The sequence below is a fragment of the Polyodon spathula genome, chromosome 1 (assembly GCF_017654505.1).
Source record: "Polyodon spathula isolate WHYD16114869_AA chromosome 1, ASM1765450v1, whole genome shotgun sequence".
NCBI classification, from domain to species: domain Eukaryota; kingdom Metazoa; phylum Chordata; class Actinopteri; order Acipenseriformes; family Polyodontidae; genus Polyodon; species Polyodon spathula.
The window spans coordinates 19,289,468-19,429,776 of record NC_054534.1 but is presented as its reverse complement, the minus strand read 5'-3'; the positions used below and the strand labels follow the sequence as shown (position 1 = coordinate 19,429,776).

Sequence of the window (140,309 nt, the reverse complement as noted above, 5' to 3'; positions counted from 1 at the left end):
ATGTCATCTTCACTTATAACTTTTACCTTAACATACTGGATCAGTTGATATTATAACCATATGTGGGCTGTCAGAGGGACCAAGCATACACAACTTTAAAAGGGAAGATGTTATCCTTTGGTTACCTTGTCACTTCTGGACAAGCTGGGCATGATTTTAAAATCTGATGGCTTAAGGTGGGTGGGCTTACTATTCAAGTTACTAAACACTAACATTTCATATCTGGTTAAAGCAGTAACCATGTGGTTTAAAGTTCATGTGAACTATATACACACACATACTCTGAAGTCTACAATTGCTTTTATTGTGTTTTTTTATGGTTTGCTGTGTTTTTGTGGCATTTAACAAAAGAAAAGCCGAGTTTGAAACTTGTGTTATTTTTTTTTCAGAACACTAAACAAAATTAATGTTCATCTGGGCCAACAAGAGAACCAGAACATAGCTTTTTATTTATTCAAGTATAGTTGGAGATTTCTGTATTGCCACTGTATTAACTGTGGCAATTTTATACCAAATCAGGGTTTCTTTTGTTTGTTTCTTTTCATATTTTATTTTTACACAGTACTAGACCAGGGGAACAAACTGGATATACAGTGCTGAGAGAGTTTGTGAACCCCAATGATAATTATGAGAATTCCATAGTTTTACAATGATAGCCGCCTTGAATCAAAACCAGTCTTTTCTTAAATATCCAAAAGGGTTTATATTAACCAATTCCATGTCTTTTGAAACAAAATGATGTATGAATTAGACAAACAATGAGTAGTTAAGATTCAGGGTATGTGAAAAAGATTAAGTGAACGTCTGATTTTATCACCTCAATTAAAAGGATAATTAGAATCAGGTGTTTAAATAATTAGGTAGATCTTCAGGGGTGAGTTTGGGAGGCCCCACCCTATATAAAGATCAGAAACTTTGTGAGTTTGGTCTTCACCATACAGGTGTGTGAAAACACGTTATGCCACAATCAAAAGAAACCTCAGAAAAACAGTTATTGATGCACATTAGTCTAGAAAAGGTTGCAAAACAATTTCTAAGGATTTGGGGCTCCACCAATCCACTGTCAGACAGATAGTCTACAAATAGAGAAAGTTTAAGACCACAGTCACTCTACCCAGGAGCAGTCATCCTACCAAAATCTCTCCAAGAACAAACCGGAAAATCATCAAGGAAGTCACAAAGAACCCCAGAGTAACATCCAAGGATCCGCAGGCTGCTTTCTTCTTGGTTAGTGTGAGTGTTCATGACTCAACTATCAGAAAAAGACTGAACAAGAATGGTGTTCATGGAAGGACAGCCAGGAGGAAACTAATGCTCTCTAAAAAGAACATTGCTGCCCGTCTGAAATTCGCCAAAGAGCACATAGATGATCCACAAGACTTCTGGAACAATGTTCTCTGGACAGAGGAGTCAAAGGTAGAACTTTTTCGCCTCAATGAGAAAAGTTATGTTTGTCGAAAACCAAACGCTGCGTTTGAACAGAAGAACCTCATCCCAACTATCAAGCATGGTGGTGGGAGTGTGATGGTTTGGGGCTGCTTTACTGCCTCAGGACCTGGATGGCTTGCCATCATTAACACAACTATAAATTCTGCATTGTATCAGAAGATTTTAGAGGAGATCCGGTCATCTGTCCGTGAGCTGAAGCTGAACCGATAGTGGATCTTGCAGCAAGACAATGATCCTAAACATACAAGCTGATCTACAATAGAATGGCTGCAGAAGAAGAAATTCTGCATTTTAGAATGGCCTAGTCAAAGTCCAGACCTAAACCCCATTGAAATGTTTTGACAGAACCTGAAGCGAGCTGTCCATGCAAGGAAGCCATCAAATGTCACCGAGTTGAAGCAGTTCTGTAAGGAAGAATGGGCCAAAATGCCTCAAAACCGATGTGAGACTGACCAATAGTTACAGGAAACACTTAGTTGAAAACATTGCTGCTCAAGGAGTTGCCACCAGTTACTGAATCTAAAGGTTCAGTAACTATGTGTTTAAATAAATGTTGAAAAAGTATCATGTTTTTGTGTCATTTGTTTAATCAGGTTATCTTTATCTATTATTAGGACTTAGATTAAGATCTAATAACATTTTAGGTTTATGTGAAATATATGAAAATCCTAAGGGGTTCCCAAACTTTTTCTAGGCACTGTATAATTCCTTAGACAAAACAATTAACCTTACAAACATAATGTGCTTAGTGCATGGCATTTTCTTAAGGTTATTTGAAAATTAGATTTTGAATTAACTTGTACTGAACACAGAGTTGAAAATAAGTATAGATTTTGTGTGTGTGCTTGTTTTTTTTTCTTGGCTGCAATATTTTTTTTTTTTTTTTTTTTTTAGAGTGTTGTCTTTAGGGCCACCAGTTAGGTAATACTCACCGAAATATTCAAAGGATGTCAGCATTGTATGTTTATAACTTGTAAAGCTAGCACTTTATAGCATGTACTTCGCTAACCGCTGTGCAGGCTTTTGTGAATTCTTGTGCAATATGGCCGATAGACTGATATACTCTGTTAGTGTCTGTTATACTGAACTATGTAACGAGGAAAACAGTTGTGTAAAAACTTTAATAAAAATGAGCTTTGTCTGTAAAACTGTTACAGTTTGGATTTCTTAATGCAAAAAGAAAAAAAAAACTGTTACTCATTTTTGCATAATTTATGGTTTGGGGTTTTTATAAAAAAAATAAAAGAAACTACATGTTGAATTTGTGTGGCTGTTTTTTGGAATGAATAATGTATTGTAGATTACGTCAGCATACAGTTCATGGATTAGTATCCCCTCACAAGGATTGTATATAGATATCTGTGCAATTCTTGTACAGTACAGTATTTAATAAACTAAACCAAAGTACTGGGTGCTAAACATATTCTTGAATGGCATCACTTAAAATATTGATGCATGTAGAATCAATAGTAGGGTAGGATGGACATAATAAAAAGATTATCGAATCTGAATCATTGAGGTCCTTTAAGACCCAACTTGGAACTGAACAAGCACTGATGATTTGAATGGTCTCTGCACAATCATAATTAAAATGTTCTATTCTTAAAAACTTTGTTTCATGTTGAAGACTCCTTTCATATTTTTCTCTTTCATTGTGAATCTGAAACTACTTGACAAGTTAATTACAAAAGGTTTCCATAAGTGAATTCCATCAAACATTACACTGTGACTTGTAATTGTGTGAACCACGTTGAACTCTTGTAGAAGGAGCTGGAGTCTCCTGTGGTTTCTCAGGCTGCTGTTGCAAAGTTGGTGTGTCAACATCACATGTGCAATGAATTTTGTTTAGGAATAAAAAAAATATATATTTAACAAAAACAGGGCACAGTCCAGAACAAAAATGAACCCACGGTCACCAGTCCTGGGTGAGTGCAGAAGTGAGGGTGCGTGGTGAATACACAGATACGGTGGTGTGCAGGGGTGCTCCGGACAGTGCTGACCCTCTGCGACAGCTCCGGAGTAGTGCTCTAACTGTCTACAGTGAAACAAACACAGACAGTTAATAAACAAACACAACACGTAATCACAAAAACACTGCAAGTTCCACTCTCGCTCCTTCTTCCTCCAAACGTTCTACCCAAACGAAGGAAAAGATCCGCGTGACCCTGGCCCTTATATGTAATCCTGCAAGATATCTAGGTAAACGGTTGCAGCTGCCTTATTACTTGCAGCTGCCTCTCGTTTACCTTTCAAATCAATACGGTCTTACAACAGAGTCTCGCTTCTTTCCCCTGACCCGGAAACGAACTGTCAGGCCAGCCCTTCCAGATACTTCTCTTCCCGTTCTTTAGCGCCCTCACAGGTCGGGAGGAAGATTGATCACCAGAACTCATATTTCCGTCACATATCCCACCGCTCAGAGGAGCCGAAGGAACACTCGGCTAAATCTACCTTCCCCATTACTCCCCCCTCCCGGGAAAAATAATCCGCATTTTGGTGGTCTTACCCCACACGGTGTACCATGTGGTACATGAAGGGCTGCAATGCCAGATACCACCGAGTTATCCGAGCATTGCTGTCCTTCATTGTGCTTAACCACTTGAGTGGGGCGTGGTCTGTGACCAGATCAAATGAGTGTCCCAGCAGGTAGTATCGTAAAGAGTGAGTAGCCCATTTAATGGCTAAACACTCTTTTTCGACTACAGAGTAGTTGTGTTCCCGAGGTAACATTTTTTTACTCAGGTACAATATCGGGTGTTCTACTCCAGCTACTTTTTGGGACAAGACTGCACCCAAACCTACATCCGATGTGTTGGTGTGGAGGATGAATCTCTTGGTGAAATCTGGTGTGATAAGAGTGGGGGCCTGGCAAAGTGTATGCTTAATAGTATCAAACGCTCCCTGACACTCAGCTGACCATTTAATTAAATTTGGAGCACTCTTTTTGGTGAGGTCGACTAACGGGTTAACCACTGTGGTGTACTCTGGGATGAAGCGGAGGTAATAATCGGCTAAGCCCAGTAGTGACCTCGCCTGAGTCTTGGTTTTGGGGATGGCTGCATCAACCAAAGCCTGGATTTTGGTGACTACAGGTCTCACCCTTCCATTCCCCATTAAAAATCCCAAATATTGTGTCTCTATTTTGGCAAACGCACATTTCCTCAAGTTAGCTGTCAGCCGGGCTGCCCTTAGAGACTGAAGAACGGCTGTAACCCTAGCCAAATGCTCTCGCCAGGTGGAGCTGTAAATCACCACGTCATCAATATACGCTGCTGCATATTCATGATGTGGGCGTAAAACCTGGTCCAAATGGCACGGTTTTAAAGTGGAACAGCCCACTGGTGTTGAAAATGCAGTTTTCTCTCTGGAGCTGCGAGTTAAACGGATTTGCCAGTATCCCTTCGTCAGGTCCAGAGTGGAAATAAACCTTGCTTTTCCCAGTCTGTCTAAAAGTTCGTCGACCCGAGGCATGGAATATGCATCGAACTTAGCAATAGCATTCACCTTTCTGAAATCCACACAGAAGCGGTTGGTGCCATCTTTCTTAGCCACTATGACGATCGGACTGCACCACTCGCTCCTGGAAGGTTCAATCACCCCAAGCTCGAGCATATCCCATACCTCTTTGCGAACGCTACTTCGTAGACTTTCCGGGATCCGGTACGGTCTCTCTCGCACTGTGACACCTGGTGGAGAGAGAATGTCATATTCAACTAAGTTTGTCCTGCCGGGCACATCAGAAAAAACATCGCTGAACTCCTCAATAAGTTTCCGTAGCTCTCTTTGCTGATCCGGAGCCAATTGTTCCCCCATTGCAATCGCTCTGGTGCTCGGGGTCTCCGGACAGGGGCCTAAATCATCCTCCATATTTCCTGGGGCTATAAATAAGACCTCCCTTGCCTGCCAGGGCTTTAACAAATTGACATGATAAATTCTACGTTCATTTCGGCGATCGGGCTGTCTAATTTCATAATTTACTTTCCCTATAGCCCGAATCACCTCATACAGCCCCTGCCATTTAGCACACGGTTTTGATTCTGAGGAGGGAAGTAGCAGCATTGCCTTGTCCCCTGGTCGAAAGGTTCGAATCCGTGCATTTTTGTTGTAATGCTGCTGTTGTTGGTGCTGAGCCGATCTGAGGTTGTCTTGGGCCAAACGACCGACCAAATCCAGGCGATCTCGTAGTAGGAGCACATACTTCACTACATTTTTAGATGAGACTTTTTGTTCCTCCCACCCCTCCCTCAGCAGGTCGATCGTAATCGGTGGTGTGATGGTCACTCAGGGCTTGGTAGGCTGCCTGAGCCTCCCCGATCAGGCAGGGTCCCAACTGGCTGGCCCAGAACTCCTGCGGCCAAGCCGCCACTGTAGCCAGCCGCTTGAATGCCACCAAATACGTCTCCGGTTCATCCACCACCGACATCTTCATCGCCTGTGCCTTCGAGGGTGACATCACCGGTGTTGTGGTCAGGGTCGTCGCTGCAGCAACGGCCAGCCCTACCCGTTCAATGAGCGTTGTGTAGCGCTCCTCCCTCCTTCTCTCCTCTGCGTCGCGTCTGCTCTCCAGCGCCTGCAGCAGCTCCGCCAGCGCGTTACGGTCCATAATCCCACGTGGCTAGTGGAGGGGAACAGGTGTAGCGGTGATGCGATGCAGGAGTGACAGGCAGACAACAGTTTCCAGTGAAAAGGTGCTTTTATTTATAATCCAGGTCTGGTGACCGTAAAATAATAAATCCCCAGCGATACACAACAATGTGTAAAGTGCGGAGATAACAAAAACAGGGCACAGTCCAGAGCAAAAATGAACCCACGGTCACCAGTCCTGGGTGAGTGCAGACGTGAGGGTGTGTGGTGAATACACAGATATGGTGGTGTGCAGGGGTGCTCCGGACAGTGCTGACCCTTTGTGACAGCTCCGGAGTAGTGCTCTAACTGTCTACAGTGAAACAAACACAGACAGTTAATAAACAAACACAACACGTAATCACAAAAACACTGCGAGTTCCACTCTCGCTCCTTCTTCCTCCAAACGTTCTACCCAAACGAAGGAAAAGATCAGCGTTACCCTGGCCCCTATATGTAATCCCGCATGATATCTAGGTAAACGGTTGCAGCTGCCTTATTACTTGCAGCTGCCTCTCGTTTACCTTTCAAATCAATACAGTCTTACAACAGAGTCGCGCTTCTTTCCAGGCTGACCCACTTCCCTGACCTGGAAACAAACTTCCAGATACTTCTCCTCCCGTTCTTTAGCGCCCTCACAGGTCGGGAGGAAGATTCATCACCAGAACTCATATTTCCGTCACAGTCACTTACATGTGTGGGGAGCTTTGTAGATTCTTGTTTTGAAATAATAATCTTTCTTTTGCTGACTTGGATGATATTGCAATGATTCTCTTACAGATTGAACCTGTGCCACATCCTGAATGGAATTGCCTTTAGGAACAATGGTTGACTTTATTATATTACACGTACTAGGCTGTTACCAGTATCTAATGTCTTAATTGATGTTTACATTTTTATTTTTAACATTTTTATTTGGCAGATGATTTATTATGATTTCAGCATGTCGCAACTTCAAGATCAATACCACTAGGGTGGACAACTGTCATGTCTGCCCCCTCTTACAGTATGCCACAGAAAAATAAATCAAAGAAATCTATTTCCAGATCTGTCCAGATTCTTAAAAGCTCTAAGATTTCATACACAGACCTGCTATCCAGTCACACTGCAAGCCAGCTGGAGATCTTGCCATTTAAACTTGCCTCGTCCTGAAACATCGTGCAAAGCAAACAGTGGGTGTTAATTGCCGCAGGGCTCTTCTCCTGCAGTCAGTTTGCACATTGCACCAACCATATAATATAAATCACTCTTTGAAAATATATATATATATATATATATATATATATATATATATATATATATATATATATATTATTTTATTCAGCCTTGGGAGCAAATCAAAATACGACTGCGCTGCTTAAATGAAATGCTGTATTACAGGTGACTAAGGTCAGAGTATACCTTTATTTGGTCAGCAGTTTTGTCTATTTCAACAATTTATTTACAAAACTCCAAAAATGCTAATTCTGAAGTATTCATACCTTTGATGCTATGATAATATTATGTACAAGGCGCTAGAAATTTAAATATGATAATGCCGAAACTAGAAAATTTTGGATTGTAGGCTAACATTCTTAGAGTGTATAAAAGGATTAGCAATAGGATGATTGCTGTCATTACCAATAAGTCAATATGGGAAAAAGAGCTATCTGAAGACCTTAGGCAGAAAATTATTTATTGTCATAAATCTGGAGAAGGTTACAAGAAGATTTCCAAGCATTGGAGTACCCAATTTCAACTATCGTTTCTATTACCAAGAAGTACAAGACTGTTATCATAACCCTATAATACAGGGCTTCCAGCGTTTAACAATTCCTCTCATATTTAAACCGAAAATTCTCTCTTGAGTTACATCCATCCGTCTATCAGTATGTAGATTCAGTTCACTGACTCAACTTTGGTCAGAACACTTCATCCACATCACTACCTCCTACTTACTTAAAGCAAAACATTACATGCAGTGCACCAGACTTTTTTTTTTTTTTTTCTTGCAAGCAAGAGTTTGACAGCATGCAGAGTTCTTTATTTCTATTATTTCAGGCATGCAGCTCACGTCCTGCAGACGAACCCCCTTTGCAGTGAATGGTGTTGTCTTCCTCCAGTGTGCCAGCTGCTCCTCACTGGACTGGCTTGCAGTCTGACTTTCAATATTTCTGCAAGCAATCAGAGCATGGGCCCGCTCCACCTTAAAGTCTAGATACTCTAGAACCTCGCTCTATCTCCTAAGTTACAGCGATCCTGTTGGTATTGCAACCCAAGGGCGCCCAAATCTTTGTATAAGTGGGGGGACCAAGACGAAATGTGCGTCTGGGTGGGGGGTGGGGTGGGTGCATAGCGTCCGTTCAAGGTCGGACAGTTCTCAGAAATATATTAACATGCTATTTAAATATCCTGCAGAGTACAATTATAGCATAAATAACCAGAATACAAAATATAGCCATGTTTAAAATATTTAATGTATAATTCTAGTACGAACAACGAAAGCGACCAAAAAAAAAAAAACACTTTAGTTCTAAACATCAGATGGCATTTTATTTCTGCACTTCATGTACTGTACTTCACTTGCATTGTATTATTGTACTGTGTTTATTCCACTACTACATTATTATTGAACTGTAACTTGCAATGTGGAAACATTATAATCGTCTTTGTTTATACATAATGTATTTTAATAACTGTAACCCTAAATTGTAATTCTTGGAAAAGTGTCAGCAAAATAAATAATAATAATAACAAACAACTTTGAGGGGAGGTAAACGTATCTGTTGTATAATCGGAACAAAGGTGTAGAGTAAAATAGAGAAGATGTACTGCTAACACTCAAGCTGGTTTATTACTCTCCATCACTCTCTGTACTCTGAACAAACACTTACTCCCCTCTCAAATCCACAACATCCGGGGGCTAAGAGCAATACAGGCAACAATGCCATCTACAGTCTTTTACCATAGCAACATAAACTATCAGACAACAGTGTCCCACAAGAGCCATAGTATAATATGATTGTTTTTCTATAATAATTATATCTAATATATAATATATATATATATATATATATATATATATATATATATATATATATATATTTTTTCTAAATAAATAATTTTCTTACCTTTTCAAAAGTCTCCAAACAACTCACTGCATCTGTCGCTGGTGAACCACTTTTCAATGAGAACTTCCGTTATGCTGTGCGCAAAGGATTCTGGTATATGAGAGCTCAAGTGAACTCTGCATACTGGGATCCTATGTGCACAGCGTGATGGAAGAAAAGGCAAAGCTGATCAATAGATATTCTGAGAATAATTCTGAGATAAAGTTTTCTCATAGCGCATGTTTCTTTTGTTAAAAAGTAAGGGGGGGGGGCTGGCCCTTCCACTTTTAAAAGTGGGTGGTCCATGGCCCTCTGGCCCCACCGGGTCCGGCACCCCTGTTGTAACCACACATTGAATGCTGACAAATCCAGCATGTGAACGATCACATTCACTGTCTATTTCTTGGTCACAGCTTTTTCGACAGCGGGATATGACGCAGACAACCATGTCAACTCCTCCCATTTTGTTTTATTGTATTGCTTTACAATCTCTGGATGCTTGATGTATTTCTTTTCTTTTTTTTACGTGACCATGGTTTGCTGTGATCTTCTTCCTTTACTCCACTCACAAATAAAGCCAGGTAGAAGGCCTTGTTATCCAGCCATTTGACAATGCAGAGCTTTTTGTCAGACTTTACACAGACGCTGCAAGGTCTTATTATCAGTCAGCTACACAGCTCTTGGTATTCTATTCTGCAGAACAGTACCCATCCCACCTGCTCCTAATGTGTAAAGATATTCTAACACAGGAATGCCAGTAAAGTATCTGTCAAAATACCTCTTTAAGCCTGTGTCAGTCTTAATTTTCTATTCTGCTTTCCTTATTCATGTTGTTTTCCCTTTAAAGAGTCTTACACAAACATGATGTCTAGTAAACCACGAAAACAAAAACCTTCTGCTAATTCTGTTTGATTCAGTTATGAATTATAAATAATCTACAAGAGAATCTTGAATAATCTTCCTTGAAATGTGTGTGTCCAACCATTGCTTCTGTGATAGAGGTGACTGTATGTACTTTTTTTTTTCATTAGAGGGAGCTGTAGACCATTGTTTCTGAAATGATTGTGAACATGTTGCATTTGTAGTTAGATCTTTCTTTCAAACTAATGTTTAGTCTAAATCACTTAACATTTGTGAATTAGTAACATTCTTTGGCAGACATTGTGACTAGAAGACACTGACACAAAATGTCAAAGAAATGTATGTCACAAGTGACCTAAAATACTATAGTTTTACTACACAGTGTTTTTTATGGTTATAATTAGAACACTGTTATAATTCACTGTTTTATTGTATTTTATGACACTATTTATCTATAATACAGTACATACCTGTGTCACGTCAAGCACACCCTGCGATATGTATTTGCTTCTTTTAATACTTCTATTAGTCTCCTTCTTGTTTTGTAAAGTTTCATGAATCCTTAACACTCTGGTTTAATTAAAATGTATCGCACAAGTTTGAACTCAGACGACATGCCATTTACATTGAAACTGAAATGGAAAGTTCAGTGTTAGGATATTCCCAGGAACAAACAAAGTTTAACTGAAACAATTACCGCTTTAAATTGATTGCTTACAAACCAAAGAACGCTCAACTTGTTTAGAACAATAAAAATCAAATAAGCTGGCTGAAAATAAGATAACACTAGTTACAGAGTGACAGTCACTTTAAAAAATGCCAACCCAGTATTATGCTACTATCATGTATTGCGCACTTTCTACTGTATTTAATGAAGTATGGATTTTTTTGTTACTGCATCTTGTAAAGCGCTTTGTGATGGTGGTCCACTATGAAAGGTGCTGTATAAAATAGATTGATTATGGGGTAAAATAAAGTTTAATGCCATGCCATACATCTTTATTGGATATAAACCTGAAGTAGGCTATATAAACAGAGAAATTGACGCATGCCTTGGCATTCTCCTGTGAATTGACATATTGTAGAACTATACTTGTCCTTGGAGCTATCTTTACTTTCTATTGTATTGTTGGGTGAAAGAAGGTTTCCATGGAAACAAGGTTAGAGAAATAGGGTCTAGTGTACATGGATCTTTCTCTGGTGTACTAATTTGTGTGCCGTGCTTACGAGCATCATACAATGGAAGCAGTACTGAAAATAATCATTGAGTAGATTTGTCAATGAACCTTACCGACTTTACACTCCGTTAAAAAAAAAAAAGTAAAACCTGTAAATACCCAAAAATGACAGTGATTTTGAATCAGAATAAAGGATGATATATTTTGCTTTTCTTTGTGTCTTTCCCAATCAGCTCGAATGACATATACTTACATTTTATGTAATGGCATTGAAAAGTATCAAAAGAAGAATGCTAATTAACAATACTTTGCTGAAATTGATATGCATTCTTCAACTAAGTAGCCAAAGCACAGTGAGCTGGGGAGGCATTTTCCCATACATTGTTCTTGGAAATATGCTGGTTGGCCTAGAATGGAATTAATGCAGCAGCAAGTGCCTGACTTGACGGATCTTAGTTGGGGTCTGGCACAAAACTACACTGTTGTGTACTCCTAATGGAGATTCACGTTTTCCTACACTTGCCAAGTTTACCATAAATATGTTGGCTTTGCTACACAGTACTGCAGAATTAGAAAAAACATTCTCAGATGAGAAAAACAGAAGTAAGAAATTAACTGTCTACGGACATTCTGGATGGAATTCTCACTAATCAAGACTGCTATTAAAAACAGCACCAGCTTCAGACTAACAAAGCAAATTATCCAGTCTTCATGTATGACCATAAGAAGTAAATAAGACCTAAATATAGTACATATTTTTTATTATGTCAGTAAACTCAATGTAAGTCCGTATGTCCGATCATACCGGATTTTTATTTTACTGAAGTGAACGGAGCAAGGAGACCAGATATGAATGTCCTGCCTGGAGGTATAATGCAAATAGCAACATTGAAATGCCCCAGAACAAAGTTCCTGCTTTGAAATGGTTCGGTTGGTTTGGAAGGATTGACTAAGTGAGTTTGAAGCTTCCCACAGTACAAGCATAGAAAACTGTAACAATGTAAAGCACAGGGAAGCACATACAGCAGAAACATGGAAACAAAAAGGAGGGGTCTGGTGAGCTGTGTGAAAATATGCAAATGAAAAAACAAGGCAAAGAATAAGGGTGCATTCCAGGGTTTAAAAAACCCTAACCCTAACCCGAACCACACTTAAAGGATACAATCATGTCATCCTCTGATGGGATGTGTCAGCAAGGAGACTCAAAGACCAAAAACCTTGCAATTAAGCGTTCACGCGCATTTTATTACACTATACATATAAACAAAAAAACACACAAAACCACCGCACAGTATACCACCATCACCAATTCAAAAGGGAAAGGGAAAGACCCCTAGAAATAATTTCAAAGGCTTAAAACAGATCATATCCTGTTATCTGTTAGTTGTTGAGGTAGAGCAATTAAACATGTTTCAGAAAAATTGTTGCAATTCAGTGGTTGTTCAGTTGTATTACTCAGTCACACATCTTGCAGGGCTTTAAAACAATTACTTCAGTTTCTGAACAGCTACGAATAACTCATACAAAATCGAAGCCTGTGCCAGCACTGAGTAATGAACTATAACATGAAGAAATTATATAAAACCAAGACTATGCAAATAAATGGATCAATCAATTTTATGGACCACATGATTCTCTTTTGTTCAATCCGTTCATTTTATAAACTCTGGTGTCCAAGGGTTGGCTCTGGATTATTATATTATTATATTATATTAGATTCTCTTAATCAAGATACACAAACAGTACAGTCTGGCTCTGATATTTGCTCAGACTAATGGCATTCTTTGACATGAGTTTAGTTATCGAAGCTTCTTGCTGGTTCTTCCCTTTGAGCTGTACCAATTTTCAACTGAAAGGGTTTGAACAAAAGTTAAACATATAAAATAAAGCTAACGCTGAAACTAAATGTACAGCAAACAACCTGTATATTTTAGGATACATTTAAGCCTTCAAGCATATTAATGCATTTTACTAAAACTGAAAACAATACATATGCTTCATGGGTAATGCAAGGACTATGTTGTTTTTCTGCACTTTGATTTGGGACAAACCAGGATACAATTTTACTGCTTTTAAAAACCTTTCAAAATCTTCCTCACTCCAGTTGAAGTGGACTAATAATACTCTCTAATGTACTGTACACTGCAAATAGCCCTGTGACTCACTATGTGCTGGATGTTAAAAGCTTCTTGATAACATGAAAGCAGCTGACAGTGAAAACATTCTGGGAAAAGACATATTTAGCAAAGTTGCAAATGCTGTTGCTATAGAAGCAGTTAATTGGCAGGTTCAGTTAAGGGTGTCATTTAACTTTGCAACAATTCAGTTTCAATTACAAATTAAAGTTATTTGATTTAGGGGAGACTAGCCAATTGAAAAAAAAATACTGACTATTTGATGAATGAGAACTGTGCAATAACTCATTAAATGAGGATACAGCAACAATTTGTTCCACAGTAATTCTAGGTAGAGAGAAAAACAATTTTACAATTTCACAATTTACAAAAAAAAAAAAAAAAAAAAACAATAATAATAACAATAATTTGAAATTCAACATGGGTAAGCCCAATAAATACATAGAATATCACTAACTATCAAGAGAAGAGATATATAAGAACGACTATAAATTGAAAGTAAGCCTTGTTTTCCTGCTTTAACTTGTGACCGATTTTAAATTCTCTTCAGGTTTCCTAAAGTATTATATGCTTTTAAAGGAGGTTTAATAAGATTTGTATATGTGTATTGTATTGTGTACATGTGCCAGGAATCAACTAAGCAGAGCAGATGCCAGTACTGTTCAGATTGAAGAAGACATTTATGTTGACTCTATTTTTAAGAAAATGACAGCTTTAAAAAAAACAGAAACAAAGCTTTCTGCAGAAGAACTGAGCGCTGATGAGGAATGCAAAACATATACGCTGATAAACAGAGGTATCAGCGACATTAAATATACTGTTAGTGAACCTGATTGGTGTGAAAATCACTACAAAGGGTCGGCAGAAAGTTGCTTGGCTTGTGGTGTACCCACACATGCTCTTGCTTATCTAGCCGACATAGAGTAATGAATTCAATGTTGAAAAATATAAAATATCAAACAACTGTGTGTTTGAAGTCTTAAATTGTTTTATATGTTGACACTAACTAACCAAGTAATGTGTGCTGCAGCGACACCCACGTGGGCATTTTTGTTTAAATTTCATCATTGTTTTATGCATGACTTGTTCTGTGCCAGCACTGTATGTCTGATATAGATGCCACAGCATGTCTGGATGTACCGCAAGTGACTTTGTCCTGTACGTTCTTATGTTTTATTCATGTGATTAACTTTACAAAGGGGGGTGCAGTAGCACGTGTACTACCAGTAGGTAGTAGTAGACATACTAGTAAGGTAGATATGTGCACTCTCTGATCTGGTATGCCTGGCCTGCTTTATTCTGCTGGCGATTAACCACAGGCCTTCCTTTATGAATGAATGTGTTGTCCTTAGCACCAAAATGCTTATTATATAGAAAAATAACATATTCAGATTTTTATCTCTCTCTCACCTGAGGGCAACCAGCTAACCAACACCACAGGGCAGTGGGACACATTTCTGTGATAAACTATCAGATTCAAAAACATGTTGAGATAAGTTGCTTTTTCATGTTATGGTCAAAATTAAAGCAGTACCCCTTGCTACAGCTTAATGGTTTGATTACTTTGAAATTCCATTATGGACCCCCCCCCCCCCCCCCCCCCCCCCAAAAAAAAAAAAAAGGATGCAGGCTTCAGTATAATTATAATAGATGTAGATGTATAGACTGTACAACCTGAATCAAAAGGTAAAAAGTTCAAAAGAGCACAGAAAAATAACAGCAATTCAACTTGAGTCAAGATTCATTAGTACCGTAGATACAACAGATTCAAAAATGGTCTCTACATGAGCGACTAGTTGGAAAAGCTGTTCTCGGTCTACTTTCATTTTTATATATAAAGCAGGTGATTTAGTTGTTTGGCTTTTATTGATGTTGTGTGAATAGAAACCCTTCAAGAAATCCATATTTTTCACATTAGTCAAGTACAGAATTGAGAATTCTACAGGGCATGAACACAGGTCTGCATGTATAAGTGGGTGGAAGAAAGCTTTAATTCAGCTGTATGTGGAATTCAATGAGGATGTGCACCATGGTTACCAAGAAGTATACAGAATATGCACAGAAAGCACAAACAACTCCTTCAAAGGCAGCACAATGCAGGCCTTAACCCATTGATGGCTGTGTGTAAGGAGACACAACCCAATCTAAAATGACAAGGAAAACAATTTAAAAGAAAATGCACTCCATTAGCAGTTTATAATTAAACTTTAATTTGTTGATAAATTGTTACAGTTTACTGTACTGCAAAGCAATACTGCTGGATATTTGTTTTCTAAAAATATCTTTAATGAGAGATTTATTTGAAGAATCTGATGAAAAATCATCAAAATCCTTAACAAAACACAAACATAACCGTCTAAAAGACATAATAATGTTGTACTTTGGAAGTCTCTAATATTACTACTTTGTTTTACTGCTTAACAGCTTGCAGTGGATAACATTGTATTATACTGAGTGGTCAATTTCAGGAAAATGTATTAACGTGAGATGAATGTTCATTGTATCATAAGGCAGTGTGTGGTAGAATGAAGGAAAGGGTCTTCTACACAATAATTCCTTTTTACATTTCAAGGAAGGATTACAGAAAAAAAAATAACAACCTGTTCCCTGGTAATTCTGCCAGAAATTTAAATTCAGTTTCTACTTTAAACAAGAACAAGTTGTCTCCTTCTTAACATGACAGTTCCCTCATTGTTCTAAAATGCTAAACGCATATCCTGCTGATGCAGAATCCAGGTGAGTGCATTCATTGTTAAATGTAAACTGCAAAACCCCAGTGGATTTGTTAAGTTCTAACAGCTGGCGAAATAATAACCTGTGCTTTATCCAAAACCAACAGTCCTCTGTGTTGTGCTACCTAATAATAATAATAATAATAATAATAATAATAATAATAATAATAATACCAGCAGAGAGTTTGTGTATTGTATTTTTAATAGAAAAGAACACAGCCAAATCAGGTAGCCTATTTTTAAATTTTATTTAATGTAATACTTTTTGTAAGGGATTTGAATGCAAAGTTCCCTTCAGATCGTTTACTGGTACAGTAACTTGTATCTTGCACCCCTTTGGTTGCAGGCAGGAAATGGGTCGGCAGCATTTCACATGCTGGCTTTCAATGAACTTAAGCTGCTGGTGGCACATGTCTTCTCTCCAGCAGGAACTAAAACAGTAGGTGGCTTCCTCTGAAACCCATTGGGGTTTTCAACAAAGCCATATTTACCACCTGAGGACAGAGGGCTATTTTCAGAATTACAGCTAAACCGTTTCTTCCCTGCCTAACCAGGAACTCATAGCATCTACACATACTTGTGTTAAAGACTAGTCTATTTTTATTTATTTATTTATTTATTTATTTTTTTAGAGCCCTGAACATCTATCAAGAAGTAGTCAGTCTGGGCCTGAGTTTCACTTAGGCACTCCCTGTGCAAGGCTTGACTTGAGTTATAGATGTTCTGAGACTTAATAGTTTTTTAATGCTAAAGATGATTCTTTTTACAGCATAACAGCAATGAATTTGGATTCTTAACCCTTTCTAATACATACATTTGAGGTACCTCACAGGGGCTCTCTTTCTAGTCACAGGGAAACTGCTTGGCTTAGAACTTCCTGTAAATACTGTAATTTGTGAGAAAACTTACTGTATTATTCTTTAAAGATATGAGTGGTGCCTAATCCTCGAGTGACAGGAGTGTGTCTGAAGGTTAATGAAGCCTTCCCAGGGAGGCTCTTTATCTGTGTGGGTGCGTTAGTGCTCTCTCCAAAGAAACCCTTTGCCATTTCTTCAAACCTCCCATTAATTCACAGTCAGAACTAGAGAGCGACTGCCACCAGGCCTTGGCAGAAAAATAATGAACCTTATCATTAACACAAGCTGCCTCAAATTAACTGAACAACCAACTGCTCTCGGCAAGAAGGGGAGCTCAGCTGGTGCAGGCACTCAAGCCTGCAATTTATTTGTCACAGTAGCAGCAATGGGGAATCAGTGCCTGGTCTGGAGAGGATAACAGTGATGTGGGACATGGAGCAAGGGTAAAAGAGTCTGAACAAAAGCCCCGGCTGAATCCTGTCATTATATTTCTGTTACACTTGATTACTAGCGTTTTCCATCCCACTTGCAAGGCTCTGTCTGGGAAGGCAGTTGTTCCTTGTTCTGCTCTTGATATCTGTTATTAAGAAGTGTGTATGAAGGAGCTTCTACTCAATCACTGCATGTATACCCATTTAGGAAAGCACTTTCTAGCATTCTAACAGCACATAGGCAAAATACATTAGCAATACCACTTACCATCCCATTGTATGGCATTGGCTTGTTTGTGTCTCACAAGCTGTCTGTACATAAGATTAAAAGCCTTTGGACTTTTTAAAAAATCTTTTTATTTACTTATTTGCCGTGGAGCCTGTTTCAGGAAATATTCTGTTTAGTTCTTGGTTTTCTTGTACCCCTATAGAGCCCAAAAACTGACAAAAACTGTTTTGTCAATGTCATTCTCAAGGAAAGCATGTATAATGTAACTTGTGTTATGGGATTTGTACCTTTCAAGGTTTTACACACATAGTGGTATTTTCAATTAATCTAAACAGAGTGTGTGTCTCTTAACAGTGTGGGAGTCTTAACAGTGTGAGTCTCTTAGCAGTGTGTGTGTCTCGTAACAGTGTGTGGGTCTCTAAACAGTGTGTGAGTCTCTTAACAGTGTGTGAGTCTCTTAACAGTGAGTCTCTTAACAGTGTGAGTCTCGTAAGAGTGTGTGTCTCTTAAGTGTGAGTCTCATAAAACAGTGTGTGTCTCTTAAGTGTGTGAGTCTCTAAACAGTGAGTTTTGTAAGTGTGTGAGTCTCTTAACATTGTACAAGTCTTAACAGTGAGTCTCTTAACTGTGTGAGTCTCTTAACAATGTGTCTCTTAACAGTGAGTCTCTTAACAATGTGCGAGTCTCGTAACAGTGTGTGAGTCTCTTAACTGTGTGAGTCTCTTAACAATGTGTCTCTTAACAGTGAGTCTCTTAACAATGTGCGAGTCTCGTAACAGTGTGTGAGTCTCTTAACTGTGTGAGTCTCTTAACAATGTGTCTTAACAGTGTGAGTCTCTTGACAGTGTGTGTGTGAACCATAACAACACACCATATGGGGACAGTTGGTGCAGGGGGCTAATTCTCAAACAATTCATCCCTTCTACCTCTGGAACTTTTGACTATTAAACATCTTGACACAGCTTTCTATTTGTAAATTGAATGTAATAGCAAAAAAAAAAAAAAAAGGAGGCCGAGGTTCAGATCTAGTGTGTAGGTTTTGTCAATTCACTGTTAATTAAAATGGCATTGGTATATTATGTTCCATTGATAAGTTCATGGAGCCTTCATCTGCACAAGTGTTGTGGGAGAGCAAATATGTTTGTTTGAGTTAAAATGCGTTCTTCTTTTTCTTATTATTTTAACAGCAACATGGTGGGCTGGATATCCTGATTGTTAGTGTTGACTGTCACTGCTCTTTCACTGGTTTATTGAAAATCGCACGCTGTTCTGCTGCCACTCCAACAGGAAAACAGACAATTCTACAGGTTCTTAAGAAATTTCCAGCACTCAGCTAAGGAATATAATTATTGTGTTTACCAAGCTCTGGTATTGTGTGCATTAGAACAGCATATTCATTTATAGTTGTTTGTAATAAAATCTATTACGTATTTAAACTTACATTTTCTTTCAGTAGACCCTATTTTAGGACTGTAACAATAATCGATAATAACGATAGTCACAAAAAGATTTTTTACATCAATATTATCGGTAATCATAATTCTGGACTATGACCCAATGAAGGAGGAAGTGGCTCTGAATTGAGCAGTACGCAGCACTGAACTGTTTTCATGAGGCGTAAAGCATGATCTGTGTGGCACTGCATGCAGTAGGCAGTTAAGTATTGATTTTAAACAATATGCTTAGGCTTTAACTTTACCTCATGGTTTCATTTTGATAAAAAGTTGTACATTGGCAAAGCAAGACTTGTTATTTTAAATGGGCATTCTAAATTTGGGAGAAAATCAGGGGTAATATAATTGGGCACTTTAAATAACAAAAATTTTAATAGGACAAAATATTAACATTAAAAGACATTTAAAAAAATCGAACAAGCTTAATCAGATTGTCATTGAATCAACTTCCAGCATATGATAGATTAGACAGCTCCTCTATAAAAGATTATACTGCGCTGTTTATTGTGAGTAAGCAGTATTATGTATTTATATGGTAGGCTCATGGGGACTGATATCAAAAACTGCTAGAAGGATTAAGAGAGCAGACTAAATTCACAGCATACATTCATGGTTTAATAATAGAGCCATCAGTTGAGTAAACAACTGTTTGGCTTAGTTATTTTTTTATTTGACTAAATATTTAACGAATTATTAGCATTTTCCTGCCTTATATACCTTCCAACTTTGGTTAAAACTTTATCAAATGATAATTTTTATTAAAAAAAAAAATACTGTCAGAATAATTATGGACAATCTTATAGATGTATATGATGCGTTAGTTATTTCTTTGGATGCTGGTCTCACATGTCATGTGAAGAAGGAAACCATTGTCCTTTGAAAGAGGATTTGACCTGATGATGCCATGACAGACCCTTGCATTTCCTTCCATGAAGTGCACAGCCTGCTAATAAAGTGGAGGAGATGGAGGATAAGATCAGCACATTGGTGTAGCATCAGCAACAAGATGGTGAGTTTACCTGGTGTTTAATTTGGTTTGGGGTAGGAGTAATAATAAGGGAAGTAACCATTATCCTTATACTACGCTTTTAATACATATTCTACTAAAAATTGTGCAAAACTGTATCCTGATGATTATTCTTAGGGGGCTCATTTTGCAGGTGTCCCGATCCAGTTCTAAAGCCAAGTCGCTCGTGGTAAAAGGAATAAAGGCATCACTAAGATCACAAGTTTATAAAGGGTAATCACTCACTGTAATCTATGGAGATCCATTAAATTGTGGTATAGTGCAAATAAACAAGATTGCCACTAGGTAAAAGGCAAAAATCACCCACAAGTTCACTATGGAACAGCCTCCACAATTAACCCCAAGATACATCAATCAAGACAGACTGCTTTGGACTGCTCTTACGGAAACCTTTTTTGTTGTAAGCCTGTCTTGCATTAATTGTTGCTGAAAGTGTTTTTTGTTGTTTTTGTTTTAACTCTCTGTCTCTGCTTTCTTTGCTCCTGTGCTGCTGAATGTCCTACGAGCAACTGCATTCTCTTTGGAATGCTGCACATAAGGGCCATGGTACAACTATACAGAGATGTGCCACTCCCAGTGTGAACTGGTGACAAACCCAGAACCGGCTGTAATGTTTTCTCAACTGGTTCTTACTTCAATCCTGACCTGAACTATGTGGTAACACTTCACGCAAGCACTGCACAAAATGCCCCAAACCACCAGTTATCACTATTACAGCTGTTTGGTTTTTTTTTTGGGGGGGGGGGTTTGCATTTTTTTACAAGTTTCAAGCTTTGGTGTTATAACACTGTCCTCTCACTCACACTTTAGGTAACAGAATCACCCACTGAAAGTTCTCATGAAAAGACAGTCATACACACATAAGACTGCATAATGCAATGCATCTATTGGGAGCTGTACACACTTATATTGCATGAGGGTTTGCACAAATCAGTGAAATCAAAGCTGCAGGTATTCCTGTGAGAATCTATTTTCACGTGTTTCATAAAACAACACATTATGTACTGTACTAGAGAACATTGTTCAGTATATGGGATTGCCAATGGGAATTCAAGAACTTTGTAACCTTGAAGCTTGAAAATGTAGCTGTAGAGCTCTCTTTGTACCCTGTGTGTGAACATGCACAAATATCCATAATTAATCTACGCAATGACTAAAGGTGGCTATTTATGGAGGTTGAAAGATAGATCATGTTGGTACCGTATGAACTTTTCACTGCTAGCTTTGGCACTCCAGAAATAAAAACAAAGCATCAAAGTGTGTAGAGCTTTCACTCAAGCACATGACTTTTGAAACAGAGTGAAGAGTTTACAGATCTCACATTACAGTACTTTCCAACTTGGCTGCCAATTATAAGAACAGGATCTCTCAGGCATCTTTTTGGAATGTACTGTGTTGTGCTGCTGGGTAACAAGCAGATATAATTGTCAATGACCAACAGGGAGATATACAAGTGGCTTCTTACTAAATATTAGGAGTTACATAAAATTACATACGTGTAGTAAGTTGTGCCAGAAGTAGAAAACAGAAGATGTTATTATTTAGATGGGTTATAATTACTTATGAATGTTAAGCTTTAAGTTTATAGTCTTTCCAGTAAAAAAAAAAAAAAAAAAAAAAAATCACTTTAACACTTTGAGGTATAATTAGTATCAAGTATTTAAGTGTTTATTTTTTGGCATCTTGTTTTTGTATTTACATTTTTTAAACATGGGAAATGTTGCAAACAGCAAGGCTAAAGTGGACATTTACCAGGTTAAACTGCCTGTGAAACATGACTTACTGTTGCATCATTCAACAGCACACATAGTTTAAACAACATTCTGCATGACCTTACCATTTTCAAATTACAATCTGGATTGCCTGAGTTTATACCATAAAATGATCCTTGCATTATTAATGATATATCTTTCCGAGGTGCACAGTTGATCTTCGTGTCTCAACAGGGGTGGAAACATTTCACCTTATCCAACAAAGGCATACATATTTATTTTTTATTTATTTTGCATATTTCCTGAGATTAACAGCAAGAAATATATATTTAGTTGATTAAACCCCAATAATAGATATTTAAATAAATAATGACATTTTAGGAGCTGCGTGAATCAGACACAAAATGTGGACTACAGGAATTGTCATTTTTGTCAGAGGAAATACAACTTAATTGTAGGTTCCCATTATTCCTGAAACATCCACGTAATTGTTAACATACAGTATATTTAGAGCTTGATTTTGGTATTATTTTCCACTTTAAATATACACTGTAGCAAGCCACAGTCATCATGTATAACCTTTAAAGAGATAGGGCGTAATTATATTGTTCTAAATATTTGTTCTCATCCTGTGGTGTTCTTAAACGACATGCCATTTTCAGATACTGTACATTTGGAAAATCATTGTCATTTTTAGTTTTCTCTTATTAGCAATGTTTGTGTTGTGTTGCAATGTCTTGAAGAACTTGTACTTCTCAGCTAGTTTCTTATACTGTACTTTAATGCGTGGTGTACATATTTTCATTACTGTACAGAGGAAAGGTAGTGTTCCTTTCTGGTTTTCGGTCCAATAGGTCACATGGCTTTATTGCAGCAAGACCACTGGAGCAAAAGCAAAGAAATCAGCCACTTAATTTTGTAGTATTTTTCTAGGGATATCTGCAAATCAAAAGCAAGCAAAGAACAAAATGATCTTCAGCAGCGATAATGTTGCTGGTGCTTATGAGAGGTAAGACAATTTATTTAAAAATGTTATTTAGCACTCATTTTGGATGAACACTTAAATATATATAAATACTTTTAAAAATGAATGCGGTGCATTTCCTTCTAATTCTTAAATCATGTAAACTGAGAAAAACTTTGAACAAATTTGCAATACAGTAAATTAGGACAACTTTAAAAAGTGCCTAAATACACTTAAACAAACCTGCAGTCAGAGTCTGCTTTAATTCTAAGTGTTGGTATCAACACAGGGAAAAGAAAACAGAAGAGCACTTAGGTGGCAATGTGACACCAAGAAGTCATCTAGATGTTCCAAACAGATTACAGGAGGAGGTACTGCAGTCCTAACAGACAATTATGGCTACTGTACATGAGGTCTCCATTTCAGTATAAGCTAGCTTTCTGTTGCATCCTTATCATCCACCAGTCTACTGATTTCAGGTTAAGATAAGCTTGCCAATCAACTTCCTCAATTACTTATTCATGGCTACTGACAGATTTACCAGCAAATAAATCTTTGTGTCCAAGTCAACGGCTCTTCATGTTTCTGAAAATAATACCTCTGTCTGACTTCTATTGCTTATTCACCCCATTATGCACTATATTTAAAGATCATTATCACCCTACAAACTATGTTATTACAGAATAAAATGAACCATTGAAAGGGGAATAGCAGACTACTGTAGCAGACTACAATTGAAGCTTTCAGTCGTACTGGGTTACAGGGATAAGAGAAACTGATGTAGCATTTGAAAGTAGGCTACAGAATAATTATACTCAATTAACTAAGGACTCCTTGGGCAGGAGCCCAGCAAAGAACTATGCACGGCACAGAAACAGAAATGTTTTCCAAGTTCAAATATTCCCATGTAAACTTTCTGTGGTATTGCACAGATGTTCAGGTAAAAACAATCTATATAGCAATGTCAGTACATTACCCCAGCTGGATTATTAGAGAATTAAAGACTGGTGGCATTTAGAGCTGACACGGTTTAGATGAAAACAGACCCACAGTGTGGCAAGACTCAAGCAGTGCCATTGTACCCAATTCACAAGGCTACATCGAGCTCAAATGAGTTGGGCTTGTCTCTCTTGATGTGTACAACTGCTGTCATTTTCTTTAGGTCCCTTTTCCAGGCCTCTTGTGAAAGAGTGGATTTCTGTCCATTTTGCAGCCTCATTCAAATGGAGAACAGCAGAGATCAAAGCAAAACAATGCTAAATATAACAGCAGCATAGAGTAGCACTGTACTCTTGAGAGGCACACAAAAATTCTCAACAGAAAACAGAAAAACCTTGGAATCCCCAGCTACAGCAATAGATGATATTCACTTCACTTGTATGAAAGACATTCTGTACTGTAGCCACTAGGTGAACATAAAAATTTGCGTCTCCCACTCAGTATTTCATATTCACCGAGCACTGAAGTACATTTAAAATTGATGGACTCTCTTTGAAAACACATGCTGTATGGGTACAGTTGTCTCTTTCCCTGGTGTATTTATTTTTTAGGTGTTATTGGTACTGGATATGTATGTTCATCTCTGAAAGTAATCTCTAAATCAGAAAATAATTACATTATGCAACAGTGCTCTGGGTGAGTATAATAAGGTGAGTATTTCTGTCAGTCTGTGCAATCTGTTTTATGGAGTAAAATTTGCTAACTAGTCAGTCATTAATGTTAATCTTTTTTTTTGTTCAGGTGATCATTCAGGCTATTTAAAAAAAGAACACATTTTCTATGTATCACTGTACCCACAAGTCGAAATGAAAAGGGGACATACAAATTCCAACAGGCAGGGAAACCTTGTGTGACAGACTGGGGGAAAAAATGTATTCCAGGAGGTGCCAAAATACAACATCCCCCAGAATGCCACAGGAGGGAGGATGAGAAGAGAAGAGGGAGGATGAGAAGAGAAATGAGAAAGATAGCTGGACTCTCTTTCTTTTAAATATATTGTATCACCTTCTTTGCAATAAAATACGCCACCAACAATGTGGCTGAAACTCCTGCAATGTGAAACTACACAGGTTGTTCCATTATATAATAGAACTGGCAATTAAAAGTAAACAAAATTCAGCCAAATTTACTTGTTTTGTTTTGCATTTTGTTTTGTGATCTTGTTTGGTTTCTGTTGCCATGAAAAAGATCTGTTGACTGAGGTTTGTAAGTTATACTCACATGATCCTTTTGGCTGCGTGAAAGTTTCCTTTTTCCTACCAAACCAAAAATTAAATTTCACAATTGTACAGCAGGCATTTAAATGTTCAGGACATATATGGTTCATATTTTAAAAACTTGTAAAGAAAAAATAAATCTGTTCACCTACTACTACCTCTGATCAGGGGAAGGGCTCTGGTGATCAACCAGTTGGCTTCGTCGATACATCGACTGACCCCACTGAGTCCGCCCCCTGAGTATGTCACTAGGGTCCAGAGAAAGTTGACAGACTTCTTCTGGGCCGGAAAGAATTGGATCTTTGTCAGGGTTCTGTGCACGACATGGGCTTTGACTGGACCAGCTGAAGACCTGGAGCATGCTATCCAAGACAAATCCGACTGATGGTGAAGCATTCCTTCTGGAGCCACTGCTGCACAACCTCCATCTTCGTGCGCAGGTGTTGGAATCCCCCACAGTGCGGAAGCAGATGATCTTGGCCAGAGTGACCAGAGTCCAGGATCTCCAGGAATGCAAAGTATTACACCCAGAATGTCAGGTATCTCGAGGAGGTCCTTAGGACCAGAGAGCCAACCCCCATGTCCACCCCAGCTCTCTGGTCCTGCTTATCCCACCAAAGGCACAGGACCATCCTCAGCCTCCCCTCGAGAATAACCTGAGCAGAATGTCAGACTTCTCCTCAACCCTTCCACTCTATGTCACTGAGAGCCCTGTACACGGGACGGGATGGAGAGTGTTACATGGAGCGATCACATCAGGGGAGTTCCTGCATCACTTTACCGACTCGGATGCCGAATGCCCTTTCTGTGGTCAATCCAAGTCAGTGTTCAATATTTATTTTTTCTGCGCCAGACTGCAACCGTTCTTCCTCCTCCTAAAAAACCTACCGCAGTTCTGGTTGCATTTTTTCCCTACAGTCCTTATTTTTGGGCACCCTGTTTATGGCTCCACCAAGGCGAGAGACCACCTGGTGAATCTGTTCCTGGGTCTTGGTAAACTGCCCATTTACAAAACCTGATAGAGTAAGATTTCTGGGGAGGGTCTCTTGGACTGCAGAGTCATGTTTAGGGCCCTGGTCCTGTCCAGGGTTACTTTGGAGCACGTCAACGCGTCTTCCGCTGGTGATACGGTGGCCTTTGTCGACCAGTGGGCTCTAAATGGTGTGCTCTGTACCGTCTTTTTTGGTGCACTTTTGCAATTAAATATTTACAGTCCTTTTTTTCAACAGTTTTTTCTTTAAAATCACTTACATGTCCATCCTTGTTAGCATCCTCTTGTTGAGGATGCTAAATCAAATGTTGTCATTTTAATAGGACCACCTCTGATACCCACCGAAGAACAAAAAGAGCTAAAAATGAAAAGCTGTGACATTTGTTTTAATTGGCTACGAAAACCATCATGGATAAATCAAGTAATGAGCTGCCAGAAACACAGGACACAGTAAATAATCAAACTGGACTTAAAAAACAGATTAACAAATTAATGTAAAATCAAAGTGAAAAAATGCAATAAATTCCCCCAAGAAAAGGCCATTTTTTAAAACATAATCATATACCATTGTAATAATTGTATAATAATATCCAATATGTAAAGATAACTAATACAACAAAACAACCGCAAAAAACCCCCCAAAAAACGGTTTGTCCTTTAAAACTCCAGAACAGTAAGTTACAGTAACACAGTACAGATGAACGGTGGGTCATTGCTTAAAATGTGGTCTCGCACACATACACAAGCTTTATTTCTGGGTAAGCCAAAGCTTTCCAATCTACACAACTGGGTGCAGTTCCTACAAGCGACTGAAACTTCAGTAGACCAACAAGCCACATCAACATTGAACAGTGTAGCCAAGGATTCTGAAGAATGAATAGGGAAAGTGTGCAGTGAATTGATGAATGCAATGGCATCACTAATCCTATCAAAATCATTGAATCTCTTTTCAAAATTGCTCTTCAGAGCAATTATCCATTTCTGATAACGCTGGGAATTGGCTGCAGGTTGTGACTCATTAGACAGGGCCTGGGAGAGTGTTTAAAGTGAGTCAGATCCTATTGGCTCAGCTTCCACGCATACAAGTCAAGTTTACTGATGAAGGCTTGGATCAGGGCAACCAGGTTGTTACACACTTGTCCTTTCCCTGTAATTGAGTGTTCAGGTCACACAGGTGCTTGCTTATATTGGTCAAAAAGGCCAGTACACGTACCTATTTGATATCTGTGAGAAATTCATCAAATTTTGAGATGTTTTTGCTACTCACGTGCAAGCCTGGCAGAGCCAACAGGTCCTCAAATGCCTCCAAGCTTTCTGGATCCACACCTGGAACCTAGATACACAGCTGCGCTGTATCACGAATGTACGTACTTTCATCAAGCACAATGCTCATGGCAACAGAACGAGAGAGATGAGCTTTAAAAATGCCCATCAGATTTTCTGAGATTTCATTGATCCTGCGCATCATTGTGTTGCGACTGAGCTGTACATTTCTAACTCGCTGCATGATTGCATTCTGTCTGCACTCATCAGTGGTAAGAATATGCATAGACTGAAAAATGCATTCCTTGACCATATCAGAAAATGGTTGTTTTTTCTTTACTAATAGCTAGTGCGACCTTAAAGCTAACCAACATGACCAGTTCCGTCTCAGTCATTGCTGTTATTAACGTTGCTTGCTCAGAGGATAGCTGATGTTTTAGGAAATTTTTACAGCTCTTTCCGAAGACCCTGGTGGAAATTAATCTGTAAACTCTGAATGGTTTGTTAAGATATGATGCTTCAGATTACCTGCACGAGCCATCCTCAAATTTGTGTTGCACAGTAAACAGAAAGACTTGTCATTCAGTTGTATAACTGCATAGTCCCCACTGTTCCCACTTTTCATTAAAGTTTCGCTTTGGCGAAAGTTTTACCTTTTTGGAAACTGATGGGATGTTTTCATCCATGCTGCTGGACGGGACAGAAGGCTCTCTCCTATCTTTCAAAACCCGTACCACAAAACAATCCATCTATAGTAAATATTTAAACGTCAATTACAAACACAACCGTGGGGCACACTAGAAACTTTTGGCGTAACTTTCTCGGGTGACGTCATGGTAGGTGAGACCAGACATACATGAGATAAAGTATAGGCATAAAGTAATATCTCCATCTATTGGCAGAAGTTATTATTTTTTAAATATATGAATTCTTAGTCGTGGATGGTTGTATGCTTATGTTAGTGTTCAGATTTGTCAGATTTGATCTTTTGCGATCCATGTATTGGCCACTGTGGCTTTAGAGAGACTCTAATGTACTACCCTACTAATGGATGAATTGTTCATTTATGTTTGTATATGTTCAAATATATTTTTTTAGTTATTTGTTTTCCTAATGCAGTTTGAATCTGAACAAAAATAAATACGCACATTGACATTTTCCCTGAACGTTCAGAGAAGCCAGGTTGTTTCCACACTCACATATATGAACACACTTTTTAGCCTGCCCGTCCTGTACATCCACCCAGCTGAAATCATGTGAACGACACACAAAGCCTGCACACAGCGCAAAGTGTACTGCAGTATAGCAAACTGAAAAGCAGCAAAATCAACTCCAGCATTTCAATTAAGTATTGTCAATTAACATTTTTCAAACGTATATATATTTTTTTTGCCTCCAGTAAGGTACACATCCCTGTGTTATATATCTCTCCTCCCATTTTGTGTTGCCTTATATTTCAGGAAGTGTTGCAAACTGAAACAATTTCTCAGAGCCAGTGATGGAGCAATAGCAGGTGCAGCTGCACTCAGGCACACACACTCAGAAGGTACTGGAGGGGTTTGAATTTATTTATTGTTTTTTTTAACAATGATAATATGCTTCACATTTATATTTGCACATGTTACACATTTGTACAAATGCAGCTGCTGGTGTGTGGTGCCACTAATTCAGAATGCATCCCCTCTCATTTCAACGGGTATCGCTATTGTCTTCATTATCCTAACTTTTTTCTCCCGGAGGCCGGTACGAGGCACAATTTCTGGAAATGTCTGTGCAGAATTGTGAATATTGTAATCATTTCTGTGGTCGCAGAATTGGGGAATCCTGGCAGGGTTAGTGATTTTTTATCCGTTTAATCTGTTTATTAAAAAAACAGTGTTCGATGTAAAAACGTATGCAAAGTTGGCCAGTAGAACGCGTTCTTATTACATATTGTTTCATACGTGCTAACATTCTGACAGTTAAATAAAGTTCAATATTGAACACTTGATTTGGTGTGTTTGATGTTTATAAATAAAGGGTTAAATTAACATTTGGGGAGGGGGGCCCACAATAAGGTCTTGCAGATCTTCCTCTTCCTCCGCCACTGCTCTGAGCGCACGGATGCCTAGGAATTACATTTGATCTACCCCTTAGTTTACAATACCAAAGAGGTAGCAAAAGCAGCAAACTAATACAACAATAGAGTGCCATGAAGTATGTGACCTTTTTAAAACAGAATTGTGTGCACAGAGTTCAAAATTGGATGTCAGAACCCTGTTTTAATGCGTAACATGCAAAGGGAACTCCACATAGACTGTCAAATACATGTCCAGTGATGCTTGTTCCTAAGTTTGATTGAGTGTGGCTGCGGCCAAGCACCCAGAACACAAGTGTCTGTTCTGCCCGAGTGGACCCTTAGTGTTTTGTTTTCTTTTATTTGACAGTGTTTTGTTTCTGTTCTTAGAGGGGCCTTGTGCATTAGGTACACAGACAGGACAGAACACAAAACAATTAAACTAACCTTGAATGAATCTTAAAATGCCCTACTGTTGCAGTGTCCCCCACATTCACCATAACCTTTTACAATGCCATCCTGGAGAACAGACCTTTACCCTCAAGTTCATGAAAGGAATGAAATAATCACATATTCTTTTTTTTTTTTTTTTGTGTAAATAATAATTTACCCAAACACTGTATTTTTTATGCCTGCAGATGGATTACATCCCAAAGGAAAAACAAAAGGAAAACTAAAGAATCAGGCAACATCTGGTGTCAATTTCTTGTTAATCCACATCATAGCAATTGTTGTGACTTAAGATAAAGTGTTAGTCATTAATTCATACTATACCAACTAAACTAGTTTCACATACTGACCCACTAGTAGTGAATTGAGAAAAAAAATATATAGTGTTACACGTCCCCATGTGTTGCTACAACTGTTTTAATAACGTACCTTTATTTTTTCTTTTCATTGTTAACATCCTGACAACTGTTTACACTTATAACTTTAAAGGCTATTTCAAAGCCCTTTTCAAAATGTCAGCTCTAGTACACTGAAGTAGTACTAGAGGATTATTGCCCACATTGTCAGACAGGTAACACAGCAATAACAATCCATGATGTGGTACGGAAGAAAAAAGCCAGCGCACTTGTTGTTATGTTTTTTTTTAATCGCTCTTCTTGCAGTGATTTAGAGGACAGATCTCAAACCACAGTGCACTAGAGCAGCCATTTCGAAAAGCGCTTTGAAACAGAAATAAATAGAAGTGTAAAAAGTTGCCATGATTTTAACAATTCAGGTACATTATTTAAACAGTTGTAGCAACATGTAGGGACGTATAACGCTGTATTTTTTCAGAATCCCGCTACTTACTGTTTAAGGCTAAGTAATGATAAGTAGGTCAACAAGTGAAAGCATCTCTACAGAAAGTGAAATAGCATGAGCTTGATGGCTAGTTGAAAGCTACATTAGTATGACAGAGTGCCTTATTGAAATAATAACTGAAAAGCTGCCATCACCTGAGAGGCTACTATTAGAATACATAGTTTTAAGCTTTCAGCTGTAATTTATATTTTAATTGGCTTGATTTACATGCAAAAATAAAAATAAGTCTCAGCTTTTTGGCAAGCTATGGGAGGGTATATTTCAATGTTTCCATCGGTGTTCATTTTTTGCAGCCTGCCTTATTTGGCCACCAAAAAAATATATAAATAGAAAAGTGAGGGAAAACAAAACAAAACCCCAGGGTTAGGGTTAGGGTTATTTTAAGAGGAAATCAATGAAAAAATCAAGGGGGACCGACTACTTTAAGAAACTATAACGTCAGTGCAGGATACTGTATATGTTTTTTATATGTTGCTATAGGTTGAACAAATGGTGTGGGGAAAAAATAAAAACATACTGAATGAAGAGGTCTCTAAACCCCTCGTGTGCCTTTTTTTCAACTTGATTAAAGAAGCTTGCCAGGCTAATTTCATCAGATCTCATCTGTTTTCATCACAAACGGGTTATTTACTGCTGGAGTCTCGTGAGCATTTGTTATCATGCAAAAAAAAAAAAAAAAAAAAAACAACAACAACAACAACAAATGTTTGTGTGACCTTTTAGCACGAGAAAATGATTTACCCACCTTTATAAGCTGTACCATTTTTTGACCACACACTTCCTATAATATGAGGCAGTTTCTAACTCAGTTATTTTTACCACAAAAAAGAAAACAATCTGTACTGTACTTTCATAGATTTGTATTAGCTAGGAATTGAGATAACTATCATCTCATCTTCATCAGATATTAAAAACATCAGCACTAGTTATAGAGAAGTAAAACACTCAGTCTAATTAAATGTAAACCTCCTTCATAACAACTTTTCTAGGACTGTTTACTACTCAACAGGAGTTCTATTTAGAACATAGATGAGCCTCCAGTATTTAAAATTGCATCTGCACCCAATATCCCTAAACAATCACCTTACATCTGCTTCACATATTCCCTGCTCTGGAAGCAGACTTCAATAACATTGATGTACAGTAACCTCAAATGAAAGTGTCAAAACTGTATACTAATCATAATTAACCCATAAAAGGTTTAATAGGTCTGCAGGTTTTGTAACCTGCTGACCTATTAAATGAAGGATAAAATACAACTTGCTTGCATAAGAAGGCTGTAATTTTATTGAGGCATTCGTCTGATAAAGTCAACCCACAAGAGCAAAGCAGATCACATTGACACAATTCCAGCCTTATATGTAAAGTAGGGTGTGCTTTGTTATTATTAGCTGTCAATAAATTTTGTTTCCCTGAGTTACAGTGGGGCCTGTTTTTCACTGTGCTGAAATAGTAAGGCAAGAATAATTAATTATTCACACATTATGTACTTTTTTTTGTTCCCTTTTACTTAAATGAAGGGACGTTGTCAACTTAATAAGGGGAAGTGGAAATCCAGCCCACTGAAAGTACATTTATATTTAAATAATTAAGTATTTATTTGGAATATAGATGTCATTCTGATATGTTTATTTTGCCGTTGATTTGTACACCTGTTCTGTGGCAATGTCAGTGAGAATGCTTGTGTTTGTTAACCACAGGAGGCACATGTAGTTGTACTATCTTACAGTTCTTGAGCAGCTATGAATGATTAGTATTCTAATACTAATTCACATACTTGTGGGGATTGGTATGAACCACTGAATGCAATTAGTTTCAATGTTGTAGATTTTCTGTTATGTCACACTGCATCTTTAAAATTGAATAATGTCTTAAAGTTAATATTTCAACATGAAATAAAATATAAAACTCAGAAGATTTCCATTATGTGAAATGACCCGTTTCATTTCAGCTTGTGACCTATTCGGTTGAGTGTACATGTACAAGTCTGCTCAACAAAGCAGTGAATCAATAAACCGTTCACACATCCACCTCTGCAGAAGAATATCCATCTTTGAAGCTTCAGTCTTCAGCTACACAGTGAAATATAGTAAAGCACTGCACTCAAGTCTGATAGTCTTTCAAAGAGAGATGGTTATGTTCACATTATTTCAGCAGTGAAGATCCTGGTTTGTAGCATAACCTAAAGGCTGTACCATGCAATTTTGTATTACCATTAGATCTGCTGGAAGTGTATTAATATAATACACAGCTAGCCTATCTGTGCATCAGTATGAAGTGCCAGCCAAAGAGCCGGGAACCTAGCTGTGGGAGTCCTGTGAGGAGAGGCTGTTGGAGAAAATCCGAACCTAGCAGCGCCAACTACTAGACAGGTCTGTACCCTCCCCCCACTGCTCCTGATCCCTCTACTACTCTACCTATCTGTCTCACCTGTCCTGCTATGATTGTCTCTCACATCCTTGTTATTCTGTCCTCTCACTCCCTCCATCTTCTCTCCTTCGCTGCTCCCCTAACCCCTCTAACATCATCCCTCTACCTCTCCCCCCCTCCCACACTCTCCCCTCATGCACTCTCTCTGGTGCCCTCTGGAATTGTCACTCTTTTTCTAACAAAGCTGATTTCATCTCTGCCTTTGCCTCCCACCTCTCTTTTTCGATTTCCTTGCCCTCACTTAAATCTGACTCTCTCCTGATAACACTGTAATTCCTGTTGCCCTGTCCTCTCTCTACGTCCTGTCCCATACTCCGCGTCTCACTGTTAACACCTTTGAATTTCACGCTATCCAACTAACCCCTCCCTGTCAACTCCTGCTAATTGTACTCTACCGTCCCCCTGGACCTCTCACTCACTTTCTCGATGAACTTGACAGTCTCCTGTCCTCCCTCCCCTCTCTGTCTACCCCAACTGTCCTGTTAGGTGATTTCAATATCCATCTATCCAACCCCACCGACTCTTCCGGATTCCTTCCTCTCCTTAACTCCTTCAACTTTTCTCTTTCTCTGCATCCCCTCCTACCCACAAAGCTGGCCGTCAACTAGACCTCACCTTCTCCAGGGCCTCAACCCTCTCTGTCACCCCTCTGCACCTTTCTGATCAGCATTTCATCTCTTTTTCTCTGTCTCTCCTCTCTCTCCCTACCCCCACTGTCACCTCCCGTCATGACTTCCACTGTCTCTCCCCCTCTGTCCTTGCCTCCACCACTCTCTCTCACCTCCCCCCCCATCGACTCCTTCTCGCAACTCTCTGTAGACCTCCACACTCTTCTCCTCCCTCACCTCCTCCCTCAACTCCCTCTGTCCCCTCCCCTCCCCAAACCAACCCTGGCTCTCCTCTGCACTCAGCAAGAACCAAATGTCGCTCTGCTGAAAAGAAATGGAAGAGAACCAAACTCCCTGTTGCCCTACACCTCTACCGCTCCCTCCCGCCTCCTCCTCTACTCTCTCCTCTGTTAAACACTCCTATTTCCAATCTATTATCCAATCCTCCACTAACAACCCCCGGAAACCATTCTCTACCTTTTCTCTCCTCAACCCTCCCCCGTCCTCCTCTTTCCTCTATTTCCTCTGATGACTTTGCCTCTTCTCCTCAAAAATCTCTGATATCCGCTGACTCTTTAACACCTCTCCCTCCCCCCTATCCCCTCCCGCTCCAACCCCAGCACCCTCTGTCTCCCCTACTAACTCACTCACCTTCTCCTTCTCTCCCCTCTCAGACTATGACTTCTCCCTCCTCCAGGGCCATATACCCACCACGTGTGCCCTGGACCCCTCCCCACTCACCTATTTCAAGCTGCTGCTCCTGCTCTACTCCCCTTCATCTCCTCCCTTCTCAACACCTCTCTCCTCTTTGGCCTCTTTCCCTCTGCCTTCAAACAAGCTTCTATCACCCCCCTCCTCAAAATCCTAGCGTCGACCCCACCTCCCTCCAGAACGATCATCCTCTCTCCCTCTTACCCTTCCTCTCTAAAACCCTCGAGCGGGCAGTACACCGCCAGCTCTCTACTTTCCTGTCTAATCACTCTGCTCAGCCCTCTCCATTCTGGTTTCCGCTCTGCTCATTCCACTGAAACTGCTTTCCTGTCTGTCGCTAGCTCGCTAAATCTGCCCGTGCTGCCTCTCTCTTCTCTGTCCTAATTCTCCTCCATAAGACCCCATTCATATACACCCCATGGTGTGATAAAAACAGTAAGAGGTTGACTTTATTCATCCAAAAACCCCTGATGGTAAGCCTTACCTTTGTCTAGAGAAATTTCCAATCTTATACTGTGTGTCCATTTTAGACAAAGTATTTACACAACCACTCTGATGTGGCTGGGTGGTAGGAATTTCTCCATCCCTCTTAACATCAGTTGGAACTTTGGATTTGACTAACTGCAATTTTCCAAGCATGGGTCGACGTCTTAGAGTGATATTATGCTTAGTAGGATTGCCAACAGGAATTGTTATACAACATGTTGGCCCTTTTGACACCCTCACTAAGATTTCACTCATGTTCAGGTCTTCCACGTTAAAGGCAGTTACATCTGGTTCAAAGACCACTGGAGCTGCTTCTTGTACAAAACCTGTACAAGCCCAACACTTCACATTGGCCATTTCACCCTTGGGAATTGTCACACATCATTTTCAAACCTTAACTGCACAAATATTTGGATGTATTATTTTGTGTGATGTTTACAAGAGTGCGAACATCGTTAGGGTTTACATGAGGCCAGGATCCTCCCAGTCTGTAAATTGGTAGCATGGTGGAGTATTTTGGGGAACAATACAATTACTTTTAACAATCTCCTCAATTACATTATATCCAATAATGGGGATTTCTAATTGGTGGTTATTCACCAAAACAGGTAAAGTCAAAGCTTCATCATCTGGTTCCAGCCTGAACCGAATTTCAATCCATCCTTTGAAAGCAAGGATGCACGGACAGCCAATTGATTGATGGGGCTCGGTCAGGGTTTGGTTGACCAGAAGTCCCTAATTGGTTGGAGGGGTGTATCCTGAGGTGTTCCTGACCATAAAGGGAGGTTGCACTGAACACCTGCTTTCCACCTCCTAACCGTCTTGTGATGAGTCAAAGGGATTTCGGCCTGTGATTCAGCCTCCCGACAGTAGATGGCATCAAACCAACTCGGGACTTCCCTTACCAAGATCTCGTGACCATGGCAAAAGTCATCCTTTTGAGGGGCGGCACCTTGGTGAGGGGTGGAAGTACAAGTATGTAAATTCCAGCCACTGGAGTCAAGTGAATGATAACGACACTTGTCAGTTGGGGATTGGTGTTCCACTGACTACAGAGGCGGGGCATTACATACTAAATGGAACGTACTACTGTGTTCGGGGTTGGTCCGAAAGTAAAATAGGCGGAGTAACGGGTGGAGGGAGAGACTAGTTTGGTGCAGCGGGATTTTTGAAAACACTAACATTTCTTTTGTCTTATTTTGTTTATGTATGGTTCGCCACGAAGAATATTAAAGACAAGTTCTCATGATCTGTTTTGGATTTCACCCCTGCACTCCCTCCCTCACGCTGTTTTGTTTTCTTTTGTTATTTAATTATTTTGTTGTGTATAGATAATAAAAATAAATTATTTTATTTCTGTACACATAAATTACTGTCTACATTCCATTTAATACACTCTCGCCTCACACGCCTCTATAGCAGGTCTGCTGTGTGCACCCAGGTCTGGCTGAAAGGGTCAGCGTTCAGCTCAAGAAAGTTATCAGTAAAATGGGTGAGCAAAATAAAACAAGACCGTGTGTGACTCGGGATCGTCAGGATTGAGATCGTCAGGTACATGAACCAAGACTTGCGGTTTTGGTAGCAGGGCGAGTTTATGGGATCTGGTTACCGATCCCCAATAGAATTAGGGTTCAGATCAGCCTTTTAACATCAGGATCCTCCTTATAGTGAAGCTAGTGCATGGCCCGAGCTTGGCCACCTTGTATTTATTAGCTGTGTTTTAATGTTTTTTGTTTTGGGACATTTTTACACTGAGGCCCAGGTTTATAAAAGGATTGCACATGATTTATAACTGTAAAACGGGTCACTGAGAGTTCTGAATTCTTGGATTTGATTTATAAAACGCACACAATGGCAAAAACACGGAACTAACATGTGATTTGTGGGGGGTAATGTCTCTGTGCGCTTTAGCCCTTGATGCATATGTAATTCTGTATATGCATATGTAATTCTGGGGCGTTACTGAACGAAACCTCTAAAATTGCGAGGGGATTTTGCAAATGATGTCTATTAAATATTCCTTCTAATTTATTAAAGGTGCCGGTAATTGCGGGCCTCGTATTTGTGTGATTATTTTAAGAACTCTGAAAAGCAGGCGTTAATTTGCTGCAATTAGATAGATGGCTATATAAAAGGCAAAGTGATGGAGACATTATTTTCAGGGTCAAAGAAACATTTAATAACATTTTGCCAAGAGCTCATTATTTAACCCTTCTGATCAAGTCAGTTTGTAAATTGCAGTTTATAATACTGTATTGTTTTGCAAACTCCAATTTTCAATACATGTTTCACAGCTTGCATGACAAAAAAGAAAGTCTGTAAATAGAGAATATAGAATCACCTAAAAAGCTCTCCCCACAGTGGCAAAGCAAAGTTCTAACGAAAGCCTTTACTTCTAGAGTGTAAGCATTATTATAAGAACGGTGGAGGAGATTAAGAAAAGATGGAATGATATTCTGAGGAGCACTAAAGAAAGTCTCATATACATGTAATACAATGAGGGCTCATAATCCACCATTACTTTAGTAATGCCTACAGAATTTATGTTTTGAAATATGGCATTGTGGTATTTAACACTACTGGTTCAGGTCTTAAAATGAATTTATCCTTATGTATATATGCAGATAAATACAAAGAAAATAAATAGTATAGTAAACTTCACATTTCACTTTGAAAAAACACTGAGGAATTTTCTACACATCTACTGGTATAGTGTTGTCTTGTTTAAGCCATTACAACAGAGCCCTCAGATATACTTCTATATTTTGTTGTACTCTCGATATACAAAGGGTCTTGCTATAATGGTTTAAGTGACAGTGGTTTCCACTAGTTAGATCAGTAGAATATCTGTTCAGGGTGAATATAAATTAGCGCACTGTAGCATGGTGTAGCAGCAAATGCATTGATCTTGTAAATGGTATAGTAGGAGGGGAAACTAAATCCCATATTGCCATAGGGGACACATGTTGTTAATGCTGTTGAAGCTGACAATGTTGTTGAAGCTGACACAATGTTGTTGAAGCTGACACCGTAGGAGCCTTCAAGAAGCTGCTTGATGAGATTCTGGGATCAAGAAGCTACTAACAACCAAACAAGCAAGATGGGCTGAATAGCCCCCGCTCGTTTGTAAACTTTCTTATGTTCTTATCTCGCGGTTAGGATGGAGCTGGCATTCCATCTTCTGTTAGGAATTCTGCAGCATTCAGGCACCATGCTGCTTCCCTTATAAAACTTGTTTTAGTTTTTAAATACATAACATAAGCATAGGGAATTGCAAAATGACTGTGCTAATTTACCTTGGTTTTTACAAAGGCTCATGGACAGCAAAAAGCAATTATTTTATTTTTGGATATTCTTATCCATGGTTGGTTTCTGACAGAAGCAGCTTACCACTTACAGAGCAGCCCCATTTAGAAGGTGAGGACCTTAAACTTATTGGTGCTAGATAAGTGCAGGTGGCAAGGAGAGCATAGCTTAGGAGTGTATTGATATTTACACAACCAGAACTGTTCTAGCTTTCCAGCTAATATCCTATTAATATTGCCAAGTTGGGTTAAAGTATACTGAGTACCAGCTGTGGCGAGTCTTGTCCAAGATGTTTGGTCACAAGTGCCAAAAGGTTCCAGAAGTTATCAGAAGTTGACAGATACATTTTTCATGCAGCTTATCCCATAAGTGTTTTCACCAGTTCCTGAACAGATTAAGGTATTTCAGTCATATACTTTGGAATGAGTGCAATGTTATACCATCTGTCACAGTGTGTTAAAACAAGTGCAAAAGAGCTGCCTTTCTGAGTACCAGGAGGCTCATCATCATAACCAATGTAAATAAGGAACGAAGACCTCAAGATGCTGCTGTGGTCGGTATCTCTGAGCATGCAGCTCTGGAAGCTTTGTGTGTGGCTTGACAACTTGACAGAGATGTACAAAGTTTATCTTGCTATCTCTGCTCTCCTCACTCCTTGTCTCCAGGAGTAATTGCATCAGGGGCTTTATACAATAGCGTAAGACAGGGTACCATTGATTGTAGTTCTGAAAGCCCTTATCTGTATGAAAGTAATCTAAACAAACATTGGTTTTAAGTGGTTATGTAGAAATTCAAATGAGATATAATGAAGCTGGATTGTAAAGAGAAATAATGTTCTGTAATTTTTATGGTTTTCACTTGGAGCTCTACACCACTAGGAACCTTTTCTAAGTCACAAAAGTGAAAAGAGAGCCGCCCTCGAGGAGGTGAGGCCCGACTGACCGGTCTCCAAGGCTGGAAGGCAAGCTTCGCTTTCGCCAAGGGGAACCAAAAAAATAGGATAGCCAAAAAATCGAAAAACATGAAGTCCAGAGGTCTCCCCGGCTTGCAAGGGTCAACCTTTGTTGAGTGAGGTCGACACTGCCGGGGGAGACTGAGGCACTGGAAAAAGAAAAAAAAAATATTCAGTGACCCAACCTTGGCTTGGCTCCGAGGCTAGGAACAAGCTTTGCTCTCCAGAAAGGGAGATTGACACGGATGAGAAAGGGTAGAATGAGCAGGGGAAAAAATTAAAAGAAAGAGGATAATTTTGGCTGGGGTATCCCCTTTGGCTTGTGGAGAACCTTCCTGATGGAGGACAAGGCCAGCGCAGCAGGGTCCCTAAGGTTGGGAAGTGAGCTTCACTTGTCACCAAAAGAGGACCCCCGGCTCCCCACAACTGTGCCACCAATGCTATTGATGGGTAGTTAAAGACTAATCTCGGAGGAGGAAGTCACTGGTGGTCCTGGTGGAGAGATGGCCCCACTCCGGGCACACTAGCAATACTCTGTTGGGCAAAAGTTATATCATGGAGAGAGGAATGAACATGACCCATTTTTCTGATGAGGTGCTGGTTGACGTTTACTTTGGGTGTTGGGGTTACTGCACCAAAACATAAAAAATAGGTTGTTTTTTGTGTTGTCATTCCTGGGTGAAGGGGAAAACCAAATGAAAGCGGTAAAGGAGGACGAGTTGGTCACGGAGGAGAGATTGGAAGGAGTGAGAGCAGTAGTTGTGTATTCTTGGATCAAGGTGTGGAGATTTAGCAGGGATGAATCAATAATGTTGCACTGTAGCAGTGGTGAAAGAGACAGCCAGCAGAGAAGAGGAGGCAGAGTCGAAGCAGTAGCAGAGAAGATTGGCAACTTGCTGGCAGGGCAGGTGCAACGGGAACAACTAAAGTGATGGCCATGGCTTGAGTGGCTAGTGCAGCTGGTATGATTCTGAAGCAGAACCAGGCAATCGGTGACTGAAGAAACTGTGGTCTTGAGTGGTCTGCAATGTATTTGTTAAACCATTTCCACAAAATGAGTGACGTTCCACCCATTTTTGTTAATATCTTTAGAGATGAAACTCCAGAGAACTGGTCCAGCACCAACATTCCCAGCAATGACAGTAGTCCACCTAATAAAATTTTTTAAAAAATACATCTTGACATTCCAAACAAATTTGTGGAGGGGAGGAACCAGAGGACAGTGAGCCCTGCAGAAGAACCCTAATTGGTACGTATTAAAACCATTCTGTAATTAGAATTAACTTGCAAAGTCTCTCTATATGTTATTTCTTAAGAGATCGATGCCTGACCTCAGAGTTGGAAAATGTAATCCTTTAACGATCTTTCCTTTAAATGTCACTAAGTAAAATGTGTTCAGATTAATCAATTTTAAATGGACCATATGGCAACTATGAATTATTCTGACTGATGTCCTTTTGTGAGATGTAGTCTCCTGCTGCAGGATACCCATAATCAGCATGAAAACCTTGCAGGGTAACTCTTAATTGCCTAAATACATTTGGATTCTATACAAATACGTTTTTTTTTTCTCTCCTTGCACGTATCCTAATTAAATAAAATGCATTTCTTGTTTAATTGTAATACAGTACACTGTTCCTACAGTCACAGGAATGAGCAGCAACACTTTCATTTTATTTATAAATTAAAGATTGATATTCATGGAATTCTCCTAGTTTCTTAAGATAGCCCAAAGCAGTATGCATTACTGACTTTAAATAGTTTATAAGTTAAAGCTTTGTGACTATGGCCCCTTGTTAGTTTATTTTTTTTAGTATAAATGCCATTCTGTGTACCAGTTTCCATTTAAAATACAATGTTTTAGATTGATTTACAAAATATATTTTATATCAAATGTGTGGAATTTCTATGAGCAATATACTGTACCTCATTTGAAATACAACCTAGTTTGAAAATGCTCTGTGGAATAAGGGAGCAAATTACTAATTCATTTTAAAAGCATGTGCTGTAAGTTTTGTTTCTCATTTTTAAAGCAATATGTTCCTGCATTGATAACAAACAAATTGTGATTGAAGTGCCAGCAAAGAAAATTGATATAAAATGGAAGGTAAAAAAATATTTGATTAACTCATTTATTGTTATTACCCCCTCAGCTAATATATATTTTTGATTGCTTTCACCAGTAATAAGCCTGAATGTAATATATCATGAGGGCTTTGCAGCTGCCATGACACTGTTTAAAATGCATTAGTCATCTGCATGAAAAAAGTTTTTAAAATCAATTTTTTTTTTATTGTAACCTTGGAGTATGGTTCAGGGGGCAGAATCTAGGGCTCCTCCCCCGCTTCTGCCTCCGCCAAAATATCTCTTAAACTCCCTATTTGAATCCCTGGTCACGCCCTTTTTTTCTGTCTCGTATTTTAGTTTGGTCTTACTTTTTGTTATGCTCAGTGCACAGAACCAAGCTTCAATTTTAATACAACTTTAACAATTAATTTAAAAAATCCATTGGTCTGTGAGTAATTTCTATTTTGTTTACATTACTGACTTCTGCTTCCTTCTATTCCCACTCTTGAGCTCCATGGTCCAGTCCTTCCAGATCTGCATGTATTTCCTTACATGAACTGTTTACCTCCTCGACCATTTCAGCGTAGCAGTTCACATCATCCCCCTGGAAGGAAATTCTTCTCACCCTCTCGCAAGCCCACTATGGCACAGCCTCCTCCCTGGCACAGTGTGTTATACCTTTCAGTGGAAGGCTGTCCCTCGCAGAGCAAGCTTGCTCTTTCCTGCACATAGACACTGGCTAACTGTGCAACCAGCGGGTTCCTCCAAGAGCGCATCTACCCTGGTTCAAGGTTGCTGCTTCAAGGCCCCCCTTCCCCCAACAAGCTGGACTGCATCTTCTCCCTTATCTCCTTGTTCCAGATCAGCCACATCATCTCTAAACTGGACTTACTTCCCTCATCAGTCACTTTGTCATCCGGATCATCCCCCAGTGCCAACTTTTCATCTCCTCTTTCATCACGCTCTCTTCTACTATTAGAATGTAACTCTCACTTCAATATCTCTGCCAAAGCCTATATGTAGATGTAGTCCCCCTCCTGCAGCATTGGAATGGCTTATCCTTGTTCTATGATGACTTATTTTCCACCTCCATGACCTCTCACTCCATACTGATGACTTTGGCTGACTTTTCTTTAGCCAATGGTTCTCCAGTCCCCGGCTCTCAGAAATGCAAGCTTGAGTTCTCCTCTTCAAGGTCGTAGTTTCTCCATCGGTTGATTCTAAGCTACAGTTAATATCATCAACAAAGGACTGTCTTCTTCCCCCTTATCATGCAACTCCTGCGTTATCTGATTTGGATTTCGGTATTGCCACCATTTCATCATCCAAACCTGCTACCTCCCAGGTATTAACAATAACGCAGCTCTTGTCCTAGGCACTGTTTTCCCTGATCCATCTACTACTACTGTTTTCTCCAACATGCGATTATTATTGGTCAACATTATTAAAACAAAGAAGCGCGTGTCATTCCGTGTCAGGTAGTCCTGGATGACACAAAAGAAGGTGCGAGTTTCAGTTGGCTACTCTCATCCAAACCTGCTACCATTTCAATATTAAAACAAAGAAGCGTCATTTTACAGACATAAGAAACCAGAGTGTTGCTCTCCCCGTCACTTTGACTAAATAAGGTGAAATAAAGAGAGACAGACATACCATCAATTTACCTTGGCTGGTTTGACAGGTCTTTCCCAGGGTCGGGAAGCCGACCAGTCTGGAAGAAAGCAAGACTCCGTTGCAAGAACGTATTGACCCGGAAAGGAAACGACGTGGCAGTCACAACAAAGGACTGTCTTCTTCCCCCTTATCATGCAACTCCTGCGTTATCTGATTTGGATTTCGGTATTGCCACATTTTAAGTGGAGTTGGAATGTTGTACCAACTAAGTCCACAGCAGGGTTAACTGGAAGCTTTACCCTTGGTCAGTACAACAGTCTGTTGAATGTCTTGGCCACCAGGTCTCAAGTTCTGCAAGAAAGTATTGGACCGGAACCAGGAAACGGAAAACTTTCGTCCGGGTCAGTCACAGATTGGAGTTGGTGGTTACACTGTATTTACAAACGTTATGCTTTGATACATAAAAGAGGACTGGGCCTTCCTGTGCTGTCCCGTCGTTCGTGTTTAACTGTTACAACATGTGAACAAATGGTCCAATTCCAGATTGGCGAATATAAGGATCGGTTCATTGGCATTTTCCTGTCTTAAGCTTTAGACAATAAAGCTTGTACAAAAACACAGTGTGGTTTATTAAAACAAAGAAGCGTCATTTTACAGACATAAGAAACCAGAGTGTTGCTCTCCCCGTCACTTTGACTAAATAAGGTGAAATAAAGAGAGACAGACAACCTGTCAATTTCCAAGGCATGAAACTATCCAGGAAAGGGTTCCCAGAGGCCTTCGGCCCAACTTTTCATGGCCATTTGTCTTTTGCTGCACCGTCAGGTTGCTAACCTTTGTCTTTTTGCTTCTGAGCATCCTAATCACCATGGCTATTACCAGGCTGAGGTCTTTTGATGTGCCATTAATTTTCTTTTGGAATGTATAGCCTACACACGCAGGGTTGACCCAAACCCGTTATTTATTGTGAGAGGTGTGTGTGAGGCGTATTTAGATTGTTTGATTGCAGAATCGCCTGCTTCACCTAATTAGCCTTATAAATGAGGTGCTATTTTGATGCTGAGTGAGGCCCTGCTGAACACGCACATTACATTACCTTTATAAATTTGGGGCTCAGTGTTTACACAGTGTAAAATGTCCAAAAACAAAACACATTTCAAAACACAGCTAATAAATATATAATATATATATATATATATATATATATATATATATATATATATAACACCATATATAAGTCAATAACCTAATCTTAAATTGTTATTATTTGTAACTCCAGATTAAAAGAAAAAAGGAGCCTGTCAGATTTGAGTTTAATTCATGAAGTTACCATGATCTGGATTCAGTTACTCTTCACATGTACTAATGAATGTCCATACCAAGTTTTGTCCCAACTTACTGACTTGTTGTCAAAGTATGTAGAGCAATGTAAGTAAGATATGCCTGCACACATCAGAGGGATATACACGCCCCTATACATAAATATAATAAACTGGGTAGCATCAGCATACATTTGCAGAATATGACAGTCGCGTATCAACATTTTAGGATTTAAAAATGAGTATTGTTAGGGTTTGAGTGTGTGTACAGTATACATTTCCTCCAAATTTTTTAAAATGAAGAGGATTTAAATGATTGCTATAATATGTGTCAATACAATATGCAAGTATCTGAGTTATTTTACTGCTGCAAAATGTCTCTCACTATTGTATATGCTTGTCACAGAGACGGCCGAAGTGGGAGGCATCAGAACCAGGAAGAGGAATTAAATACATAAGACATGATGAAATGAAATGATGAAGATGCCTGCTGGCGCCTGTTTATTACAAAATAAAAGGTTTAAACAAACAGAAAACACAGGACACGGCACACGTCGCCAAAACAAAAAGACAAACAAAACGGACTAGACAGACAAACACGGTGAGCAGATACTTTACGTTGTTGTTATTATTATTTAGTATTATTATTATACTTATTATTTCCTCCGTCTCCAATCCCGTTCTCCACTCACCGAACACCCAACCCCGAGTATGTGACAAGGTGCATCTATATATACTGTTGTGCTGGGATTCAATTACCAATTAATTATTCACTTGAATCCCAGCACGTGAATTAATAAAGTGCAATTCCCCGTGCTCACATATTACTACATTTTACTTGCACGTGAAGTGCTGTGCAATCCTCGTGCCTAAATACACATATACATTTTTAAACACTCGTGTTACACAGACCCGTTTATATCCCGTGTACCAATATCTATACACAAACATTTAAACACACCACACGCAACACATAACAGATAATATACACAGGGGCGGGCACTTTGTCACAATGCTCAATGGCGAATACATTGGCCTCCATGAGGTTAAGTCCTGATCTTAATAATGCTGCTGTTTCTTGTGCTGGTGCTGTCAGTTTGAATGAGCATAATAGAAACAGAAGACCCACATTCTTAGTCCCCTTGAGATGAAATTGTTCATTCAGAATTCTGAAAGCACTAAAGCAAGGTGCTGAAACACTCAGGGGGGATTCTGCCAAGAAATAAACTGTCAAAAAAAAAAAAAAAAATGTAACATTAACTTTATCAAACCACTGGTGCTACAGTATGTCTACACACAGAGTCTAAGATTAGCTTTTCTTTGCATTAATTTCAATTGCCTTGCTTGTGAATACTAAGACACAAGTAATCAGCAGTCAAGTGCTCCAGTGGTAGCCAGTTGCACATGAACAGAAAAATTAAAATCTGGCACACCTCCGTATTCTAACTGTTCTCAGAAGCAAGGTGGAATTAAATGTGCTATCGGATGTTTATAGCACAGGTCACACCAAAATAAATTGACTGTTTGGAAAAGGAATAATTCGCTGCAGATAACTAGAGAACACTGCAGGAAACTTTTCTGCCTGGCAGGTCTGAACTTGGCATTGTCTGGCACCTTGCTAGCAGGGTGTGATGGTGGTCAGACAAACCCACTTGCCTGCTGGAACACACTTTTTTGTCTTGTGGTCTATATGTGGTCACATGCTCCATCCCTTGTGGGCAATCTGTTTCTTTCAATATACCTGGTACAGTTTCCATAAAATATTCAGGTTTCCCGGGCAGATCATACACAGTGAGGTATATTCCGATGATATAAATGACGGCAGGTCTAAATGTGGCACTGTTTAAATAATTAATAAAGAACCCAAAGTTTTCAGGGTATTTCCGTAACAATGACTATGTTTACAACAGAAACAGGAAGGCACACAACTGGCACACCTTGGTCATGCAATAAAGTGAGGTTCATTACATTTGAATTGGGGTGGCGCTGTGCTAAAATGGTTCAGTTTAATGAACATTCACATTAAAAATGCATTCCAGACATAGTAAAATATAACAAATCAAGTTCAACTTAGTAAAGCAAAATTGCACAGCAAGGTCTCTTTAAAAAAACAAAAAAACATAGATAGGCTATTATAACAATTCAGTTCATTGGAGTGTTATGTGTATTGGTGGGGGCTGGTGGCCAAAAAAAATGGTGAAACAGAAAAAAGGCAGAGGAGCGTATTGTTCATACCTTAACGGTTAAAATGAAATCCGAGATGTCATTGAATTTATCTTTATTCCTCCCATCTGTTCTGCTCAAACAGTGTCCGCCCCTGGAGTATCTTTTCAATGGCAATATACACAATATAAAAAATAAAGATGTACTTTCTTTTGCATGTTTCAATTAAAAAATTCTACTCACCTTAAGAATATTTAATAAAAACAAAAACAAAACAAAACTATATTGATATCATTCAGATCTGCTTTCATACAGATCCACCTTTATTGTGCACTTCATAAAAAATAAATTCCTTGTGTGACATAATACAGCATAATGGGAAGATAACATAACCTCTCTAAAAAGTTTTTTTTCATTCTTTATGTGATGGTGATATTTAGATATGAGATAGGTTAAGATAGGTTATCTCTCTTTATTGCATCCTTAAAGCTCTGGTGTTATCAATTCCTAGAACATTTACAACCCTACAGTCAGTTTGGGGAGAGGGACAGGGCCCATTTGAAAATGAGTCTGCCTGTTCTAAGAGAGTTACCTGTAAATTAAATACATGAAGACATAAATAAATAATCCCAAATTATATGTGTGCTTCTGATAAAGGGCAGGCATCTATCTGTCAATCAAGTACATGTCACAGATGATCAAATTACCACAGAATTTCAAGACCTCTGTTCAAAAGCAGTCCTGTTTTGATTCTTAAATTACAGTTTTTTTAATGTATCTGAAAAACAAGAAAAAATAATTCTTGATATAGATTGTGTACCTGGTAAAATAAAAAACTGCTATCTAGTTATAGGTTGGTGCCTTCTATTTTACATTACGAAATCAGTTTCTTACAAAATGCACTCTGACGTGTTTATTGGAGGCTTTTTCATTCATAACAGCATACCCTGTCAATTCACTTTCATGCTGCATTAACCAAAGCTACACAACAGCTGACATGCTTACACATGGAAAAGGAATCACTTTTACTTCAGTCTCCCACCTTTTGACAACGGAAAATTTCACTAAAGATAACGTATATGACTTCCCTTCAGTTGACAGCAACAGGACAAACACTGTATTTAGTAAATTAAATTAAATATTCAATGATTAAGTTCTTTGGTTGATCTTCATTTCTGGGAAAGCTCAGTTGTGCAGCACTGCCAACGGCAATTCCACCCAAAACAATACAGGTCAAGTAAGAGAAATAAGTCCATCCCCACCAGAGCAGGATATATGATCAATCTTTGGTATTCTTCATGTCTAAGTGTGAAGCAATTACACAGAGAGGTTTTTAAAAAACAGATAGCTGTCAGTGACATCAACACCAAGTCATTCTCAAAATAAAATGCTTTGTTCATATACATTTTAATGGGAATTCACAGCAGGCCATTTCAAACCACTTACCGACCATTAAAGATTCTTTAACGATTTCTGTTAAAACAAGAATCATATAACTGTATTCCAGGTTTCAATAAAAAAAAAAGAGTTTAGTTCTCAGTGTAATGTATTGACTTTGACTGAAGTCACTTGACTGATGTACCTTTGTAAAGTCAGATGCGCATTGAACTGTGGTTGCTCACTGATGGCTTTGATCAGACCAGGGACATTGGTCAAGTCCCAATGTGGATGTACTGTATTGCTATTTTCAGAGAAACAAAAAGAGCTGCAATTAATTTGTTTTGAACACAAATCTCTGTTTTATTATATTCTGTTCCAGCCTTGAGAGTTATTTATGTGAGAAATTGGAAAACATCTTCATCTTTAATGACATTATAGATCTTGAGTATTCATTAGCTTTCATATTGAACATAGGTGGCAATGGATCCACGTTCACGTCGTGCCACCTGTCAGTACCCAGCTGAGGCCTCGGCCAAAACTGGAGAAGCTAAGGATCCAACCAGTGCTAGCTGGGTCAACAGCATGCTTCCGTCACTCGACCCCCCAGCTGTGTACGTCGGCGACTTCAATAGTCACCATCCTGACTGGGGCTGGATGCTGCATCATGGCTCTACATCAATGACATGCCTGTAACACAGTCAAGCAAATTCATTTACGCGGATGATATATGTCTCCGGTCTCAAAGTGGTTCATTCATGGAGGTCGAGGTGGGTTCTGAACAAGGACCTGGAGGGCATGGTGGTATACTTTAAACAACGGTGACTGCAGCCAAGCTCAACCAAGACAGTCTCCAGCGTCTTTCACCTCCACAATGTAAATGTCAAACGTGAGATCAACATCATCTTAAATGGGCAACGCATCCGACATGACCCGACACCGGTGTACCTCGGCGTGACTCTTGACAGATCATTAACCTATCATGATCACCTGAAAAAAATGGCGGCGAAGGTCAGTACCAGAAACAGTCTACTCTGTAAACTGGCTGGTTCAAGCTGGGATGCCAGTGCCCAGACACTGAAAACATCAGCACTTGCTCTGTGTTATTCCTCAGCCGAGTATTGTGCTCCGGTCTGGGCGCGTTCATCCCACACAAAGCTAATTGACGTGCAGCTAAATACCACCATGAGCACAATTTCAGGAACTCTACGTCCTACTCCACTTCCATGGCTGCCGGTACTTAGCAACATTCCACCGCCGCATCTTCGTTGTCAGGAAGCGACAACAAAACTGCTGGTGAAAGTACAGGCAAATGACACCCTGCCACTTAACGAGGACATCTCCTCTCACCCTGAAGTTTGTTTTTCATCCAGACGACCCATCTGGCTAGATTTACCATCCCTGGAAACGACAGCTAATTCGGCATGGAGTGCCGAGTGGTCCACAACTGACATTGTTAACCATTCCCTCGTAGCTGAGCCATTTGTCTGTCCCCCTGGCTTCAATCTGCCTCGACGTTTGTGGACTTCGCTGAACCGCTTCAGGACAGGGCAGGGTCAATGTGCTGCCAATGTCGTTCGCTGGGGTCAAGCCACCGACCCTTCCTGCAGCTGTGGAGCCTGACAAACCATGTCACACATCGTCGACGACTACCCACTGACCAAGTTCCCCGGTGGACTGCCACATTTGCACCTTGCTGATGATGATGCCGTTCAATGGCTTGGCACGACACGCATACGATAGAAGAATATTGAACATGAATTGAATTGGTTTAAGGCATAAAAACACAAATTAAGGGAAAGTAACTTTGACTCCCAGTTACTTTCCCTTAATTTATGTTTTTATTTTTATGATCACTGTTGTACATAAATAAACGGTGTGAGCCTAGTTAATTCAATTATTTCTAACCTAAGAACCAAAAACACTACAATATAAATAAAATATAAATAAAATCAATTTCAGCTTTTACTTCAAACATGACCCATTTCACAATGTGACAAACAAAATCAATTTGAATGGAAGTTCACATGTACAAAGTATTTGATTTTTGTAGCCTGCCATGTATCAGTTAATTACTTCAAAGGAAATATTTCAAATATATTTTTCCTGCACAGCTACAGTGAATCCAGAAAACAAAATTTTCGAAAAATGTTTTCAAAGTATCAGGATCAATCAAGAAGTACTCCTAGTCAATTTTTACAATACAATGAGCTTTTAGTTAGTGAGGTCAGAAACATTGAAGATGTCTGGATTCCTTCAATGGAGTGACTGTCCTGCCATATTGTAAAGAACAGTAAACAAAGATGCTGCATCATGGCTTCAGTATGCAGGCTACTAACAACATAATATAAACATGTTATGTAAGGATACTAATATGAATTTTAATTTTAAGAAACTTTAAGCTATATACTGCTAAACTTTTTTTCTTCTTTCTTGTAAAATATCTAAGTCAAAGAGTATATACTATATACTCCCTGGCGCTGAATAGTTTTTACTTGGCAGGCCCCAGACACAGAACAGACTGTTTTCCTGCTCTGTTATTGCTGTACTCTGGTCATTTGGGCATTTACAATCTGCCAAAGCTTATGGCAACTCAGTGAATTGACGAAACACACAACCAGTTTGATTTCAGAAAGAGGCCCTGATACAGTCACTAAATAACACCACCACAGTAAAGACAGTGTCTATGGTATACCTTTCCATATGGACAGTAAGGTAAGGGTGGTTTGTTTTTCATCTAGGCTGCACATTGTTCATGAGAACCACATCTTTAAACAAGAAAAAAGTTAACTACTAGAAACATAATAGAAAGACATCCTTGAGATATGAGTCCCTATGGCACATTATGTTTATAAAATTGCCTAGCAACTCGGCATTGTGATTGGGTCATAACATGTAAACTCTCCTCTGTAAAAGTATGTGCTAGCATTTTTGCTTTAATGTTTGTTCGATTATGTCAAGTGGTTAAAAAAAATTATCATGATTAATCTTGAGATTAAAAAAAATAATCTCAGTTAATCTTGGTTTAGAAGAAACAATTGGGCCAACCTTGGCCCCCATCGGGTTTAGAGCTATGCCTATTTGTTTTGTGCTGGGCAAGGTTGCCCCAGTGGTTTCTTGAAACTTGGCTTGTGTTTTTGATATCTCCACTTTAAATGGCTGGGCACTTTTGATAACTGGGTGTTTTTTCACATTTCTCTAGCAGTCTCTAGCAGCTTCCAGTTGTCCTCGACGGGTTTGGTTTTAATACCTTTTCTTGGTGGTTGCTCCTCTGGATGGAGGAATGTTGTTCATTGTGTGTCATATATATATTGCTGGAACTGGTGGCAACCTCTTGGTCATGCTATGCTTGTCTTCCAATGCTAAGGCCAAACATCGCAGCACCTGGTCATGACACCAAGTAAACTGTCCTTGGCTAAGACCCACCTTACATCCTGTCAAAATGCAAAATGTGTCTTAATGTAGCTTAATGTAGATTAAGGTTCTGTGGTGATGGGAGATCATATGTAGACCTGAAAAGTGACCCTGCTCTGTTCCATTGTCCATAGATCTCCCCAGACAATATTGCGTTGTTCCACACTTTCTCATCTCATCCATTCTCCCTGCTTTTCGTGGGAAACTGCCTTTACACACCTCATCCTCTCCTTCTGCTTTGGCACCTTGTTGACTACCAGCTTCCTCCTTTGAGCTGGGGCTGCTTTGTAACATGTAGGAGGAGCTGAATTGAGACCAAGGCCTCCTCTTACATGCTGTACTTGTCCCATAACATCATTGATCCAAAGGGCAGCCTTTGCATCTTCCACAGCTTCCTTTGCTGCCCACTTTCTTCCAGTTTTCAACACAGGTGCTGCCTGCTTCACACATTTGTCATGTGACTCTACCAATATAATTTCCAACTGAACCTTGGTGCACTTAAACTCCTCTGTTAGAGCTGAGACAGGCAGCTGAAGTATCCCTTTACCACGCAGTCCCACTCTGTTGAGGCAGCATGGAACTCCTAACCATTTCCTGACTTATGAATGGATTAATGCTTGCAGCTTCTCTACTGTTGTCAAGGAAACCTCACAACCATTAGTGGCCACAGAAGTCTTGGTAGTAGACCAAACTTCTGCCCATTGAGGTTCCTTTCTCGTTTAAGCTGGTTCGTCTGACTGGGTTCACAAGGATCATTGGGTTCATCACTAGTTGTGTTGATATCTTGTGATTTGTGGTTTGCTTCCTGTCACTGGATTTAATTTGACTGACTTTATAAAAAGTACTGATCAATGCGAGGCCCTTGACCCTTCTCCCTCAAGCAGTTCATTTTCCCTTGATGAATCTTCAAACCCCTAAACGTTGTCAGTTTGCTTCAGCCACAGACACAAGTATTCTCCATTCTCATATCCGTTTCCTTTCCTAAGTAGTTAACCATGTTGTCAAACCATGAGTGTTCTTCCGCCCCCGCTCTCGCAGACTCTAGGGGTATTTTTCTCTTTCATTTCTTAGAAGCCTTGGGCGGGTGTCTCCAGCATCCTGTTGTATTTGAAAACACAGAGCTGGATACTGCTGGCTAGGATGGCTAACCACTGCCAGCCCCAGTGGGGTCTATTTCCTCTTATCAGCTTTATTATTATTATAATTATTATTATTATTTATTATTATTATTATTATTATTATTATTATTATTATTATTATTATTATTATTATTATTACTGAAAAAGGTTACACAAGTCTACAGATCTTAAGGGACTAAATGTATGTGTACTATATATATTTAAATATGTATCATGCATTTAAAACATTCATATATGTGATTTTTTTTCATTTTTTATCATTACCCGAAAAAGATTTTCAACCTGTGCCGACCTATATATAATATAAAAAACAATACTGAATGGCTGTATCTTTCCACCCACATGCTGGCTAGCACCCACTCTGAAGATCCTTTGTTGCAAAATAAAGGCTCATCGTTTTCAAAAGTCAGTCACATGGTTCTTAAATGTGTGATTAGCGAGTATTAAAGAATTTCAAGGGCAAATGCAATAACAGACAATAACAGACATGTAGGAGTCTGAAGCCAGGTGTTACCAACTGCTCAAAACATGTTTGTGTACTTCTTTGCCAACTCAATCCATCTGTGTGGAACAGGCAGAGTTTGCAGAAACGAAGGATTGAGTCTGTAAGATGAATAATAATGCAGTTTACTAATTTAGGTAAAGGTGTGTCAGGTTTATAATACAATACAAGGCAATAGAGTATTATTTTGTCTTCTATGTTAAAGGAAATCTGTTTGTGTCAGTCTTTCTCCTTCCACATCTAACTTGTGGAACACTATCAGTACTCTACTAGTACTCTAGTACTCTACAGTACTCTACTCACTGAATCTGTGCAAGGAAAAAGATCTGTTTAAATTGCTGAAACTTTGTGATAGTGTCACTTGATAGAAAACCAGAAGCTTGGTAGATATATTTTATATTTGTGAAATACATGCAGATTGTCTTGCTCATATGTTGCTTGTATCATATTAATTAGCCATGCCAGTTGTCCCTTATTGTAGCAGAACCAGGACTTTTGTTTACAGCAGCTTCTAAATTTGTTTCAAGAAATATGGATGTAAAATAAAAAAAATAAAAAATAAAAATTTGTATTACAAAAGCTACTTCTTGTATTCTAATAAGAACAATGTATATATCTCTTTGTCTATGAGACAAGTTCACCAAGAGGACCCAGGGAACGTCATCAATTGATTTAATTTAATTTGACATTAGGTAACTAAAGGGGAGGGGGTGGTGTTCAAAGACAGTCGATATCACCAACACCCTGGGAGGAGTCATTCTCTTGCACTAATCAAATGCTTTGAACAGAACGTCAACACACTAGTCATTTTATTGATTTGTACACAACATGTATACTAAGGGTATTTCAAAATACCCTTCAAACTGCTCTCAAATTGCCCTCTGCTACCCTGTCACATGGATAAGAGTTGTAATTGCACTTAAGTGCTGTGTGACTGAATGAGACCTGAAACTGAGGTGTTGCTAAAGTTTAAAGATGAGTACTTTTCTCTCTTTTGTGGTAGTCCTCACAGTTGCCCCAGTGATTGCTTTTGTTTTTATTCTCTTAAGCTAGTTCCATTTCATACACTACAGAAATCAAATGCTATAGTGCGTATTTACCACACCCTTCAATAAGTATTGGGACTCCACGTTGAAGTGCAGTGAATACTGTTTAAGAAAGAACAAACCATTTGGGCTTTCATCAATGAAATCATTTTCTGTTGACTGAAAACTTTGTTCATTCAACTAAAATGTTTGTAGAAGCCACCAAGGAGACGCATGCATTTTACTTAAGTTCTCAGTGAATGAGCAGAGCTATCAATAAGCATCAGAGATGCACATTAAAGGAAATCAATGATCACCCTTGCACAGGATTTAACTTTTGTGCAGTGTTTCGACTTGCCATTCAACCAAGAAATACGGAAAGGAGAAGGCTTCCTAGAACAATTTGTTCTTTTTAGCAAAACACTACAAGATTGAAAATGGAGATCTGTGTTCTTTGTTTCCAAGCTCTTAAAGGGGAAGCAGCGGGGTTCCAAAAAATATTGTGTTATACGTCCCCATGCGTTGCTACAACTGCTTAAATAACATACCTGTTATTTCTCTTTTCTTCGTTAGTATCCTAACAGCTTTGTACACATATAACTTTAATGTCTGTTTCAAAGATCTTTTCTAGTCATTGGGGTTTGAGAGTAAATTACTGCAAGAAGAGCAATTAAAAAAAAAAAAAACATAACAAGTACTCTGGCTTTTCTTTTCCATACCCCATCATAGATCATTTCTGCTGTATAGTGCATTTTAGTGCAAGTTATAAGTATAAAAAGTTGTCAGGATGTTAACAAGGAAAATTAAAATTACAGATATGTTATTTAAATAGTTGTAGCAATACATGGGGGGGGCCTTTATTTTTCTTAACCCCACTACTTTTAATCTAATTTAAATGAAAACACCAATTTTTCTTTGTATGACTTGGCTCTGGCCATGGCCCTATTGCATTTGCAGCTGCCACCATCTCCAGGTTTGCCTTGTGGTTACTAGGAGAGCGTTATACACAGATCTTATGACATCAGCAATAGACCTTTCAGTCCAAACCCAAATTAGGTCCAGATGAGTGCCGGAGTGGAGTGATTGTATAATCAAATGGGTTTTTAACTTAAAATGAAACTACAGCAGGACCAACAGAGATAACCAAAAGTTATTGTGAAAACCAACAGAAACCAAACACTTTATATCCAGAATGGATATATGATAGGTGGAATACTGTAGGTTTAAAGTAACAGCTTTGTGGGAATGTTTATTCAGTTTAGACTGGCTTTCAAAGCCATCTTCAGTTGAAGTCAATTTTAATAAAAAAAAAGACTACTACAGCAAAAGGCCACTGGAGCAAAATAATGTGCTGAGAAGACAGAGAAGAAAACAAATAGTCTCAGGCAAGACTTCAGTTAGGATTTAGTGAATGGGGGCTTTTGCCTGTGCCCTTGAATTATGGCAAGCCTCCAGCTGAATGAATCGAGGGCAGGCCAGTGAATGCTTATGTTAGCGTAATAATGTGTTTTGGATATGGCCTTAAGTCTGGCCATATGCAAAAAAAACAAAACAAAAAAAAAAACCGACTAGATTGTTCGTCTGGATTCCGAATGAACTACATAAATTTAATGAGGCAGAAATCTCATACACAAAACTTAAACATGTCTGAGTAATGCTCTCTGTAATACAATTTTAGTAAATCTAAAGCACAGTGTATGACTTTTTGACTGGTTTTATAACATACTAGATGGGAAAAGTCTCCACAGAAAGCAATATTTAGACTATGTAGATGTATAGTACCTCTCATTTCCTGTTGGTTATGCTGTGAAGTGGACACAAGTCCATATCTAAGTCCAACTATGTGGAAGTTTGCCTGTTTAGCACATGCTAATGGGTGTATCATAATTGGGGGAGTATATTTATGGTGTTATTCTGTCTGACTGCCTGTCTGAATGTCAACGTTACATTTTTCATATACATAACCACTTGTCCAGTTGTGAGGAAACTTGCTGCAGATCTTCTTTAGCACAGTTTATGGAGTGCATGGTGGTGTATGGTGCGTGTTATTGTGTCTGTATGTTACACTTACGTATTTAGAAAATTGCTTATCCAGTTATGATTAAAAAAAGGAACAATATTACTTAGAGCCAGTCTGGAGGCCCTCTGTACATCCATTTACAAATCACTTTTTAAACTGGAAAGAAACTTGTTCTGGGCATTTGTTATTGCAAGTAATTGTGAGCATCAGAACCTGTGGGTATATTGGGCATCTGTCATTTTGTATGCATAAATGTTACTTACATACTATTAGCAACTTTATTTCACAAGCAGTATGATTTAAAGTGTTGAGTGCCATGACTAGAACAAACATCAGTTAAAACAGAGGCTATCTCTTGGTCCAAAATCATCAGCATACAGATGTAAAATAATAATCTTTTTTTTTTTTTTTTTACTGATTTTCCATAATTTGTTTTCTTTAGAATTGTTTCATCAAAACAACAGCAAATGAACATAACTGTTCTTGATTTCTTTGACGATACAAACATTTATTACTTCGGAACTCATTTGAACTCCAAATTCAACCAAAAAACTAAGCAGAAATTAAATATTTTATTATATTATCTTATATAATAGTAAAGTTCATTGACATACATAAATAAAAAAGGTAGTGTAATTACAGAAGAAACAATCTATATAGCAATGGTAGGTGCACTGTGCATCTAAAAAAGAAAAAAAAAAAAGAAAAAAAAAACAATTCTCACTTGTTTTGGCCTAAAACATTTTTGTTCAGGTTCCCTGGATTCTGACATCAGAACCCGGATAACACTGATTAAAACCATAGGGCTTTACAATAAAAGCTAAAATATTGACCATATGATGGCAAAAAGTCTTTATCTTGTGGGTATATTAGTCAACTAGCTACTTTCTGATGAAGTTGGCGGTGTTGTTGAAGAGGACCTCCTTTGTCTGGATAAGGACTGCGATCGCTCAGCACTGCAGGCAGCTTGCTTGTCGTGGGATTGCATTTGAACTTCGAGAAACTCTCTCTGGTGTTGGCTAATTGTCTGGCTAAGCAGTACAGGGAGAGCTTGTATGCTCCCTATTAATGTTTCTAGTTTAGTTTCCAGGTTAACAACCCTCTTCTCAAAGTCTTCACCCCTTTCGTTCAAGTCTGAAATCATGTCATACATGATATTTTGTGTCTAATGGCAGAAACAGAGAAAAGGTATTAGCAAGAAAGCTATTATGGCTAGGGTAGCCACATACATACATACATACATACACACACACACACATATATATATATATATATATATATATATATATATATATACATACATTATTTTTTTCTTGAATCAGGAAGCACACAGAATGGCTAAAAACAAAGATGTCTTATGCAAGCTCAAAGCCATGTACAGTGGCAGCTTGTATGGAGAAAAATGATTCAGTCTCATATTGGAGTATGAGATCTCAACCCACGCAAAATGGTTGCAAACATCATAAGAAAATATAAAAGGTAATAAAACAATCAAACAAGCAAGGGCTTGCATCTCCAGTTTGAATATGTTTTTACCATTATGAATTACATTGTTTTATGCTTATATATAGACACTCTGTGATTTGCTGTCTGAATGCACTCTGTTACTAATTCTTAATTACTTTTCAAGTACAAACATATGTTTTTTTTCTTTTTTTTAAATTTGTTTTTACTATTTGTCCCCAATAACCATATGTTGACTAAGGAAAAGTCTGAAGTACTGACATTCATTTGGTCTATCTTTATTGAAACTAAACTTTATCACAGGTGACCTGTCATAGCTACATGTTCGAGAAACGTATTCGGACACCCTATATATATATATATATAATTATATATATATATATATATATATATATATATATATATATATATATATATATATATATATAGATAGCAGGGAAGGGGTTAAAATTCCTCCCTGCTAAAAACATGTGAGAATGCGTGTTTTGGGTGAATGGGCTAAGGGTGTTAATTGTTTTATTATTTAGATAATCCCCTGCACCTGGTGCTAATTGTAAATTGGAGCCAGGTGCAGGGTATTTAAGAGAGGCAGCCAGTCTGTTCTAGGCTGCTGAGTGGAGGGAGGCAGATGGTGTGGTCTGCTTCCGAGCAATCAATGGGTAGGGCTGTGTGAAACCTGTGTGAATTATTGTGTTGTGTAACAGGTAAACGGCTTAGCCGTCCTGTGGGTTAATCAGGGATCTATTGGTGTATAGTCAGAGCTCCAAAACTGAGTTAGGTTGTATTGTTATCTGTATCATTTTGTGTTTCTAAAAAGCAAAAAAAAAAGTTTTTAACATTTTCTACACTAGTCATACATGTACTTTTATACACTGAAGTTTTAACTAATACATGCATAACTTCCAACATTTTTTAAAAATAAAATGTCAGATTTTTGCTAATCTAAACATTCCAGATACATCATAATTATAATCAATGAAAATGTGTTTTTTTAACCTCTGTCTATTCTCCAATTAATGCTATGCACAGCAGCAACTGCATCTGAATTCTCAAGATAGCGTGTTATATGGTAGTACTATTATATTGTATTCCAAATGAAAAGATCATGGTTAAGGTCTTTACACCAAAGTGTAATTAGCATATTTTTTTTTTTTTTTGGGGGGGGGGGGATAAATGAGGTAGTAAAAACAACATAAGGACATTTTTGACAATGCGTATTACAGGATAGTGCTTTGCCATAGCGTGTATCCTGTCAATTGCATGATAATGTGTACCTTTTTGGAGGTTTCCACAAGGTGATCATCAAAGCCTTTGTTTGCAACGAGACAACTGCAATGACCCCTTTAATGTTAAAAGGGCACAAAAAGACCACTTAATTATATTTCATTTGATGTATGACATCTCCAAAGCCGTTTCACTTTAGCTACTCTACCTAACATAGATTTTATAGAAGTAGAAATTCCAGAGTTGCCCAGTTCTCCTTTTTATGTAATAAGCATTCAAGACAAATAATGGATTGCTTTTGAACTGTACTAACCTTAGCCAGGTCCACCAAAGTGTTTGCTTGATCATTCAGCTTTCGTTGTTCCATTTTTACGCTTCTTAATCTAGATGTGGAATTTTTGAAAAGCAGTCACTAAACAGCTCATTTCACTGTGGTCTCCAGAAATCATGCACAGAACATACATCCACATGGACAATGCTTGTGTTGCTTTGGCATCATAATCCAGTTAGTTATGTAGTTGAATAAATGAGACGCATGCTTTCACCACACCGCAAAATAAAGCAAATAGCAAGAGAGATGTTACATGTTCACTGAGCATTGTTTGCCATATGTTTAAACAATTTAATATAGTTTATTTATTTATTTATTTTTTTTTTACCAGTATGAAACACAAGCCAGAAACAATTCTCAAAAACTTCAGTACCATGACAAATAGACATAGGAAGTTCTGAATTTAGGCACTGTGCAACCTGTTTGGATGATTGGGAAATTAGGTTATTCCTATGCCTAAGTGACTAGATACAGGAGTTGGCTCTGTTCAGTCTGAAATGGAATGGATTAGAAGGTGCCTGGACCTGATGGAGAGTCAGTGATAAGCAAGATTCTGACCGATATAAAAAACAAATTATTAACTTGCAGCTAAAGCAATACAGTATGTGGTCATTTGTTTGATGTGTAACATTGTAACCTGTTTACTGAGGACTCCTTAAGCAGCCCGTATCACATTTTTGCACATTTATTCTGTTTAAACACTAGTTCTTAGTGATGTTTAGACACATCAGTTTCATCTACTGATCTGAGATCATCTGTGATTCTGCACGTTATATATATATATATATATATTATATATATCATTATATATATATTATATATATATCATATATATATTCTTTTGGATATTGCTAACGAAATCATAGCGTTATGTATCGGAATACAAATTGTAACAAACTAGATCTTGATCTGTTATTTTTTTATTTTATTTTTTTCTTCTTACCACTAACTTTCTGTTTTTACAGTCACTTTAGCAAATGCTTATTTTGATTTTCCTATTTATACACATGGCTGTGCATGTCACTTTGTAGAAAGGCCTTAGTTCATTAAATGCATTTTACAGCAATCCAGCAGACTTAGTAATTAGCATGTGTAACTGAAGGGGGGGTCCTTGCTTTATTATAGCTCCCCTTGGCACTCTTGGGTCTATTTGGTTGTTTGTGTAAATTAACAGTGTGTTTCTGAGTGCTTTTCTCTTGAAGATCTTACATTTTCTTTTACGAAAAATGCCAGGTCTGGCAAATGCATACTTGATTGTAAAAGTAATAAATGAAAAATTGTGTGGAATTCTGCAAACACATTTTAATACCTAGAAGCCTTATGACAAGGTCGATACTTTTTTCACAGTAAAAAAAAAAAAAGAACAGAAAAAAGGCTTATTTTGCTGCATTTAATGGTCTAAAAATAGGTACAGGCTATAACGAACCCCCATAATATATACCTTTAAAACTCAAATGTGTATTAACTATAATGTGTGTGCCTTAGATGTAGGATGATCAGCTTTACTGAAATATTTCATTTCACATTAACTTTGGAATATTTCATTAACTTTATGGTCTTTTATCAATGCTGAAAAAAAGCTTTAATGATGAATACACAATTTTCATACAAGGAATTATCCACCAGTCAGGGGCTTAACAAATTAAAACTTCACAGAAGCAAGTGAAGTGTTTTAGCTGTGCTGGGCCTTGTTTTGGGGCTGTTCTCCTCAAATGGGACCCCACTAAATTGAATCCCTTATATTTTGGTTTGTTATTGGGTTGCTCTACACAAGACTACAAATGGGAGTATCTAATTTAACTTAATATACAATGAGCTGGTTATAAAGTATATGTTCACAATATATGTTAGGCAATGTCACATAAGCTTATTAAATTTGTCATCACAAGTGAGCAAAGGTGTGAAAAGTCACGAGTGGCTGGCAGACCCTTTACTCACAAGCCTGATCAATCCCTCAGCCCCATTACTGTATTATATTACCACACAACTATATATGATAGACCTTGTCTGGCCAAATAACACTTCAGGAGGTGTTTATTATTGTATTTATACTTTTTTTTTTTCTTTTTTGTACGGTGGCTATTAGCCATCTCAATTCTTTACTATTCAGGTTGTGTGGTTCATCTCCATAAAAATGTTTAAATGCTATTACGTTATAAATAACATACAATACTTATATATGTATTTATGTTTAAGTTATATACATCCAGTATGACCATAATAGGCAGGAACTGGGTAATTTTGATCAATCAGAGCCACTTCTAAACAAACAAGCAAACCAAAGTCCTCTACACTAGTTGCTTATACAGCATTTACTGTATTTCATAAATACTTTATAATGTAGTAAACAATAAACAATATAGTATTTCACTGTAATTATTTTAATGTAGGTGAATTTATAGCTAATTTTGAAATGATATTTAAAATATCGGGCTTGATTTTCAAAGCTACTGTGAATATGCAGGACAACACTGATTGTGGTTTTTATTGTGTGGAAATGCAAGCTCACATGCTTTTGTGTAACAGAGATATTTTACAATCTGATGCACAATGCACTTCTGAACAACAAGTCTCACAAACACCTAACAAGACAACAGATCCATTTATTTACAGCAATATTTGATGCAGGGTTTTTAATGTGGTGCATATCTAGGAATGCACATGCATTTGCTGAAAAACAGAACAAAAACAATTATGTGAGTGACCAACACCTTTGTGATTTGGTCCCAGTAAATTTATATCTGTGGTTGGTTTAGCTGCAAGTGAGGGCAATAATAGAAACTAGTGCAAATACAGCAGTATGCTTTCAAATGGAACACACTGTGCCATTATGTGTGCAGTGAATTCCACTTATCATGGATAGGATCATGATTTTGGAATAGGTTTCCATGGCATACCATTTGATTGACAGGGAATAGGATCTCTCTGATGCATGCACAGAACATTTTTTGAAGAACGGCTCATACAAACTTACTTCCGAGCTCTAGTTTCATTTTGTTGAAACAAAAAAAAAAAGACAAAACAAAAGAAAGAAAATATAAACAAAACAAAGTAGCACAAAGGGAACGGGTAAGTCAAGACAATAATGTAATCTATTAGAATGGGGGCATTAAAGCAGACCATTCTTTTAGGCAAAAGAAACAAACACAAAAACAAAACAAAAAAATCTAGATTGATCTTCAGCTATTCCTGAGCACTCAAGTGGGTTAAAGGTATTGAGTATTAAACTGTAAAAGCTGTTTTTTTTTTCCATTTGCCACTGTAAAACACTACAGATAACACTAAAAAGAAAAGCAGTGCCTGTTTATTAGCATATTTCATTACATATGTAGCCATCAGTCATATGATACCTGACATTAATAGAAAACAGCAACATGCATTGAAAATTCTCATTAGAAAAAAGTAATTTATCCTGAAACAACATTATAAACAAATTTCCGTTACAGCAGAAAGCAGGACCCGACCTGAAGCTCTCAAGGATTCTATGTGGGGTGTCAGGTGGGGTCCTGTTTCATACGGTCCTTTGAATTCTAATGTGGTGGCAGGTTAAACGGGTTTCATCTTGGACAATGTGAAAATACATTCTGGACAATTAGCAAAAAGGGCTTCATGATAAAGTTAATTGTGCTAATAAGAGGTAAGAAGATGTTTGTTACACCGTAAAGAGAGAACACTATGTCATTTAAAGGTATCCAACTCAGAGCACAGAGAGATTGCACTGTAAGGTACACTGAGTGGAACAGCATACTTCTTTAAGTGGACAAATTATACATTTCCAAAACTCATTAAGAATGAAAACCTCTAATCTGCAATGATAGGAACAGTTGGAAAAAAAAAAAAAAAAAGTATTGAAGCTAACCAAAGGACCCTAACTAGCTAGGAAGTACAGTATGTATCTTTTCTATATGTTAGCAAGGATTGACAACATTAATTAAATGCACTGGGTCACGTTCACAAAGCATGTAACATTATGTTAAGTTAACACCAGTTTGTTCTATTAAAAAAAAAAAAAAAAAAAAAAAACTTCAAATAATTTCATTTAGCATGCACCTCTTTCTTCCTTGTTCAGTTTGCTATTTCTTTCTTCTGTTACAAAAATTGGTGCAAACTTAGAGCAGTAGTAAATGTTTTGTGAAATAGCCCAATAATGTTTTAACTTCCTCTCAACCCTTCTCCACTTCTTTTAAATATATATTTTTGGTTTTTAGTTGTACAATTAATCACAAATGTACAATCACATCAAATACATTTTACAAGCAACAATATATATTTTTTTATATTGTAATATTAGGCTTTTTATATTTATATTAATCAAGTATTAACTGAATCCGGTCTCTGGGGTAGATGTACGAAAGTGTTACGGCTGTCTCAACAGTCGCAAACCAGTTGCAAACGAGTCACAAGTCTAGAGTGAAATGTACTAAACAAGCACAATGCTGTTAGTGGCTTTTTAGGGAGTGCGGTGACAGTTTTTCTTTGCAGTTCAACCTTAGATGAGTATGTAATTATGGGCGTTCCTGCTAAATTCACAAAAACGTGGTGGAGATAGTGCAAATGAGGGTTTTCAAATATTATAATGAGATGTACTAAAGCTAAATTGCAACACTTACAATTCCAACAATTTGTTAAGAACTTTTGAAAGCGTGTTTTAAACAGGCACAATATACTGCACACAGGTGCCGCTAACCCCTCCAGCTCATTCTAAACATCTGTATAGGACCATGATCTAGTTTGTGTTAATTGTCTAGGCTTCTAAGTAGGCCAATGTAAAAATAATAATGATTAAAACAAAAACAAACCAAAAAAAAAACAAGCCAAAATAATTGTTTCAATTTAAAATGATTTTTTATTCGCATTGTACAATGCAGCAGCATGATTTATTTTGTGTCACTGGTTGCCTACAGCAGGCTAAAGTAAAAAGAAAGTGCACTAGGTATTTGTTTGATTTTACTACTGTACTGTATAGGCCTAATGTACAGAAATATTTTTATGTAATGTGTAACCTACCCAAAACACATTAGTGTTATTTCAGCGTAATGATTAAAATGATCTGAGCACTATAAATGTGTGTGTGTGCAATTTTATTGTATTATTTTTAAACCCGACACCTCATTAGGTCGAACAAACATGTTCGGTTTAGTGAGGGGCTACTGTATGATTATGAAAAGCTTTTTGGGGGTGAAGGTGGGAGCCCCACTATAGAATTTTTTTATACATAACAGAATTAAAAATAAGTAAAATGAAAACGGAACAGAATGCATTGTACAGATGACATTTAGATTTAACAAAAGCAATGTTATTTTGATTCGTGCACCTTTGCACGTATAGACGTTATCCTTCGGGCACCCTTTGCTGCAGCAAACCACAACTTAACTGCCGCTATTTATTTAAATAATGTCACATGACTCTCGCAATGCTAGAAATCTCATTAAGAAAATGCAACAGATATTTAAATGAGTATATTGCGGCTTTTTTCATTAACATATTTTCTCTTAGTACATACGACAAAATGAATACTTTGCAAATTGTCGCAACGAAAACGCAAATTGCAGTATGTTTGCACTGTGACTGGCCCATCTTAGCACATCTACCCCTCTGACCTTTCACTTTTGACATTGTAACAAGTAACCCAGAATTGGTGGCATGACTTCTGTATTACTTGGTGGGGAGAATGTGTTTAGTTTAGTTTAGTTTAGTTTAGAAACTAGTGGACATTAGATTGTATTATTTATATAAGAAGACATACATAAATAAAGAACCATACTCACTGGTGAATGGCCTGTAAGAATTTCCGTTGATGTTTCCTCACTCGTGCATGGTCTATCTTTTTAACTAACTTTGTGTTTTTGTATATTAACCATGTTTCCCTGAGTACATTGGCAGCTGCATTTTTCACCTTTAAAAAAAAAAAAAAAAAAAAAAAAAACAGTTAGATAGTTTAATTATGAGTGGATAGCGTTGACGGAATGCTGAAAAACAATAACTAAACCATGTCAAAACACACTTCATCTTAATTCTTCACCTATTAATCTTACAAAACTAGAATAACTCTGTCACAATCAAACTTCTGAGAAGCTTTTTAAAGTTTTGTAACATTATCAGTTCCTTTTTTTATTCACAAACAATTGTGCTTATAAAGAACTTCATAAATCTGACCCTGTGTATCTTATGGTTGACTACACAAGGTGGTTTCTACGGTACTGCAGATATGGTTAACTATGCTTTTTATGATGCTTTTCTGTACTCTACCAATGTTTTACTATGATATTACTTTGTTTTACTTTGTTTTTACAGCAATATACATTATATACAACATGGAATGTCTATTTTATTTTACCTTTGAACAATCTTGAACACAATAATTATAGGATAGCATTCTTCATTTGTATAACAGTACAGCACAAACTCCTTTTCAGAACTGACCAGGTGTTTTTATATTGGAAGAATACACACATGGGCAGTTTCTGTACTGTAAACAGACGGTCCTTCTGTCTAGTTGGTATATGCTGTTCTCTGTCAACTTAAAGTATACTTCCCTTAATGAGGGTCTTAACCTTCTGAGGCTGCTCTGCATTTACAAAAAACATACAAAATAGAGTGAGCTCCAAGAAGAGCCCAAGATACAGCAGGCTATGTGTGTGTGTGTTTGTGTGTGTGTGTGTGTTTGCTATGTTTGCTAGTGGGTAGGTGTTAGAATGGAGTGTTTTCAATAGTTTGGCAAATCATTCATTCACTGAATAATGAACTAAAACCAAACACACAAGATATGCTGTACAATAAACACATCTACAGGGTGCTATGAAGCCACTGGGAGATGTGTGTCAGCTGAGCTGAAGGACAAACCTGCAGATTAGCATCACAGAATATTAAATGAATGCAAGTGGTTTGATCAGCTTGTTACACTATAACACTGAAAAGGCACAAAGAGAACCAAACCATATTTTACTTGATAAAGGTTTCTGGCAATAAATAAATAAATAAAAGTATGATTTCATAATTATAATTTCATGACTTTTTAATGGTATCCTAAGGAGGAAGCCCCCTCTGGGTTTGTGCTATGGTGTCTGTATTGAACAGCTAATGCAATAACACTTGTAGCAAACTGCTAAGTTTATTGCTAATGTTTTAAAGCATAGTAAAAGCATGGTAAATCATATTACAAAAAAGGCAAACTGTGATAACTGTATTGTGGTACCATGCAAAACTCTCATTAAAGAAAATGTGTTGCATTAAATATACTAGAATTTTGATTCTTAAACCCTTGGTATACAGTGTGGTGGCAGTGGCTATGTGGCTTAATATCCACCCTGCATACATCCAATGCCATAACAATATAAAATATCTTTGGTAGAATTTTTAAAAATGATTTAAACAAACAAACAAACAAAAAAAAGGTAGAAACTGCAATCTCTGGAACTGTGACAGCTACATTTTAAACCTACACAACATTATAAGCTCCTTCTTCATGTCATTCAGGATACAGCCCCAGGTTACAGTTAGTTCTGCCCAGCAATACTTCATCCTGACGTGGACTAACAGATTATAGTAAATCGAACATGCCTTATTATGGTCTCACATTAGTGCTAGAATGATAATTATAGATTGTATCTGTTATATATACAAGCTGTTGTGTCAAATTGTATTCAGTTAGTGTCTTAAATGACTTACTCTTTTAGTTAGCTGCGTGTCCATCATAAAATTATGCACATGTTTTTCAGCTTTAGTTAGTTCTAACTTCTTCGCAACCACAGCTACCACCAGAGCAGTGCAGCCAGCTCCCTGAAAAGAACAAGCAGTATTAACAGTACAATTTCCTTTTCTCAAATCAATTGCTTCAAGATAAAATGAGCATACTGTATTTCCCTGCTAAAGGTTATCCTGATGATATCGATGTATGCTACAGAATCCATTTTACCATGTATTTAAACTAAATTTCCTGTGCCATTAGAAGAAAAACAGCTCCATAGAAGGATATTACCACCTCCACGCTTGACAGTAGGTATGGTGTTCTTTTCTTTGTACGACACTCCAAACTTTCTCCAAACGTAACGACTATCAGCGTGACCAAAAAGCTCGATTTGAGTTTCATCATCCACAGAACCTTTAACCAGAACACGTTTCCATCTTTCAAATGCCGTTTTGCAAACTTTAAGCGATTGTCCTTGTGATGTTTTCCTAAGAGTGGCTTTTTCCTTGGCCTGCAACCATTGAGACCTTCACTATGCAATACTCGACCTATGGTTGAAATGAAAACCCCAGTCCCACTTGCAGCCAGTTCACTTTGAATATCTTTGGCACTCAATCTCGGATTGTTATTAACCTTCCTCACAATTCTTTTACCTGTTCTTGGTGAAAGAACCTTCTTTCTTTCAGACCGAGGGAGCGTTGTGACAGTACCATGATAATAAAAAAACAATAGTTGAAATTGGGATACTCAAATGCTTGTAAATTTTCTTGTATCCTTACCCAGTTTTATGACAATAAATAATGTTCTGCCTAAGGTCTTCAGATAGCTCTATACTTTTTCCAATATTGACTTTTTTGTAATGACTAACCCTTTTATACTCTCTAAGAATGTTGACCTACAATCCAGCATTTTCTAGACTTTACTAGAATCAGGTTCTGCATTATTATGTTGAAATTTCTAGCACCTTGTAGATAATAATATCATAGCATTAAAGGGTTGAATACTTTTGAATTAGCATTTTTGGAGTTTTGCAATAAAATTGCTAAAATAAATAAATCTATTTCTTGTAATTTTTTTTCTCCTCCTCAAAAGCAAAACTTTTGCTACAAAAGATTTTCCTAAAATTCTTTGTTTTCAAGAAATTTCTCAAAATTATAAATTTGCATTGGTGTATGTAAACTTCTGACTACAACTGTTTGTATATATAATGGTTTGCAGGAGTATTCACCCCCCTGCAAAGTTTTCACATGCTGTTGGCACCTGAGCGTACTCCACGACGCTTTCAAATTAGACTTTACATGTAGAATCTACACAACCTACTCCACATTGATGAAGTTAAAAAATGCATATAGTACATAAGTAAGACTTACAGAGAAAAACAGATTAAATCTCAGTTCATAAATGTTCAAGCCGTTTGCTACTGCAGCCCTAAATCAGCTCAGGTGATTTGTTTGAAAGGTCACAAAATTAGTGAAACGGTTTCAGCCTGCGTGTACTCAAAGGGGTTTAACACTAGAAGCCTCATGGTGGTCATTTTGGCGGTTTTTGGTTTTAAAATGTAATTTTCTCCAGTTGTGTAACACATATGGGGCTGTGTTACACGACTATTACATATTCTTACAAAGCATGAAATGTGGGACTGCAGAAATAAAGGAGATTTATTACATTATACCTAAAAGCACCAGGAGCAGTCACATTGACGGCCACACAGAAAACAATTGTATTTTGATTATACATAACAGTATTTTTCTTTATTATTTTTATTTACCAGTCCGTTTGTTTAGTGTGTTCAGCTGTAATCAGATTAGTCTCTACTCTCTGCCTGAGTGAATGACTGACAGTCTATTGTTTTCAATCAGCCTTTTGAAGGCTGGTGCCTGCTTGCCAGCTGCGCTGCTTTGGGCAGTCGATTAGCATAGGGATTAGTAAAAATAAATACCAGAGACCGTGGAGTTTTACTACACAACAAAATATGGAGTTGATGTTTTGGGTCAGATGGCATGGAAGTAGTCTGTGAAAGCTGGCTCCCGACGGTGGTCTGTTCAGGTGTTTTACAATGTATTGGACCTAGCAGCCATCAACTCCTGGGTACTTTCCAAAGAATGCACGGAGAAGAATTTACCAAGGAGGGAATATATTTTGTAGTTAGCACAGGAACTTCACAAGAAGCATTTGGAACAGAGGGAGACTGTCAAGCGTGTACCCATAGCTGAAGCTGGCAACCTTGTTGAGAGCCACAAGAGACAGCAATGCCAGGTTGGTAAGTGCAATAAAAATAAAACTTTAGACAGCTGTGCCCTATGCAGAAAGGCAACGTGGAGAAGTACATTATCTGTGTTGATTGGGAACAGCCTTAGACTCAGGTAAAGGAATACCATTTTGTCAAAAAAAAGAAAAATAAATTAGACTTTGTTTTACTTCTTGTGCTGTGCTGTGCACTTCTGTAAAATGTTTTTTTTTTTTTTAAAGTTTAGTTATCCACGTTGTTCAGTTGCTTTTGCTCATCTGATAATAAACCGATTGCTGTTGAAAAGTAAAAAATGTATTGCTATCGTTTCAGTTTTATAAACATGTACCGTATTTTGTAAACCAACGTATGTTCAGAAATGTATTTATTTAAATTTTCTTGTTTTGATTTGTAAATAAACATGTGTATATATAATATAATATGCTTCGGTTTGTGGCGTACTCAATAATAATAAAAAAAAAACCTGAATTACATCCGACTGTTTCTCCTTTCGTTATACCGTTCACAGTGTTTTGAATATAGCCGTAAGAAAGACTGCTGCCATGCTTCTAGGTATGAGTATATCTCTGATCCTTCTAGTGTCAACTTGTAGATAATTTCCCTTGGGTATATAAAGACATTCAAGCTGCAACTCACTTAGTGATCCAACAAAGCACCCATGAAGACCAAAGAGCTTTTGAAACAAGTCATGGATAAAGTGATAAAGAAGAACAGAGCAGGAGAAGGGTACAAGAAAAAAAAGGTGCTGATTATCCCTCTCAGCATTGAGAAGTCCATCATTAAGTGGAAGATGCATCATACCACCAAGACACTACCCAGATCACGTCGCCCTCCCAGACTGAGCAGCCAGGCAAGCAGGAAACTGGTTCAGGATGTCACTCTGAAGCCACCTTGAGAGATCTGCAAAGTTTTGTGTCTGAGATGGGAGTCAGTGTTCACACATCAACAATACTATACTACAATGACACTGCAGACATGTGTAAAAAGGTTTTGTGGTCAGACAAGTCAAATATTTAACTTTTCGGTCTAAATTCCAAGCTTACGTCTGGCGCAAGCCCAACACTGCACATCATCCACTCAACACATTCTCAACTGTCAAGCATTGTGGTGGCAGCATCATGTTATGGGGATGCTTCTCTTCAGCAGGGACTGGGAAGCTTGTCAGGATAGAGGGGAGAATGGATGGTGCAAACTACAGGCGAATCCTTGAGGAAAACCTGTCTGAGCCAGCCAAGACTCTGAATCTGGGGAGGAAATTCACATTTCCGCAGGACAATGACCCGGAGCACAAAGCCAGCTACACTGGAGTGGTTGAGCAAGAAGAGAATTTATGTTCTTGCGTGGCCCAGTCAAAGTCCTGACTTGAATCCAATCGAAAATTTATGGCAAGACTTGAAGATTGCAGTCCATCGATGATCTCCAACAAACTTATCAGAAGTGGAGCAATTTTCTTGTGAAGACTAGGCAAAAATTTCACCATCCTACTGTGCAAAGTTAGTAGAGACCTATCCAAAAAGACTCATAGCAGTAATTGCTGCAAAAGGTGCTTCTACCAAGTATTTACTTAAGGAGCTGAAACCAGTACATTTAATTTTGTACATTTTCTTTGCAAGTTTTGCTGACATTTAACCTCCTCCTTATATAACAGTGTTCAGTTTAACCACTACAGCTTTGAATAAAAAAAGGTTGTTTGAAAAACTGTGCATAGGTTATTTGTAGTTCAACAATATGTGACTATTGGTAGGGGGTGAGTACTTTTGTATACCACTGTGTGTGTGTGTGTGTGTGTGTGTGTGTGTGAGAGAGAGTGTGTATATATATATATATATATATATATATATATATATATATATATATATATATATATATATATATATATATAGCATTGAAGAACTTTAGATGTAGACCACCAAAGATAACCCTTAGGCAAGATGTTTCTCCTTTTTGCTTTTTTGCTTTTTATAATCGGATGGATCCCACTCATCAAATCTGATAAAAAGGAGATTTTTATTTTTCTCTGCTGTCATGTTGGAAAGTAAACCCTAATACATACGGCTTTGCCTTTTTTCTCATTCCGTGTTTTCTGCAGCACAGATCACTACCAAGATCATACAGGTCAACATGTTGTCAACAAACAAAAGCTGTAAAACAAGCCCCAGTTTTATACACTGTAAAATGGATATTCTCCTAGCCCAGATAGATAAGTTAGCCCCATCCTGCTCTTTTAAAATAAGTGTCAGTGGGACCTTAAAATGTCTACAGATGAGAGAGGAGGTCAACTTCCACAGAGTAGACATGATCTCACTTAACAAGTGCTTTGGCTCAGAGGGAACAGCCAACTAGCACCACTTTCTGTATCATCTATTTCACATCCAACCTCGCTTATAACTTCAGAAACCTGGCACAATCTAATATTAAATAAACAAACCTGAAAGGCTAAAATTAATACTGTGACCACCATTCTTTCACCATTAGTGGAAAACCTAATCCCATAAAAACAAATCTTGTTAGCTCTAAAAGCAGCTTACACAAAGGATAATTATTTTCAATTATGGGTGTTCTGGTGAGAGCTTATTTTATTTTATACATATAGCTACCCAGCCAATTATTTTATTATACAGTACACTGAAGCAATTAATAAAATTTCAGCCTGGAAACCAAATGAGGGATGACAAGGTTCTATTGATTTTTTGTTACAATAGAAGAATTTTACTGCTGCAATAAGTTGGCCTATTGGTCTGGTCTGTCAGAGATTTCAATGCAACCTGCCGTGGCCAATAAAAGAAGCACCCAGGACGCTGAGAACCACGAGGTCCACAGTTTCTCAAAAACACATTTTAAACGGAAGTGTATGGCTTGATTACTGGCGTATCTTTTTTTTCAGCAGTTTCCCAGTTAAGTGTTTTAATGAAATGTTAAGGAAAGGTAAAATTAAACAGAGGCTTAATGTTTGTTACAGTAGCATCAGTAATGTAATTTATATATATATATATATATATATATAGATAACTTTCCCTTCCACAAAGGAAGGGAGTTGTGGGTATCTACTGACACTGGTGTTATCTTCAGGTGTCATCTTTGTCACCCTCTGTAGCCACCAATAAGCAGGAGGGGAGTCATAACTGGCCAAGGCTTTGCCTTTCTGGTCCCGCAGACTTTGAAACAGCAACCTGGCCCTGCTGCATCACGTGCAGCAGCACTGCAAACTGGTCAGTGTCCATCTTGGTCTCTTCTGATGGTCTCGCTTTGACTCTGTGGGACACCACTGCCACCATGTTGTAGGGTGAAAATGTTTTGGTAATCATATGAAAGAAAATGTCTTGGTGATGTTAAACAGGACTCCTAACAAAGCCTGCCTAGCAACAGGACTGAAAGTCTGGCTAGCAACAGGAATGATAACAAAGTCTGCACTGCAAATTGCTCTTGCTACAGGAAGAGCAGTTTGTTGTCACTAAAGGACTTGGGTTGCTAAGGCAACAACCGTTTATAGACTTTGTGGTTTACACATCTCAAGAAATGTACAAAGTTTGCAAGACGTAAGGGTGTTAATTTTGTCCTTTGATCTCTGTCACAATGACCAGTATCTTCTGCCGCCTGTTTATAGCAAGAAGCGCCACTGGCACACTCCCACCAGCCAGTTAAAGAATCGCAGCCATCCAATCCTCGGCTGTGACTCCCTGTACAAAACACCGCTGATAGTGTGTCACAGATGGAGCTTCTGGTTCTTTCCTGCAGGTGCATGCATGTGTCCGAGAAGCCAGTAAAGGTTACATTGTCTGTTACATAAGGGTTTTAAAAAATAATACTGCCAAGCATCTCACTGCACAAACAAACAAGAACCCTCGCTTGAAGACACTATGAAACTTAAAAGTACAGTGACCAGACATGTAAACACAAAAAATCTTCACAATAGCAAAAACAATAACTCTTCAAAACCAGAATGTGTGGAAGGTGGAGCGAAAAATAAAACTGGTAAAAATAGGCACACTAAAAATGAAAAAAAAAATACAATGTAAATATGCAATACAAATAATAATAACAAACTTGCTAATCATTGTAGATAAAAGAGAAATACATGAGATAGGGTATTAATGGAGGGATGTGAAAAGCTTTAACAGGGAATCAAAAGGTGAGAAAAGGGTTTTAAAGTAAATTAATGTGATTTAACGTGAATAATGAGATGGTAAGGCTATTATCGATTTGTGTGGTTCCTAATGGTTACATACACAGGACTGGTATAATGTGGTGAAAAAAAAGTAGCTTGAAAGATGTGAGCACAAAGGAAAATAAGAAGGGGAAAAAAGTGAAAAGAAAATGACACAAATGACGTCTGTGTTCTACACATTTAGAAATATCAAAAGTGTGTGAATCCAGGAGAGAAGCTAAATAAAAACATGCTGGGATTCATTAATTCCCTTTTTTATAAACGGCTGTCAGGAAGCATGCTGTTAGTGCCTTCAGAATAATATTCATTCACAAATCTCAGCTTCCCACTCATCGGCTATAGCATAATTTACAAAATGAAAAACTGCAAATACATTGTCAGCACACCTTTGGAAAATAAAATACAGCTGCTTTTTTTAGAATAATGACATACACACATATTATAGAGCTTAGACAGGTTCTTTGGAGTTTCAAACTCATACAAGCGGGCTCAAACTGAAGAAGCAAGGGGCACTCTAGCTGTGGGGCACTCTAGCCCTGGCCATGCTGGCAGCAATGCAGGGCAGTCCAGCAGTGACCATGCCGGTAGCCCCTCTGGACGTGCAGCTGGCAGGGGTGCGGGGTAATCCGACAGTGGCAACGATGGCCCCTGCGGATGTGCATCTGGCAGGTGTGCTGGGTACTCCAGAATTGGCAATGCCGATTACCTCTCAGTACCTCTGGCCGTGCATCTGGAAATGACTCCCCCTTCTTTGGCACTGAAGCATTATCCCCCAGTCTTTGGCATTCGGGCTAGGCAGCTGTTCCTCCTCCTCCTTGGAGGAGGCAGTTGATCACAAGGTGCCCAACTTGAGGCCTCAAGAGCGCCTAGGTAGGTGTCCCAGCTACCCTCTCACAGGCCTAGGAAGAGGGGGGGACGTGTAGCTGGCAGTAGTGTGGGGCACTCCAGAAGTGGCAATGCTGGCAGCCACGCTGGCCCCTCCAGACATACAGCTGGAGAGACCCCTTTTTGGGCCCACGAGCCAGCAGCTGTTTCTCCTCCTCTTCTGGGAGGGAGCAGTTGATCATGAAGTGCCCCTACTCCCTGCAGACGAAGCACCAAATTGAGGCCTTGCGAGCGCTGAGATAGGTGTGCCAGCTAACCTCCTCTGGCTCTTGGGCAGGCAGCTCCTCCCTCTCTGCCACTTGGGCAGGCAGCACCTCCATCACTCCCCCCCGGGACTGCCACTCCTCCCCTTTCTCGGCACTTGGGCTGGCTCTGGGAGAGCCTTCAGGTGGAGCCACTCCTCAGCTCACTACACCTCATCCCGAAAGGGGCCCTTTCTTTTCATTTTACCTTTTTTTTCTCTTTTTTTTTCAACTGTAGTCCTGCTCTGAATCTCCAGGGGTGCTATCCCTCTTCTGATACCACAGTGTGACAGGGTAGCATCACATCACAGAGAGAGAGAACACGAAAGCTGCTATTGCTTATGTTTAATAACAACTAATACAGTACAAATAACAAAACAAATCAGTACTAAACAAATAAATAGGCACAAGGGCCAAAACAAAAGGTTTACACAAAAATTCACAAACATAAGCAGGACAGCAACACACACCTTCACCACTTCACCTCTCTAACACCCGTGATCCCCCTTCTTATACACCTGTGGCTGGAGCCTCATTAACCATTAAATCAATCAATTACGACTCCAGTCACATTCCCAGGTGTTTTCTCCTCACACACCTTATACCGGTAGGGCTTCTGCAGTGCCACAGTATCTAATAAAACATTTATTAAAATGTGCATTTATTTTGTAGATGACCTTTGTATAGATTGTCATGTTTTTTTTTTTAGTATTAAGTATTAATTTATAAATCAGCTTGTTATGCCAGGTTCTAGAGATTAAAAAGATCCTTACAAATTATATAAACAACAAAACAGTTATTCCAATACATATTTTAATACCAATATGAGCTGTTTGTAAATACAGTGCTCATGGACACAATTTACCAAAACACCACAATATTAATCCTAACCACCTTCATGTTTCAGTTTAAATATTGCCATCTCAAAATCTCTAACAATGAAAGTGAGTCTCTTAGGTGTACTATTTTGTTAAACGTGGGGTGTTACCAGGGGTGCAACAATTAATTGATGTATCAATTACTGATCATTACTTTTTCTGAGCTTCTATTACATATTGGTGATTCGATGCATCAAATTAGAACCCAGTTTGAAGTCTCCTGTTTGCATTAAAACCTTGAGTGTGTGAAAGTGTGCTTCTTTTAGTGCTAGTACGGTAAATTAGCGCGTTGCTAGGATACACACTTTAGGCCTCTACATTAGCATTGGACAAGCCATTGTATTCATGTTTTCTTGATTTTAAAAATGAAGGCAATGTGTTTTTTGGGGGGTGGGGGGGTTGTTTGTTTTTGTAAATCTATTAAATCTACCGATTACCTTCTTTTGTTTCAAAACATGTGTTTGGATTATATGGCAATATTATATGAAAAGATGGTGAATTTTGTATGATACTTAAATTAGTCAAGATTTGTGCGATTAATTCAAATGTTTTGCTTTACTTTTGGACATAAAATGTTAACAGTAATGAATAACCATATTTCAGACAGAAATGACTTCTGTTAAAATATAATATTTTTTATTATTAAAATGTTAAAGGGACAACTGATGAGGACACACACATAGGGTTCCCATATGACTCCACATTCACCAGGACACTTTGGAACAGTTCAGGCTTTTCAACTCACACCACAGTGCATTCTGGTATGTTTTACCTGTCTCATGTACTACACTTACCCTTAATGCATTGGGAGTGAGTTAAAAAGCCTGAATTGTCCCAAAGTGTCCCATTGAAGAGGAAGTAATATGGAAACCCTATGCATACATATTCTTTTCAGTTGTTTAACACTCAAGTCCTTTGTATTTCTTTTTTTTTTATAATCAGAAGTGTTCTAAGTTTTGTCGAACTGTTATGCACAATTGTGTTTTTATTATTGGATCTTCTCTAAAAAAAGAAAAAAAAGTTTGATCTTTATTTTGAAAACTAAAATGTCAATGCATCGATTAGCGTTGACATGTATATGATAATCGAATAAGAAATTAGGGTGCCGATTGTACCACTAAAAATTACAGGTAAGGCTTCCTCTTTTAGATGTCATTATTAACTGATTTTTAAGGTTTTTATTGCTTTAATTTAGATAGTTGTTCAAATAGAAATTCAGGGTTAAAATGTCATTTTGTAAACCAGCTGTGGTCCAAAAAACACATTTAGTGGTTGCTTTTAGTGATGATATAATGATATGTTTTACCTTGAAGTTTGCCTTTGAAATCTAACTTTTGTTAAAACAACATTGACTGGTGGCTTGATGGCCTTAGGCATTACAATTCTATTAATATACTACTGATTTATTTATCTGGTAGAGTTGTGAAATCGTAAACACACACATGATCTAGATTTATAAAACATGTGTAACAAATAGCCAAATATAATAATCATAATCATGTATTTCAATCACACTGCATTTAATTATTATTATTATTATTATTATTATTATTATTATTATTATTATTATTATTATTGTTATTATTATTATTATTATTATTGCTTTGTCTGATTTTTCAAAGTGAATCAAAAGAACACACAAAACATATATTGCTACTGCCTAAGAATGAAAAAGGAGATTGCCATGATGCTATATGGGTTTACGGTTTGATTATGCCATTAACAAACATGTAGAACATTAAACTTAAGAGTGGTGTACTAGCCCTGGGCCATGGTGTAAAGCCAGGAATACAGCTCTGATTATCTGCTCTTTGGTTCTATTGCTTTCAACCTTCTCTGCAGTCTTCATATAACAGTTGTAAAGAATATCTTAAGCAAATAACTGACAGTTATTTGAAGCGCACCAGTCAGAAAACCAAGCCTTTTTGTTGTTAACTAACATGATACAAAAAAAACTGATTAAGTCGTTCCAAAAAAAAGCAAAATTAGTTCTACTGAAAGAATTTTTTTTCTTTTGTTGTTTGAATCACAGCTCAGTGTTTTTTTTCTCTCATTGAATTCAGTGTAATAAAAAATCAATATGGCTATTTACTGTCAGTGATTTTCCGATTTTGTATTTCATGGTTCATATAAAACTTACATTTAATCATATAAATCTTTAAGAAAGTAAGTCCAGTAGAAAATAACCCCGACAAAAATTTGAAAATTCACCATACAGGTTTTGTTTGTATAGGAGACCTAATTTTATATATATATATATATATATATATATATATATATATATATATATATATATATATATATACAGACGGCAACAATACAGTGTAAATATATACAGTGGCTCTCAAAAGTATTCACCTCCCTTGTACTTTTCCGCATTTTATTGTGTTACAACATGGAAAAACACAAAAAAAGTCAGTAATGTCAAAGTGAAAAATAAAATCTACAAATTGTTCTAAATTAATGCTCTGGTGCAACCAATTGTCTTTAGAAGTCACATAATTAGTTGAATGGAGTCCACCGGTGTGCAATTAAGGTGTTTCACATGATTTCCTGTCTCTGGGAGGTCCCACAGTTGGTTAGTACATTTCATAACAAAAACTGCATCATGAAGACGAAGGAACATTCAAAGCAAATCCGTAATAAGGTTCTTCGAAAGCACAAATCAGGGGTAGGATATAAGAACATTTCCAAGGCATTGAATATCCCCCGGAGCAGAGTAAAGTCCATTATTAAGAAATGGAGAGAATATGGCACAACTGTGAATCTGTCTAGACAGGCCGTCCTCAAAAACTGAGTATTCAGTCGAGAAGGGCACTAGTCAGGGAGGCCACCAAGAGGCCTATGCCAACTTTAAAGGAGTTACAGTCTTCCACGGCTGAGCTGGGAGACACTGTGCAGATGGCAACAATAGCCCGGGTGCTTCACAAAAATGGCCTTTATGGGAGAGTGGCAAAAATAAAGCCATTGTTGAAAAAACTTTGCCAGAAGGCATGTGGGAGACACTGAGACCAAGTGGAAGAAGATTCTATGGTCTGATGAGACAAAAATAGATTTTTTTGGCCTCAATGCTAAGCACTATGTTTGGCTGAAGCCTAACACCGCACATCATCCTGTGAACACCATCCCTACCATGAAGCATGGTCGTGGCAGGGGATGCTTCTCTGCGTCAGACCCTGGAAAGCTTGTGAAGATAGAGGGCAAAATGGATGCAGCAAAGTACAGAGAAATCGTGGAGGAAAACCTGCTGAAGTCTACAAAAGCCCTGGGACTTGGGAGAAGATTCATCTTCCAGTAGGACAATGACCCCAAACACACAGCCAAAGCCACACTGGAGTGGCTTAAAAACAAAAAGGTCAATGTCCTGGAGTGACCCAGTCAAAGCCCGGACCTCAATCCAACTGAGAATATGTGGAAAGAGTTGAAAATTGCTGTTCACCAAAGGTCGCCATCCAACTTGAAGGAGCTTGAGCAATTTTGCTAAGAAGAATGGGAAAAAATTGCAGTGTCCAGATGTGCAAAGCTGGTAGAGACTTATCCAAATAGACACATGGCTGTAATTGCTGCCAAAGGTTTCTCTACCAACTATTAACTCAAGGGGGTGAATACTTATGCAATCAATTATTTTTTGTTTTGTATTTGTAATTAATTGAGAATAATAGATTTTATTTTTCACTTTGACATTATGGACTTTTTTGTGTTGATCAGTGGCAAAAACTCCTAATTAAATATATTTTGATTCCATGTTGTAACACAATAAAATGTGGAAAAGTCCAAGGGGGGTGAATACTTTTGAGAGCAACTGTATGTGTGTGTGAACATAATTTGGAACATTTATTTTACATCATGTAAACAAAGAAACTACAAAATTATTTAGCAAAAGTCTACCGGTACTACTAGTAGTACTGTACTAGTAGTAGTATTTCATGTTAGATTTAAGTTTTTCAGTTTTACGTTAAGTATATGGAAAACTACAAAATGATATGTAACTCAATATGTTAACATCACATTATTCAGCAGATTTTATTCAACTTTATGAAGCCAAATTAGTTAATTCTATAGGGTGATTGAAAACTTTTGGCCAAGCTGTATATGAAACTGTTAAAGGGTAAAGAAACCAACAGTCTATAACAGTTTTATGAATATTGAAAGTTATTTAATGGCTTTTTGCAAATAGGGCAATTATTGGAATGTTTTAATATACTGGGACATTAAAATAACAGTGCCAGACCCTGTGGGCATGTGAATAAATTGTACAAATACAAATCCCCCATCTATTTATGTAAATCAATGCATAGAATTTGTGTAGCAAATTGGCCTGCCCTTTGTGTCATTTCCTTTCTATAAACGGGAACACTAACAGTCTACAAATATTTTTGCATGAGAAATGGTTCACACGATAGACTGCAAAGAAAGAATTATCATTAACACCAAAAATGAACCACTTCTTAAACTCCACATCTGTTTAATGTTTAACATGTGAGTTTACAATTAAAAGGAGAAATGTTCTACAATTCATACTTACCATAATTCCAGTAAGAAGACAAACCCCTTTGCCACAGTATGTATGTGGTACCATGTCCCCATATCCAATGGACAGAAATGTGATTGAAATTAGCCACATCGCTCCCAAAAAGTTGCTAGTGACATCTTGGTTATCATGGTATCTGGAACCCAAAACACATTTGAGAAATTAGCAGTTATTGCAGTAAATCTGGAAACGTGTAAGCAAGTCCATCATTATAGTTTGTTTTCAAAAAGGGAAAAAATAGATTCACACAATTTTGTATTCTGATGGACAAACCATATTCTGTACTTTAAAATATTTTTGGGGGTGGGGGCTGGGGGTAACGCTGAGAACAAATTAAACCATAAACATTTAATGTTGAAATCAAAGATCAGGTACTCATTGATGAAGTTATTAGGATGTGCATCACCCCATGGAGTTTGTATTATTTTGAAATTCGGGTTTGGACACGGATCTCAATAAGAATGTAGTTTAACATTATGTACTCATCTGCATTTCTGATATTCAAAATCCAGTGTAGTCCTACAGTAAAGCAATAGCATTTTCTATTGCTTTAGGGGTAGTTGTATTGATGTTAAAGTGTCGTGTGGGAATCGACACACTAATTAAAAGTCACAATCATATTTGCTCTTTGAAAGCAAAGATTAATTTGACATTAGATCACAAGAATGTATACAAAAATGTGTTTTCCATTGATGCAATGGGATCAATAACTAACATAAGCTTTGATATTGGGAATATATCTGCTGCCTACATGTTCAAAACAAAATGTAGCTAATGGGCTAGATTCTCCAAGCTATTTACTGCAAATCACCATTAGCGCAATTTTTTCTGAAAGGAAAATAAAACACTAATTCCAATTCTAAAGTAAATTACAAAAACAACCTGAGACCCATCATTTAAAAGTCTGAGTTCTTTATTTCTGGTTTGGTAACTTTATTAGGTTTTTTTCCTGTACTGACAGTGTAATATTCTGCCAGATTTGCTTTTATAAGCTACCAGTGCCACCATTGTGTTCCCAACAATACCATCAGTTAAATAACCATCCAGACTGCACACTTTTATGGGATCCTCAGTATCCTATTCATTCAAATCTATTCTAGCGTGCATGGGGGAAGGCAGCAACAGGGCTGGTAGGTGACATAATCACACACAGAGACATAAGCCTGATATACGCTGCTTGCAAGGGAGTCGGCTCTTTTGTACAGCGGTATTGACGCTGTGCTTTAGTGCGAGAGGTCCCGGGTTCATGCCCGCCCTCCGCCTGTGTGTGGATTGCCTTGCTCTGTGCGATGCACCTGCATACTGGAACTGAGATCGCTACACTCTATTCATTCATTGAACAGCAATTGTGTTAACACAATTCCATATACAGTACATACATAGTGGAAAACAACAATAAAGGCTTTGTGAAAGAGAATTGTGGGTATCCACTGACAGGTGGAAAGGTACAAAAGAAATTACACTACATTGCCGCAAAGGTCCATGTGATTTAATTGCTTTATTTTCAAAAGTTGTTTATACAAATAATTGCAGGTAGCTGCCACTAGGGTACCAGCAATAGTTTCTTCAAGGTGGGGTCAGACTCAAAAAAACATGTGACTATACCAGCAATGGTACACACAAACAAGAGTGTGAACAAAAAAAGAAAAAAAAACAAAACACAGTGGAAAAACACAGCTACGGAATTGCCTACAGTTGATGTAGCATTTGTCCCAGTGTAAATGCTTGCCCCGCTACACTCACACACTCTCTTTATAGTTCTGTAGGATTTACAATCCCCTAACTAATTTCTGGGCTAAGTTATGCCGACCCCAGCTGAACGCACAGTGGTCGCGTAGTTAGTAGTACTCACAAATACAATTGCTTTGCCTTTCCCAGCACAAAGACAGTCAAGGATCCGAAGCTGGCCAATCCCAGACTGCCATTCCCTGTAAATAAAGTCCGATGGCACTGTGTCTCTGCAGAGGGTCTGGCTCTTTCCTGCAGGTGCCTGAGAAGCCGCTGATGGCACATTGTCCCTGATATAGACACTCATGCAGTTTTCTTCCAAACCAAAACCAACACAGCTTTATCTGAAGGGTAAGGGATGCACTGCCTTGTGTCAAAAGTGTATGATAAATATTTAATATTGTATTTGTACTAAAGCTTCAAACTGTTTAATCTAAATTCTGACTAATTCCCTTTTAATATGTTTTTTGTCAGCAGTTAAGTGAATCCTGTTAAAAATGTGTTCATTTCACAACACAAAGCTACCTTTGCCTAGTTTGCAATTGAGTACCAATCAATAGCAATGAGTGATTTAAAAGCCATTTTGAGGAGAACTTTCCTTTCATCCAGGGAGCTTTACTGCCATGGTGGTGCTGTTAACTGACACGAAATGTTGTGGAATTAGCAAATACTCACTGATTCATCACATACTTGTAAGCTTTTTATGTCCTATTTTAAGAGCTAATCACTATGACTGAATTATCTACCGTTGTGTACATTGCCTGAGCTATCAGCTTTCCTTTTGGCAAGTGGAAAACACAGTATGATTGAAAGAAGAATGTAGACTCTTTTTCTGTAACAGAATTATCTTTTCCATTCATTACTCTGGCCTGACAATGCAATAAATGCACAAATGTGTTTGTTTTGTTTTGTTTTTTGTCTGTGAAAACAACATTTGTTTTTGTCTGATGCAAACTGTTTTTTTTTTATTAAATATTGAAAAACTATTATTTGTGTCCCAGCTAAGATCTCTTTGCAAGTAATAGTTATTAATAGTTATTAATTAATTAGTAATTAATAGGCATAATCTTTAGATACGGGTCACTTTGATTGGCTGCTTCAGTGGGGTTAAATATATAGCTACCCACACAGAATGAACTGATTACAGTTCTGGCCATGCCTTAAAATAAATTAGATGTACAATAAGAAGAAGTATCTCCTGAAGTATTCTGATCCACAGCTTTAATTATTCTTTCAATAAGGGGTAATAGCGCTATGCTGTTGAATTTGTGTAACGAAAGAGTTACGAACTGTAATGGTTCTTTTACATTTTTTCATTGAATTTCATGGTAAGTATTAACAACATCAAAAAATGTTTATCTTCTCAACGTGACTCTGCTGTAAGCTAATTATCTTATTTGATCCAAGTTCCATTACATCACATAATGTGTAATGGATAATGGAATGTACATTAGAAAATGGATCAGAGATTTCCTTTAATCTGACTGGTCAATAAGAGGGCCTTAATCTCCGTTAAAGGATCTCAGATGTTATCTTTCAAATGATGTTTAATCACTGTTCCAAATCAACCCGCTGGAAAATACATAAATACAGCAGCAATTCAGTAACCATGACAGCAACTAGTCCCCGGCTTGAATGACGAGTTGAAAAAAAACAAACAACTGGATGCAGTCTGATTACTTTCAGCAACTTCATCTCAGCATATCATAACAATAACAACACAGATACAGACACAGACACAGTGCTCTCTCTCTAACAAAGCCAGGAAGAGGCTTTGAGTAGACTGAACACACTGTAAACAAGTTACTGAACAAACAGCCCGACCTGCATGAACACATAAACTACTACACATTGTTAATTACTAAAACGTTTTATTTTTATTTGATTTGCCTAATACATTTTAGGACCTAACAGTGACTTAAATGCTGGAATTTACAATTAAGAGTAGTTGCACCAACATTCCGAGCTGCTGTTTGTTGTTTTTATATCAGATCAGAATTAAATGATGTCACTGCCCATGAAGTTCTTGCAGTTCTTGTGTCAGTTCCTTGGCCACCCAAAGTCATTGTGGAAGCTATATCAATAGACATGCCATGACAGCATCGTCTATGAAGTTGTCAATTTTTGCACCATTGTTATTAGTGACTCACCCATTAGTTATCACCAAAGTGTTTTAAGGAATGTTTTTCAAATGCCCTCTACATATAAAAACCCATCTTAACAGTCTACCATCTACAGTTGCCTGCAACTGCTGAATAAACATCTAAGAAGCACCAGAAGGCTTAAAGTTAATTAAATGAACCTGATAATACAGTTTTAATCATAATTAATCCTTCCATCTTGATATCATATCAACTATGTAAATCCCCCTGCTTTCACCACATGTACGTGTTCGGAAAAAGATTTGGTCTTTTAATAGCCCTGCTGAAAATCCCAGCTGGTTATCAGCAAGGATTGGGATTTATAACAAACATTTACTGCTTTCCAACTGTATCTCCACCAGATATAACAACAGGTGCACAGGTTTACATCAATCAAATAACTATAAGTTAATATTTAGGAATGTATATTAAAAGGATTTTAAACTACCTTTTTTTAACTTGAACTATATTAACCAGATTATCACCCAGCACGACCAGTGAAACTAGTAGCTCAGACCAGGATAGACCAGAGCTGGTAATTACTGGAATTTCCAACAGGGACGATTATTTGATGTAGACAATGTAATAAAACATGTATCAGCATCAACTAATGCTAATCTGAGAGTGTCATTTAATATAATTTAATATTTATATATATATATATATATATATATATATATATATATATATATATATATATATATATATATATATATATATATATATATATATTATAAATTTTTTTTTTTTTTGTTTTTGTTTTTTTTTTCTGAAGGATTTTTTTTTTTTTTTTTTTTTTTTTTTTTTTTTTTTTTTTTTTGTTTATTATAGTGGAAAGAGGAAAAGTCCTAAAAATGTATCTTTACCAGTAAGGCATACAAACATCGGTTGCTTGGGTTTATGAAACAGTTGTTTCACATCAATTCAATGATCACGATAGAGACACATTATTTCTGCATTGTGTGTTGTCAGTATCCCAGACATATCTTTTCTAAAGATAATCTTTTTATTTATTTTTTTGATAGGTGCTCTATAAAAGGTACTTTCCATTTTAGTTTTTTAATGGTTACAGTAAAAATGTAATCTTTCCCCCAACTAAAAACAAACTAAATAGGTCTCTCTTCCAGTCTCTAGAGACAATTGTTTAAAAGTTAATATGCACAGTTGACCTGGTTTTAATTGTAAAGTATGTCTCTTTTAATTGTGTAAATGCTCACTAGAATACTCTTATCCCATAATACATTCGGTGTACATTTAACTGTTAAAAATGTATATCTTTTAAAAATGTATATGTTTGCCTCCTGAAAGTTCGGGAGAATTGGAAAATCATGTTTATAAAGAAGCCCAAAATATCCAGTTTATAATTATAAAATATATTTTAAAAAAAACGGATTGCCCTGGCAGCAATATACATTCAGCAGAAACACACCACGTAGCCGCTTTGAAAACAAAAAGATACCCACTTTCAAAACAAAAAGTAACAGCAGCCTATAAGAAATGAGCACAAAAAAGTCAGAACATTTCTCATGTGGTTGCTAACTTAATGAAAAGAATTTGACATCCCACCGACACAATGCAGGGACTACAGTCTTGGTACAACAGATTTAGTGAAAATGTATCATGTTTGTTTCAAATAGTACATCTAAAACAAATGAAATATTATATCTCATGTCCCAATGGGTACAATAGGGAAAAAATGACTACTTCTAAGATAAAAAAAAATTGTAAGGTCTATAATAAGTGTTATATATATATATATATATATATATATATATATATATATATATATATATATAGAGAGAGAGAGAGAGAGAGAGAGAGAGAGAGAGAGAGAGAGAGAGAGAGAGAGAGAGAGAGAGAGAGATTAGTTTCTATGAAAAATAACACAGCTCAACATTTGAAAAGTGAATATTGTGCACAATTTAACATAAAAATGATATCCAGTAATATACAGCTATGACGAAAAGTTTTGCGTTAAAAAGTGGAATAAAACCTGTTGAATAATGTTACGTTAACATACTGTACTGTACTACTATTATGGCTTCTGGTATGTCTCAATCCTAAGATTCTAGGTGATACAATTTTTTTGACCAAAGCTGCACATTAATATTTCAATGTACAGCATTTAAACTGCACAGTAGGAAATAATCTGCTGTGGTTTTTAAAATAGTCCCATATCAAAGTAATTAAAATCAGCCTCAGCTCTGCAAAGCATGTGCAAGAATGTGTGCACTGCCTGTGGCTGATTTGCAGATGAGGCCAATTAACCTTGGTTGCCTTTATATACTTTTTCCAGGCTAATATTTGAATGTACAACAGTTATGCCCTTAAACACATCCTCTATGCACATTTAGAAGTTAACCTCAGGGACACTGTTCTGTAAATGGCAGGATGTATGAATTTAGAATTCAAGTGAAAGAAAAGGATACAGATTCCATATCAGTCACTTCAACCTTTAAGAATGCTATTGCACACTACAGTACTGGACTATTTAGCTTTTTTACTTGAATAGTAGAGTAAAACCAACAGTACATGGTACCTATTGAGATTAGTGGTAATAAACATTCACTCTGATTAAATGTTTGTAGTCATAGTTGTTGTAGTTTTACTTGAGTACACAAACACTTTCACAACCGTATACACAAATTCGATTTTAAAAGAAGCCTCACTAGACTTGGCTCCGGATGCTTAAATGTAATAGTAGTTAATCAGCCAGCAAGTATTCTTGGATATTCCTCCCCCCCCACCTCCCACTCTCTATATGGACTATAAAAAACATCTTTAACCTCTCTGTGGTCCAAATCCCCCACAATAACCCCCATTATTCAAACAATGACTTCCCACTGTCAAAGCATCTTCCTTACCAATGACTTCCCACTGTCCAAATACCTTCCTAACCAATGACTTCCCACTCTCAAAGCACCTTCCTAACCAATGACTTCCCACTGTCAAAGCACCTTCCTAACCAATGACTTCCCACTGTCAAAGCACCTTCCTTACCAATGACTTCCCACTGTCAAAGCACCTTCCTTACCAATGACTTCCCACTGTCAAAGCACCTTCCTACCACCAATGACTTCCCACTGTCAAAGCACCTTCCTAACCAATGACTTCCCACAGTCAAAGCACCTTCCTTACCAATGACTTCCCACTCTCAAAGCACCTTCCTAACCAATGACTTCCCACTCTCAAAGCACCTTCCTTCCTGCACTGCCAGCATTTACTATCTCTGGTTTTATCACATTATTTTGAAGTCTGAACATTATCTGCAGTTTCCTTTAATCATGAACCATATTTATTAACTGATTAATCTTGACACTCACTATACCTATCTCCTTCCCTTCTTACCACACACCTTAGTTTTTCATCATCTTTCACATCCAGGTGTCCTAGAATCTTCTAGCTTCTGATTACCTGCTTTCACCAACATTATAATATCCATCCCTGTGCTTTTACAGTGGATCCATTTCCATGTTCAGAAGGGAGATATCCTTGCTATGTCACTCTTCACTTGTAGATATCAAAAAGATTATCCACTTTAAATTCCTTCATTCTGGAGATCCATTTAATAATCTCACTGATCTTTCATCCCTGTTATTATATTATTGTTCCATATTAAAGTTTAGCTAAATTTGGCCAACCACATTTCTTTATATATATATATATATATATATATATATATATATATATATATATATATATATATATATATATATATATATAGTGCCTTGCAACAGTATTCAGACCCCTGACCAATTCTCTCATATTCTTAAAAATATTTCCCAACATAAAACCAATGTCACCTTACAATAATTCATTCTGAGTTTCAGTGTTCAAAAATAAAATAGCAAACAGAACAAAATTTCAATGTACAATTTGTAATTCAGTAATATGAGATTTTTTCACAGTTTGTTATTTCAGTGCCTCAGAGTTTTATGCATTTAAATGAGGATTTTTTTCCACTTACAGTGCCTATAGAAAGTCTACACCCCCTTTCAAAATATTTACATATATAAATATTCTAGAAATATGTAGAAAATTATTTAAAAATAAAACTGAAATAGCTTGGTTGGATAAGTGTCCACCCCCCTTGTAATAGCAATCCTAAATTAGCTCAGGTGTAACCAATCGACTTTAAAATCACACACCAAGTTAAGTGGCCTCCATCTGTATTAAACTGTAGAGATTAACATGATTTCATGATAAATGTAGCAGTTCCTGTAGCTTCCCTCTGCAGGGTAGTGCATTTCAAAGCAAAGACTCAACCATGACAACCAAGGCGCTTTCAAAAGAACTCCGGTATAAAAATGTTTTTTTTTTTTATACCGGTGGGTATAAAAAAAAAATATCAAAGGCCTTGAATATCCCTTGGTGCACAGTCAAGACGATTATTAAGAAGTGGAAGGTGTATGGCACCACCAAGACCCTGCCTAGATCAGGCCACCCTCCAAACTGGATGACCGAGCAAGAAGGAGACTGATCAGAGAGGCTACCAGGAGGCCAATGGCAACTTTGCTACAGGCTTTTATGGCCAAGACTGGTCAAAGTGTGCATGTGTATATCCCAAGCACTCCACAAATCTTGCCTATATGATAGGGTGGCAAGAAGGAAGCTATTACTCAAGAAAGTCCATCTTGAATCCCATTTGAAGTATGCAAAAAAACACTCAGGAGATTCTGTAGCCATGTGGCAAAAAGTTTTGTTGTCTGACAAAACTAAAATGGAACTTAAAATGCAAAGTGTTATGTTTGGCACAAACCCAACACAGCACAACACCCAAAGAACACCATCCCTACTGTGAAGCATGGTGGGGGCAGCATCATGTTATATGGGGATGTTTCTCATTGGCAAAGACTTGTGCACTTGTCAGGATAGAAGGGAAAATGAATGGAGCAAAGTACAGAGAAGTCCTTGAGGGAAATCTGATGTGCTCTGCAAGAAAGCTGAAACTGGGACAGAGGATCACCTTTCAGCATAACAATGATCTAAAGCACACAGCCAAAGCTACACTGGAGTGGCTAAGGAACAAAAAGGTAAATGTCCCTGAGTGGCCCAGTCAGAGCCCCGACCTAAATCCAATCAAAAATTTGTGGTATGACTTGAAGATTACTGTCCATCAACACTCCCCAAGGAACTTGACAGAGCTTGAACAGTTTTGTAAAGACGAATGATCAAATTTTGCCAAATATAGGTGTGTAGAGACCTATCCCAACAGACTCACAGCTGTAATTGCTGCCAAAGGTGCTTCCACCAAGTACTAACTCAGGGGAGTGGAGACTTATCCAATTATGATCTTTCAGTTTTGTATTTTTAATATATAATTTTTTTCTCAGTAATTTTTTTCTCAAAGACATTATACAATTAGTAAATCTTATTTGAGCTGGCTGGAATGACATAATCTATCTTGGTATGATAAATAATAATAAAAACATGTGTTTAGATAATCCTACAGAGTAAAAAACAGTTAAACCTGGTAAATTTAAGTTTTGGAAATGGTATTTATAACATTATGGGTAGCCATAATTCTCAGTCATTTCTCTTTTAACTACACCTTCAGATATCTCCTCAAGAAGGGGTTTATATTCATTGCATTTAAAACTTCTTTAAATAGAAGCCCAGGGTATTCAATCGTGTTTGTCCATTTAAAGGAGAATCTGCTGAAAAATTCTGTATCTCTATTAATAGCAACAAAAAAGTGACTTTTGGGAATAAATAACCAACAGGCAAACACTATCCTTGTATAATAGGTTTTCATTATGATTGCAGGCTTCAATATAGATTGTCCTGCTACCTTCAAGTGCCCTCATAGTCCTTGATTCCATAACTAGCACAACTCTGGATGTGAAGCCTTTTATCTGTTTCCAGAGTCATACCAGCCAAGTACTGTTATGACCTAATGTCATTCCAATCTGGTGGCCTAAGCTAAACATACAAGTTATACATTTCTGATGGCATCAGTCTGGTCTCAGAGGATATTTCGCAAAGCCCATACCACAATTGGAAGTTTTATCTGCGATCTCACATGCAGGGTAAATATTAGGCAGTCACCCTCTAACCCCCTATCTTTTAATCATTTTTTTTTTTACAAGCCTAGAAGCTGTGCACACTGCAGCACAAATGAAAACTGAGTATAAACTATGAAGCACTACACAGAGCAGACTGCAACTGGAATAATTTAACAAGAGGCATGTCTCATGATTCATTTAGTTCAGCTTCAAGTGTGAAATTTTGCATCTTTTTGGTGGAGTTGATGGTGGCAATATGATTACTACCATAATGCACTGCAAACTATAATAGCATCCCCCTTCGTTATACAAATAGTAACACAAACTGTAAGTATATCAATCACTGACTGCTTTCAAAACCAGAAATCTAATTTGACAAGAAGCTTAATTAATCAAATATAAAATATCACACAAATCATCAGGATCCTGTTTATTTTTATTTTATTTTATGACAGCTGAAAATATAATTAGTTCAAAATTGATAAAATATTAACTTCTTTTAACTAATGCTATAAATAATTAGAATTAAAACACATAGTATAAAACATAGCAAATGACATGAGATGTGCAGGTGAAAGTAGAAAGTGAAAGGTTTGTATACACTGCTGTTCTGAAACTGACCTATGCCTTTCATGGAATTCAAATCATTATTTCGGCAGGTTAGACCACGCACTATTACTGTTTATATTCAAGAACAACATCTGTTTCAAAATATTACAGTTTAAGCTTGAAGCCTTAAAAGTCAGTTAATTCTTTACAAAAAAAATGACAATGAAATTAACAATGAAAGTGCAGCTTGAAGCCACAAAAGTCAGTGAAAATTGCAGAGGCAAAAGAAAAAATGCAAAACCTTAGCAACAACACTTGAATTGACACTGGCTTGAGGAAGATCGTGCACTTGGATTCAAATGGGTGTTTCAGCCTATCAGAAAGCTCCTTTACAGTAAATCAGGTGCTTCTGTGAGCAGGTCTGATTACTTTTGCTGCATTCTATCAGTACCTTGATTTGATTAAAGTATAAGGGCATAATTAATATATTTGTATGTAAAATATAGTAACAGGCTATAATAATAATAATAATAATAATAATAATAATAATAATAATAATAATAATAATAATAATAATAAAAATAACAGCATATTAAACAACAATATTGGGTATGTTTTTTGGGAGGCTGGCAGCGAGCGGCTAGTTAGTACAAGAGGTAATATTTTTCCAACTACAAAGAAAAATGCATGAAATATTTTGAGTTTCCAAATCCAATTTCACAATGAAACAATAATACAGTATAACAAATAAAATCACAATTTTTCCAACACTGAACAATTAACAGTATTTTTATTTAATGGTAAGTGGTACTTTATAGCACTGATATGCACTGTTATGTTTCATTGATAAACCCATTTCATGACAATGGAACTTGATAGGCAGTGAATGAAACATGTTCTAACAGGATCTTTTTTTTTTTTTTAATATCATGAACTCTGACACAACTGACATCTCTCTTCTGTAGTACTGTTTCAGGAAGGCAAAGGAACATTTCAAGCTATAAAAGTGTCATAATCTTTTAATAAAAAAATTTAAAAAAATAAAAATAAATAAAAAGGTACATCAGCCATGACCCTCCCAGCAAAGCAATTTGTACATTTTCAGAAAATGCTGTTCTTTTCAGACAATTCCTTATGGAGGTGTCGCAAAATACTATTTTAATGATGATCCCCCCGCCCCTCTTGGATTTGTTCTCTCTAGACTTGAGACTGACAGTCCCCACTGCCCTATTGGAGCAGCAGATACCTGAATATGTGATTCTTACTTATCCAAGAGATAAAACGTAAAACACCTATCACATATGTTGGTAGACCTGCCACACATTTACAGCCCTACTCATTTTAGACATGTTGTATATGTTTGTTGCAAAGGCTGCCAATCCTTTATACTGCGCTAGACTACATGATGTTATTATGAGAAACAACAACTTGTGACACCACTAGGGGGAGATTTTTAATTGTCAAAGCCAGAGGTGTGCCACACCATAGACAGAAACCTATAATCACAAGTACAGCTTCTTATCACTCTAACCTGCCCACTTCTGAGAGCACTTGGCTAATTTGCAAACAATATCTATTATTTATAAGTAAGAATATGGTATGCTACAGCTGTTTCTAAGTTTAGGATAGGTTAAGAAAGGCTGGCAAAAACAAAGCCATGCTTCGGCTAACATACTGACCCAAAGGAATGCCAGCAGTATTAACCAGAACAAACACTTCCCAACACATGCAAAATATCACATCATTCTAACGTAATGGTGCTTGCAATATCTACAGCTTTCACAATACTGTTTGTTTGATCTTTGACATCCAGAATCCGTGCTTTAAGAACAGTTTCTACAAAGTAGCATTGTTTGGCCTTCCTTTGGGGTTTTCTAACATGGGCTTTCTAACATGGGCAGTGAAGGTTCAATCTCTAGGATGAAAAGAAAGAGTTTTAGTCTTGATGGTCAGAAGACAAGAATTTAATTATTTCAGCCGTGTACTGTAGGTGTATTGTTATTACAACACAACCTGAATTGTAATAATACAATTCTGATCAATGTTATTTTGTTACTTTTTTTTTTTCAAGAAAATAATAAAACCACAATCAACCATTTAGCTTGACCTCCCACAATGCACAAAGACCAGTTATGTAATAATTTAATAGACTGTTAAGAAGTGAATTGCAGGGCAACAAGGAAACTTGTTGCCATGGGAACTCAGTTTGAGGGCTTTTGTGCTTGTGTTGGGTCAGGTGTGAGCACTTCTGTCATAGAATAGAATGCTTACTCTAATGAACGACAGTTCAAGACTTTTCTATATACAAAATGCAACATGCATGGGTTCCACAATAGGGAGGCAGATGTATGCATGGTAACATATTTAGGGCCACCCATTTTATAAATGTATTAACTATAATAATTGAGTCCCTTCCAATTTTCCTATTAAGTAGGTACCTTACATGAGGGCAAACTTGTGAGTCTCTTGTTACAGATTTTAGCCATTGTTTTGTCAGCTTATGTAGTGCATTTCCTGTCTCTTAGGTTTAAAAGCCTTTCCATCTAAAAAATTGTGTTTGATGATAAAAGCCATGCTACTACTTTGGGAGGCTAATGAGACCGGATATACAAAGTTTTCGTTAACAACTTTCCTTTAGTTTTGGTTTATATCTGTTTCCATATATATATATATATATATATAATATATATATATATATATATATATATATATATATACTATATAATATATAATACTCCAACATGGTCGGTATATAAACCTCCCCCAATAAAATCCTTCCCTGCTAAAAACCTTGTGAGAATGCACATTTGGGTGTTATGGGGTTTAATTGTGTAATTGTTTTATTGTTTAGTAATCCCTTGCACCTGGTGGTAATTGTAAATTAGAGCCAGGTGCAGGGTATTTAAGAGAGGCAGCCAGTCTGTACCAGGCTGCTGCTGAGAGAAGAGCCCGACTGTGTGAGTGAGCAGTCGTATTGAGGTATTGTGTGAGGGTGTGTTTTTGAATGTTTGTGGCAGGTAAACGGTTTAGCCGTCCTGCGTGATAGTTAGGTTCCTGTTTATGTTTAGTGAGTGCTCCAAATAGGAGCTAGGTGTTTGTTTTGTGTTTGTTTTGTTTTTGTGTTTATTAAAAGTGCGCGTGAGTGCTGTTTCAGTACAATCCTATGTGTTGGGTTGTGATTCAGAAGGGAGAAGAACCCGTGAGAGCCTGTGTGGCGAGCAAAAAGCGTGACTATATATATATATATATATATATATATATATATATATATATATATTATATATATATATATATATATATATATATATATATATATATATATATCACTGCATGGCCTAATCAAAGTCCCGATCTAAATCCGATTGAGAATCTTTGGTATGAGTTGAAGACTGTGCACAAGAGAAGTCCTCGGAATTTGAATGAACTGGAACAATTTTGCATTGAAGAATGGTTAAAAATTATTAAAGAATCATGCCAAAAGCTCAGTCACAAATATCCTAATCATATAAAAGAGGTTATTATTGCTAAAGGTGCTTCATTTTCCTTGTCAGGGTATTAATACTTTTGAATAACATTTGTGGAGTTTTGCCAAAATTATTGCTGAAATAAATAATTGTAGACATCTATTTCTTTTAAATTTTTTCCTTAGTCCACAAAAGCAAAACTTTTACTATAAAAGATTTTTCCTTAAATTCTTTGTTTAAGAAATTTCTAGAAAAACTTTTGACTACTAAAGAAAAAATGTAAACTTAATTTAACCAATCTTGAAGAACAAGCTATGAGTGAGTTGTTAAATGATGATGATATAAGTATAAGACCCGCAGATAAAGGATCGGGACTAGTGATAATGAACACAGGTGACTATATGAAATCTGTAGAATGTGAATTAAAGAATACGGATACATATGAAGCGGTTAAAAGCAATAGGATCAATACATTGGTAAAAGAGGTTAAGGAAATTGCAGAGAGACTAAACAATATAGGCATTATATCAAAAGAATTGAAAAATACATGCAGCCACAAAATGCAAGAACAGGCCTAGCAAGAGGAAATCCTAAAATGCACAAAGAAAATCACCCTATGCGAATGATAGTCAGCACGATTCGTAATCCAACACACATAATAGCTGAAATAGTAGAAAAACAACTTAGGTCACACGTTGAGAAATTACCAAGCTATGTTAAGGATACAATAAAATTTTTAAAAAGTCTTGAATCACTAAAGCACAACCTTCCAGAGAATACAATTTTATTTTGCATGGATGTAAAATCCTTGTATCCAAGTGTCCCTCATAAAGAAACTTTAGAAGCTTGTCAAAAAGCACTAGATAATAGACTAGATAAATCAATACCCACAGCAGAGGTGCTGAACATGATCAACGTAATTTTAAAAAACTTATTTTACTTTTGTTGATTAAAAATTACAAACAAAACGATGGTACAGCAATAGGATCTAAATTAGGAATGCATTTTGCCAGTACATAAATGGGGAAATGGGAAGAAGAATTACTTAGAAAATCAGAAAGAGAACCATTAGAATACATTCGGTTTGTGGATGACATTTTTGGGGTTTGGACACATGGAGAAGAATCTCTTTTCCAGTTTCATAAAATGGCAAATGAAATACACAGTAATATTAAGGTGGACCTTCGATGGACAAGAAATAGAATTTTTAGATACCATAGTAAAACTTGAAGGTGATTCAATTGAGACTGACCTCTTCTATAAACCTATTGACATGCACCCGTACTTACACATGTCCTCTGCACATCCAATACACACTAAAAGGGCAATCAAAAAAGGGGCTAGGAATAAGAATACGAAGAATATGCTCTAAAGAAAGTGACTATGTAAAACAAAGACATGTATTAAAAACAAATCTTAAAAAAGATACAAAGAAAGAATTATAGAGACAGAGTTAAGAAAAGTGGATAAACTAAAAAGAGATGATCTACTAGATTATAAAAATAGAGGTAAAAAGGTCAAGTGAGTCCCATTAGTAATGGCTTACTCTAAATTTTTGCCCAATATTTCTAAGATACTTTGGAAATACTTACGAATTCTACATAATTCAGAAAAATTGAAAAAAGTATTTCTTAAGGCCCCAGTTGTAGCATTCAAAAGAGAAGCTAATTTAGGTGATATTCTAGTTCACAGTAAACAGAAAAGAATAATTGACAGAATAAGTTCTACAAATACTTGTACTAGTACATGTAAAGTTTGTAAATACATGGACAAAAATATAATTAAACATAAGAACACCACATATCCACTAAAAACGAATATCTACTGTAAAAATAACAATGTTGTTTATGGAATAGCCTGTGAAAAATGTGATTAAATAAAATATGTTGGAGAGACTGGAACAACTTTATATAAAAGAATTCAGAACCACCTTTCATTAATTAGAAATAAAAAAAATGAATGAACCAATAGTACAACACTTCAGCAGTCAAGGACATGACATAAATGATGTAAAGTTTGTAGTATTAGAACAGCTAAAATTAGACAATGTGACTGTAACAGGGAGAGATCTGTGCTGACTCTGCTGGCGTGTTCACGGGCTGCAGGAAGAGGGCGGCAGTCGCCCAACAACCGCCTGTGAGTCATGGCAGTGACACGGGGAGGTGGGAAAGTGTGTGTGTGGACTTTCCCCCTCTCTGAATGGCCGAGAGGCGGGTCTTGGGTGATTGTCGGTCCTATAAAATAACGCTCTGTTGTTTCCTCAGGTCTGCCCACTTAGACGCGCTAAGGGTGCGGACGCTTTGATTCGGGACCGGGAATCAGCGGGAAGAAAAATAAAGAACCACAGCGAGACAGAGAGAGAGAGAGCGGGGAACCCTTGGGCAGACCCCGGCGTATTGTGAAAGAGCAGGCTAGATAGCCGATAGAGTAGGACGGTGATCCGGGTCGTGCGGGTAGCGGCGACCGGGATAACGCTGCCGAGTGCAGCACCTTTTATTTGTAGTTTTATTACTGTTTTATTTTCCCTTGTTCTTTTCGCCTTCTATTTTCATTATTATTTCTTTGAGGACCAGCGAGTGCCCTTCCTGTTCACGTACCGGCTGTGGTATTTCCGTGGTGCTGTCTATCATCGTTGATAGGCAGCCCACGGTCAACAGTGCCCTCTGCCGGAAAAAGTAAGAACTGTCTAAAAATAAAACTGGGCACCTGTGTGGTGTTTTCAAGTACACCTGTCTGTCTCCTAATCAGTGAATTACCCACACCCCTTCCACAGTGACATATAGAAGAATAAAAGAAAGTAAATGGATAAATAGACTGAACACAATTATGCCAGAGGGACTCAACAGAAAAGAATGAACTAATTAATTCCAATAAATATATAAAAGTTAAAAATAATTAAATAAACAAAATTAATTCAAAAGTTGTGCATGCTGATGCGCTGGGGAGACCACATCAAGGCTGATCCTCAGAGTCAGCATTGCATGATAATATAAATATAAATTTATGTAAAATAATGTTAATTAGAATTAATATAGATTTAAAGATATAAGAAAAAGTGATGTCACATATAGAACACCATTACATCATGTAAGAATAAATCATGGATTTGAATATAAACAATAACAAGTAGTTATCATGCCGTCAAACATCTATAAATACCTCCAATGTTTTGATTCAAACACAGGCTCCCTTGAGAAAGATATGTACAAAATGTATGAAACGTTGGGCAGCTGGCTCTTTGAGCTAATATATATATATATATATATATATATATATATATATATATATATATATATATATATATATTATGATCAAATACTGATTTATTTTCTTAATATTATACAAGATCTTGTAGTTGACATTTTAAAGATTTCTTTAGTTATTTAGTTTGAAAAGACAATTCTTGTATTGTATTTGGAAATTGACACTTATCTAAAAAGTTATTACATTTTATAAAACCATTAAGGAAAGGCCTTTCGAAACGTTTTTTACAGAAACTCATTTACAGGTTTCTATCTCATCTAAAATGCTGTATTGAGTTAAGATAAATACCCTCTTTAAAAATGTCTCATTCCATTCTATGTGGTGTACTGCCATACCATTTTAAATAAAATAAAAAAGTACTTTAGGAATATTGTAGCCCAAAGCTCCTCAAGCTTTATTATACATTATGTTTTATAAAGCAGAATGGTTGACACTGTGAAATAACCCATACTTTTATATATGTGGAATATATATATATATATATATATATATATATATATATATATATATATATATATATATATATATATATATATATATATATATATATATATATATATACAGTGCCATGAAAAAGTATTTGCACCTGTGACGGAAAGATGAGTTCTGGTGATGAATCTTCCTCCCAACCTGTGAGGGCGCTAAAGAACGGGAGGAGAAGTATCTGGAAGGGCTGGCCTGACAGTTCGTTTCCGGGTCAGGGAAGTGGGTCAGCCTGGAGGGAAGCGCGACTCTGTTGTAGGACCGTATTGATTTGAGAGATAAACGAGAGGCAGCTGCAAGTAATAAGGCAGCTGCAACCGTTTATCTCGATATCATGCGGGATTACATATAGGGGCCAGGGTAACGCTGATCTTCTCCTTCGTTTGGGTTAACGCTTGGAGAGAGAAGGATCGAGAGAGGAGCTCTCGTTGTAAAGAGGAATTACGTGTTGTGTTTGTTTGTAATTGTCTGCGTTTTGCACCACCAGACAGTTAACTCACCTATCCGGAGCTGTCGACCAGGGTCAGCACAATCCGGATCACCACTGCACGGAACCGTCACAAAATACAGTGTCTTCACCCACCACAAGCACGTCTGCACTCACCCAGGACTGGTGACCGTGTGTTCGTTTTGTTTGGGACTGTGCCCTATTATTGCTATCCCCGTGCTTTACACATTGTTGTGTATAGCCGGGGATTTATTATTTAACGGTCACCAGACCTGGATTATAAATAAAAGCACCTTTCCACTGGAAACTGTTGTCTGCCTGTCACTCCTGCATCGCATCACCGCTATACCTGTTCCCCTCCACTAGCCACTTTGCCACAGCACCCTGTCTGATTTTCTGCATTTTGCACATTTGTCACATTGAATTTGGTCAGATCTTTTTGTGGGTTGTAGTAGTATATACAGGGAGTCTGAGAGAGAAAATGACACCAAAGTTTGGTTCTTCTTTCATTTGTTTGGTGTGCAAAGTAATCAAACATGCAATCTTCAGGTGTGAAAATGTCATTGCTCCCCTAGTTAACCCAACCCAATTAAAGGGTTAGTTAGGGTCAGCTGTTTGAACACTTTGGTTAACAATCAGGCCTGATTTGGGCCAGCCCTGCCCAATATAAATCTGACTAACTTTGGCCCTTACCATCAGAGTGAAGTTGTCAGCACACAGGTTCTAGAAGCCAATCACGCCACGATCAAAAGAAATTCCTGAAGACCTCCAGAAAAAAAGTTGTTGATGCTTATCAGTCGGAAAGGGTCACAAAGCCATTTCTAAGCCTCTGGGGCTCCACCAAACCACAATCAGAGTCATACTGTCCAAATGGAGAAAGTTTGGGACGGTAGTGAATCTTCCCAGGAGTGGCAGTCCTGCCAAAATCTCTTCAAGAACAAGGCGTAAAATCATTCAGGAAGTCACAAAGAACCCTAGAACTTCCAGAGATCTGCAGGCCTCTCTCACCTCGGCTAAGGTCAGTGTTCATGACTCCATCATCAGAAAGACACTGGGCAAAAATGGGACTCGTGGCAGAGTAGCAAGGCGAAAACTACTGCTCACTAAGAAGAACATGAATGCTCATCTCAAATTTGCCAAAAAGCACCTGGATGATCCTCAGGAGTTATGGAACAATGTTCTATGGACACATGAGTCAAAAGTGGAACTTTTTGGCTAGCATGGGTCCTGTTATATCTGGAGAAAACCAAACACTGCATTCCACAGTAAGCACCTCATACCAACGGTCAAGCATGGTGGTGGTAGTGTCATGATTTGGGGATGCTTTGCTGCATGAGGACCTGGATGACTTGCCGTCATTGAAGGAACCATGAATTCTGCTCTGTATCAGAGAATTCTACAAGAGATTGTCAGGCCATCCGTCCATGAGCTGAAGCTGAAGCGCAGCTGGGTCATGCAGCATGACATTGATCCAAAACAAACAAGCAAGACTACATCAGAATGGTTGAAGAACAAGAAATTTAAAGTTTTGGAATGGCCTAGTCAAAGTCCAGACCTAAACCCCATTGAGATGTTGTGGCAGGACCTGAAACGAGCAGTTTATGCTCAAAAACCCACAAATGTCACTGAGTTGAAGCAGTTCTACATGAAGGAGTGGGCCAAAATTCCTACATGGTGCTGTGAGAGACTGATCAATAATTACAGGAAGCGTTTGTTTGCAGTTATTGCTACTAAAGTTGGCATAACGAGTTATTGAGTCTAAGGGGGTGATTAATTTTTCACACAGGGGCATTGGGTGTTAAATAACTTTCTTTTATAAATAAATGAAATATGTATGAACATTTTGTGTTATTTGTTCACTCAGGGTCCCTTTTATCTAATATTAGATTTTTATTGAAGACCTGATAACATTCAGTGCCGAAAATATGCAAAAATGCATGGAGAGCGTCCGGATGAGTTTACCATACACACTTCCAAGGTAATGCCCAATAACCGTGGCTTTATTGCAATTAAAGAACGGTAAACAGTGCCTTTACTACTATTTTAAACATTTGCACATTTTAATTATACATTACTGACCTTTTCAGCAATGTTTTTTTTTTTTCCATTACATTTATCTAAACTAAGAAATCCTGTCTACACTTTACTGCCCAATCCTACAATACAATAGTGTGTGCCTTTAATGGAGCTTTCTGATTGGTGGATGACTGTTCTGAGGTTTTCAATGCATATTATGGGCTAGAAATTATTTCTTTCAAAAGCTTCCAACATAGTTATGAGCTGCAAGTATGTATATAGGTGGATATCTGACCTAAAAAGGCATTGTACTGTAATGAGTCAAGCCCATTACTGTATACATTCCAAAGAACCTGTATGTAAAACTCAAAGATAAATAACATGTCAAGTGATAAAAGAAAAGAAAACTCAGTTTAAAATATTAGTTCCTGTAATATTCTGATTATTAACCACATAATATAAATCTTATATCCGTTATAGACAAAAGGCACATTTTTTTCTGCATTTTCAATGGAAAAGATGCTATCAAATAAGAGCCTAGGTACAGCAAGCTAATTTGCTGAATACAGACCACAAAACCAGTGAAACAAGTCAAGGCCATCAACAAAAAAGTCCCTCGGGGGGAATAGGAGCTCTGTCAGAGCAAGACCTATATCCAAGCTCTATATATTTGTGTCTAACAATGCAATATGTTGTATGCCAATTTATCCCAGACACTGAAGAATAGATGGTCCATTGTTGGATTAACATACATATGCAGTTCATTTAGTATTAGAAATAAAAAAAAAAAACACAACTTACACCTAGTAACTGTAAAACACATAGCTTTTAGCCTTTAGAATTCAAATGATACTTGAAGCTGTATATTTACATGGCACTTAACAAAATAAGCATGTATCCTTAATAGAAAATATTGAAATATAAGTGTAATAGTGTTTAAATAAAAGCTCTACACAGTTTTATTTAAGCAATATACCCCATCAAGATAGAGATTTATTTACCCTTTCAATGTTTTTCCTTTCCTTTCCTTCCATTAAAAAAAAAAAAAAAAAAAAAAAAAAAAAAAAAAAAAAAAAAAAAAAAAAATCTGAATGGTTAGACATCTAACATGTGAAAGTGCCCTGCAATGGAGCTTCCTGATTGGTTGATGCAAGTTCTGATGCCTTTATTTTCTATGCTGCTTTTGAACTTCCACATAACTTAGTAATGCTGTTATCCCTAAAGAGCTCAGAGGCGAGAGGTTCAAATTGGGTTTCAACTAACTATGCACTGTCCAAAGTCCATTATAGATAGGACTGAATTGGAGAGGGTATCATTTGAAATTACAGTGGCCTACTGCAAAATTTAAGATATGCAAGATATGTACTGTGCGGATATTTACAAACCATGCAAACTAGCCGTGATCAATCATATTTTAAGGTCCCCCTCAGGTATCCAGTACTACAACATATCCTAAACATTCCTTTATGGTGCAGGAAAGAGAAAAAAATAAGGAGACAAAGGTTCGACAAAGGCACATTGTGAAAAAGCTTCTGAACTTAAAACAGAGCTTTTTCTAAACCGTTGGATTCTGATTATTTTAAACTGATCACACCTCTCCATTATTTATTAATTGTTTTCCTTTTTATAAAACACCAAAACACGGGGATTCATTTTTTCACACCTGTTAACAAATATCTTTGAGTTTCCTGAACTTATGTTTTGAACAGCACATAAATTTTCTCATGCATTTGTACTCTGTGTCAAACACTCTGATGCACTGCACAGTGAAGAGCAAGTCAACATACCTTTCACAAGCTCGGACGGTCCATGCAGCTATTATCCATAATGAGATGCTGAAAACCAACAACACTGTTCCTGGGCATATTGTCATTAATGTCTTCATTACAAAACGGGTATTGAAGTTTATTTTGTTCAGTGCTCCAATGCTTCGTGATGAGGCATCAGTAAAAAGTTTGCTGTGCAACAGCATGACTCTGGCAATAAGATACAGTCTTAGGAACATTGGTATTGATAATATAATATCCACATCCGCTATTGCTGTGGACAGCGTGTAGGAAAAGGCAAGGCGAGCTGTCCATGTGAATTTATAGTTCCCAGGAATCGGATGAATAGCACATACTAATATCTCCAAACAGAGAAAAAAAATCCGCTTGTATGTCATGGCTATTCTCCAGTCGTCCGCACCATTGTCCACCATAAACAACTGAAAATATAGAAAAAAAATACACAATTGAAAGGGTCGGCAGAAGCACAGTTAATGACACCCCACAGGTAGTGGTGTCTGTTACTTAATTTACAATTTAAAAAAGCTAAAACTTACCCTTCAAGCTCTGTTATGCTACTCTGCTGTGGTTCATTTTTATATATATACACTACAGTACTTTAAGCATTCAATCATAATATGACTGCAACTGTTAATATTCTTTTTACATAAATCATGCATTACATGTTGCCAAAACATTCTTATTTATAGGTCTTCTATAACACTTGATCTATAAAACTATATACTGTACATTAATTATATAAAGAAATTTTGACATGTGACTCAACAGCATGTTTTTTTTAACCTTGCTGAAAATTCCAGGTGAGCTGATAATCAACAGGACTGTGAATCATAACACTTTTTCACTGGTTTCATGCTGGATTCCCAGCTGGTATATAATATCTAATTTAAGAGTGTAGATCACAAGCAGTTCACTTTAAAATGCTACAGTAAGGAGACATGCTCTTGAACTAGCAAGACCAATTATAAAAATCAGCACTATCAGCTCTGATGCCAGTGCTGGTTTCTAACATGGAAGAACACCTCTCATCAAAGTGTTTGTCTATTTTTTTGTGTTGTCATAAATCAGCACTATCCCTTCAAAAGTACATCACAACACAATGCATTACTTTTCCCCAACTTCTGCTTTGTTGTACATATTCCTGCAATATCTATTTCAACACAATTGCAATTGTTTGGATATTTCTATTAACATATCCCTGGTCATAAATCTGTTTTCAGCAGTTATTTTTCTTTTAAGTTGGTTCTGCATCTGTTCTTCCCATAAAAATGTCTTCTGAATTCACAATATCGGCTGTTCAGCTGTTCAGTCACTAACATTTAATTGGTTCTTGTCTCCTCTTGCAAAGTTCAGCGTTTTGATTGGTTGATCCTTATTAGGATCCTGCCTACTTGCTCCGGAACAGATTTAGATTGAACAGGTTAGATTCAGCTACCTATGTTGTGAATTCGAAGACATTTTGAAGGGAAGACCTAATGCCTAACCGGTATCAAACGAAAATAACTACTTAAAATTTTAATTGTAATATTAATTGCAATTATTTTGAAAATGATATGGCAGGAATACATACAGCAAGCAGGAATGTAGGGAAAGTAATGTGTTGGGTTTTAAACCCTACAGTCTATTCAGTAACACTTATTACACTTAACGTTATTTAAGAAATCTACATTTTCCTGGAAATCTACATTTTCCTGGAAACTGTTACATGCTTTCCTTTATCATGCTAGCCTGTGGTAATTTACCTTGCTTGCCAATGTTTCATGACGATTTTATCTTACTCTGCTTTTACCACGGTCTACCACACACAGGGCACTATTTTAGTGATCAAAAAGGTGCCTGTACACCCATATATATATATATATATATTATATATATAATATATATATCTATATATATAATACTCCACACATACAGTGAGGTGAAATCAGAGCCCATTCTACGTCGGCGAATGTTACAGTCCCGGTTAAGTAGGCACTGAAGATGAAGCTGAAGACTTCGCGTCTAGTAGCGTCGTTCTGGACTAGGCTTCGTGTGTGCAAGTCTACATCAGAATGGTTGAAGAACAAGAAATTTAAAGTTTTGGAATGGCCTAGTCAAAGTCCAGACCTAAACCCCATTGAGATGTTGTGGCAGGACCTGAAACGAGCAGTTTATGCTCGAAAACCAACAACTGTCACTGAGTTGAAGGAGTGGACTAAAATTCCAACATGGCGCTGTGAAAGACGGATCAATAACTAGAGGAAGCGTTTGGTCGCAATTATTGCTGCTAAAGGTGGAGTAACCAATTATTGAGTCTAAGGGGGCGATTACTTTTTCACACGGGGGCACTGGATGTTGCATAACTTTCTTTAATAAATAAATTAAATAATTATCAAAATTTTGTGTTATTTGTTCACTCAGGGTCCCTTTTATCTAATATTAGATTTTGGTTGAAGATCTGACAACATTCAATGTCAGAAATATGCAAAAATGCAGATCAGACAGGGGGCAAATACTTTTTCACGGCACTGTATATATATCTATATATTCCACATATATAAAAGTATTGGTTATTTCACAGTGTCAACCGTTCTGCTTTATTAAAACATAATGTATAATTAAGCTTGAGGAGCTTTGGCCTACAATATTCCTAAAGCACTTTTTTATTTTATTTCAAATGGTATGGCAGTACACCACATAGAATGGAATGAGACATTTTTAAAGAGGGTATTTATCTGAACTCAATACAGCATTTTAGATGAGATAGAAACCTGTAAATGAGTTTCTGTAAAAAACGTTTGGAAAGGCCTTTTCTTAATGATTTTATAAAATGTAATAACTTTTTAGATAAGTGTCAATTTCCAAATACAATACAAGAATTGTCTTTTCAAACTAAATAACTAAAGAAATCTTTAAAATGTCAACTACAAGAGCTTGTATAATATTAAAAAAAGAAATCAGTATTTGACAAATTTGTATAGTATCATACAATATCATAACTGGGCATCCATTTAAACAATGAGAACATTTGATTTGAAAAGTAACAATTAAAATTTTAACATTATAACCTTTCATTTAGCCACCTTAACTGTACATAAAAGCTGTCTTCATTTAGCTGAGTGTAATTAAAAAAGATTTCCATTACATGAGAGTAGATGCTAACACTTCATGCTGATTTGAACTCGGCTCTTGCCAAGATAAGCACCAACTAAGACGAAGCTTTACAGTAAACTAATGTGATCCATCTGCATCTCCATCCATTTGCATTTCTTTCCATCTGATGATGTAGCTATCCTTCTGCCTGGTGTTGATGGCTGAAGTGTAATGATGGCTTCAGGGATCAGCTTATTTTGCCTCCCCAGTGCATCAGCACATACAACGGCTGCGATGCTGGCTCCGGGGATCAACCACAGTACGGTCTCCCCAGCGCATCAGCATGACAACCGTTTGGATTGAGCTAAGTAGGGTACATCTCTGGGGTCATCAAGTGGGCACCTTTTGTCCTCAGTGTTTCGTCGACTAGCCCACAACACCTCAAGAGGGTTCAACAGTGATTCTGGCGTCCCAGCATCACCCCCTTCCGTCCCCCATTCAACTCAGCCCAGCTTACTTACCCGTACATCAGCATTGCTTTATTTCTATTGTGCTTGAGATGCCCAGCCAGAATCTTTCCGTCTCAATGACAGCCAGATGCTGCTCCTTTCTGCTGCTTCAGGTAAGTTCTTCACTATGTGACACAACTCTTGGCCACTGAACCCGACATCTCTGAAAAACCAGGTTGTAGAGTGTGCTATAAATCCTCGACAACTCACCTCCACTGGGTGAACCCAGACTCTCCATCCTTGCTGTACTACTTCAGCAGCTAGTTGAGCATACCGAAGTTTCTTCCAGTCATATGCCTCATCCACAGCATCCTCCCATGGCACTGTTAACTCTACTAGATGAACAAGGCATGCTGATCCAGACCACAAGACAATGTCTGGTCAAAGGTTAGTGGTGGCAATCTCAGATTGAAAAATAAGCCGTTGACTAACATCTGCCAACATTTTCCAGTCTCTAGCAGCTTCCAGTTGTCCTGGACGATGCTTGGTTTTAATACCTTTTCTTGGTGGTTGCTCTCCTGGACGGAGGAATATTGTCTTTTGTGTGTAATGCTTTGATGGAACTGGTGGCAACTTATTGGTCAGGTTACGCTTGTCTTCCAATGTGTTTTCTAAGAATTAATTGCAAATATACCTGTTGCTCTTTTCAAAGAGTGGATTATGTCTGAGCTTAATGTAATGATATGCTCCTGTTTATTAATTTTTGGACAGTTTTTTTTTTTTATGTATTTGAGTTCCTATTCTATAACATTGTTAAGATTATTATTGCAAGTTAAATTGTGTTCGTATTGAGTTAATGGCTATTTTCTGAACAATCTTACCCCTTGTAAATAAGGTTTAATGCCTGGTAAAAACCTATTTAAAAAAAAATGCAATAATGAATAAAAACATCCTTCACACCCAAGGTTCAATTGTTAACATATAATTAGATTATTGCCCCTGACTGCTGCCCATCAGACATCCATGTACATTTTTTTCTACAATGTGTTTTCTTTGTCATGTCAATATTTCATGCTTCTAGCAACTTTCATACTTATGCTACTGGAGGAAATAATGGGAGTGGAAGGGCTGGACTGAAGCAAGGCTCTCCTGTGACTAATCCCTGGCAACATTACTTTGCTACTGACCAGCAGCCAACTGTACAGCTGAAGTCAGGGAACAGATATTATTCCCACGGTTTTTCCTTCTGTTTGGTGGCAAGCAATGATCTCATTATCACCAAGAAGAAAGTGATCATTCTGATGTGTGTAAGCAACATCTGGTAAGAACAGCTCACTGCGTGTATGGGCTGTGTCTGCCTGGATTCCTCAGCAAGTGCACAGATAGACATAGCTGTTTTTGTTAAATGAGTTTCATTCATGTTAGCAGGCTATTTCCCTATTACCAGTCTCTTAACGTATAAACAGGCAAAAAAAAATATCCTTTTAACATTTACTTTTACGAGTCGTGTTTCAAAAGCTACCAGTACAGTAAATCTCTCTGTGACAAAAGCCTCTGATGTGTAAAAATATAGTCTATAATTTCCATGGATAATTATTAAGGGAAAACAGATCACAATTTCCAAACAAATCCGCCAAATGGCAGCTTGACATTATATCAAATGCTCAAACAGGTCTATTTAAACGCAGCGGATTGGAAATAAGTATTGCAACATATAGCATCAAAACAACTCATGCTGAAGTTTAAAAGACTTTAAACAACCCTAGAGAAAAATAATACTTTATATCTGTCTTCGGAATACTCAATACATTCAATACGTTTAATGGACTACAACTCAATATTTAATATGTGTAATGTGGAGATTGCAACATATATCTTGTCTCTGTAAGAAACCCTCCACTCTCATTAGTAAATGGAGTGGAGAGGTTTAGCACGATTAGAGATTAATGTAATGTTTTATTTATGTTATCAAAGCTTTCCACTCAGGAGCTGCTTAGCTAAGGAAACCTTCCTGCTACTTATTGTCACATGCACTTGTTAATGTTTATTGAAAGGAAAATGTTTTCATTTTGTTGTCTGGATGAGGAAGCTTTTTTTCTTTGCTGACTTTCGTTATTGAATTATACTGCTGCTAAATGAAGGTACCATTAAACTGGTGGCTCAGCTCTACTTTGCTATTGGGATTAAACTTCAATGCTACAAAAGTATGCATAAAAAGCACATGAAGTGCTAATACAGAATATGTTGGAAGCAACCTCTGCCACTGACTGACTCACTGTGTGACCCTAAGTAAGTCAATTAACCTCCTTGTGCTCCATCCTGTGGATGAGATGTTAAATCAATGTCCTATTGGAAGTGACTCTGCATATAATGCACAGCTCACAGCCTACCTCTGTAAAGTGCTCTGTGATGGTGGTCCACTATGAAAGGCGCTATATAAAAATAAAGATTATCTTTACTTTCTACCATCCTAGCGAACTTTATCAGTTGATAGAAAAGCAAATTAGTAGCAGTGTAGGAATTAAATTACAGTCTGTACCCATTAGGATCTCAAAAAGGAAATGTAACCAGCAACTAAAACTGTCTTAAATGCTGTCCACCAGATCAGATATTTAATATATTCAAAACCCAAGTTGTACAATGAAAACGTTGTGAGGTGGCCTGTCATTAACAGCTTCTCGACACCAGTCTAGAGGATCAAGTTATAGATAGATTTCACTGTACAATGACATGGAGTGTGCACTGTAGTTACATTAGAAGGGGTATAATACATGCAGAAATAGGGGTTGAGTTTCAATACCTATGAAGCACCTGTGTGCACCTGATGCATATTTATAATCAAATTTCCTACATGACAAATATAAACAGGAAACATAAACCTGTTGTAAGTAATGATAAACTAAGAAAATCAGTAAAGATTGTTTTAATAACTATAAATAAATGGTTTAAGCTTACATTGCAGCAGCTTCTTAATTATTGTTATATCGTTGTGTGTTCAACATGTAAATTAAAAGCAGGAATACTACTGTGCATTTTAGGCTGTTAGATGAAAAGATAATAGGCTAAATATAAATTATGAACATATTTTTAAATGTTACCTGGTCAAAAAAAAATATCTAGAGAAAAAAGACACTTTACAGAGCGTTTAAAATGGACCAAGAACAAAGTATACAGAAAGAGTTCTTGAAACTGTAAGAGCAAGTCAAAAAGGAAGTTAGAAAGGACAAGAGAGAGACAGAAATGAACATTGCCAAGGGGGTTAAAACCAATTACACAAAGTGTTTCCAATATTATAACAGCAAAAGAACATTCAAGAATTACATAAAATATCTAAGATACAAATGGCAACATCAAAGAGAAAGAGAAAAAAATAGCAAATATATTAAATGTACTTGTGGCAGAACGAAGCTCTGCCCTTTATAGATTGGTAGGGATGGGGTTAAATTCCCCTACCTGCCTGGGTTTATTGTGTTCAGGTGGCTGGGGTTGATTGGAGTAATTAATGATCAATCAGCACCCAGCCACCTGATATAAAAGGAGGCCTCAGCTTCCCATTAAGGAGAGAAGGGAGTTGAGAAAGTAAGCAGATGGTTGTGTTTGTTGTTTTTGGTTTGCTGTTTAGTGGTTTTTGAATTTTCTGATCCAGTGAAGGCATCGCCCAGCCTGTTTTGGTAGCTGTGTTTAAATACCTTTGTTTTGGCCCTTGTGCCCTTTTATTCTGTGCTTATTTATAACAAAAGTATTATTTTTTTGAACTACAGTCTGTTTCTGGGCCTCTTTCCACTTGCCAGCCTGTCACAGTACTTTTCACAAGTTTTTACAAAGGAAGATACGGACAACATGCCCAACATGTCAACCTGTTCCTATCCAGTTTTAAATAAATTTGAGACAAAAGGGAGACAAAACCGAACCAGGTAACTATAGACCAATAAGTCTGGCTTCTATTATATGTAAACTTATGGAAACTATAATAAGGTCCAAAATGCAAAAGTATATATAGGGTAACAGTATCTTGCGTGGTTTTAGGAAAGGGAGATTGTGTCTAACTAACCTGCTTGTTTTTTTTGAGGATGCAACATTGACAATGGATAGCTGCAAAGTACATGACATGGTTTATTTAGATTTCCAGAAAGCTTTTGACAAATGTCCCGCATAAAAGATTAATTCTCAAACTGAATGCAGTATGGATTCAAGGAAATGCATGTACATGGATTAGGGAGTGGTTAACATGTAGAAAAAAGAAAGTAGTGATTAGAGGAGAAACTTCAAAATGAAGTGAGGTAACCAGTGGAGTACCACAGGGATCAGTATTAGGTCCTCAGTAATAGGTTATTTATGTAATAGGTTAACTTACATTAATGACTTAGCTTCTGGAATAGTAAGCAAACTTGTTAAACTTGCAGATGACACAAAAATAGGAGCGGCAAACACCATTGCAACATCAAAGGTCATTCAAAATCAATCTTTATTTTATATAGCAACCTTCATAGTGGACCACCATCACACAGTGCTGATCTAGACAGCGTTCAGAACTGGGCAGACACATAGCAAATTACACTTCATTTAAAGAAAAGTGTGAGGTACTGAATGCAGGCAATAAAATTGTCCATTATAAATACCATATGGGAGATACTGAAATTGAATCTATGAAAAAGATCTAGGAGTTTATGTTGACTCAGAAATGTATTAATCTAGGCAATGTGGAGAAGATATAAAAAAAAGTTCAACAAAATGCTTGGATTTATAGTGAAAGGTGCTGAATTTAAATCAAGGGAAGTAATGCTAAAACTTTACAATGCATTAGTAATAACTCATCTAGAATAGTGTTCAGTTCTGGTCACCTTGCTACAAAAAGGATATTGCTGGTCTAGAAAGAGTGCAAAGAGAGACCAGAATTATTTCTGGATTAAAAGACACGTCATATACAGACCGACCAAAAAATGGAATCTATTCAGTCTTGAACAAAAAAAGACTGCACTGTGATCTGATTCAAGCATTCCAAATTCTAAAAGGTATTGACAATGTCTACTTGTAAAAAAGAAACAAGGACGAGGGGTCCCAAATTGAAATTAGATAAAGGGGCATTTGGAACAAAAAATAAGAGGCACTTTTTACACTGAGAATTGTGAGGGTCTGGAACCAACTCCCCAGTAATGTTGTTGAAGCTGACCCCCTGGGATCCTTCAAGAAGCTCCTTGATGAGATTTTGGGATCAATAAGCTACTAATAACACAATAAGCAAGACGAGCCAAATGGCCGATCCTAGTTTATAAACTTTCTTGTGCTTTTGTGTTCTTATGTTCTTACTCTCACTGGAAGTAGCAGTGTGAAATCCTGGGTAGAAGCAACATGCGTTGCAGGGAAAATGCTGAACTTCAATTTTTTTGTGTAGCCTAGTGGTTTGGTATGATATACTGTACAAAATGAATACAACAAATTAATTAATATAATAAGCAAAAACCTCCAGGCAGCTAACTTGGATCTCTCTCAAGCAATTAGCAGATGAAAACAACAAAGATTTCTCTAGAATTATGGAACAGACAAGGGCTTTGGAGGGAGTTGGCAGAGGAACTTCACATTGATGCCTGCTTTCTACCTGAGCTACAAACTCAATCTCATCAGAAAAAGAGACACTTCCACTACGAGGCAGAAGACAAGCCTATCAATGACCCCAAGCAGGGTTATATTTTGCCTAAGGGGGCAAAATGTGTGAAGCTAGCCCTGTCCCCTGATTAAGCCTAAAAACATCAACAACTGTAGATACATTTTTTCACACCTGTTTAAAACAACACATCTCAGTGGATTTCACACTTGAAACAATATTTATAGTCAGGATAGTAAAAGAATGGTAAAGCATATGCAGTTGGGGCACGGGACAAAAAATATTTTATGGGGTGTGCAGAGAACCCTTTACTCGTACTTGGAAATCAATACTTGTACGGATATTTGTACTCATGTGACATCATCAGAAGTGGGTGGGGCTAAATCAGAAGTAAAAAAATAAATGCACTCCTGGCACGGATTTTCACACAAAGTGACTATACCGTGTTTTAATGTTTATTTAACAATAATTTATTTTCATTAGGCTTATGTCTGCTTATTGAATTTGCAACCTCAAAGATGGTCAAACAAATACCTTTATCCAGTTTAAAGTTTAAACAATTTGTGCGAAAAAAAAACCCCACGTACAACTCATATATTTGCCATAAAAATAATGTCTTCTTAAAACCTAGTGCAAAACAGAAAATAGCTTGTTTGTGTAAAGTAAATTCCAAGATTCATCTTCTAGCTCTAGACGCCTGGAGCTGGTTCAATACATTTTAACTTACCTGTAAAAATGAAAATGAAAAATGAAAAAATAGAAAATGAAAAAAAAGACTCCCTTTCGAACACTGATCTCGCAGTGTTTTTTGCATTGCCAAGCAAGCCCAAACTTACCTCCGACTGCATCAGCAGCACTGGTATACTGTATGTTGTAATGCTCCATGAAAATAAACAGGTTCACACGGGTCATATTCGTCCAGACTGTATATTGTGAACACGGGTAAAATAAATAAAAAGAAAACGACTGCTGTCAGCCGCGGATCACGGCAAATAAATAATAATAATAATAATAATAATAATAATAATAATAATAATAATAATAATAAATAAAATAACTGTCTATTCTGAATCTCTCCCTTACTCTCCACTTCACAGCGCTGTTTCAAAATGATTATGCCAGCGAATATGTTTTTGTGGGAGTATATTTGTTAAACATTTTCCTTCATATAAAGCTACAGATTTGTTTTTCTTTCTATTTTCAAAATAGGGAGTGTTAAATCACGGATATGTCAAACTGTATAACAGAGCAAGTGTAGTAATAAAATGTCTTTTAAAAAAAATCTGCCGATGCTGTCATTAGTTTAGACTTGGCTGTAGAAAGCGTTCAATAACTCCTAGTTATCGACAGCATTTTCTGTCATTCACTCTTACGAATAGCAGGTTGACGCTCAAGACCGATTAAAACTTTATGCTAATGAGTTAATCGTTAACCTTGTTTCTCAATTAGTTAAAAACATGCCTTCATAAATAAAAATCGTTGGGGCTTAACGATGCATCTGAATGATCTCTTATGAATTCAACAGTCATTATATAGGCGGCTATGGACGAAATCCGATCATGTGCTCCTGTTTTCTCATTTCGACAGGCATTAACCCTTTATGAATAGACCTCTATATCTCTGTATATGTTTTAACAATTGACTGGAGAAGCATGTTCTTGGCGTTTTTTTTTTTAAAAAAACACCTTTAGGTGTTTTAAACAAACTAGCTAGATAAATGCTGTATCATAAACTGTTTTACAAAATTCCCTGCACCACATTTCTGTTAAAGGGATGTCTTTTTCAGAAGGTTTAATCCTTGGGAGGGAGGGAAAAAACTTTACTAATGACAGCTGGGTTTGTCTTTAAGCACGTTCTGTATACAGTTCTCTAAAACAAAACATGTTCCTGTCAATTCTATCTAATCACCCATGAACAGCTTAGTGGGTAAGGAAACCTCATACAACATGGAGAAAACATCATACAACATCAAATCCTCCAAATAAACCAAATGAAAAACAGGATATATTTAAATTGGCATGTATGTCAGGTGTTATTGGTTGTATAGACTTGCGTGTGTGTGTGTGTGTATATATGTGTGTATATATATATATATATATATATATATATATATATATATATATATATATATATATATATATATATATATATATATCTTGAGTTTTTTTAAGTTTTGCCTGTTGCTTATGCTGGCAGATGTGTGCTGAGTATTTATGTTGTTGAGAAACATTCATAAAACCAGCACAACTGGAACAGTGTTGACAGCATGTAATTATGTGTTGATTCTGTTGCATTTGGAGGTAATGGAGAAGTGTTAAAAAAAAATACTGCAACAAAAACAACTACTGTCACTGTGATGAACAGAGCTGTGGAAGTGGGCTTGATCATTTTAATTATCAATATCACTAAATAGTAGTTACATCTTTCTTAATTCCCAGAATGATACGGCACTATTCTAGTAAAAGTTAGTCAGTGTCTATGAACATTTTACCTTTACAATCCCTAATTTAGCTGTAGGTGTGTAACAGATTCAGTTTGTCTGCAATTATACAATGTTTCACACAGGCTTCCCTGATTCTTTCAGACAGAGTCCAGAGAAAAACACAGGTTGTGGGTGTCATCAATAAGCATCAGTTTGATTGGTAAAGCCATTTGTTGCAGATGTTTGAAGCTGCATGATTTAATGGAACTGTCTATTCTCCTCTTTTATCTCTTCCTTCTTGCAGTTTGTTATTTCTGACTTGTTGTTTTCAGTAGAAACTGCAACAAACAAAAACATATCCTCGCTTGAAATGGATAACAGAAGAAAATTATAACCTTACATAAGTACCACCCCATATGCAACACTTATTCTGGGATAGTGGCCATCATCCATCTTATCCCTAATTAAAGCTAGTCTTGGGTGAAGTGGCAATCATTAGAAGGTCCTTAATGTTTCTCTTCCAGTATAAATGTAACTCTGGCAACCAAGCTAAAGGCCCTAATTCTCAAAATAATTATATTTACCTATATTTCCTTGTCACGCAGGTAAGAGTAAGGAAGGAACCTGTGTTAGTTTATGCAATTAACTCTTACCTTTCAGTTCACAGTTACGCTTCATCTTAGTTAAGGGCCCCTTTTTTGTTAACAGTTGACAACTAGCTCACTGTGTGTGTGTGTGTGTGTGTGTGTGTGTGTGTGTGTGTGTGTATATATATATATATATATATATATATATATATATATATATATATATATATATATATATATATATATATATATATATATATATATATATATATATATATATATAATAAATAAAATTAAAATATGAGATTCAGTGGTTGGAAATTCTGGCCTGTGATTGGTTAGAACCTCATCATAGGAGCAAAATAGAGTGAACTATTGACCTGTCATCCTAACGGCACCGGACAATAGTCTCTGTCTATCATGTGATTGGTTCACATCACTGTCAGTCCCGCCCTTTTTCAAAGAAATATTTTGGTTGTGAGGTGGCTGATGATGGAATAGTAAAATAATATAACAAGACCTTGTTTTTCTCCATGGATATTGTGAAGGAAAGCACCACTAAGTTAAAGTAACGTATTGTTTTTCATATGTAAATACAGTTGTATACAAAAGTTTTGGCACCCCTGGAAAAAAATGTATGTTACAATGAATCTTTCAGTGAACAGAAGTTGACCTGACCTCTACATGGTACAAAGTTAAACATGACACCTTTTCTGCAAATTTTAATACACTTTTACTATTTATTTGCATTTATAACAGATTATTTTTGGAACAATGTGCTTTGGACTGATGAAACGAAAATTGAACTGTTGGGCCACAACCGTAGAAGGTACATCTGGAGAAAACAGGGTGAAGCATTTCAAGAAAAGAACACCTTGCTAACTGTTAAGCATGGGGGTGTCTCTTATGTTTTGGGGTTGTGTGGCAGCCACTGGAACCGGAAATATTGTGCGGGTGGAAGGAAGAATGGATTCAACTAAATATCAACAAATCCTAGAAGCTAATGTCCTAAAGTCAGTCAGGACACTGAAGCTGAAAAGAGGTTGGATATTTCATCAAGACAATGATCCACAACATACCTCAAAATCAACCATGAAATATTTACAAGAAAGGAGGAGAAAGGTTTTGGAATGGCCATCACAGTCCCCAGATTTGAATATTACTGAAAATCTGTGGGGAGATCTCAAACATGCAGTGCATACAAGGAGACCTAAGAATGAGCAGGAAGAGTTCTGCAAGGAAGAGTGAGAAACATTTCCAAAGGCAAGAATAGAAAGACTCTTAGCTGGCTACAGGAAACGTTTGGAAGCAGTTATATCTGCCAAAGGATGTGTTAACAAGTACTAAGTGACAGGTGCCCAAACTTTTGCATGCGCCATGTTCACTTGTTTATTATTTTGAATCTGTAAGAAATGCAAATAAACAGTAATCCTGTATTAAAATTTGCAGAAAGGTGTCATGTTTAACTTTGTACCATGTAGAGGTCAGGTCAACTTCTGTTCACTGAAAGATTCATTGTAACATACATTTTTTCCAGGGGTGCCAAAACTTTTGAATACAACTGTATCTGTTAATGTCTATATGTATATTAGTGCTGGAACAAATATCTGAATATTCTAACAAATATTTTTTGACATCTATTTCGGATACAAAAAGCAGACATTCGTCTTCGCTAGAAATTACAAAAATACCTTGCACTTATTTAACACCTCGCCAGAAGTTTAGAAAATGGCAAATGAAAAGGAGCTCTGTGTGATATGTGAGATTAATATATAAAATCACAGGATCAACACTGCAGCTCGAGCCTTTATTTAAAAGTTTTAGGCAGCAAAAAGTTAACAAACAAACACAATGATATTTGTGACTTTTTAGGGAATGCTTTGACTTTATACTTTGATTTCGGTTTAGTGGAACAGTTTTTATCCGGGGGGGGGACGACTCAGTGTAGACAGACATTTGACTTTGGCATAAGGGGGGTTGGGAAAGAAAGCACACACTTTGTTTTTGACAAGCAGCTGCTGACAGGACCTAGACCCGACTATGTCTCCAGTGTTAGCTCCTGCCTACACACTGCAGTTCAATCAGCCTGACAGGCAGAACAGCCACTTGACTTTCTGCACTGCACATTTCACTAACTTAAAACTCAAAACTGCAGATGCCAGCTAGATTTGTAACTTAATTAAAGTCAAAGAGCAAAGAGATCCCACCTGTCATATCATAGTGAAAAACTAGAATTGTATTATTAAACAAGGATTGTCTCTGTGTGAGGAGTATCAGCAAACATGGAAATGAACTAGTGGTGTTGAGTGCTGACAATGTAATGGTATTAAAGTGTGAATAGGTCCTTTGTCTGTACAATGTACAAATCCTCTTTGGTACTTTTCAAGTACTGAACTCTATCCATCACGTATGATATTCTCCTGTATGCATATTTAATATACTTAAGTACCATGTTAAAAAATACTTAGTTACTTACATTGTCATAATATTTTCATTTTTTGCTACGGTTCATGCTAAGTTAAGTGCTTTCAGTGTTAAGTACTCACTGTAGCCTCCTTGTATCCAACTGCATAGTACGAAGGTAGATACAGTAGATATAGACAGACAGACAGATAGATGGTGATGGTGCTTAATAATCTAAACTATATTAGTCAGATGTTGATGCTGTTCACTTATTAGCTAGATGGGCAGCATGTGATAAACAGTATACCAAAATAATAAAATGATCTGTAAGTAAAGCCAGTCCTCAATTGAGCTAGGATTATGTGTTGTGTATACCATGATTTCCAGCTATAAAACACCCCCCTTGCCTGTGTGGGTGTTTTTATTATACTGAGTACTGGATTGCTCCAGGGGACCTACAGGCTTTCTGTTAATGCTACAATACCACATAACTGTGGACATTACTGAGATAGAAGTATACTACTACACTACTCATGCACAGAGACTAAAGTAAACTATATATAATTGCATACCTCATCTGAAATAGGGTCCAGGCAGACATATTCATGCATAATGCTTATACCCAAGTACGAAATTTGCCACCTTGTTTTCTTATGTAAAATAAATAAGCAAATGGCAGTTTTTACAGACTAACAATGAACAACTAAGGTCCTGAGTCATTTTTTTAAGCTTTGCAATATTTGAAAAAAAAGTTTGTGTAAACTAGCATTTGGTTAAAAATTGCCCATAAACAAATGGAAAAGAATGCAATTCTGCAGTATCTTTATTGTATTGCGTATCATTGTTGTTATCTAACAAATTGCGTTTCAGTAAAAACATATTTTTTGGGGGTTAATTGGGACAGCTTGATATCAGATTTGGAATACAGGAAACTAACAGCTTGAAATGCTTAAACAATGGTCTGATTATCTTGTATGACCGATCCTTTTCTAAATCACAAATGCTGCGTTTGATTATGCAGGTGCTTTACGGAAGAGCACTGGCAACAGTGACAGACAACTGCGTGTAAATCCTGATTTCAGACAATCACCACAAATTGGTTCTGGTGTCACATTCAGATAATCATTACTGTGCTAAAAAAACCTTGTCAGCATTTGACCTTTAAAAAATCTAATTGCTACGGTTCATTTTCCCCCGTCTTTTTGTTTCACCTGAAGTCTTTAGTGTGCACATAGGTTTCCAATTGGTACATTCAACCAAAGGACACACTACCAAAGGACTTGCATTCCGAAGCGCACAATTTGCTGGGCACTCCTGGAGTTAGGTGTCCCACTTGCCATAGTCAACCAACTTTTTTTTTTTTTCCTGTATTTTATTCCTGGAGCTGGGCAGACAGAAACCGTGTTTTACTCCTGGACAACTCATTTAAAGGGCAGACCTCATACTGGTAGTTTGAAAACGCTGTGCTGATTTCTTATCCATTTAAAATACAAAAATGTAGTTATTAAATAATAAAAATGGCACATGCATGGATCAGTCAGTATTTTACTGAACTATGCTACACTTTTGTGTTTTAATAGAAAACATAATTAAGGCATTTTAACGTAAGTGGTGGATTTGTATTGGTGTCCAAGAGTAAATGCTACAAGTGTTTTGCAAGTCTTATATTTATATTTTTCTTTTAACAGTTTACGAATATGATATTTGATATTTGTTTATCCATTGCTTTTGACTGTCTTTGTAGGAAAACTGAAATGATTCAAACTTCTCAGTTAATTTTCTCCACTTTCCGTTCTCTTTTGATATATTTATTGCTTCTCCTGACAATGTAGCAAATTATTACATCAGTTGATTTTACTCAATGTATTTATTTACAAATAGTCTAATTAGGGACCATATTCCCAAGTTGTTTATAAGTCTTTATATCTCTGTCTTGCACAACAGATTTTTTTGGCTATTTTCTGCTCTGTTGTGTGTTGAGACTTTTTGTTCTTGATTTAGACACATTTTTATATCTTAGGAGTGGTAAAATGACCCATTCATTTGAGTAAGATGGACAAAACAGATTTTTTAAATGTGGCGCCTCTGTATTCAGCCAGGCAGAAATTAACACTGTACCATTTTGTAAATTAGTGTTGCGCTATTTATTTTTTAAACAATATATCTAAAATTGCTACTTTAGTTTTTTGTGTCACCCTGGAACAATGTTCCTTTGATCACACAGATATGGTAGCTCTTTTTAATTGTAGACTGATAAAGATACTGCACCATTACTGAAAATCTGAATACCCACTTTTTACTATTGTCACCTGTGTGAACTTTTTTGGGGATTTTCTAAATAGAAACTAAACCATTGAAACCCTGAGATAAAAGTAAATTAGAAACAGTGAATAGAACGAGAAATGCTCTCCAGAATTGCTGTAGTATTTGTAGAATATTATCAGGGGTCTAGTTTTTAATTTTTGGAGCTTCAACGAATAGTAATTTCAGTGTTCAGCAGGCACTTGTAATTACATTTATTCATGCAAAAACAAATTTTGGTGCCAGAAAGTCTAAATGTACTGATAGAATTGACTAGCTAAGAAATACAAATGCATGTTTGACTGACTAATAATTGTATTGCTAATTACAAATACAGGTCTGTATATCCATGTTTACATAATACAGTCTAACCATGGGGAGTGCTCACTTTATTCCCAGCTGCATACTACTTTTTATATTTCACCCTACAAAGCTCAAAGTATAAAATGCAATGATTACTACTGTTTGTGAAATATTTAATTTACTAATATACTCTTAACTTGTAATACAATTTTAAATACTAAGTTCAGTTATTTAATGAAGCCTAGGATTTAGAACAGTACCTTGTTTAAATGTAATTCAGATTTAAGTATTTTGATCTTTCAGTGGCAGAATGTTTCACTGGGAATGTGTCAGAGGACAGCTGAGTAAATATAAATACCACTTGTGAAAAAAATGTATCCGATACATAAACAATATCCTAATTGTGTGTTGGTAATATTGTTAATGTCCATCCATCCATTATCATTTACCGTTTAATCCTTTACACGGTCGCGGTGAGCCGGAGCCTAATCCGGCAGATGCAGAGCGCAAGGCTGGACTAGACCCTGGACGGGACGCCAGTCCATCGCATGGCACCACACACACACACTCACTCACAGGGAAATTTAGAGTGACCAATCAACCTGAACAGCATGTCTTTGAACTGTGGGAGGAAACTGGAGTACCCGGAGAAAGCCCACGCAAACACGGTGAGAGCATGCAAACTCCACAAACAGACCCCTAAGCCGGAATCAAACCTATGACCCTGGCGCTGTGAGGCAGCAGCGCTAATCACCCTGCCACTATGCCGCCATAACTATTAATGTAACAACTGTATTTATAATATTTTTGAAATACAGTATTTGTGTTGACAAAACAGCTTTTTAGCTTCTGTGACATTATGATGTTTTACTATTCAAGGCAAGCCCTGTATTCCAAAAGTTGTTTTTAATTAAATGTATTGAATTGACTAGTTATGAACAAATAACACCAATAACACTTTAAAGTGATATAAAAATTAATGATATAAAGAACTTAACCAGGCAGCTTTTCATTTGCTTACAGTTTTTTCTGTAATATAATAGCAAGATATGCTATGCAAATATTGAATCACCCGCCGCTTACAGTACCAAATAGTTACATTAAGAAATGTACGCAATTTAAATGGTTTATATTATGGCATCTGATGGATCTGTTTCTAGTTGCATTGCAAAGTGTGTGAAAAGATAAACTAGCATACCTCCACCAGTACTTTAAAAGTAGTCAAAAAAGTTGTAATCTGAATATTGTTATCTAAAAGAAAGTAACGATCCTTGTTCCCTCACACTGTACAATAAAAATGTACACCTTACAAAGGGCCGCCCTGTAGATCTGTAACCTAGAAAACCATGCACTGTCCCTGGAGTCTACCGTGTTTCCTTCAGTAACACTTGTGGAAACACCCGCTAACATTTACAACCCACTGATATGATTGTGTCTGCAGTTATACAATGAAATACTCTATGCGATTGACGTGTAAAATGTAACGAAATCCCCGTTGTGTCTTTCTAGTACAACTAAGGTTTGTACAAAACAAAGTTGTATTTTATACAAAAATGAACATTACCTGAATTTCCCTTGCGTGGTATACAATAATCAGACCAAGTAGAATTATCGTGGAAAGGCTAATAAGGCATTTTAGAGCTAATGAATACAGCGACCCCTGCAAAATAACAGAAAAGATATAGTTTGAATCGTTAATCATGCTGAAATATTTCCTATCTGTCATCTTTATGCTGCAATTAAAACATACATTAACAACATGAATGCAGATGTAACCTTAAAAATAAAGGTTTAAATCAAAACAACTGTTTACGCTTCTTTCGCAATAATGGCTGATAAATTAAGTTGTTACCAAAGAAACATCACATTCTAGCTACAAAATAAATAAAAGTATCCTCTGCATGTTCTAAGAACTACCACTGCTTCCATCATCTGTGACCGCAAGAAGACATTATGTTAGTGCTATAATGCTTTAACATGTGGGCATGTTGCAAATTGTATTATTATAGTATTATTTAACAAAGACATTATATTGTTATTCTTTGTGTTCTTTAAATATATCCCTTTCCAAAACGTGCAAAGAAAACACCTGGCGTATATCAATAATGCTAAGAGAGAACATTCTACAAAGCAGACACGTTCTCGGTCTTACCTTTTCATATGCTCCCCATGAAAGTTCAGTTTCTATAACCATGACAACTATTCCAAACATCCCAAAGATCAAAGCATAGTCGCTCAGTCGTTTTCTTTTCTCAAAGAGCGCTCTCCTGTGCCCAAGTTTATAGCCGATGTTCTGGTTTTTCTTTTTGCTCGACTTGTTATTCCCACTGCTGCTGCCTCCACCGCCTGATCCATAGGACACCAGGTTAGTGGAGTTGTGTTGCTCCGGTTTGGAAACCACGATCTCTGGGGCGCCAGCAGTGGTGGGGATGGGTTGCAAAGGCTGCGACTCAGAGTCCAACTCGTGCAGGTTCCTGCGGGAAGAACTAAGGTTACTTAGCGGCCGCATCACTCCACCGTTGTACCTGCAGCTGCTCATGGCTATTTCGGTGAATGGGTTACTATCTCTGCTGTTGCTTGCAGGGCTACCCTGCTGCCTACTGTGGCATTGCTGGTATTGATGGTGGTGGTGGTGGTGTCTGGATGAACTGGCATGACTGGAAGGCGTGAACTCGCTAACGTTTAGCTGACTGCCGTGGCTTGAAGAGGAGACTGGCGATGAATTAGTCCTGAAGACTCCCGTTAAAGGGGGTGAAGTCCGCAGAAGAATCAAGTTATCCTCCACACCATAAGGACAGTTGTTGCATGTGAAGCATGGATCGTCCTGCTGCTGGAGAAACTGATCTTCCTGGTCCTGGCAGTGGTACTGATGAGGATAGTGTTGATGATGCTGCTGCTGCTGCTGCTCCTGAAAAAAATCGTGCTGCAACTGCAATGGGGTTTCCATGTCAGAGTTGTTAAAGCACCAGGGGGAACGGGCAGTGCACCCAGCGCAATGCGTTATGGTAGGGATGGGGAAGTCCTGCTGGGGCGAGGAAGGACCCATTTCGGCTCCTGTAGAATCCAAGCAGCGCGTTCGATTGGTCGGGCGGACCAAAACAACTGGCATGACGTCACCTGAAACAGACTGTGGGGTTGCAGTTGGGAAACGCTGGGGCACCTTTGGGATTCCACTTTAAGTGATAAGAGAAAGAGGGAATTTTCAATTACTTGATAATCATGTCAGCATTTCTACGGAAGATAGTCATTTGTGTAGTTGGACTTATGTCTAACAGTAAAGTACCTGTATCACAGCTGTATAATATATATTATTTTAAACGGTGCATAAAAACACTTAACTCTAGTAGTAAAATATACACACGTTGTAATGTTGTACGATTTTAAAACCAAAAAAAAAAAACAAATAATGTTTTGTGTTATGTTTTAATTAAATGCAAGTTATATATATATATATATATATATATATATATATATATATATATATATATATATATATATATATATATATATATATATATATATATATATATATAATACATTATTCCATATCTTTCTACATTATCCCACATCCTCCTGATGATAGAAGGTCGTTGTATTTGTGCAGCCAACCAAAGAATTGTGATATTTTTTCTTCTTTTTGTCAAATATGTAATATAACCATATTCTCTTCTCATTCTGTACAAACCCGCAGGTTGGATACCTAACAGCATATTGGTCAGGCTAGAAATGATAACAATAAAGTAAATGATGCAGGAAGATCTATTTGCACTGTTTCTAATAACGAAGTCATATGAGCTGGCCGCGTTTTGATTTCTATTAGATTACACTTTTTATGCAGCCTAGACAACATCTACTTTCCGGGACACACACGGCCGATCGTGCAAGTTTCAGCTGCAGTCAGCTATGCTGCAATCAGCTATAGGAGATAAGGCTCGCCTGAAGACTGATGGTTGTGAATGTAGGTAGCGTCAACAACGCTGGTGTAGCACTTCTGATCAATTCACAAGCAACTTTCTTTGTTTACCCGCAGTAATGAATGTCAAATCCGGGTTCATTATCGTATAATGGTGGGAAGGTGAAAATAATCCCCGTTTGTCAGAAGATCAGATGCGTCCTTAATTTGAGTACAATGCTATACCGCGACCCGGCATAAAGTGTTGTGATATCAATTTATTACTAATGTTTGTTAGTTTACATGATCGAACGAGAAACAGAGGCTATACACAATCAAGGTTATACAGTAATAATCTGCGCTAGTCTATATTACAATTGTATTATTATTATTATTATTATTATTTATTATTATTATTATTAAATAACAGTTCCAGTATTTTATTTGCAGAAAACATGTTGATATAATGGAAAATGTAAAATATGCTACCACAGAATCATTTTATCGATCGTGTAAAAAAAAAAAAAAAAAAAAAAAAAAGTGTAACATAAGATTTACTGTTGTAATCAACCAACAGTCATATAGAAAACGATTGATTTATATTATTGGGATTTCTTCCAAAAGATCAGAAGAATGGCATCAGGCTGAAACCGGAGCACTTTCATTAAGTAATTGGATTTCTTACCTGGATTCGATTTCCTGAAATGCTATGCTATATCATCTTTAGTTTGTTGTCAGCTGTTTGTTTGTTGAAAAGATTTTTGCCAAGACCATCAATGAATAATTAACGTAATGTAATCAGGGCTCTTTATGTATATTGATGACCCCCTGAAACTACGGCGGTATGTCTGCTTTTTATTTTTACTCATGGGGCATTCAACTTGAAAGAAGCGATGTATATAATATGTATTATATAATATATATTAAAACAGGTCTCTGGTCGCATTTTGTCTGCATAGTCTAGATCAAGCCTATTTTCCATTAAATGGTAATTGAACATCAAGTCCTTTTGTATGAAAAGTATATTTTATATAAACAACATACAATCATGTTAAATTTTACATGACTTTAACATGTATGAATTTGGTGTGATACTATATATATTATATATATATATATATATTATATATTAATATAATATATATAATATATATATATATTATATATTATATATGTGTGTGCGCGCGCTTCGGGAATTATCTTCCTACGTAAATTCCAGATCTTTTCCAGACACTAGAGGTCGTAATAATCCACAACAACACCTTGGAATGATTGAACCCTGATATTTGCAGTTCTGTAAGAAAGGTAATTAAATAAAGAAAGGGTCTACTAATATACTGGACTAGTGGGTAACATTGTTCATTTATGTTAGTAATACTATCAGGCTCTGTACATTTTATAATATAGCCAATACAATCAATTCGCGATCAAAAATGTTTACTTTAATAAACCTTTCCTTAATTGATTATAAACCCGTCAGACGAAAATAACGGGAATGATGTCTTCCGATTGATTGCTGTAGAGGGCATTAATAGCCAGGAAATGTCCTCAGAATGTCTACACAGCCATCACCGATAAAGTATAGTAAGGTATCAATCCGCAAAAAGAACATCGAATTTGACAAAAAAAAAAAAAAAAAAAAGTTTATTCATCACTAAACAGAAATATTTATGCAAATTCAGCACCATGGTTAGTTCCTTCCTTGGTTGAGCAGCAAATAAAACGACACTAATAATTTTACCCATAGCGCCAGACATGTACCGGTATACAAATCGATGATTTGCGTAACTTTTGACCAATTTTTCTGTTGATTTTCATCAATAACTAAAACAAATTGACTGAAATGGTACCCTTATGGACTTTCCAAACCATATTTATATATTATATGAGTATAAATGACTATTGTAAAAATGGTTACCATTATAACCTTTTTGGTAAAATAAATAAATAGATAAATAATCTTTCTGCACAGGATGGACCCGATTGATCTTTGAGAAACTCGCTAAATATTTTAGAAAATGTAATATTTTAGAACTAATGACATAACAGTAGCACAGCAATTAGCAATGCAGCCCTGCCTTGAAATGTAGATTTAGGTAAAAAAAAAAAAAAAAAAAAAAAAAACACTTGTCTAATTAACTTGGTGTAAACAATTGTTTCAAAAATCAACTTTGGTTATGCAGCTGTGCTAACTCAGTGGGGAGATTTGAACAGCACAATGCACTACCAACAAACAAAAAACATGTTAACGACCAGGGCTATTAAAAAGGCCAGAATAATCACAAATGCAAATTTAATAACATCTAAACTTCTCAGACTGTAACCTTAAATAGGCACATCATACTAAAACTAAAACAACTGACCAGATCATTTTCTATTGACAGCATTATGTTGGTTTTGTTGCATCGTTTTTTTTTTTTTTTTTCTTTCTACCAAAGATAACCATTTGCCATTGTATAGCCCTAACAGATTTAAAATCAGAAAAGCCACATTTTGGAACCATCAGTTGGTCATCCCTGTAATACAAAAAAAAAAAAAAAAACAGCAAGAATAGATTTCTAGAAAGCAAGGAATCTATTTTCTTTATATAATGACTCCCTTAACATATATCCAAGTTACATAGCTATGGATTCATATAGAAAAGTGTATTAGCTTGGCCTAAAATGAAACGGCCAGAATATATAATTAAGCAAATGATGTGTTATTCCCCAGTACAACTGGTTCAAGCAGGTTATAATCTGCTTTTAGTACACATGATTACATATCATAAATAAACAAACCAAAAACAAATGGCTGCTTAAATCTTAGAAAGGTCTATACAAAATATTAATCTAAAACATTATGGAAAATTTAGCAGTGGACCATAGACTACTGTTTATTTGTTTGTTTGTAAAGTCTAAATGTCTAGAAAAAAAATATACTAAACTGGAAAAGAAATAGTTTTAATGTTACCAGTGTGGTTGTGAATGGTGTGTATACAAATAATGTAAAAGTGCTATAAATAATGCACTAATCTGTATTTGGGTTTAAATGGAGAGAGCTCATTCATTAAATCCATACTGAAAATGCCATTAACTTCATCCCTGAGTACAGAAAGGACTGTTTGTCCTCATTTAAATCTGTCCTTTGGGCTAATGAAATAGTGAACCTGCTCAGGTAAAATATCCTCCCCATGCCAAGGGCAAGGACAACATTACATATTTATCCTCATTGTATATGGGATGGAGTAGCATTATTGCTAGATAATGATGCACTAATTAAAACATGGATGGTCCCTTTAATGTATGATACAATCAAGTATATAGACAATTACCATTGACCATGGTTTATACTATAGTGTAAGAATTTTATAAAGGGAAATGATTGTTAATATTAGGGCAGTTTAGCTTAATTGTGGTGGTTTATTTTTTTTATTTTTTAAAGTGTGGTGAATGTGAGAACAAAAGTCAGGATGTGGTTTGCAAAGATAAATGCCCTTTTCTGTTCTGAACCATTCTTATGTTTGACAAATCCTTCTATTATGAAAGGCAACACAATTAAACACATAAAAATGGACCTGTTTGATTTAACGCAGGAGATAGTCCATGCTGGTGAACTCCAATATGCTTGATGCATAGGGGCATGATACATTCTTAATTCTGGATTACAAATACCATTATCAGATTTAACAGAAGCCATACCATTAAAATACAAATGGAACAAATGATAAGATTAGTGTAAACCCTGTAAGCTGCCTTCAGAGTAATTACAGATCATTTTGTATTCAATGACACTAAATGTATGTAAAGCATTAATTCAGGTTGGAAAACTAAAGTCACAGGGTTACATATTTAGGCTAGGAAGATTTTTTTTTTTAGTGTGCCCAATTATTTTACTCCTGATTTTCTCCCCAATTTGGAATGTCCAATAATTTTTTCCACTCACCACAGCAATTCTTCACACAGTTCAGGAGAACCGAAAGGTTCAGTGGGCTTACTCCTATCCCACAAACAGGCCAGCTTCCTCTTTTACACCCAGAACTCAAGATTGGATGTCAGCGAGCTACTGGCCTCTGGAGGACAAAGGCCAGACCTGTAGGTGTCCTTTCAGAGCTCAATGGGTGCTTGGCTAGCCGCTTTTGCCTCCCTAACCCACGGGCGCGATAGAGCCAATGCGACACTCCCTTCGGAATCCCCAGTGAAGACCGTTGACTTCACACAGCCAGGATGTGAACCTGCACTGTATGACTCACCATGTACTCTACGTGACTCTGCTTTTACCAGTATTGGCATACTCTGCTTATTATGCCACAATTCAAGGTAATAGATTAAAGACAAGTATTAAAAAAAAAATGTAACCACTTTTTAATAAAACCAAAAACAATATATACAATTTCTAGTCATTTAACAAAAAATATTTTATATAAAAAAAAAATGTATTTCATTTAAAGTGTTTGTTCATGACAAAAGTATTGGCACCCCAGCTTTAGTATTTCGTATGTCTTCTTTGTGCATTTATTACGGCTTTCAGCCATTTATGATAATTATTAACCATTATGTTACATCTTGTTGGTGAAATCTGGGCCTGTTTTGTCTTGCATATTTCCTTCAGCTCAAACAGATTGAATACACAATGCTTGCCTACAGCTTCTTTCAGATCAGTTCAAAGCATTTCTATTGGATTGAGATCTTGGTGATTGCATCCTCATATCAGGATTGAAGCACCTCCATGTTTAACTGTAGGTACAAGCTTTTCTTCATTGAAGGCTTTTCCTTTTTTCTCTCCATACTGTGATCCATTGTTGATAGCCTAATCAAAATATGTAGGCAAAGAGTTAGCCTAGCCTATAGAATATTGCTAACAATAACATGCAGGTTGCACCAAACACAAATTTAAAATATACTTTTGTGGTCTTGGTCTCTTACACTATATTATATAAATATGTAAATGTAAAGCAGTGATTTTTTTTTTTAACTTGAAAATCTACTTATTGCTGGTAAATATCCTTCAGATGAGACGTACAACTGAGGTCCTATTGTAAGTCACTCTGCAGCAGCACTTGTGATGCATAGTTCACCAAAGTCTCTGCAAGTCACTTTGAACAAAAGCATCTGCTAAATAACGAATATAATAATAATAATAATCATGGAAAAACATGCAAGGTTTTATTATTTTTTAATCATATACTCAGGTTTTCATACACCTTTCATACGACTTAGTGCTATATCAGTCTTATAAAAACGAGACCACACATAGGTCACGTCTCCATAACACCCAACAGGTCCTTATTGTACCTCCACTCATGTCATCTTACCTAGTCATAGTTTCATTATTTCATATCTTAATGTAAAATATTTGACTTTATGTGGGAGGGGACCAATCACATGAGAAATACAAATATATGAAGTCCAATAGAACTGATTGTTTTTAACCTCTCTGCAAGCTTATTTCAGCTGAGCATCAGCTGTTAAAAGGGGCTGATTGGTAACAAATGGCAGTTGGTAAACAAGAGGAAAAAAGAGATAGTGAAGAGATGTGGTATTTATTTCAGCAGAAATGTAACCAGTGCTATGCAGTCTGCAGTAGTCATCAGTAAAGTCTGTCTGACTATTTAAATAGCACTTCAAGATCTGAGAGGACAATGAATCATGTGTATAATCCTGTTTATTGATCATCAAACATTTTCATTTGTTGGTACCGACGTATGTGTTGGTATATCTGCAATACAACACATTGAACATAACCAAAACAATAAAAAAAATATTGTTGGAAATACATAAAAACATTTTTGTCAAATTTAGAAGTTTATTTTTAGTACGACTGTATGCATTATCACTACTGTAGTTGTTCGTATTTGTTGCCCTTCTAGTTTATATGCAGAAACTGCAGTTCCTAGCTTGTCTGAAACTGTTACACTCTACAGCGGGTATTGAAAATGACTTCCTGATATCTTGACAGTTCTTTTCTCATCTGTGTAGACAAAAGCTACCGGAGTATGTCCCTGCATGGTACCTCTGTATGTTGGGTTTACCATATAGCCGATCCTTACTACTGACCCTGGCAATCTGGTTAATCTGGCAGCAGGTAATGGGCTTCAGTATTCTCCCACACTAGTATATGGTTCAAAAAATCTAAGGACACCTAATTCTTATTTCTGGGTATTTGTGTGGCTTCAGTGCTGTTTGAAACCTTTTACTTGGAAATACTACTTTTTTTTTTTTTTTTTTTTTTTAAAGAAGAAATTCTTAAAATGTATTCTTGTAAGGTCCTCAGTTATTCATTGCTAAGTGACCTGAAGTCATGCATAGAGTGGAGCCAAACTCACACACAAAGGAGAAACTAATAAACATGTAGATTAGACACCCTGATCATTGGATAGGTTGTAAGTTCCACAGAAAAAAAACAGCTTCCACCATCTACAATAAATGCAGTATTTCTGTTTTATTTTATATGCACTGTATTATTTTTTATATTTATTTACTGCATGTTTTTATTTTGTTTTATAATTCTCTGAAAAATAGAATGTCTTTAAAAGGTGGACATAAAAAACTAAATATTCTGGCGATTTAATAATCACTGTTTTTCAGGTAAACATGTAAATATTTAGGACCATTTAGTGTATAAATAACTCTAGAGAAAATGATCAGTTTTGGAAGTGACAACACAATTAATAAACATTATGCTTTAATCGTGAAATACCTATTTTTAGACTGAAATGTCATGGAATAAGCTTTTTTTGTTTGTTTGTATTTTACCATGAAACAAAATACAGCCTTATTAATAACGGTAGTGCATGGATGCAGATGGCTGTATGTAAATTATTTGGCAAAAGATACAACACTTGAGTGATTTGAAAGGGTCAGGGCATTCAAAGAACTAGAAAAACCTTTCAATGGAGCAATCTGATATATCTTTTATTTTCAAACCGATGATATAGACAATTGTGCCTAGTAGCTTGCTTTGTTAGAGCTTTATTATTTTAATACTCTACTTCATGTTAATTTTAACATGGTCCACGTAGATGCTCTTTTTAATTATTTTTGTCACAAACAAGGTACTACTTAAGTTTATTGTTTCAGAACCTGAGGGCTTTTCCTCAATTGAACCTTAATGTCACATTGTGCAAATAAACCATTCTTACACCCACTCTCATTAATGTAAATGTATTTAATGGTATTCACTTAGCTCAGTTTTGATAAGGCCTAAAATGATGTGCAGGTCTATGGGTAAACATAAGCTTTATGGTAGACACACACTTGATTTTTTAATGTCCTGTCTGTTGAACGAAGGGTGAGTCAAGGCTATGCATTTCCATGCTTGATTTTGACTAATTTCTCAGGATGTAAAATTTGATATTCATCTCAGAAAGAGACTTTGATTGAAATATAATTAGGAATATGTTTAACCATTAAAACAGTAACTGGCTGTATACTGTCTGTATGCCTTATTGTAAGATTAATTTTAATGTTAAATTAAGTTAGTTTAGCTTTATTATTGGTCAGGCTGGAAAACAATCATAATCTGTAACAATACTGCAACACACAACTGCTGCCTTTTATATACTCAAATCAGCCAGAATACAGGAACTAGCACAACTAAACTTCCAGGCCCTGTAATATCTATTCTATAAGATTTTAAACAGACACCTTTGTATCCCCAGAATGAGCCATTGTATATGTTTACAACAAAAACGAAAGACTGGCTAGTGGTGCACCTTTTTAATACAACACACCCGTCTGTAGACTGAGGTGGGCATCGTTGTTTTTTAATTGGCTTGAGGCTTTGGTAATGGTAGAGTTTAATTACATTTAAAATTAAAATACATTTGGGGCATACCATATGGTACATGGTATAACATAGACAAATAAATAAATAAATAAATAAACTTAGGTAGCCCAGTATAGCAATTGAGTTTATTGGATTTATTGGACTGATGTGTGTATGTACTGTATATTTAGTGCATGATCTTTTTTGGTAAATCATTTGCCTTCGAGTCAGATCTCCCACTCACTATTGTAGTCTTCTTTGAAATATACTGCTTTTAACATGTAGCACTCTGCCCATTCTGTAAAGCCCTTGTGTTGCTACAGTGGTTATAACCCCAATCGCTCTCTCAATTTAGCTTTTTGTAATATTATGAAATATATAAGATGCACGCTTGCATTGCCTGTGTTGAAACTAAATGCGTTGAAAAAAGTATATAGATAGATAGATAGATAGATAGATAGATAGATAGATCAAGATGAAAAAACAAAGCAAGATTGGAATTGAGCCTCAACAAGTTTAGGAAGCATCGATTTTACCACTGCACCACCATCTTTTAAGAGCACACACAATCCTACCTTTTACAAAATCCAACATCATACAGATTTTCTTTGAAGGAACATTTCAGGCAAAATATCAGCATTAGTCTGTACAGGCTTGTATGCAATAGATTGCAGATCAACAGCAAGCAGAAAAAAGGATGTGTGCGCTTTTACCACACATTGTTACAACCCCATAAAAATGAAAACAATCCAGTTTTAACTTCCATTTTTGGGAACACTATTTTAGCATCCCACTGTTATTGCTTTCTTTAATAAATATAAAGGTTAGACACTACAACAAATTAAAGCTTATAAAATAGTTTTATTTCTGAGTGACTACATTTTAAGAAATTGATTGATTCCTGTTAATAAATGTGAAAGAATTCCATGAAAGAAAGCAAAAATCCAACATCTGTCAACACCATACTGGTATGTTTTGTATGCATTAGCCTAAAGGCAACAGTAGATCAGCACATAAGAAAAGTCTGCAAACCGAGTGTTTAACGTAACCCTATTCCTTGCAATACCAGGGATTTTTATTTATTTATTTATTTTAAATGCAAGTGCATTTTAAATAAATACTGAGAAAAATCACCCTGTCAAGCACCACATGGCAGCTTGAAAATGTGTACCTGCACCTTTAAGATAAGTTGGTGATTTTGGAATGAGACCTGTTTGTGTGAATGATGCTGCTTGCTGTTTATCAAGCCAAAAGGGCTAAGAACCCCCCTTTAGGTCGTACCACTTTATCATAAAAAAAAATAAACATGCATGACAAAATAATACTGTACCTTATGCGAATATAACGGACTGTTCTGGCTTATATGCTATTTGTGGAATGAGTTATGTATTTTCTCCAATATACAATCGGTTCACTTGGACATATCAGTGATTGGGAAAAAATATACATGATTGGATCAGTAATGTTTTATACTACTGTTCACTTTAGGAACAACATTGCAATTGTACTGAATTGAACCCTGCCAGCCCATTACAATACACAGTCTGGGTAAGAAAGAACTGTTAAACCAATCTCTTTTCAGTACATTTTTGTTGAGGCCCTACTGTGGTTTATAGACTAGTATTAGTAAAGAGAATTCTGGATCTGGAATTAGATTTGTAGTACCATTCTTGCACAATACACATGGATTTAATATTAACAGACAGCTTATTACATTTGAGACACACCATAATTCACATTGTTAATGTATGTAGATGTAACAGAGCTAATAAAGACTTTAATTTAATTCCTCCAAATAGTCAATTGCTGTATTAGGGTCAGCTACACTGACACCTTGTGGCGAATAAAGGGAGAAAACAACTGCCTCTTGAATAATTCCTTTTCCAGGTTACCTCTTCCCAGTTGCTTCTCAAATGGAAAGGGGGTAAGCTTCATGACGTTTTCTCTGCTTTTATACTTCAATTTTATTAACATGAAAGTGCCCAATAGTGATTGAAAGTTGTATATACTGTAAAATAATGCATTATTTTCATATAAGTGTTCTACGTTTTTTAATATACGGTAATCCCTCGCCAACCGCGGAATTCTTGTATAACCGGCTTTCCTTTTGTATACCAATTTGCCAACCGCGGCATATAATTTGTGTATATGCGGTTTTGCATGGAAACATATGATGCATCCGCATTTGCTTCCACGCCATAGTGTGTATTATTGCTCGCTCCCATCCCGCTACCAGTACCAGCATCATCTCTCGCTTTGTCTCGTGTACTAGTCAATAGTAGTATGCGCATGCGGTCTCGTTGCTCCGTGTTAACTTCGCGTAATTGTCACCAGTCAACAACACCCTGGCCTTCAACTCTAAGGATTCAAGGTAAATAAAACATTACTTTTTATTATGTTATAATTGTATTACTTTTTACATGCTACATTAGCCAGTATGTTATAGTATTTGCATTGTTTTTATGTTACTGTGTTTTTCATTTGTGTTTAGTGAAGGAAAATGCAACCGCGGCCGTGGATAACCTAACCCGTAAATTCTAGTGTTTACCAACCGCGGGGGTTTTCAAGAATGTAACCCCCGCAGTTGACGAGGGATTATTGTATATTGTTTTTATGTGCATTTATTATTATTGCAGCTACACGTGGTTGCCATGGATACAGTACCGCAATGTATCCCGCTGGGCTTTGGCCTGATCAGAATTGTTTGTTCATCGGGTATATTTATTATTTTATTTTATTATAAGAATTGAGGAAACAAATGAATCTGCCTGAAACTGAAATGTGTTTTTATATTTTTTAACATTTATGTTGTACTCCCTTTTATCTTTTGTTTATAATAGTGTTGCATGTTTTTTTTTTTTTAGTTTATGAAGCTGTTTACATATAAAGGTTAAACGGCAGGGTTTATTGTAACGATGGTACAGCAATAATATGTAAGCAGGATTTTTTTATATATTTTTTGCAAATACATATATTTCTATACACTGTCTATACAAATGTGTTTCCCAGTCGCTTCTCGAATGGAAAGAGGGAATTGAGGAAACAAATGAAGCTGCCTGAAACTGAAATGTGTTATTTTTTTTTTTTTTTTTTTTTTACAGTTGCTGTGATATTATGCTGTTGAATAAATTGCCTGCCGTACCCAAGTATTGTTGTTGTCAGTGTGTGATATAAGGAAAGGGGGACAGAGTAGCAAAGAGGGTCAAGTAGAAATAAAATACAACACAACGCAGAGAGACATTAAGCAGGACCAGAGTTGAACCGGTTACACAGACATGTTCAAGAAATCAAATAAATGAGGGCATTGGCTTATTATTAAGATTTAATGGGATTTGTGGAAGTACTGCTCCACTTATCCAATGTACTGCAGTATCCAGCAAGTATAAGATACCCATAGTCTCTCCACTGGGGAATTTGCAAACACACTATCAAAGAACAGTGTTGCTTTAGTTTAGGCTGTGGCTTTTACTGTAGAACTAAAAGGGTCAGCATATCACAGAAACATTGGATTGAACCATTACCGAATCTAATGGATTTTTTTTTCTTCTTTTGCTGCCCTTAAAATATACTGTACCAAAGTTGCGTGTGCCATTCACAATTTTTTTTTATTAAAAGGTAGAATTCCTTTAAACCTACAGTAAACTCTGTAGCTAAGGCTCCGCTATTCTTCCCAGGGATTGTAAGTTTAATTGCCTGATAGGATTTCAAAACTGTGTAGCTAGGTTTAGTTATATGTGTTATATGAACTGTGTATTTGGAGTGTCATACTACATTTGCATTACATGACCTCTAGAATTGTAATATGAATGATGGTTGAACCTTGCTGATGTGTGAATACTTTATTTAGATTTATGCAACTTTCTGGTTCTGTCAGGTTTTATTTCTAGTGAATGAAAATGGCTTGAACCTAGGCTGAATGTGTAGGCTATGAGTTGCTGAGACTAGGTAATTTTTCTATACAACGTGTACATCCGCTATACACTATTTATATATTTTATATAGACTATAATAATACAAAATAAAAGATTCATTCTTAATACCTCAACTTTTTGCTAATTGTAAATTATCGCTAATTAGGAGGGAAGATGTGAGTGAGGAGACAATTCTGGTTTTAAAAGGATTACGTTCATGTATTATTGTTTTCAATCTGTAACTTTAATCTAATTCCCCAATGTAAACATCACCACACATTTTGAATGAAATGAAAGTCTAATTCAATTGACGCATTGATATTCTATTTATTTAAAAACAATTGGCACACAAATCATCCTGAATTATTGTAGCCCTGGCATTTATTTGAGGCATCTGATCCAAAGTTTCATTGTCTTCCATCTCCAATGTCACAGTCTTGCAGCTCAATGCCATGTCTGAGAACTATGTTGTGCAATACGCAACACGCTGCGACGATGCTGCATATTTTATGTGTGTTATACTGTAGCAGACCATCTGAACGATCAAGGCACCTAATTAGTTTTTTTGTTGTTTTCTCCCCAATTTAGTGTCCAATTATTTTGTTTTAGCTCAGCTCACTGCTACCACCCCTGTGCTGACTCGGGAGGGGCAAAGACAAACACGCTGTCCTCCGAAACGTATGCCGTTAGCTGCCTGTTTTTTTACATACTGCAGATTCACCATGCTGCGACCCAGAGCTACAGCATCGGAGGACAACGCAGCCCAGGGCAGCTTACAGGCAAGCCCACAGGTGCCCAGCCAGACCACAGGGGTCACTGGTGTGCGGTGAGCTGAGGACACCCTGGCCGACCTAACCCTCCCTCCCCCTAGGCGACGTTTGCCCAATTGTGCGCCACCCCAAGAGAGATTCAGTCCTCGATCGGCAAAGGAATAGCCTGACGTCCAGACTATAGGGCGCATTCTGCACTCTACGCAAGTGCTTTTACTGGATGAGCCACTTAGGAGCCCCACTAAAATGCATTTTTAATATGCCAAAAGTTCTCTCTATCACAGATCAAGATGATCGGTGTGTGTTATTATATCTGTGATGAGTTGAAGGAGTCATGAGCCATGGTTTTAATGGATATCCACTGTCACCAGTGGATTTTAAAACATACAATTTACTAACTTTCCCTATACATTAATGAGGAAGAAGGAAGCACACACGGCTATTTACCTATGAGCCAGCTGCCAGCCAATGCTTCATTGCCCCTATACTGCCCACCCAGATCTGGACAAAATGTAGGAATCATGACATGATCCTGGGTACTTTGCAACGATGTCGACGATCTGTAGATTTCCATCACACACCACCTGAACACTGATTGAATGGATATTTTTACAATTTACACCTAGGATGCTTGGAATGTCATAACATTTTTGCTTCGTTTTGTATAGCTGCTGTGGAATTGCAGAAAAACAGATATATTTACCTGCTCTCTTAACTAAGGCATCAGTGACCTCGGTCCCTATTTCGTGGGGCTCTCCAAATCTAATGCTAACTCTTCACACAAATCTGAAGTGCCTTGCTTATTGAGATGGAAAACGTCTGACGATTTCATCTCTGGTAAGTACAGAAATGTCAGCTGGTGATGATAGATCCTTTCACTGTAAGCCCTCGTTCTTCTAGCTGTGCTTTGTGAATCTCGTATGGCAATACATCCGGCTTTGTGCCTTTAAACTTGGAGGAGTTGGAGGCAACTATTCATGTTTATTGAATAGGGTGTTAGTTCCACTGACTTGAAGCAGATGTAACTTTTAACATCCAAACTGCTAAGTACAGACGTGTGCATACACTGAAAATCATACGTGAAAATTTTAATGAGGTCTACCTTTCACCCAAATTAATTTATTTTCACACGTGCTGTTTATTTTACATGCGCTGTTTAAAATACTTTTTTTCAGAGTAAAACAGGTTTAGAATGCACTGACTCGCAAAAGGACACAGTACTGTATCTCCAGGCAAGACCCACCCTTGTTTGCTGTATTTTTCACATACCTCTTTATAGACGTGCATACTTAAAATCCTCTCCTGATCACTCGTGTTATCACCAAACTCCTCAATAATGCATTATTAATCTCAAAAAAGCAAAGCAAATGTCTGAAATTCTTTCAGCGCTGGATACAGAAGCAGCTATCTCCTTTGTTTATGTCTGTGTTATCTCTGTGGTGCATGGGGCTAGCAGATCAGATATGCCCTTTTTTTCGGCTTCATTTGGCTCCTATTGGTCTCACTCGGCCATTGAAAGGTTTTCTCTGCATTTTCTGAAGAAAAAACGACTAGAGACATGTGCTTGATGTGTTTTTGATGATGTCGGATAGTCTGACCTCAGACCGAAAATGGAAAATTGGACCTGGTCCGACATAGGACCTCAAAGGGTTAAAAAAAATAGAAGCCAACAGATGCCTAAGTGCATAAGGTGCAAATATGAAATGCTTTAGAAAATCGCTCTTACACTAGACTCCAGTCCAAACATCTAAAAACCTGAGCTACATCTTTTTGAAGCCCTTACCCCAGTAAGCCTTTACTTCTGATTCCTACATCCCTGTCACCCATAGTTTCATGGGTACTTAAATCATGTTAGACCTAACACTAACCCCTTATATTAGCTAGGGAACTGACCAATGAGGAACAGCTTCCCTTGCGCACCTTCAGTAAACAATGGCGGAAAAAAAGATATCAGTATCAAAACACCCGGAGCCGTGCAATAAAGGACACAAAAATTATATAGACACAGCAATGAGGGAGAACATCTGGCAGTCCATTTCCAGGGAACTGGATATAGCTGTTGTGTATGATTCTTTGTTGTTTTCACCTGCGTTCATCACACACCTGTTTCTTCTGTCTCCGATTAAGGATTGCTACTGATTCATCTTCCCTGCTTTTGTGAGCAGCAGCATGTGCAGCAATCGTGCAAGAACATCGGGAAAGGACACTGGCTGTTTTGGGGCTGTTCTTGGGCGTTAAGTGTTGTGTTATTTTATTAGTTAGTCAGTTGTGTGTTTTAAATGTTTATAATTTTTTTATTTGCTTTTTTATGTCTGCTGTGTCTTTTCATAGCCTCTCTCCGTAGCCTTATTTTTCTGTTTTCTTTTTCCTTCTTATAAGAAACATTTTAATATATATAATATATATATGTTGTGTGAAATTTAATTACTTTAAATTTAAAAGGAAGTTGATGTGGAAGTAAATAAGGCAATTACTTCACAGAGTAATTTTAAAAGGTCCTTTATTATTTCACACACACACACACACACACGCAGTTACATACACAGATGCTATACTGCGAATAACGATATCCCTAACGGGACATAACCCAACAAGGTTACATACAAAGATTATATTAATCACAGATCAATACAATCCATGAGACGCAACTGAGCTAATTCTTACCCTTCCAAGCGGATCGGGAGAGCCCTTCGACCCTGGTAAGAGAAAGCAGCTGTCTCCAAGAAATTACCGAGCAGGACTGCGCGCTAATCCTCACGGCTGACTCTCATCAGAGCAGAGGAGAACCCCGTCCTTTATAACTTACCAAGTTAGGCTTTTGCATGCGAGAGAGTAATTGGCCAGATCACTCCCTCGAGGCTCGGCCCTCTGAATAAACTATTCCTTTCCCTAGAACATTCTAACCAAAACAAGTTATAGAAACGTGACAAAAACAAGTTATATAAGATATGGGGTTATTATAGGGCAAGGGCAAAGATGAACTCGAACGCATTTCTAGAACTTTCTAAAACACACTTTTTTTTTTATTACAATATATTAGTATTTTTATATTTTGTTTAGTTTATGTAAGTTGCTTTGGATAAAATTGTCTGCTAAATAATAATAATAATAATAAAATATATATTTACCTTTACTGAAATAAGTATCCTGAAAAGCTATTATATGTTCTACATTTCTATTAGCAGTATAACAGGACTAGCATAAGTGTAATTTTTTTTCCAGCTGATGATACAATCAGAGGAGAGTCACCTGTCACATCGCGCGCGTCTGTCGCTACTGGTGTGAAAAGTAGTGTCCAGGACAAATCGCAGGACAAATCGCATCACGTCCGGTGTGCGGAGACCTTTATATATATATATTTTAAATTATCACTCAGCCCCACCACACAACAACAACAATAATAATAAAAATAAAACAGTGGTGATAATTTTTTTTTTATAATATGGTTACAGATATGTTGCCTGTGTTAGCTTTTATTTCTGCATTTTTTGCTTTTTTCCTGCTTTCCCCTAAATGCATTTAAGACCTTTGCGCATTTCACGTGTGCGTATTTACACAACATACTTGATTGTACTATACATCAAAATCACATGACTTGATGCCAGACTGCACAATCAGATTTACATTGATTTATACAGACTAATGGTGGTTTACAGACTAGGCAGGTTCTGAATTTAGATTGAAATGTAATCAGCCCCCATTTTTCAGTCACAGTACTGACCTATTCTAATTCGTGATTATCATTTAAAATATCTGGACATGTATGCATTATAATCGTACCAGTAAATCTGACCATGTTCAAAAGATATTTATTCCTCATATGCTGTTCTGATAATAGTGCTGTACCAGACATTGCCAAATGGATCATGGACAAAACACGCTCAGCAAATACTTATTAGGACATAATATATTCTGTCAGAGACCCTGGTGCTTTTAAACGTTTAAATAAATAATTTCATTTTATAAGGCTGAGATGCTTTTCTTTTGCAATTTCAATTGCAAATATTTGCCTTCAAAATTAATTCAGGATTCGTATTTGGACTTTATACAGTTTACAGTAGTCGACCCTAATGGTCTATGCAAGTAAACACATGTTGAGACAAGGTACAGTGTTCAAGTTAGCTCATTGTAAACTTGCATCAGTTTCCAAATACAAGCTTGCTCCATGATGCACAGCCTATCTAATGAATATCAGGTTCATTTTAAGTCACTCGTTAAAGGCTGAGCTCATGAGACAGATTAATATGGTAAACTGTGTGGTACTGTTTGCATAAATTTAGGTACTGTAAATGATTTGTTTACTATAATTTTAATGAAGCAGTTTCTAGTTTCAACAGAGCATCATTTCAACATGAGAAGTGTATTCCATCACTGGCTAAGCAATTATAGCTTCACTCTCAGTCTTTCAGCATGCCTGTACACCAGTCCATCAGCCAGTCAGTCTATCCATCTATTAATTGTATTTAACAGTTTACTATATTTAAATATTGGTAAAAATGCATAGTCATAAAAGTATGAACTATCATGCTTTTTCAATTCATAATATACTTTATATTATTCTGATAGCATCTTACTAGTTTTATACTTCATTTTTAATTTTATTATTCCTCTCTGAAAATTTGCCTTTCTTCAAAATTGGCCCCTGTATGCCGTAAGTAATCATTTCATATAATTGCACGTTAAATTAACCAGAATGAAGACTAAACTTTATATGTACGCAAACCAGTAAAATTTTTAGCTTTAGTTTAAAATTCCTATTGCAATCTGTTTGTGAAAGGAGGTGCATGTAATTAATTATAGCATACATAGCCTCTTTGTACATCTGCTTTCATTGCGGACAAAGCTGTATGGCTGACACTGGGTTGTCTTGTTTGAAGCATTAAAAATAATCACCTTTTAACTTGGCAAGAGAAACAAAATCAAGCAAAATAACTATAAAATGAACACCAGCTCTTTGAAATGCAAAGCAACAAATGAAAGACTAAAAGCAATGACAAGATATTAGAAGGATGCAATAATACATTAAGGAAATACCTTTTGAAATGTTGCTGCACACAGACACCCACCCCAACAGATTTCCATCACTGTGCATGTCATAACCACTTAGTAAGTAATCACAATTGTACATTTGCATTTAGAAAAAAAAAAAAAAAAGTATGTTTAGGATTTAAAAGCATTATACACCTTTTCATTTGTATCATTAAAATTGAAGTATTTTCTGTAACATTGTATGCTGTAGAAAATAATGTGATTTACTCCTACAGCATTTAATTTGTGAAATACTGGATCAATTCATGCAAAAACAGATAGTTATACATCTTTAATGATAGTAACATCTCCTGGTTGTAGATGGTTTACCAATTGGCTAAAAACAAATACGCTAAATATAGAGAAATGGTGGTGGGGTCTCGGGTCGCCCACACCCGTAAAGTACCAAGGGCTCTTAGCCCCCAGAAATCAAAAGGTTAATAAGCTCTGACAAGCCAAGGGACCTCATTTCTGAGTTCAGTCCATAATTTTGGTAATTGTAAACACACAAAATGTGTAAACCCCAATAAAAATACTTTAACACTGGTTTAGTTTGTTTGTTGAAATTCTGT

At 37.0% G+C, this 140,309-nt stretch overlaps 1 protein-coding gene across 2 annotated transcripts; it reads right to left on the bottom strand.

The window, feature by feature from the left end:
• Positions 1-56,348: 56,348 nt before the first annotated feature.
• Positions 56,349-121,703, bottom strand: LOC121315157 (small conductance calcium-activated potassium channel protein 2-like). Of its 2 annotated transcripts, none has more exons than XM_041249156.1 (8): positions 120,543-121,703; positions 119,955-120,050; positions 101,252-101,670; positions 79,361-79,502; positions 66,399-66,509; positions 64,499-64,626; positions 58,713-58,782; positions 56,349-56,876 (listed from the first exon to the last, which is right to left on the bottom strand). In XM_041249156.1, exons 1-8 carry the CDS (start codon positions 121,497-121,499, stop codon positions 56,589-56,591), a joined length of 2,211 nt encoding a protein of 736 aa, XP_041105090.1. In that variant the 5' UTR covers positions 121,500-121,703; the 3' UTR covers positions 56,349-56,588. The 2 variants fall into 2 exon arrangements, with proteins under 2 accessions (XP_041105090.1, XP_041105097.1); XM_041249163.1 differs by lacking the exon at positions 56,349-56,876 and adding an exon at positions 58,342-58,516.
• Positions 121,704-140,309: the final 18,606 nt, after the last annotated feature.

Coding starts and splice junctions, on each gene's coding strand:
- LOC121315157 (XM_041249156.1), bottom strand. CDS start 121,499: ATGCCAGTTGTTTTGGTCCGCCCGACCAATCGAACGCGCTGCTTGGAT. Junction 120,051..120,542: donor CATGGGGAGCATATGAAAAG/GTAAGACCGAGA, acceptor GTTATTTTGCAG/GGGTCGCTGTATTCATTAGC. Junction 58,783..64,498: donor TTCTTACAGGCCATTCACCA/GTGAGTATGGTT, acceptor TTCCACATCTAG/ATTAAGAAGCGTAAAAATGG.